The sequence below is a fragment of the Pelophylax lessonae genome (genome assembly GCF_965119305.1).
Source record: "Pelophylax lessonae genome assembly, chromosome: 3".
In the NCBI taxonomy this organism is placed as follows: domain Eukaryota; kingdom Metazoa; phylum Chordata; class Amphibia; order Anura; family Ranidae; genus Pelophylax; species Pelophylax lessonae.
Window position 1 is genome coordinate 131,274,445 of NC_138770.1, and position 144,179 is coordinate 131,418,623.

General features: G+C 44.4%; 1 protein-coding gene across 1 annotated transcript; it reads left to right on the top strand.

Moving 5' to 3' along the window:
- Positions 1–443: 443 nt before the first annotated feature.
- Positions 444–88,407, top strand: LOC309550408 (uncharacterized protein; the record flags this gene model as incomplete). The annotated part of the gene is made up of 22 exons (XM_082250793.1): positions 444–889; positions 12,727–12,785; positions 12,875–12,958; positions 16,953–17,080; positions 17,202–17,345; positions 20,007–20,090; positions 20,266–20,436; positions 24,022–24,118; positions 25,963–26,186; positions 35,873–36,026; positions 36,137–36,345; positions 42,986–43,091; positions 43,949–44,139; positions 47,757–47,862; positions 55,689–55,858; positions 62,906–62,976; positions 65,400–65,527; positions 66,610–66,799; positions 68,404–68,542; positions 68,618–68,720; positions 81,389–81,490; positions 88,262–88,407. The coding sequence occupies 22 exons, from the start codon at positions 444–446 to the stop codon at positions 88,405–88,407; spliced, it is 3,252 nt and encodes a 1,083-aa protein (XP_082106919.1).
- Positions 88,408–144,179: the final 55,772 nt, after the last annotated feature.

The following is a 144,179-nucleotide window of genomic DNA, read 5'->3' on the forward strand; positions in this document are numbered from 1 at the left end:
GTTCTGGAACTTTTAAGACTTTTCCTAAGAATTTTAGTTTGAAATTCTATCCATCTATGGCCAGTTTAATGCCTGGTACACACCATTAAATTAGCGGACGAATGATCGTTCATTGTTTTGCATGCTAGTCTCATATCAAAAATAAATAGGTTCTGTGGTTTAATAGATGCCTTCGAGAGCTCCTGCTGGTTCTGGATCCGCAGATCTGGATACAGCATGGCATATATCAGCTCTCCCATGTTCTCCGCGATGGCCGTCTTAAACAATTCGATCAATTGAAGGCTGAATTCCAACTGCCTAACTCCATGTTTTTCCAGTTCCTCCAGCTGCGTCACGCTTTGCGTGCACAGTTTGAAGGTACCTACCCCCAGCTGCAACCGTTAGATGTTCTACTGATCCTGCGGGGTGACGAACCTAGGCAATTGATTTCCCTATTTTACGATATGCTTCTTACTCCGTCGGCTACGAAACTGGCGTATTCCCTGAAACCCGCCTGGGAGGGGTGTGCTGGGGAATTAGATGATGAGGACTGGAGTGATGTGCTAGAGGTGGGTAAGCTGGTGTCTCCTAAGATGTCTGAGAGGCTGACACAAACTTATATTTTACACAGGGTGTATCTTACTCCTGTTCGCATGGCAAAGTTTGACCCCTCCCGCAGCCCGGACTGTCCTAAATGCTCTCTATCCGCTGGTACCTTTGAGCACCTGATCTGGCAGTGTCCCCGTGTCAACTGTTTCTGGCAACAGGTGGTTCAGTTTCTGCACGATCAGATGGGCTCTCTGGTCTCACTGGATCCCCGGCAATGTCTATTGGGTTTATTTCCTGATCTAGAGGTAAATAAGAGCACACTGAAATTTATACACGAAACGATGTTTAGTGCCCAGAAGCTGTTGGCGCCAGGGCTGGCCCAAGACATTGTGCTGCCTGGGTCCAAGAATGAAATGCTGCCCCCCCCCCCAAAAAAAATCAAGCCCAACAAAAGACCCCCACATCCAATATTTTATATAAATATAACCTTTAGAAAATATTATGTATACTGTTATCTTCTTCAATAACTCACCGCCGGACCGGTCCACCAAACACCCGCTGTCTGTCCTTAGTCCTCCTGTCACTCCTGTGTCTGCAGTGCCCACCGCCCTAGAAGATCCAGCCTGTCCTGCATGAGATGGAGTGCGCTGATTTCTAATGTCATTGCGCACACCATGATCACGCGAGGGAAGTTCCCAGGAGGAGACGCTCTGCCTCCTCATACTCATCAGTTTCCACTACGGGAGGCAGTATGAGATGGGGAAACGCCACCCGTAACATGCCGCAAACCGATGACACACAAAATTGCTGTAAAAAAAAAAATCTTGGGAGTCAATTTGCTGCCCCTCTTCAAGTGCTGCCTGGGTCCAATGGACCCAGTGGGACCCATGGTAGGGCCGGCCCTAGTTGGCGCGCAACTGGATGCAGCCCTCACCCCCTACTTTGGCTGCCTGGATTGCCAAGGTGAATGCTACAATGCCATATAAGAAACTTAATTATGTTAATCAGGGTTGCCCTGCTAAATATCACAAGATCTGGGATAAGTGGCTGCAGTCGTCTCTGACGTGTTCCACCTGATATGTCCTTTCTTTTTTTTTTATGTGCTTCTTGAGGACCAATCGTAGGGTTTCTGGGTTTCTTTTTTCTTTTTTACTACATGCTGTTGGATGGGGTGCTGTGTATTTTTGTGTATTTCTTTCTGTTTCATGTCCTTTGATGTGTTGGACTGGAGCTCTCTGGACCATGGGGGGACCCTCTCTTTCTGTCTTTTTTGTTTTTGTTTTGGGGGGATGGGGTGAGATTTGTTTACCTCTCCTTCTGGGTTTATTTTGAACTTTGATGCGTTGTCTAAGGCTCCGTTCACATGTGAGCGTATGGATCGCGGGCAGAACCGCCGCGGTTCCGCCCGCGATCCGGAGATTTATTGCAAATCGCGGGACGCCTAGCGTTGCCCGTTGATTTGCAATAGCCCCCCAAACGCCGAGCGATGTTGCCGCGATTTCCACCTGCCGAATCGCGGCAACAACGCGCAAACAAAATCGCGGGACGCAATACGCTCCAAAGAAGTACAAGAGCTTCTTTGGAGCGTATTGCGTCCCGCGATTTTGTTTGCGCGATGTTGCCGCGATTCGGCAGGCGGAAATCGCGGCAACATCGCTCGACGTTTGGGGGGCTATTGCAAATCAACGGGCAACGCTAGGCGTCCCGCGATTTGCAATAATCTCCGGATCGCGGGCGGAACCGCGGCGGTTCCGCCCGCGATCCAAACGCTGACATGTGAATGCAGCCTTATTATTACTGTATATATGGTTCTGTACCTTTCTGTGCTTCTATTTTTGATGCTTGCTGTGCTTCTTCACAGTTCAATAAACTTGGTTTTTGATTCAAAAAAAATAAATAGGTTACTAAAGTTAGGGAAATTCTCATACGACAGAATAAAAATTCAGGAGTGATGTAATGTGGTGTAGTGTATTTTTAATACAAAACCTATACTGATTAAACAAAAATCGTACAATTTTCATGCTGTGCCTTGGTATAATTTACGGATGAACTGTCATGGTCGACTCTCGAAAGCTGTGTCCCAACGATTATCGTACCATGGTTTAGAAAGCAGTATTTTCCATATGATCTTCTGATCGTGCTTTAGACAGTTGTCACCAGAAGCAGGGCCATCTTACCGAATGGGCACGCTGGGCGCCAGCGACCCAGCCCCAGCCAAGCATTAGCCCCGATACCCATGTGCATCCCCCCGCCGAACTTAGCAGGTGGCAAGCGCCTGTCAGCCCTGCACTGCTGTCAGGCCACTTGAGCTGTGGAGAGGGCGCCCACAACTACAAGAATTCCTGTCCACCTCCACGGAAACAGGCACACACAGGACAGTCTAGTCTGACTCCCGGTGTGTGTGCACCGGACCCAGCCGCCAAACTTGGAAGCTGTCATTAGCCTGGCACTGCTGTACCGATAAATATCGCCTTATAGATCATTTGTAGTTTTATTCTTGTCGGTGATTGTGTAGGCGGGGCCCCAGTGCACTGCATTGCCCAGGGCCCTTTAATGCTCTTAAGATGGCACTGCTCAGAAGAGGTCCCTTTTTGAAGATTTCCATTCTGTCCCCGATGACAACTCAAAATGTTGGATTGTTCCTGCTTTGCCCCAATGACAGTGACCAGGACAAATAGAGAGGGTGAATCTCCCTAGTGCAGACACGGACAACAATAAAAACCAGACAAGAGCACTAATGCTTACCCATTCTATCCAAAACTAAGAAAAAAAAAAAACTTTGCTTTTAGATTTTTATAAAAAAAAGAAAAAAATTGTTTAGAAAAATTGAAAAAAAAATTATTTTAGTATCCCTGGTCATCGCCACACCAGTCATATGATTACGCTGGTCTGCTATGGTGACAGTATGGAATTAAAAGTAATTGTGAAAAAGAAACCAAATTTTATTAAATTTCTTCATTTTCATTTCCAAAAAATACCTTAACCACTTGCATACTGGGCACTTAGTGTAATGCCCCTTCCTGCCCAGGCCAATTCTCAGCTTTCAGCGCTATTGCACTTTGAATGTAAATTGCACGGTCATGCAACACTGTACCCAAATGAAATTTTTATTGTTTTTTTCAAACAAATAGAGCTTTCTTTTGGTGGTATTTAATCACTACTGGGGTTTTTATTTTTTGCTGAACAAACAAAAAAAAAAAAAAACTTTTGGGGAAAAAAACTGTTTTTATAGTTTGTTATAAAATTTTGCAAACAGGTAATTTTTCTTCGTTATTGATATGCGTTGATGAGATGGCACTGATAGGCCCTGATAGGCACTGATAGGCTGCACTGATGGGCACTGATAGGCTGCACTGATGGGCACTGATAATGCGGCACTGATGGGCACTGATAAGGTGGCACTGATGGGTGGCACAGATGGGTGGCACTGATCACCAATAGGTACTGATGGGTGGCACTGAAGGGTGGCACTGAAGGGCACTGGTAGGTGGCACTGAAGGACAATAAAAGGGCGGCACTCATGGGCACTAATAGGTGGAACTGATGGGCACTGACAGGTGGCACTGATGGGAATTGATAGGCACTGGTAGGTGAAACTCATGGGCAGCACTCATGATGGGGCACTGATTGGCACTGATACGTGGCACTGGTGGGCACTGATTGGTGGCGCTGGTGGGAACTGGTAGGTGGCGTTGAGAGCACTGATAAGTGCCACTTGTGGGCAATGGTAGGTGGTGCTGGCAGGCACTGGTAGATGGTGCTGGTGGGCACTGGTGGGCCCTGGTAGGTGGCACTGGTGGGCACAGATGCCCATCTCCTCTTCGGAACCGATGTCCCCCTGACAGCAGCGGCGATTGGCTTTTTTTCCTCCTCACACTGACAGCGTGAGGGGAAAAAACAGCTGATCGCCGGCTGCTGTTTACATCACATGATCAGCTGTCATTGGCTGACAGCTGATCATGTGGTAAGGGCCCGGGACCAATCGGTGATCAGCTGAGTCTCATGAACTCGCTGATCACATAGCGAGCCGTGCATGCTCCGCAGGGAGCTGGCAGGCAGCTCATGCACGGGAGGAAGTGCATGGACGCCCTCCTGGCAATTAAGGTCAGCGCTGTAGCGCGGACGGGAAGAGGTTAAATACCTTGAACTGTTTACTGTTTACTTTCCAAAAATGGCAAATTTTGGGGGCATTTGTAATGTCTTGACATTTTAGGGCCTCAAGAAATGAGATAGGCAGTCAATACATTAAGACTGATTGATTTTCAAATACATATGCTAGGGATGCACCAATACCAATACAAAGTATTTGCATGAGTATTGGTACTCCCGATTCCGACTCCCAATTCTCCCGATAACGAAACCAATAATTTGCAGTGTGATTTGCATCAATACAAAATGAATGGGGCAAATCGCACTGCACAGAATCGCATGCGATTTCAACAGGAATGCAGCGCGATTCCTGTCCAAATTGCATGTGATTTCCCCCACTGCTCCTGTGTGTGTGTATATAGAAAGGGAAAAGCGCCACCTGGTGGGCAGTTTTAAAAAGGTTAGAACTCACAGTACATATCTGGTCACATGCAAAATAATTTACATAGGCGTCCCGGTCCATCGATGATAGCAAATCACGGCCGCCGGAGGTGCTTTGCAATAAAGTGCCCATGCAACACACCATAATACAGGTAAAACTGGAGCCCATTTTTAAGCTACTGTGCATTGCAAAGTGCTGCAATGTAGGTGTGTCAGTCCATGGGGCCCATTCATACCAGTTTACTGCAGATAACAGCTGTTGTTACGATGTGATGATATTCAGTCTGAATAGCATTCCCACACACCTTCTTCAGATAGCATTCCACACCTTCTTCAGACACCTGTGTTGCAGTGAAATGCAATGCACAGCAACCCTAGGTTCACACCTATGCGTTTTTTAGTGCATTTTTTCAGTTTGCAGAATTGCACTACAGTCCATTTAACATGGTTTCCTATGGTACATATTCACATCTATGCTTTTTGCAGCCGGTGCATTTTTGGAAAGGTTTGTGGACTTTTTTTTTTCACATTTTGCGTGTAATAGACATCAATTGAATCTCACCAGAAACGCAAGTGTTGTGTTTGTGATGCGATTTTTGATGTGGTTTGTGTTTTTTATTTTTCAGTTTAAACACTGTATATAGCTGGTTGCTAAGAAGCGGGCCATGGAACCTGCCAGGCTGCATGCTCGGATCAGGTTCTGGTATGGATTTTGGGGGGACCCCGCGTAGTTTTTTCCACTATTTTTTTTTTTTTTTAATGCCGGCAATTTTTTTTTTTACATTCAGCTGTCAGCGGCTGTTAAGGACACAGCGGCTAGCTTAGCAACCAGCAACGTACACAGTGTTTACAGTGTGTTTAACCACTTCCAGCCCGCCTCATAGGCGATTGACGGCGGGAAAGTGGTTGCATTATCCTGACCGGACGTCATATGACAGCAGCAGGATAATGCGCTCTGCGCCCAGACCCCCCCCCCCGGGGGCACGCAGAGCGGCGATCGGTGCTGCGGCATGTCACTCTGACACACCGCATCTCCAATCTTGGTAAAGAGCTTACTGACGTAGGCTCTTTACCATGTGTCCAGCTGTGTCCAATCACAGCTGGTCACATCGTACACAGGAAGAGCCGTTGATCGGCTTTCCTTAGTTTGTGCCTGACAGGCATGAGTAAAGGAGAGCCGATCTGCGGCTCTCCTGACAGGGGGGAGTCTACACTGATAATCAGAGCATTGATTACCAGTGCAGATCATTAGGGGGGGTGCCACTAGAACCACCGGGGATGCCCACCCATGACCCCAGGGATGCCCACCATGGCCCTCCCCATCAGTGCTGCCCACCAGTGCCCTCCCCATCAGTGCTGCCCACCAGTGCCCATCATTGCCATCTATCAGTGCCCCCCAACAGTGCCCATTATTGCCCACCAGTGCTGCCTATCAGTGCCCATTAGTGCCCATCGGTGCCGCCCATCAGTGCCGCCTATTAGTGCCCATCACTGGCACCTATCAGTGCCCATCAGTGCCTATCAGTGCCGCCTATCAGTGCCCATCAGTGCCGCCAATCAGTGCCCACCAATGCTGCCTATCAGTGCCACATATCAGTGCCCATCAGCGCTGCCCATCAGTGCTGCCTATCAGTGCCACATATTAGTGCCGCCCCATCAGTGCCACCCCATCAGTGCCTCCTCACCAGTGCCTGTCAGTGCGGCCTCATCAGTGCTCATCAGTGCAGGAAAAAACATATCTATTTACAAAATTTTATAACATAAACAAAAAAACTTTTGTTTAGCAAAAAAGGAAAAACCTTGCGGTGATCAAATACCACCAAAAGAAAGCTCTATTTGTGGGGAAAAAATGACATAAATTTGGTTTAGGTACAGTGTTGCATGACTGCGCAACTGTCATTCAAAATGCAACAGTGCTAAAAGCTGAAAATTGGCCTGGGCAGGAAGGGGGTAAAGGGCCTGTATTGAAGTGGGTAAAGAGAGGAAAAAAAAAATGGAAAATGCAACATGCATGAAAACCGCATGCAAAAACGAATAGAAAAAAAAAAGGAGGGTTTAAAAATGCAAAACGCACTGCAAAATTTGCCTTAATAAAGCATCAAGTGCAGCCGCATAGATGTAAACCTAAACTTACACAATACTATGCATTGTGCTGTGCTGGAGAAAATGGTGAATGCACAATTATTAGTCTAATATGATGTGTTAGGAAGCCCATTGAAATGAAAAGGCTGTTTTAACGTAACTTGCAATACAACGTGCATTAATGCATGTGCTTTAATTCTGCTCAAAGTACCTGAGTAGTGAGAATGGGCCCCTAATGTATTATTAGTGCACTAAGATGCCATTCTGGAACTGCAATGCACAGCACAAAGTAGAGTTCACGACCATACATTGTTTTAACGCAACATTTAATTCAGTAACATACAGGTGTGAATGGGTCCTTTTTGCAACATCATGATGCACAGCATGTAGTTTGTGATATACAGCTGTGCGTCTGAGTTGATGTTTGGAGTACCATTCACAGCGAATGGCACTGCAATAAGATTATGGCTTGATGCACATTATTTTCCTTATTGCAGCACATAAGTCTGAATCGGTTCTAACAGAATACAAATTGTTGAATGCACAGCACAATTATTGTACTAAGCCTTGTGACTAAAGTGGATTTGTATTTACTACAATAAAACAATCATGATTTATTAAAAAATCCTGTTTATGTAATGGCTGTGCTATATACATGATTGTGTACTCAGTCTAAACACAGATTCACATTTTGTACCACCACCAGGGGCTCATTACGCTTGCGGTTGGGGGAGATTAGAAAATTTCGTAAAGCCAAATCTCAGTTCACACTGGTGCGAGCCGTGCATCCTGCATTTGCTCGGGCACCACAACCTATTCATTGCATGCACCATTTTAACCACTTTACCACCAGAGGATTTTGCTGTCTTACGTCTGGGCCACTTTTTGCGATTCGGGACTGTGCGACTTTAACTGACAAATGCACGGTCATGCAACGCCGTACCCAAACGAAATTTACGTCCTTTTTTCCCACAAACAGAGCTTTCTTTTGGTGGTATTTGATCACCTGTGCGATTTTTACTTTTTGCGCAATAAACAAAAAAAGAGCGACAATTTTGAAAAAATAACAATATTTTTCAAATTTTTTTATATGAAATCCCCCCCCCCCAAAAAATCGCAATAAGCGTATTTTGATTGGTTTGCGCAAAAGTTATTGCGTTTACTAACTAAGGGAAAGATTTATGTAGTTTTTGGTGTTTTTTTTTTTTAACGAGTAATGGCGGCGATCTGCAATTTTTTTTGGCGAGACTGCGACATTTTGGCGGACAGATCGGACCCTTGACTGACATTTTTGACACTTTTGGGGGTACCAGTGACATTACTGCAGTAATCAGTGCTATAAATATGCACTGTTACTGTAAAAATGACACTGGCAGGGAAGGGGTTAATTTTTATTGGTAATCAAGGGGTTAATGTATGCCTGGTGCTTACTGACGTGTGTGGGGGGAGGGGACTATGTGACACAGGGACAGATCGCAGGTTCAGCTATGCTGAATCCTGTAATCTGACCCTGCCTGTCACTTAGGAGATCCGCCCGCTTTGTTTACACAGGCGGGCGGATCTCCAGACTCAATTCCCCAACGATCGGGGAAGAGCGGCGGCGATCGCCGCCGCTCCTCCCCTGGCCCGACTCCCGCTGTGACTGAATACAGCGGGAGTGCGCCGCCGAGAGAGGGGAATGTCTGGCGACGTAGGTCTATGTCGCCAGACGTTATCGAGCCACTTTGCTGCAGTAGAGCTCTAGTGAGCAGCGGTAAAGTGGTTAAAACGCGGCCGAAGGGAAACTGCATTGTCTCTTTGACCATAAGGTTACGCTGCAGGTAGTTGCAGGTATCAATGCGATTCCCACAATGCAGGGCCCGCACAAGTGTGACCTGAGCCTTATAAGGGATACACACTATACAATTTTCTTAAGGTTCTTTCTTTTAGATTTACCAAAACCATATAATATGAGGTCAAACCCAAAACACTTTCAATTTATATGCAATCAGGCAGGCACTTGCACTACATAGTTGAAGGTAAATCTAAGGCCCCTTTCACACAGGCAGACCGTTCAGATCTGCCTGTCCGTTAGTTTGGCGGATCTGAATGGTCACCCCATGCATCTCTATGGGGCATCGGATGTCAGCAGAGACATGTCCGCTGACATCCGATCCGATCCGTCAAATCTGTACAGGTGGAAACCCCATTTTCCATCCGTCCAGCGGATCAGATAGGATCGGATGAGAACGGACAGGCGGGGACAGGCGGGGACAGGCGGACAGGCGGTCCCCATAGAGGACAGCGGGGACCTGACAGCTCTGTCTCCGCACACAGCACGGAGAACAGCTGTCATCCTCCTGCTCAGCGGGGGATCGGCGGATCGATCCCCCGCTGAGATAAACGGAGTCCGTCCGACGGACAGAGTGTGTGAAAGAGCCCTTAAGGAAATCGAAGAACAAAAGCTGTATAGTGTGTATCCAGCCTTATGCCTCGTACACACGATCAGAAAATTGTACGAAAAAAATCGCTTTTGAATTGATCGCACGATAATCTGATCATTAGTACACAGCTTTCGACAGCCAATCACAACATTTCACCCAACACACTCCGAAGGGACAAACACGAAAACGCTTTTCGTACGATAGCCTAGCGAATTACAATCGTTTAATCAGTACAGTATGCGTTCGCTAAAAATCGATAAGACAAAGACCATGCATGATCAGAAACGCGAAAATAACCCTGAAAAAGCCTGGCTGCCATTGTTTTTGTTTAGCACTATCCGATACGTAGCTACGCAACCAGGAAGTTTTTCCAGAATCGTCTGACAAAAAAAATCATACGTTTAGTACACATTGTTGAATTTAATATTAGTATTATGCAACAAAATGCGAACGATAAGTCCGATTATCTGATCGTGTGTACGAGGCATTAGGCCCCTTTCACACAGGCGGACCGTCCAGATCCGCCTGTTCATTTTTTTGGCGGATCTGAACGGTCCCCCACATGCATTCCTATGGGGTATCGGATGTCAGCGGAGACATGTCCGCTGACATCCGACCCGATCCGATCCGTCAAATCTGGACGGATGGAAACCCTATTTTCCATCCGTCCAGCGGATCGGATGGGATCGGATGAGAACGGACCGTCGTCCGTTCCCATCCGATTTCCCCCATAGAGATGCATGGGGAACTGACAGCTGTGTTTCCATACACAGCGCGTAGAACAGCTGTCATTCTCCTGCTCAGCGGGGGATCGGCGGATCGATCCCCCACTGAGAAAAGCGGAGTCCGTTTGACGGACTACAAGTGTGAAAGAGCCCTTAGGCTGCACAGGTAGCAGATGGAGGTGTTCACATGCCGCTGTCACAATACTTTTCACCTGCAGCAAAACTCAGTGAGCAGTACCGCCACCAATAGCAACCCAAGCAGCATTTTCGTGGTTAAAACAGGAAATGAGCAGATGTCATATGGCCTCCGCATCACCTGTCAAATGCCTCTGAAAAGTAATCTGGACACAGATCATGTTTTCAGAGGTGAGGCAAACTTGCTTACTGATTCTACTCCTTCAGTAAATCAACCCGATTGACTCAAAGTATTGAAGCCAGTGGATTAACATAACAGCCAGGCAACTAGCATTTACAGCAAAGTTCAGCAATGACAGTTTAATGGAACACATCAATACACATGGAAAAGACATGAATTTCTGGTGTGAACCCGGAATGACAGGTTCCAGGAGTGAAGTCACATATAAAGAAGCCCAACCAATGACATGAAATGCCCCCTTCCCTATTCCGGCTACAGCCAAGACAGATAACACACAGCAGCTGTTATTGCTAACATAAGGGCAGGCACCTTCATTAATTAGGATAATCTACAGCAGCATTGGGTAATTAGGTCAATTAGAGGGGTAGTTTTATATGTGAGATCAGTCAGGTCAGACATACATCAGTAGGATTTGCTCTTGCTCACAGAGAGGTGGGGGGTGAAGGATGAGGTGTAACTTTTTCTGACCTCTCTTGCTGTGATTGTACATTGAAGTTCTGTACAGGGGCCCAGGAAAATTGATCATGCCAGAAAAAATGGGTTTAGTTTTCAGGTAAGATGCTGGCTTTAATATATGGTTATTTGTTTCTTATATGGGTATTTTATTGTGGTTTTTTTTTTTTTTTATATATCCCCTCCTCCTGTGCTTCTAAGGTGGTGAGACCTGTGTCCTCCTGATTTAAAATCAAACTACTGCCTTCTACACTATTACAGATTGGTGCATTTTAGTACAGTCTGTGCATCTAATAAAGGAACATGATGGGGAAAAGAGAGGGGGGGGGGAATTATATATATATATATATATATATATATATATATATATATATATATATATATATATTATAATATAATTTTTTTTTTTTTTGTCTGTACGGCTGGCTGTATGACCTAACATTGTGGTAAAATAGAGCATGGTACATTCGTTGACAAGCACCCGTTTGGTTTTTTGGTTTTTTTTTTGTTTTTTTTTTTTTTTTTTTTAACCCCCCCCACAAAAAAAGAATTGCATCTTCCAAATCCACTGACCACCTTAACCATCCCATTAATCTGTGAGTACACAAGATAGCATGATTTAAATGCCTGCTCAGGACAAATATCTAAGGAGGCCTACCACTGAAGGCATCAATCAGACTGTTTGGGCCTTGGCAGGGTAAATCCCACCATCAAAGCTGTGTCAATGACTGGACATGGGATGGTAATATCAGACCAGAAACTTTTCTGGATGCGGCTTTAGGTCAATAAGCTCTCTACTTGCACCCATTAAATTAGACCTATAGGCAAAACTTTCTTTTTTTTTTTTTTTTTTTTTTTTTTTTTTTTTGCCATTTGTGTCCTATTGTTGAAATCCCTGCAAATTGAGGGAATTCCTTGGGGACCCCCAGGTCACTGGAATTAGTGTTCCCCCCTCCCCCATTGGAAGACCCCACCCCCAAATTGCTTTTCTGGGGACAACCCACAATTTTGGATTTTCTCTTAATTTCTAGTTATGATTGGTACCCCCCCCCCCCCCCCCATTACATGGTGGGCAATGGGCCTTGCGTAACTTATGTGCTTCCAACAGTCAGTCCATTCAGAGGGCTATCTGACAGCAATCTGCATTGACGGGAGGATTTACATGATTTTGTCATTTTAGCCAGCATCTTAGTCCTGAAAGTAAATGCTGACGTGGGATAATTGCCTAAAATGTCCTAGCAGAGGAGGGAAAAAGCAGACTTAAATCATTCTTGGAGTATGCAAATCAAAATTTTATAGCTGTAGTATAAACATTACTTGTGCTTTACTTGACATTCATGCATTTAGCATGAAAAGTATGTTGGTAGGTCCACTTTAAACAAAAGCTAAATGCTGTTAATTTTGTAAAAAAAAAGATGACTGTGCTGGTAATGGTGAATCCTCCTAGTAGGGGAGTTTTTAGCTTTTATAAATGGCATCCTTTATTGTAATGTCTGTGCGATAGTCAAGTACCAGGGTACTCCACACCTAACCGCTTCATGGTATGAATGGCTGCTATACTTTGCATTGAACTTCTCACACATGCTGAATATCTGTCTGTGTATTTCAGGTTGACGATCCTAGCTGCTGTACTTTCTGAGGTTTCTGCACAACTGAGCCCTGTCCCAGGTAACTGGCTAGAGTTTATACTGCCATATAAATGATGGCAAGACAAAAAAAGGCTTGTAGCTAATAATCTTTGTTCTTAGATCTTATAGAGACCAGCTGCAAGGCATCTCATATACAACATGATCTGCCTGCCGAGCTTGTACTTAAGAATTATACCAGATTTTCAGCTATTGGTAAGTTTAAAGTTGGCATATTTCAAACCTGAAATGTATCAGGTAAACCTGTAAGGGGGGGGGGGGGGGATTTTGGCATCTAATTGGATTTTGGTAAAGTTGGCACATTGCCAGCCAGTGGATCTCAACACGAATGGTTGCTTTTAGAAGTCTAATCTATTTTGAACATTGCTTGAAATGGGAAAATACATTGTAATGCTTGCCTGTCTAATTTCCACTCGTGATAACTGAGGGTAGCTCATAGACCTCTACCTGAATAACAAGGGGGGGGGGTGCGCAATGGGGTATCTCGTCTAAATGCACCATAAAAGACTGTCTTGTAGGGTACCCCCTGAAAAGCTCATTTCAACATGTAGACCTGATCTATTTTGACTTTTAACATGGGGAGATGAACCTGCTCTATTGATAAAGCCAAACCCTACTGCAAGGCACCCAGGTTGTCTGGTATTGCATGGGTGGTGTAATGTAGATCAGGTTTGCACTTTTTTTTTTTTTTTTTTTTTTTAAATACTGAACTAGTGTGAGAGTTTGGTCTTGTCTTTGAAGCCACAAGAGGCCATTTAATCATAAACTGAAAGAATAGCAGTTTAGCACTGGATTTCTGGGGATTCAGTTTCAGTAATTCTGCAAGTGTGAACTTTAAATTTGCTGATTGTTTCCCCCCCCCAAATTTTATTAACTGAACGATTTGTCTTATTTAGATTAGTGGAAAGGGGCTTAATAGATAAAATATTGCTATGTGAATTGTGGTATTGCATAACCACAAATCTCTATTGTGGTGCAGATGGCCTCCACCCACCCAAAAGTGATTCTAAAGATCTTTATTTTTTTTACTAAATAAAATATTCAGAGCTGAACAGACTGACCTAATAAACCTATTGCGATTTGGCAGCTCAACATTAAAGGACAATCGCATAAAAAGCCTCTACTAAAATTAAATACAGAAAGTGCAGCGCAATCATATATGAAGTAATACTTATTACTAAAAATGACCCGTGTATATATAATATCTTGTAGATAAAAGGTCACATCTAGTCCAATTTATAGCTCAAAGCTAAAGTTCAAAATGGAGAGTTCCAACATTAATTGAAGCCAGACATACAAGTGTGGAGGGATTCTTCAGTGGATGAAAATGGGGTGCTCACAATGCATATAAGGGGAGTTTAGCTGCACTAGAGAAGTCGCATCACCCAGGCATTAGCTGCCTCTCGCCTCCAGACTTAAGACCCTGCAGGATCAAACAGCATGTATGGGGGGGGGGGGAAGCAGCTCCAGTCCTCGTCTCGTATCCTTTGGATAGCTTTATCCGGGATTTAATTAATAGCCATATCCATTTACATGTAAGGAGAGAGGGAGGAAACATCTAGTGCTCTCTGTATGTTTTTCAAGGCTTTAATGAAGTAAAAATGAACTTGCAATGATGAAGCCAAACACGAGCATAAGGTGTACAGCTGTCGCATCGGGTGTACCAAGATGGCCGCCGGTGTCGCGTGATCTAATCCCCCCCCCCCTCCCCCTGTACATGTTACGTCTGTATGGGTGGGACTTTGTCAGCTGAAGAGTCTCCTTGTATGCATTCTTGTCAGCACCCTGTTTTCATACACTGAGGAATCCCTCCACACTTGTGTCTTTGGCTTCAATTAATTTTGGAACTCTTTCATTTTGAACTTTAGCTTTGAGCTATAAATTGGACTTGATGTAATGACCTTTTTTTTATCTAAAAGATATTTTGTATACGGGTCATTTTTAGTAAGTATTCATGACTGCGCTGCACTCTGTGTATTTAATTTTTTTTTCTTTACTAACCTTTCCCTAATTGCCTGTGAATGGCTCAGAATCCCCTCTTCTCAAGATCCCCCACCCATGCTACTGGCTTATCTGCCCAGTGGCCGCACTGGGAGCCATGTGCTCCTAGTCCCCAGTGACTCACCCCCCCCCCCCCCCCTCTGAGCAGAAGGCTGATTGGCTGCAGAGCCGACCGAAGTGAGGGAAGTAAAGTAAGTGTTCCCTGCTTCTTCACGTCGCGATATCAGGCAGAAGGGGGGTCCCTCTGCTCTGCTCCACCCTCTTTATTACCAGTACCACCCCCTGAGGCCTGGCTGTACAGCATTGATTGGCTGCACCGCGGAGCTGGGCTCTGCATCAGCCCGCTGCCCAGCTGACAGTGCCGTGTCTCAGTTACAGTCCAGTGCTGGGACAAGGTCATCCAGGGCAAAGATGGTAAACGGCGCCCCCCCCCCCCCTCCTGGGATAGGACTAATGGTGGTGTAAGGTCTACAATATTTGCGACATGCACTGAAATAGTACTTAGTGTTACACTGCAGCGACCCGAAGAGTTTAAAATTGGTACACAGAGGGTAGTGGTCACCAGAAGGAAAAAAATGTACCTGTGGTGACGGTATGACTGGGAGCAAATGATACTGCTACAGTATGTTTGTGTCAATCCTGATTGGCCTCTAGGTCAATGGGATGAGGAAGGGTAGGTGGACTCTGAAGGGTGCATAGACCTAAAGGGCTCTAGGAGGGCTCTGAGGGAGGAAGGGGGGGGGGGGGGTGAAAGGTCTCTAAGGGCTCATTCAAACATGCTGCTATCATTGCTGTTTGACAGGTGGTGAGGGGGCTATAAGTTGCTACCATCTGTTCTATCCCTAAAAATGCTGACCTACTGAGCCTCTATAATGTGCAGTACATGCCATTTCACTTTTGCCATGTGCAGAGCCCGGACTGGCAGTATCTCCTTGTTTGGGTGGGTGGTTGGGGCACTTAAAATGCAGCTCAACTGCCTATTTTTACCTCCCTCTAACCTGTGTGAATAAGCCCTATGACCTTGCTTACACGCTCTGGTGGGGGGAGGGTCGCAGTTTTACTGTCTCCACCCCTTTAAGCTTCAAAGGCAGCTGTGTGGGGTAAGCCCATGTTATGCATCCCAAAATGTTTTGATTGATAGGCTGCCCTACAGGTGAGAAATTTGGAAAATAAGTCCATGACCCTTTTCTAAAAACGTGTCACATTACAGTGCTGTGGCATCATGTGGTTTGGGTGTGTAAAAATGTGTGCATTAGCAGATGTGCGGGGGTGCCCTTAACCTATCAATGGCACTGCGGAGCACCTACTATAGGACAGTATGCTTCTGTGTTTGTCAGGAAAGCCACAATTTTGTGCACAATCCTGACATGCAAGCAGGTTCACACTTTTGTGCGGTGGTTTGGCTGCAGTGCGATTGTATGTGCAGTTTACCTACAGATTTAGGTGCCCTCCCAAATAATTCTCATGGACTTGCATTTTCTGAATGTGCACTTGCAATTGAGGGGGCGGGGGAATAAAAAATATGCAGTTGAGTCATGTTACCACCTTTCCCAGGTTCTTCCCCCAGTTGATTTCCCCACCACCAGTCTAGGGGTGTGTTCTTGGATAGGGTTGAGGGAATTGGGTGGGGTACTCCAAAAACAGACTATGTACAATCTTGATCATGGTGAACCCCTTTCTGAAAAGCTGAAGCAGCAGTCCTTGCTTATAGCAAACTGGACTTGGGCGCAGCAGCTGACTGCTTCCTTTTTAGAGCAGGTATCAAACTATGGCCCTTTAGCTTTTGAGGAACTACATGTCCCATGAGGTGTTGTAAAACTTGAATTATAGTTACTGAACAGCTAGAGGGCCATAATTTGGAGTCCTTTCATGGAGAACTAGATGGCCTCAAAGTTATCCTTTGTGGAGTTGGAGAATAGGTGGGTCTGAATAATTTGGTGTCATCCCTGCCCTATGTTTCTTGCCCCTCAGTCCACAATGTATTGCAGAGTGAGAAGTGTGTGTGTTCTATTGGGATAGTTTTGGTTTAGTTAGAAATGTAACTTGTCCAATTTAACCTCTAGGGTAGCTGCAATATGCTTGATGTAAAAGACCTTTTTACTTTTAGAATAGGACTGAAATCTAATCTTGATGCATGTTGGACTCTATTCTCCCACCTTTCACTTGTTGCTTCTATGGTTTGTCATAGATCAAAATGGAAAAGCAATCATCATCACGGAGTCTTTGGCTACCAAGTGTGGTTTTACAATATCCCAGGACAGCTGGGGGAAAATTGCTTTCAGGATCTCCCTCTATAGTTGCTATGTTCAGATTCAGGTAAGTTGTGGAGCTGGAGAACTTAAGGGTCTAGCTCCCCCCCATGTTGATTTTAGAATGGCTTGAGCCAAGGCATGATGCATTATTGGCCTTTTGCTGCTTACCAATTCATATTTCCTAGGACGACACCTACTTCACAGTACCAGTAAAGATAGAGATCTCATCCAGGCCGGATATGGTTGGTGCCGTAAGCTACGTAAAGAATACTAGCTGTCCGTACTACTGGAGTCCCCGGGAGATCATCTGTGAAACAAATTACATGGAGGTAAAAGCACTCATGAATTGTTTTCTAGCATGGTGGCTGTGCCGGGCTTCATTATCTTTGTTACTTAAGTGGGCACTGGCAGTATAAATTGTGATGTCCTGGTCTAGAAACCGACACAATCTCCTAAATGAAGGTTGGGAAATACTTTGTGTCTGGGCACGCTGCTGACCATCAGAAATGGTTTACCACAATTACTGCGTGCAAATGAAGAAAAATTCAGTGCAACTACTAATAAAAATGAAAAGATGCTTTACTGAGAACTTCTCACTAAAAAGTTGGCAAAGGCACAGCACTAATGTGTGCAAAATCAGCAAACTAAAGTGCCTGTAGATAATCAAAGTGACACTGCCAATAAAAATCTGTTATGCTTACCTGCCCTGTGTAGTTGGTTTTGCACTTTGCACAGAGCAGCTTGGTTCCTCCTATTCTCGGGTCCCTCTTCAGCTCTCCTGGCTCCTCCCTCACTTTGAGTGCCATCACAGCAAGCAGCTTGCTATGGGGGTACCCAAGTCGAGTCACAGCTCCATGTATTTAGACACGGGGCCAGACTTGTATAAAGTACTCGAAATTTCTACTTGAGTAAAAGTACAAGTGCTCGATCAAAAAATTACTTGAGTAGAAGTGGAAGTGCTCGCAGAAAAAGTTACTTAAGTAGAAGTACTAAAGTATTCAACATTTTTTTTACTTAAGTATTGCAAGTAGTTTTTTCAAAAAATTTGCTACTTAAGTACTAAAAGTAAAAAGTACCAGTAGTTTTGAAAAAAAATTTCTACTCAAGTACTGAAAGTAGAAGTACAAGTACTGTGTTATGTAGTTATTAAAGAAAGAAGTCAAAAGTATGAACATCATATTGTTTTTATTATTTCAAATTATTTATTCAAATGATTAACCTGTGTTTGTTAGTAGTTTCTTGATGCACTTTAAGCGCTGTAGCACCATTTATTTGTTTGTTTCATATTTTCTTTTTATTGGAAAGATTTGGTATAGCAGCTTTTATTATACACAGCCTTTATTTTCGTATGCGCTGATTTACAAATGACATTATACACATTTTTTTGAGCTTTATGCAACCTGCCATCTACTGTTCTGGCAGTGGTAATTTTTTTAAAAGTAACGAGTAACTATGCAGCACAAAAAAAAAATACTTGAGTAGAAGTAGCGAAATCATCGAAAAAATGTAGTGAAGTAAAAGTAGAAGTAGGAGAAAAAAATTCTACTCTAGGAAAGTACAGATACCGCATTTCGGTACTTAAGTACAGTACTTAAGTAGTTCTACTTTGTTACTATACATCTCTGCACGGGGCTGCAGTTCAGCCCTGCCCCCTCTCATCATTTGCTAACTGACTTTGACAGCAGCAGGAGCCAATGGCAGTGCTGCTGTGTCTTAGCCAATGAGGGGAGCCCAGGACGACTGACGAGTCGTGGATTGTGTTGAATTGGGATAAGATTTAAAAAAAAAAAAAAAAAAAAAACTGACTTTACAACCCCTAATGCTGGTTCTGATAAGTCAGAACCCAGTGCATCGCAGTTGTGTATGGGTCTGTGTAGCCAGACTGGTCAGCGTAAACAGGCTGACCCGTGTTCACAGCCAAAAATGCCTACACTATGTACATAAGCATTAGAACTTGGATAGAACAGTGGAAGGTGGCCTGGATCACTTTTTTTTTTTTTTTTTTGAGTAGGTTCTGGTGGTGCATGTGCATTGCTTGCCTTGGGAAGGGATGGCACTGGGCTGTACTATGGGAAGTCTGAATCATGGATGCCCCACATGCAACTTACAGGACTTAAGGATCTGCTACTGATGCCAGATGCCACAACATGCCTTCAGAGGTCTAGTGGTGTCATACCTTGATGGGTAGGGGCTGTTTTTGGTGGCAAAATGTGAGCCACTCAATATTGAGTGGATGGTTATAACATTATGTCTAATCAGTGTATTACTATAGATCACGGCAAGGGCAAAATGCCTTTACCATTCTGGCACTGTCCTCCAGCTGGGGCAGGACCAGGGCATTTCTTTAATAGTAGCCTAAAACTATGTCTGGGTTTTTATTTTTTTATTTTTTTTCTCGGACAATGGCAAAAATGCCATCTGTTTAGTGGCAGAATTGTATAACTTGTACTCCCAAGTTCCAGATCTCTAAAAGGTAGAGATGAGGTTTCTAATGGTGGATCTATTTAGATTATAGGTACTAGCAATGTCTTACCAGTGGTTATAAAGTAGAAGAGAATATATGCAATTTTAGTTTACCCTCAGACACCAGAAGAACAATGGCCACCTTAAGCGGACATGTCCACAAATTGATTTTGCAGTAATTGGTAAATGGAACCATCTGTTAACTATTGGTCCTAATTGGATGGAGATTTTTGAGTCTGCATACCTGCTGTGGCTGTTATGAAAGGGGGGCCACACTTGTTGGTTTTTAGAGCATTTGAAAAGAGGTGAATAAGGTGGGAATGTTCCAAACTTTTCTGAATACTTGACTTTTTAACAAGCTTTTGAGAAATTGGAGCTTTAGAATTGTGGTGGTTACCTTGTTTTAGATGCACTCTGTGCATGATGTAGATTTTGCTAGAAATTGAAATGCCTATTTGTGTACATGCAAAGGCTCCAAAGCTTTTCTCGCCCCCAATTTTCTTGTTTTTTTTTTTTTTTTTTTTTAGGTGTCCGTTAGGAAAAAGATCCCAGTCATTGCAGAAGGGACCTTCAGAGATGAGCCAGAGGATTGGGAAAATGCCTTTGATGCAGTAAGTTTAAGTGGGTCTGTCTTTTTCGGTTTTGATATGCATCTGCAGTAATGGGAGTTTCTCATGTTCATATACCCTTACTGGTTGCTGCTTAAAAAACCAGCACATATCTAATGCTCTATCCACAGAAACCATTAATTGCATATTTTTTTTTTTTTTTTCCCCTCCCTTAAAGGCTACCACTGGACTCATGTCAATTTGGCAAATTGTGTTTTACAAGTCTTCTACTCAGAAAACGACAATGCAAATCGATGCTGCACTGAATATGGGATATGACATTAAAACCACAGAATCCAGGACACTACTGAGATCTCCTTACAATGCTGCAGAATCAGTGCCTCAAAAGGTGACTTAAGAGCTACTCTACTGGCTTTCTAATTTGGTGGGACTGTCTATTGTGTATAGAATGCCTGTGAAGTGGCTAGCGAAATTATATTTTCGCTTCCCCCCCCCCCCCCAAAAAAAAGTAAAAATATTTAAGGGACACTTTGAAAACACAGACCTCAATGGGAAATATAAATGTCATGCTTGATATCCATACTGATATGGACTGGGCAGTGTTAGGAATGAAAGTATGCCCCATTGTTAAATGGATAATTATCAACCTAGAGGGCTGAATTCAAACCCCCCCCCCCCCCTCGCCTCTCCCTTCGATTCAAATTGAAAAAAATTGTGCAACAGGCTAGTTCATTTTGCTGAGATTTTTCATTGCAGCAACTTAAGATGGTACTCGGTAGTTTGTATGCCCCCCCCATGTGCTTGCATGCCTGACAACGGACCAGGTCATCACTAAGCTCCTGAATAGACTGAGGTGCAATGGGTGCCATTCAATGGCATTAAATTGCTTCAATCTCCAGGAACTGGCTGCATACACTCGCCATACGAGGCTGGGCATTGTCGTGCACCAGGAGGGACCCACTGCACCAACACAGGGTTTGACAATGGGTCCAAGGACTTCATCCCGCTAGCCAATTGCAGTCAGGGTGCCATTGTTTAGGTTTGTGTCCCTCCATGGATATGCTTCCCCCGCCCAGTCTTGCTAAATGTTACAGGCAGCATAATGTTCTCCGCAGCTTCTCCAGACCCTTTCATGTGTGCTCAGGGTGAACCTGCTCATCTGTGAAGCACAGGGTGCCGGTGGTGGACCTGCCAATTCTGGTGTTCAATGGCAAATGCCAATCGAGCTCCACAGTCCTGGGCAGTGAGCACAGGGCCCACTAGAGGACCACAGACAACCCTCATGAATTTGGCTTCCGGTTTAGTCAGACATTTTACACTAGTGGACTGCTGGAGGTAATTTTGTAGGGCTCTGGCAGTGCCCATCCTATTCCTCTTTGCACAATGGAGCAGATGCCAGTCCTGGTGGGTTAAGGACCTTCTACAGCCCTGTCCAGCTCTCATTGTGTAAATGCCTGAATCTTCTCCATTCTCTTGAAACTGTGGTTGAAGACACAGCAAACCCAGCTATGGCATGTACGGATGTGCCACCCTGGAGGAGTTGGACTGCCTGTGCAACCTCTATAGGGTCCAGGTATTGCCTCATGATCCCCTGAATGAAACTGACCCTAGCCAAATGCAAAACTAGTGAAATAAAAGTAGGAAAAATACAAAGGTTAGTGGCCCCACCTGTAAAACCATTAATTCCTGTTTTGGAAGGAATCTTATTTTTTGCTCATCTAGTGCACCAATTTTAATTGCTTTTAACGCCAAAGCAGCTGAAACTGTTTACCAACCCCCTCTGCTAACTAATTGACCTGACCAGTAGGGATGATCGAACTTTTGAAAAGTTCGGCCAGAACATCCAAACTACCCGAAAGTTCGGCCCGGATTTCAGAACCCCATTGAAATCAATGGACCCGAACTTCGGTAATCAAAAAACACCATTTTAAAGCCCTAAAACCCAATAAATGCCCCTAAAAAGTGCCTAGGGTTCTGGGTCATGCCCCAGGGACTATTAATCACACAAAAAAAGTTCTTGTCATTTTTGATAAGCCAATTATTGAAAAAATAAAAAAAAAAAAAAATTTTTGGATTTGGTATCTGGGGGTTCTAAGTGTACCTGTAAAGTTTCAGCTCTGTACCATGTCCAGAACCAGAAATAAAGATAATTTTTCATTAGAGCAGGGATGGTGGGACCCCACTTTTATACCTATAATCTTTTTTGGGGGTTCTGGACATGCTACAGAGCTGAAACTTCACAGGTACACCTTTTAGACCCCCCCCCCCCCCCCAGACACAAAATCACACAAAGTTGTCATTTTTGATAGCCAATTATTGGAAAAAAACTTTGGATTTAGTATCTGGGGGGTCTAAAAAGTGTACCTGTGAAGTTTCAGCTCTGTAACATGTCCAGAACCATAAAAAAAGATTGTTTGTATTAGAACACTTTCAGCACAGGATGTTGGCTTCTTGCTGGTTTAATAGCAGGCGTTTTTTTTTTTTTTTTTTTTGGGCATTTTTTTGGGTTTTTAAGGCAGGTTCTTTTGGTTGGTTCTGGTTGCCGAATTCCAAACTTCTTGGGCAAAATTCTAAATTCGGCCGAACACCCAATGTTGGGGCCGAACCGATGGTCGACCCGAACCGTTCGATCATCCCTACTGACCAGAGCAATATCTAAAGAATTTAATTGACTTGATGCTATACTGATTAAAGTGTAACAATAGAATCATGGCTAATTAAGAATTATCCATCATTGCCTGCACCTCTATGGTGTCTGTCAACCTAGCTTAATAAGCATACACCAAAAAAATATCCTGCATACACAGGAAGAAGTTATTTGGTTGACCATAAATGGCAAAGGGATCCAAGTAAAAAATACATTTTTAACTTTATTGATCACAATTGATACAAATGAACAACCCGACTGGCAGAATACAAATACCTGCTATATCACAATGAGTAGGCTACTGACCTAAACTAACTAGACAAGACTAAATGCAACATGGATGACAAAACTCGTTCTTATGCCCGGTATAACAGCACACAAAGGAAATACCCATGGCTATTGCCATATCGCCTGTATCCAGAAGTATGACTATCCGGGCATTTCCTATGTGTTAGCCCCTGGGAGCTCGGGGTCATGAGATGGAAAGAGGATGGTGCTGGGGTTTAGTATATACTGGACAATAGCGCTGCGTGCGTTTGAATACCATAGATGGGAGATATCATGTGCTGGGAATTCCCTTGTCAAGAACCATGACATGGGTATAATGCATAAATGCCGGTCTCCAATTAAGGGGAGAAAGTCAATCGATTAGGGATAGTTTCATAGACTAGTTGTCTTTGGCAGTAGCTAAATGAGATTAAGGTCTCTCAAATATCTTTATATGGCTATGTCGCCTTCCATACTGCATCAAAACACTGCTCTTGTAAATGTAAAAGCTCTATGCATAAATACCTGTTGTACCACCTATACCCTGTGGCTGGGTAGGTGGTGCTTGTGAGCTGGATAATGGATATGTCTGTGCTGCAAGGGAGATCTGTGGATAAAAGCCTGGTCGGGGTATCATGTGGATGTAGGGGGTAATGCGTGACTCAAGCAAACAGTTGTATGCTACTTTACCCCTCTTTTTATATATTGCCAGTGGTTTGCCAGTACCCAATCATGGTGTACTCTTGACTGGGGTATTCTGAAAATGAGTGCCAATGGCACCACGTATCCTTCCATCAATGTCTGTGTACAATGGCTAGATCTCCCTGAGACTCAATGGTCCTTGCAGCTGTACCTCTTTCCTCCAACACCACTCTCCACCCATTGGGGAACCTAGGCGGCATCATGGCCAATGACGTCAGCGTGTTTCGCAAGGCGAATGTCTGGTTTTTATCTGCATAGATTAAATGGGGTGTGTGGTGTGTGTGTATATAATTTTAATTCCATTGGTTGTGTTATGTGAATTTTAACTGAACTAACTTTTTTTTTTTTTGTCTTCAGGTTGGAGGAGTGACATTTTCAACTGTACGAGCTACGCTTTTTTACAAGCAGAGATGGTTTATTTTCCTAGTTGATCATGCTATGGCTTGCCCTGTTGGTGAGTAACATGCAATGCGTTTGCACTCTACCCCAGTAGTTCCCAAGTGTCAGTGGGGGGGGCCGCATTGGATGAGGCTTCAAAGATGCTTCTGTTTTTTATACATGTGCCCGCTTGTTGCTCCCCCTCACTTTGCAGTTACTGGGCCTATTCTCACATAGGATATGCTCCACTAATGTAAGCTGGCATAAATTCTATGCAGGATAGAGCTGAATGACAAGGAGATATTGCATCCTAATGGAAACAAGCCACCTGTATTTGTAAAGTTAAGCGGCAATGGAGAATTTCTTGGTACACGTAATGGTAGCAAGCAAACTGTAGGTTGCAAATACAGCAATGGGTTGTGGGTTAACTGAATTCATAAGGCTTTCTTCTGTAGATAACTGTGCCTACAAGTAGTAACCGTTCCCCTGTAATTGCAAACTAAGCAGTGATGGAAAGTGGAAAGTTCCAAAGCCAATCACTAATCCTGATCTGTGAATCTTTTAATTGGCAAAAACAAATGGCTCCCATCTGTACTGTAGACAGCCTTGCATATGTAGCGGTATAATTCTAAGATCTCAGATGCATATACTGTGAAAAAATGCATGCTTGACTAAGATTTCCAGGCAGTTTTAAGTCATGCTAGACATGAGCATAAAGGATACTTGGCTGGAGACCCAAGGATTGTCAAGCCCAGAGGTATGAATGCTGATCAATTGGATGTACTTTTTCAAAGCAGAAAAGTGCCATCTAGGGACTGCCCAGCAGAAAAGGATCCTAATAACTTGTCAATTAGTCTGCACAGTGAGTTCCCTTAGTAAATGCACCCTAAGCGGTACTTTTTTTTTTTTTTTCTTTTTTTTTTCCAGTGTTGTGAAGAGTCTGCTTACAGAGATTAGGGGTTCAGTTAAAAAATTTGATTCAGCTTGAAGTATTCACAGGAGTGGCTCATGCCTTTTGAGGGAAGGTTGTCAAATAAGACCTACTTAAAGACTTGCTATACTGTGGTTTCTTCAGCTAACCCTGAATTGTATCGTGTCTGTATATATGACTAATGGTAGGTAGCGTGTGTGTACGTATATGTAGAAAATTTCACACAGACTTGGGCATTTAACTAATTGGCACAAATAAGAAACCTGGCTCTTTCCATTAGGCTAAGGTCACATGTAGGAGTTTTTCTGCTCTAGGATCAGCTCAAATGCCCAACAAGACAAATCCTATTCATTTCAATGGCCCCTGTTCACATATGAGCGTTTTGATATTTTTAAGCAAAAAAAAAAAAAAACTAGCTTTTTGGGCAGATTACAGGCTTTTTTTTTTTTTTTTTTTTTTTTTTTTTTTTTCATTGGTCATTTGTCAACCTCAAAACGTCTTCAACTAGCAATGCCAAGATGTGAACTTAGCCTTATGCATCCTATCACTCAGCTGACTGTGTAAAAACTGAATTGGACATGCTAACAATGTGTGTAGGAGCATAATGGCAAATGTTAAGGCTGCGTTTTCAGCAAACATGCATTGACTTAAAGTGCTTGCAAAAGCTCATATCAAATAGACTGCATGCAAAGTGTTTGGGACTGTGATCATTTAGAGCTGACGTAAGGCTGTGTTTTTTGTTAAAATCACTTAAAAATGCATTTGGTGCATTTTACAATTTGTGTCAGATGACCATGTGATCCTAAGGACTTCAGGAAAATGATCCTTTTTTTGCTAAAGCAGTTTTTTTATTTGGTTTGAAGTCTCCAGTTCTTGGAACCTGTCCAAAATGCAGCTATTGTGCCCAGTAACCTGCATCTGACTTCAGGATATTGTATTAATGGTAGCATAGGATATGGCACTTGAACCTTTGTTTGGTTCTTTTCCAGATGATGTTTTCTTTGCCCCTGGGTTGATAACCTGGACTGTTCCAAAGAACATTTCACCCCTGCTTATTGGTGCGAAGCTTGTCCAGAGTAGCCGCTATAATTTTGGTTTGGATCTTATGAATATGACAAATGAACAAATACGTGCTAGTGGATATGACATCACTGAGGGCATCGGAGCCATCACTGTCAAAATTCCTATAGGGGCTGACGGAGGGTATTATAAGGTAAGGGTGCAAATAGTCATATTTGTGTTCTATTTATTCTGGGCATTGCTAGGATCTTTGTAGCACCTAATTTTTTTTTCCCTGCTTCATACTGTGACCTTTTTGGCTAGCCTTTACAAAATTGCATTGTAAATGTCCCTATAGTAGTTTGAATTGTAACATTTTATTTCTTTAACCACTTGCCGGCTGCCCACCGCAGTTGTACAGTGGCAGTCTGGCTCTCCCAGGCAAAGCGCCGTATATGTACGGCGCGCGCTCCCTGGGCCGTGCCCCCTGCCCTTCTGATGGTGGTCTGATTGGGTTCAGAACCGATCAGTCATCAGGTCCAGGCCAATGATTTTTGGACTGAACCTGTTGATCGGTCCTGCCCAATCAGATACTGACTTGTGCCTGTATAATGTAAACACAGGCACAGAAATGACCGCTCTCTCCTCCCAAAATGCTTTTTGGATTCATAGAGAAGAGAGGATCAAAACAAGAGTATTGCACACTTAACCCCTGATCACCCCCTCAGTTAACCCTTACGCCCCCTGTCACAACACACTGTATACAGTATATAGCAGTTGCCTATATACCTGTATTAGTGTGACTTGTGACCTGGTTTAGCACTTGCGGCCATTCTTTTTAGGGTTAGGATACCTGCCACCCCTCCAATTAAGATTTAACCCCCTGACCCCCCCGTCACATTGCACAATGTATGTACATAGCATGTTTCTCTCCCAGGTAGGTTTAGGGTCCCCGCCATCCCCCATAAAGATTGAACCCCCCTCATTGCCCTGTCAGTGTCACTTTTATATTGTACAGGTTTTTTTTTTTTTTCTGATCGCGATTAGCCACAGGTGACATTGGGGTTAGCGTTGGTCTAGGATAAGCAGATCCCCGGCGCATAGTTAGAAACATTAGTTAACCCCTTGATTACAACACTCTTCCATTACTAGTATAGTGTTTGAACAGATCAATATCTGATCAGAACTATACTAGTGTTCCCAAAACAGTGTTTGCAATCAGCACTGATTCCTGCCAGCACCTGCGTTTAGCCACTCTGCCCACCCCACCAAGGCAAGTGCAGTAATCAATGGATTACTGTCAATTCCAAAAAACACAAAACCACTGTTGGAGTCAGGCCTGATCCCTGCTAGTATTAGCAGTTTTTTTGTAGCAACCAAATAGTCCTTGACAACCATGTGCTTTTTTTACCTGTCACACTACTGTAACTGTAAAATTAGTTGCTAAAATGTCAACGGTGGTACAGTAGTGAAGAGGCCTACAGTATACTGACCATGTCAGATGAGAGCGATGGGGAAGCAGTATACGAACCTGAAGAGCAGTGGCGCTCTGACGGATGGGTCCCTGTTAGGACCAGGTGTACCTGACCAAATTCTGGAGTTGAGGTGCAGGAATTGCAGGCTGCTCGTATGGAGCAGAGAGCCAGTACTAGTGCTGCTCACACAGCACCAGCGGCCTAGTACACCCTGGACCTAGAACAACCAGCACTGCAGTATCACTTGGTGATGTGGCGAGTCCCATAAGTGCAGTTGAAGCTGGCCACCGCATATTCGAAGATGGGCCCATAGTGCCCTCTCTGATGCCCTGGCATAACCTAATTGATACTGATACTACAGCGCCCATACTTCCTGTTTTTCACAAAGATCTATTGTGGAGCAAATCAATTTATACACTGGTCAATTCACCGCTGCCAACCCAAATTCGCCCCTTTCCAGACAATTCGGCTGGAAACCTAGAACTGTTTCCGAGTTTAAAACTTTTCTGGGCCTTTTCCCTCACCATGGGCATAACCAAAAAGTGAGTTGCAGTTATATTGGTCCACTAACCCAATTCACCATATGCGCGTGTACTCTGCTTAAATGTCCAGGGCGAGATGCAAGCAAATTCTGCAGTTTATACATTTCAACGACCATGAAATCTGTCGTCCTTGAAACCCTGAATATGACCGGCTCCACAAAATTCAGCCCCTCAAACCTCTTCAATCAGTGGTTTGCAGGCTTGTTTACCCCCTAACAAGTTGTCTGCGTTGATGAGTCCCTGAATGTTTACTGGCTGCCTTGCTATGAAACAGTATCTTCCCCAGCAAGCGTGCCAGATACGGGGTCAAGCTGTATAAGCTCTGTGACAGGGCCACAGGCTATACAGTTTCCCGGTTTATGAGGGAAAAGATGGCACTGGAGCCCCCCCAACTGCCCAGACTACATGGGAAGCAGCGGCAAGATAGTTTGGGACTTGGTGTCACCCTTATTCGGAAAGGGGTACCATTTGTACGTGGACAATTTTTATACAAGCATGCCACTTTTTAGTCACTTGCTTGAATTACAAATTGGCGCTTGTGGCACCGTGCGACCTAATCACCGGGGCTTCCCCCAACGACTTGTAGATTCCCGTCTTAGTCGGGGGGGAGAGCCTGCTTGAAAATTGACAAATTGCTTGCAGTGAAGTGGAGGGATACATAGAATGTTTTTGTTCTTTCCTCCCTTCATGACAGTCCAAATGATTACGGCAACTGGCGTTTTAAAGAAAACCCTGTGTCCACGAATATAACCTTTAAAAATGGAGGGGTGGACCTAACGACCCGTTTTTGGCACCGTACTTGCCCATAAAGCCTTTGTACTATACAGAGCGTCAGGACGAATTGGATCCTTCCTAGAATTCCAGGAAGAAATCGGAGCCTACCTGTATCCAGAAGGTGCTCCTGCCCAACTTCCCCTTCCAGATGCAGTGAGCCGTCTGCATGAGAGGCACTTTCCACAAGTCCTCCCACGTACCCCTACCCAAAGATACCCCCCAAAGAAAATTGTCTGTAGCAGGCGCAGATTTAGGCATGACACCCGTTTTATTGTGCCGAATGTCCTGACCTACCTGGGGACTGTTTTCATCGCTACCACACACTAGTGGAGTATTAGTGTAGGGCACACTAACACAGGGTCTCAAAAGATGTTCGATGGCTATCGACATTTTGAGAGACCCTAATCTGGAAAGTTCAAGTTGAAGAAATTTAAAAAAATATAAAATAAAAGCCAAAAATGGATGTTTGCGTTATTTTTTGGTTCTTCTACTCTTCCTACTGTACTTTTTCATTCTATTAACCAATTAACCAGTTTGCCTTGCAGGTACTCATCAGCTGCCACTGATTTTATATATTCTGACACAAACGGCGTTTTGCGCTCAGCATATATGAATAACTCCTGATGGCAGTGCTGTGGTAGGTGATTTCACCACTGCAGTTAAAATACCATTAGATATACATGGAATTTTGTCATGTATACCCATCATTAAGAAGTGGGTTTGGATGTTTGGGCAGTTAATAGTGGGTATACTACACTTTTCTTGCACAGATTTTTTTTTTTTTTTTTTTTTTGTTTTTTTTCCGTTCAGCCCACAGGCTGCATGAAGAAAACCTACACTATGCCAAACAAGGACCAGCAATGTACTGGTACGTTGCTGATCTTTGAGTGGTTATACCAGGATGATGCCTGCAGATTTGGGCATCTTGGTATCGTTTTTACAGCCAGCGGTCGGCTTGCATGTAAAAGCAATCCTAGCGGATAATTTTTCGCCAGAAATGGCGCCATTGGGAAAGCATCTGATCACGCCAATCTTGGTGTGGTCAGAGGAGAGATCTAGAGTCCAGAAGACCCCAATTGTTTTTAAAAGTACCTGTCACTACAGATTGCTATCATAGGGAATATTTAAATTCACTGTGACAACAATAAAAATGTCAAAATAACATAAAAAATAAAGCCCACCCCCGTGCTTGCGTGCAATGGTGCACGCAAGCGTTGGTCTAGTGTCCTATGTAAACCGCAATTGCAGCATGCATGTGAGTTGTCTCCGCGAACGCCAGGTCGAGGGCAGTAATTCTTGCAGAAGACCTCAGTCTAAAGTGGTGACCTGTAAAGGCTTTTAAAAATGTACGTAGTTTGTTGCCGCTGCGCAGGCGTGCGCAATTTTTAAAACCTGTCCTGTTTGGTATCTATGTACTCGGCATAAGATCATCCTTTTAAATTTTGCCAAACAATTTGGAATTGTATAGTGTATTTGTGCATTAAATTAAAAAAATATATTTTTTTCCGCAGAAATTGCGTTTGGAAAATCTGTGCGCACCTACCATGACAAAAATTTGCAACATCCACAATTTTTTGTTCTGTAGGGCCTCTGCTTTAAACAAATATGTAATGTGTGGGGGTTCAAAGTAATTTTCTAGTAAAAAAAACTATTTTTTTTTTTCATGTAAAGTCACAGAAGGCTTGGTTTTCAAGGGGTTAGAGTGGGTGATGTGTGGCTAATATTGAGCATAAAATGCCAGGACAGTTCAAACACCCCCCCCCCCCCCCAAATGACCCCCATTTGAAAAGTAGACACCCAAAGCATTTGCTGAGACTCATCTGGAGTCCATGGAGTATTTTATATTTTGCCCCAAGTTTCGGGAAGGTGACTTTTATATACAAAAAAAAAAAGTTGTCACTAAATGATATATATTCATGCGTACCATGGGTATATGTGAAATTACACCACAAAATACATTCTGCTGCTTCTCCTTAGTACAGGAATACCACATGTGAGACTTTTTGGGAGCCTAGCTGTGCACGGGACCCCGAAAGCCAATCACCACCTTCAGGTTTTCTAATGGTGTAAATTGCACATTTTCATTTTACCTCCGCACTACCCCCCCCCCCCCCCCAAATTATCCCATATTACAAAGTAGACACTCCAAGCTATTTGAGAGGCATGGTGAGTATTTTGCAGCTCATTTATTTTGGAAAATGAAGGCAGAAAAAATTTCTCGGGCTTTAGAAGCTGACTGGTTATGCACAGCTGGGCCAGGTTGTGTGCAGCAGTTTTAGTAAATCTCCCAAACAGTAAGGCTCCTTTCACACGGCCGCTCCGTGTGAAAGGTCCGCTGTGGGACTTTTTTTTTTTTTTTTCCCACGGAGCGGATGACATTTCTGTCATCCGCTCCGTGTGCCCGCATATCATCCCATCCGTTTGCGGATGATATGCGGACCTAATGTAAGTATATGGCACTGCGGATGTCAGCGGATGACACCGCTGACATCCGATTTTCCTTCCTTTCCGTTTTTTACACGGAAGGAAAAATGGGGTTCTGTTCCATTCGTAAAAACGGAACAGAACTGACAGGAGGAAAATCGGGTGTCAGCGGATGGTATTCTGCTGACATCCGCAGTGCCATTCACTTTATGTCCGCAAATCATCCGCAAACGGATTGGATGATTTGCGGACACACGGAGCGGCCGTGTGAAAGGACCCTTAGACTGTCCAGACATTATACAATTTATTGTACAACATTCTTTTTTAGATTTGCCAAAACCCAGATGAGTTAACCTGAACACTTTAAGTTTGTATGCAATCAGGCAGGTCCTTGCACTACGTTGAAGGAAATTGAATAAGAATGTATGGCCGGCCTAACTCTTATACTTGGTGGTCACGCTTGGCCTGCAAGAAGGCAACAGATTAAAATGTATTTATTTTTTGTTATGCCTAAGCGAATGGCACTTTCCAGGAAGTAAATCCACCCTTGCCCAAGATGGCCACAGCCAGAAATTTTTGGGGCGGAGGGGTTGAACATTTTGGTGTTGCACAAAGCATGGAGAAATGATGGATGTTTGAGTTTGCTTTTAAATATTATACATTTTTGTTCTGGACATTTTATTAGATGGGCAACTCCTGTCCTAGCCTCATATGATTAGTGGTTCCAAATTCATAACTACTGCAGTACGGAACACGCAAAGATGCACTCCGCATGTCTCCAAAATAACTTGAAGGCTTTTTATACACATGCTTTTGTGGGTATCGCATTAATATTACATTTGTACTTTTATGGTAACATAGGCAGGCTAATTCTAATCGGGACACGAAAGAATGAAAACCTTATTAGTGCCGTGTGCACTACATGCAAAATTGCAAGGATATACAGGCTGTAAAAGTTTTCCTTTTAATCTTCCCTCTTGATCAAAATATTGATAACTAACCATACCTGCTATCACCTTTAGGCCCCTTTCACAGGAGTCCATCGGCAGACTCATTTATCTCAGCGGGGGGGGGGTCAATCCGCTGATTCCCCCCCCCCTGCTGAGCAGGAGGATGGCAGCGGTGTCTCCGTGCTGTGTGCGGAGACACAGCTGTCAGGTCCCGCTGTTCTCTATGGGGGAATCGGATGGGAATGGACTGTCTGTCCGTTCTCATCCGATCAGCTTTACAGATGGAAAATGGGGTTTCCATCCGTCCAGATTGACGGATCGGATGTCAGCGGACATGTCTCCGCTGACATCTGATGCACCGTAGAGATACATGGGGCATCCGTTCAGATCTGCCAAAAAACGGACAGGCGGATCTGAACGGTCTGCCTGTGTGAAAGGGGCCTAAGCCTGGAACCTCCACACAGGTGGAGGTAGTCCTGGCCAGAGGCAAACTCCATTGTGGAGAATATGCAGTGAGCTGCTGAAGCAGCTTTCATTACAAAATGACTACATTGTAAATGATTGATCAAACCATATACAGAGTAAAATGGCTGTACACTCCTGTGGCCAGAATGGCCTAGCTTACTGTGGACATGCTGACTTATTAGAAATGTGTAAACGCAAACCATTCTACATAAAATGGGGGAAGACTTGAGGCCCGTACACACTATACGAAAATTGGAAGTAAAATTTCATCCGAACGATCTGCTAATTTTCGGATTGCTAGTATAGTGCTTTCGACAGCTGATTACAAAATTTGGATGTGCAGGCTATAAAATTTTTATCGTACATCAACACTACATCCGTGTGTTTTTTTTTTTTTTGTTTTTTTTTTCCATTTTGTTAGTTTTCGTCCGAAAAAAATCGTAAGACTAGGCATGCTCAGAAACAAACGCATACAAAACAATTTAACACATGACATCACTTCTGAAGTTGACTTCTGTCGTACGGGAATTTTCATATGAAAGTAACCTTCACTTTCGATATGAGACTAGCATGCAACAAAAATTGGGACACAAGATCGTTCAATAATCTGATCGTGTGTACGAGGTTTTATAGAAGACAATATATCAACGTGACCTACTTTAAAATATTTACAAAAATGTGGGGGGGGGGGGGGGGGTGTACTCACGAGAATTTTTTTAATCTTTTTATGTGACAACACTGAAGAAATGACACTTTGCTACAATGTAAAGGAAGAGTACAGCTTGTATAACAGTGTACATTTGCTGTCCCCTCAAAATGACTCCACACACAGCCATTAATGTCGAAACCGCAGGCAACAAATGCGAGTACACCCCTAAGTGAACATGTCCAAATTGGGGCCCAAAGTGTAAAATATTTTGTGTGGCCACCATTTTCCAGCACTCCCTTAACACTCTTGGGCATGAAGTTCACCAGAGCTTCACAGGTTTCCACTGGAGTCTTCTTCCACTCCTCCATAACGACCTCACGGAGCTGGTGGATGTTAAAGACCTTGCACTCCTCCACCTTTCGTTTGAGAATGCTCCACAGATGCTTTAATAGGGTTTAGGTCTTGAGACATGCTTGACCAGTCCATCACCTTTACTCTCAGCTTCTTCAGCAAGACAGTGGTTGTCTTGGAGGTGTTTGGGGTCGTTGCCTACGGCCCAGTCTCCAAAGGGAGGGGATCATGCTCTGCTTCAGTATGTCACAGTACATGTTGGCATTCATGGTTCCCTCAATGAAATGTAGCTACCCAGTGACCGCAGCACTCATGCAGCCCCAGACCATGACACTCCCACCACCTTGTTTGCCTGTAAGCAAGACACACTTGTCTTTGTCTCCTCACTTTGTGTCCTCGGTTGCCACCACACACGCTTGACATAATCTGAACCAAATGACTTTATCTTGGTCTCATCAGACCACAGGACATGGGTCCAGTAATCCATGTCCTTAGTCTGTGTTAGGAAACTGTGCGTTCTTGTGCATCCTCTTTCGGTACGACAGCCATGCAGGCCAATTTGATGCAATGTGCAGCTTATGGTCTGGGCATGGGGGACAGGCTGACCCCCACCCCTTCAACATCTGCAGCAATGCTGGCAGCACTCATAGGTCCATTTCCCAAAGACAACCTCTGGATATGATGCAGAGCATGTGTACTCATCTTTAGTTGACCATGGCGAGGCCTGTTCTTGGCTACCATGCTGCAGCTCAGTTTCAGGGTCTTGAAACAATATTCTGTTAGCCTAGGCCATCTTTCTGTTGGCCTGGACCATCTTTATGTAGAGCAACTGACGACCTAAAATAACATAACCACCAATCAATACAGTTTAATTTCAGGGGAATAAAATAGGTACCCTTTGTTCCGGAAATGCCTTGATGATCAAGGAAGTCGGATAACTCAAATGTGTAAAGGGCCATACACGCTATAAGATTTTCTGAAGACTTTTTTTTTTCCCTTCAGATTTACCTTTCTATGTAGTGCAAGGGCCTGCCAGATTGCATACAAATTGAAAGTGTTTGTTTGACCTCGTATTATATGGTTTTGGTAAGTCTAAAGGGAAAAAGTCTTCAGAAAATCTTAGGGTGTATGGCCCATAACTCTTCCACAAGCAGTGGTTATCAGCAGGGAGCATCGATAGTTTCAAAAAAACCATTAGCTGGGCACCTTAAAAATCACAATATGCTGTAAACACACACACACACACACACACACTAATAGGTTGGACTGGTGTGTGGTTCCCCAAACCAACTATGTAACCAAAATGCTTACCTCAGCCAGCTGATTATCAGAAATTCCCAGACCGTCTCAAGCTCCTTATTTCGGTTTCTCAGGGTCACCTGTGAATTCCCTCCTAGGCAAGGCTCTCCATCCGTTCTGGACATTTTTAGATGGGCAACTCCTATCATAGATTAGTGGTTCCAAATTAATAACTACTGCAGTAGGGAACAGACCCAAAGATGCTCCATTTTTCAAAATAACTGTTCTGTTTTATTTGGTGCATTTGAAGGCATTTATGTAGGTATCACATTAATATTCCAATTTGTACTTTTATGGTAACAAGGGGCATAACATAGGCTAATTCTAGTCAGAGCCTGAAGGAATGCAAACATGTAATAAACCTTAGTGCAGTGTGCAATACATACAACATAAAATACAATATACAGGATGTACAAATTTCGTTTACAGTAGCGTTGTTTGGTTTTGTGGTGCTCCGATGCAATATACTGTAGTTCCCCTTACGCAAACTGTGTTTGGAGGGTCGGGTGGCTTTCTGCAACCCTCCTATGATGGAGGCATTTCAACTTATGGAGTTGGGACAGTTTGAGGAGAATGCTTTACAGCCCCATTGCTTTACAGCCCCATAACTAAAACTTTAATCCCCAGTAATGAAATATGTTGCATGTATGCAAAGCTTGAGACAAATTCAACAGTCCTGAGGTGGTAAATTGCATAGGCTCATGTAAAGCCACTGCATAGAAATTACAAATAAACAAATCTTTAGTAAAAGGATTGGGAGGGGTTAGACCCTCCATTAGACATTAACCATGAGTGACCCCCCCCCCCTCTTTTATAAAACAAACAAAAGTTGAAGGAGATGGGAGCTCGTAATGGTTTCTTCCTGCACATTTCTTTTTTTGGTAGACCTGTTTTTTAAGGCAAACTAGTTATGATTCTGGATACCACTTGCCTGAATTCTCCTAATTGGTGCATGTCCTTCTCCCCCTTAGAGCCATGTAGTGAATCTGGAGCATGGGGTGACCTATAGCATCAAGCCATTTCTTGAAAATGTTTGGACAGATAGTGCCTGGGGTGTCACAAAGTACACAATTGTAAAAGATATCACAACGCCGTTTCAAAGAGTGCCTCCTAACATAAAGAATGGTAAGGAAATTGAAGGTGTCTTCTGTCATAACCAATAGTAAGTAAGGTTTTGCCATTTGTAATGTGTATAATGTATGCTATCTATAATGTAATTTTTACTTTCTCTTCAGATACCATACCATCAACTATGATCTTTAATGTCACAATTGGTACATTCCTCCCAGATGTTCAATTGATCAATGTAACCATTGGTGGTGGAGTTACAGAGACTGTGCCACAAGCCATAAGTCACGGTTTAACAATCTTCCCAATTGTATATCCAAATGGAAATGTTTTTGTCCTTAAAGTTTCTTTCTTGGATCAGCGAGTGTTTCAAAAGGTAATGTATGCTTTCTATCCCATCCTGGTGAGAAATAGGGAGGCATTGTACATAATATAACTGAATACTGTACATAATTGAACTGCATACTAACCTTTTTATAGGTAAAGTTGATCCAGTGAATAACCGATTGCCTCTTGAGATCAGGAAGGAAACTTTTTTTTTTTTCTTTTGGTTATGCATCGCTAAATATTCTCAAGTCGCCTTTCAGGACAGCACCTGGAGAGAGCGCAGCTCCACCCAATTCACAGGAAACACTGCAAGATAAACTCCTCCTCTTCCACCATGCCTCAGTCATTGTGTTTCCTCCGCCATGTTGGAAGCATTGCAGGAGCTCGCTCAGGGGAACAGAGACCCATGGGAGGATCCGGTCCGGGTGTCGGAGTCCGCGGTTCAGCTGCAGGTGGGGAGTCTCTTTTGACTTAAAAATTCCCTGCATTTTCAGACCCTGATCCCGGTGACGCGCGGCGTCAGTTCCGGTGGACGGGACTTCCGGTGGGGGCGTGGCAGCTGTAGCTCTGGCCGTATTGGACGCATAGGTCAGGGGCAGGTCGAAGGTCGGCGCTTCCGGTCTGCAGTGGAGGACGTGGGAAGCGGTATTTAAATTTGCACCAGTTGGTGCGGAGAGGATCTGCCAGTTACGCTGTGCTTTCTGACATGGAAGAGAGGATTGCAGCATCGTTGGAAGCAGGCACCGGCCAGGCTCGGGTAGGAGAGGTGCAGAGGTGCCTCTTTTTTCACTTTACCATTTGAGCTTTATTGGGGTTTTTTTCTTTGCCTCCTTGGGAGCCTGCCCTGCAGTCACTGAGTATACGATTCTCAGTCTGACAGGATGTGTGTTTCTGGGAGTCTTTTTACTCTTATCCTTTGGATGTGGGTCACTGCTTCTCCCTTGTAAAAATCACTAGGTGGTGGTTTTCCTTAGTGTTTATTGGGGATTCATGGTGGCTTTTTCTTTACTAGGTTAAAGCCACAGTGAAAACCAGGGCCCCAGCACCGGGAAGGAAATGCCCTTCGTGCAAAAACCCGCTTAGAGATTCCTGGGCGAAGCCACTCTGCAAAACTTGTATTGCTGACCTGGTAAAGGAAGAAACTGTTAAACAGAATAGTGACTTCATCTCTTCATTCAAGTAACTTGCAGACACCCTGTCCTCAGTTTGTTCCCTGTTGTCCAGGACACCACCAACTCTAACAGATTCCCAACAAACGGGTGGAACATCTACTCAGCCATCCACTTCTAAATCTGCAGTATCCAGTGACTCAGAGGATGAAAGGGCAAGTGCTTTTTTTCCCTCAAGGATTCAGAAGATGAGGAAAAAGAGGTGGCTAGATCTTCCAGATACAAATTATCATTGGAAGAAGTAGGAGTTACTCGGAGCGATCTAACATTAGAAATCGCAGAGTAAAAAGCTCAAGTGTCAATCATGACAAAATGTACCAGGGCCTGGAACAGACAAAACGCAAGGTTTTTCCTGTTCATAAAGTCATAAAGTCCTTAGAGTCCATTGAGAGAGTGGAAGGACCCGGAGAGGGCCCCATTTTTTCTAAATCCCTAAAAAGGAGGTTCCCTTTTGAAGAGTATGAGGATACGGCACATCTATGGAACAAAAAGCCCAGAGTTGATGCGGCTTTCTCTCGGGTGTCTCGCCATGGATAAAAGGGCAGATTCTCTCCTTAAAAGCTTGGGATTCCACTACGTCATGGCCTTCAGTGGTAGCCAGAAACCTAGTGTTGGCTCGAACAGCTCAAAGGGCATGTGGAGGCTGGAACAGCGCGGAAAGATCTCCTGGAGTTTTTTCCGCTGCTCCTAAAGGCAGTGAAATATATGGCCGATGCTTCTGCTGAATCAAAATGTCTGCCAGGTCGGCAGCCCTTGTCAACTCTACCAGGAGGGCAGCTTGGTTGAAAACTTGGTCGGGTGATTCAGCTTCTAAGGTTAAACTTTGTGGTTTACCCTTTGCCGGTGACTTGCTTTTTGGGCCAGAGTTGGAAGCAATCCTTAACAGAACAGCGGATAAAAAGGCCCTTCCGTCAAAAAAGAAATTGCCATCTAAAAAGATTTCATTCTGTTCAGCAAACCAACAGAGGACGTGAACAAGATCAGAGATCCAGATGGGCCTCCCAGAAAGGCAAGGGAAAAAGGTGGAGTCCTTTTCAGACCACCTGATCAGGCGGCCAAAAGCAAGTGACAGCTGTCTTCCAGTGGGAGGAAGACTGTTATGGTTCCTCCCACGATGGGAAGAAGTGTCCGCAAGCCCCTTTGTAAGGAACATCGTGGCTCAGGGATAGAAGCTGGAATTCTGAGACCCCTCCAAGCAGATTCTGTTACTCCCCTTCCAAGGGATCCGGAAGAGGCTTCCTTAATGAGGTCTCTATTGCAAGAGCTGACTCAACAGGAAGTTCTAATTCAAGTTCCCAAGGGACAACAAGGCCGTGGGTTTTAGTCTCACATTTTCCTGTTAAAGAAACCCTCCAGCAAGTATCGGATGATCATAAATTTGAAGATCCTGAACAGATCGATTGGTACAAACACTTCAGGATGGACACATCTATTCAGTGACCAAACTACTGTCCCTAAACTGCTTCATGGCATCTTTGGATCTGAGGGACACTTATCTGCACATCCCAATAAATCAAGATTGCCAGAAATTCCTAAGGTGGTCAATCTGGGGGAATCGGTCTGGCATCTAGTTCAGGGCCCTCCCCTTTGGCCTCTCATCCTCTCCCAGGGTGTTTACCAAGGTGATGGCGGATGCTCTGGAGCCATTAAGGCTGAAGGGTATTTTCCATTGTCCCATATCTGGACGATCTGCTAATTTTTGCGGAATCCAAGAGCCAGGCGTTGGTACACCTCCAGGAGACTCGGGACCACCTCGAGGGTCTGGGGTGGCTCATGAATTTGGAGAAGTCCAGCTTAATTCCATCTCAGCAGATAACATTTCTGGGATACAGGATGGATTCAGTCCTCCAGAAGGTCTTCCTACCTCAAGAGAAGATAGAGAGAAGATGGTGAAAACTCAGAACGCTGTTGCCCAGATGCAAACCAGTCTTCAAGTTACTGTCAGGTCGGCCATGGCAGCTCTGGGCTTGCTCACAGCCGGTATCCCTGCTGTAAAGTAGGAAAGGCTGCATTCTAGTCTTCTCCAGAGACATTCTGCAGAGATGGTCACATCCAGAACCTCTGGAGAAATTCGTCAGAATTACCACGAAAGCAAAAAGATCTCGGTGGTGGAGAAATGCCAGAATCTGGAAACTGTCTGGAGTGGTCCTTCCATCCGAACAAACATTTGACCACGGATGCCAGTGGGTGGGGCTGGGGAGCCCACTTGGATGGTCGGACAATGCAGGGACCATGGTCCAAAGCAGAGGGCAGGAAGTCATCCAACTGGCGGGAGTTGAAAGCCATCCTTCTAGGCCTTTGGTCCTTTCAACAGGCCGTCGAGGGCCATCATGTTCAAGTTCTATCAGACATGACAGCGGTGGCCTATGTGTCAAACAGGGAGGCGCAAGAAGCAGGCAGCTTTCAGATCTGGCAATTCAGCTGCTCTCCTGGTCGGAGAAAAATCTGGCCTCCTTGACAGCTGTGCATCTAAAAAGATCACAATCTTCTGGCAGATTTACTAAGCAGAAGAAAGGTGTTGGAATCCGAATGGAGTCTGAACCAAGAAGTATCTAGGGCGATTGTGGAAGCTTGGGGTCTTCCCCCAGATAGATCTGTTCGCTTGACGACAGAACGCCAAAGTCCAAAGATTCTTTTCCCTACACGGGGAAGATCAGGACTGGGGCTTGGATGCTCTCGCCCATCCGTGGGGCCTCCCTTTTTGTCTTGTGCGTTCCCTCCGTTCCAACTGATTCCGTTGGTTCTTAAAAAAATTCAGGGAAGAAAGGACCAACTTAATTCTGATCACACCTTTCTGACCAAAGGGACCTTGGTTTGCTCTCCTGCTGAATCTAGCCTCAGAACCTCCCTGGAGACTCCCATCCAGGAGGGATCTTTTAACACGGGAACCTGATTTATCCGGAGCTGGACCATCTACAACTGACAGCGTGGTTTCTGAGGAAGACCTCATAAGAGCCAGAGGCCTGTCGAAGTCATCTCTATCCTTCTCTCCAGTAGAAAGAAGGTAACCAGGGCTATATATATATATATATATATATATATATATATATATATATATATATATATATATATATATATATATAAATTAATTATAATCCTGGTGTTCAGCAAGAATTTTGAAATCAAAAATTTAGTTTCAGTGCTGCAGCTCCATGAAGGAATGGAGAAGGGACTTGCAGCCAGCACTCTAAAAACGCAAGTGGCGGCTTTCAGTTTTTTCAAAGGACCATGTCCCAAGAGACTTTAATTAGATTTTTCAAGGCATTAGCCCACAACAGGCCAGTAGCCCTGAAAGTTTTTCCTAAATAGGATCTGTCCATTGTTTTTTACAAGGTTTGACTAAGTTTCCTTTTGAACCCTTAAAAGAAGCTTCTCTGAATGTGGTTTTGAAAACTCTTCTTGGTAGCTATAACCTCGGCTAGAAGGATTAGCGAAATTCAGGCCCTCTGTTTCGGGCCCCTTTCTGACAATTTTTTCAGATCAAGTAGTTCTGCGGACAGACCCAGCCTTTCTTCCAAAGATTGCTTCATCTTTTCATAGGTCACAAGAAATTGTTACCAACCTTCTCCACTCCTAGTAATACTCGTGAGGAATCCTTTCACACGTTGGACGTGAGATGTTTACTTCAGTTCCTCCTAGTAACTAAAGAATTTAGAAAGTCAAATGCATTGTCATCTTCTCAGGATCTCGTATAGGAGAAAAAGCGTCTAAGAGCACTTTAGGCAAATGGCTCAGATGGGCAATTGAGCAGGCTTATGTAGCTCAAGGGGAAGAACCTCCAGAAGGCATTTTAGTGCATTCCACAAGGCCTGTGGCAACCTCATGGGCTGAAAGGGCCGGTGCTTCGCCTGAACAGATCTGCAAGGCAGCTACCTGGTCTAGTTTTTCAACCTTCCTCAGACACTACAGGTTGGACTTGTCAGCTACGGATCAAGCCTTCGGCAGAAAGGTTCTGCAGGCAGTGGTGGGACTGCAGGCAGTGGTCCCACCCTAAGTGTAAGTTACTCGCTTATCCTCTCCAGGTGCTGTCCTGAAAGGCAACTTGAGAAAACCTTAGTTACTTACCGCTGACGGTATTTCAAAAGCCTTTCAGGACAGCAGCAGCTACCCTCCCTGGTTTTGTTTATAATATATTTGTAAATGTTTAACCTGTGGTAGTTGTTTATGTTCAGTTTTCCAGCATGTCGGAGGCTACTCTGACTGAGGCATGGTGGAAGAGGAGTTTTATCTTGCAGTGTTTCCTGTGAATTGGGTGGAGCTGCGCTCTCTCCAGGTGCTGTCCTGAAAGACTCTTAGAAATACCGTCACCGGTAAGTCTTAGGGCCCTTTCACACGGGCGCTCCGTATGTCCGCAAATCATCCATTTTTTGCAGATGATTTGCGGACATAATGTAAGTCAATGGCATTGCGGATGTCAGCGGAATACCATCCGCTGACATCCAATTTTCTTCCTTTCAGTTCTGTTCCGTTTTTTGGAACAGAACAGAACCCTATTTTTCCTCTGTTCAAAAAACAAAGGAAAATCTGTCAGCGGATGACTGACATCCACAATGCCCATAGACTTGCATTATGTGCGCATGTCCGCATTTCATCCGCAAACGGATGGGATGATATGCGGACATACGGAGCGGATGACACAAATGTCGTCCGCTCCGTGAAAAAAAGTCCCGCAGCGGAGCCAAACACCGGAGCGGCCGCGTGAAGAGGCCTTACTAAGGTTTTTTCTTGCCTTCGTCTGGATCGGCTGTGGCTATAGGATTGTATGATTGAAAAAACGCCCCCCCCCCTTTATCTAGACTATGTAATCTTGCTACAAATAGAAAAAATGATAATCAGCGCAAGCCATAAAACACACAAAATCCAAAAACCATATAAAATGGTATACACAAGGCTGCAAACAGTACTAAACACAACACCAGTGACTAATTAATAAACAAGATTGCTGCGCCAGGTGAAAAATTATAATTGTCTAAATCACTGTCAATCCAATATCGACTAAATAACAAATCATAAGTAATGATTAAAGTGATGTGATAATGGTGAAATTAATGGTCCAAATGAGTGAACAAAAATGAAACCAAAATCAATCTTCATCTGTGTTCACACAAGTGCTGCATGCTCCACTCCAGTGCTCCCAGTGATACGTGTAGGTTAGCAGCTCACCTTGGGACTAGGCTCCAGAGAGCCAAACACATTTAGGGATGCAAGGATAACAGCCTGGTGTCCCTCCAGCTAACACTCCATGCAGACAGAAACCTGGTATATACAAAAGAGGGACAGATCTAATGCTCCGTTTTAAAATGCTATTTATTCCCTTGTAAATATAGGACACGGGGTAGGGGGGGTGGGCGGCGGGAGAGGTGCCCACAAGTGATCCCATGGCAAATCCACCGCTGGGACCACTTATGCAAATTACCAGCTGTGTAAGAAAATACCAGGGTTATGGCAGCTATCTATCACCCACATGGTAGGTGGTTCGAGTAGTTAACTAAACTTTTTTTTTTTTTTTTTTTCCCTTAGGATCTTGGAAAGAAAATGCTTTTCACCTTAAATGTTACCTTTGGATTCAATATTATTCCTTATGATGAGACCTTCACTACCTCCACTACCATTGAATGCTTTTTGCGTAAGTAATCCAAAACTTGGAATCGCTCAACTATAATAAACTTGTGTACATTGCAATGTTATAACTATGAAAAGGATTCTCCAGTTGACCAATTGACATGCTTGCTTAGGCCAATGTCTCAAATATAGAGTGAAATTAAACTTCTTTTCTGGCCATGGTACTCTATACCAGTGTTTCTCAACTTTTTTTTTTAAAAAGCACCCATTAAGAATTTATGGTCTCGATGCACCCCCATTCTAAAATGTAACAACTATTCTAATAGTTTTTATGATGCAGCAACATCCACACATGTAGGACACCAAGTTGGAGGCGATTTATTCTTCCAAAGCAAATACACTTTTGCACACTGATGCTGACCAGTATTCCAATGTTTCTCTTCCTCACTTTCTCTCCATCACTCAGCTAATGTGACCCTAATGCTGATGGAAAGGGGCAGGGGAGGTCAAACGAGTCTTTGCCGGTGATTGACATCTTCCTAGAAGGTTGTAATTGGGCCCAATGAAAACCTGTGGCTTTGTGTAACTAAAAGGCAGGCTTGATCCACATACCAGCTTGTTTACAAATTTTTGGCAATTTTTAGGTATTTTACCAAGGCATCCCTGAAGACTCATCAAGGTACCCCAGGGGGCCTGGGCACCCTGGTTGAAAAAGGCTGCTCTATACTATAGTGATGTTGTCTCACATGATGGCCAGAGAATGGGCATATTAAAAATGCAGAATGTCTTCCTTTAGTTCCTAAAGGCAGCTTTTTTTTAATTTTGAAGACCAAACCCTTCTATTTGGGTACCCCTAGAGTGTATCAAACAAAACATCTGATGAATAGCTAAAAACTAACAATGTAATCTTTTTTTGTTTAGCCAATCCTACTGTAGGAACCTGTGTCCAACAAGGCTCCCTGCTTACTACTACCATTGGTAACCTGGATCCAAACTGGAATATCTACATTAAAGATACGCTGGCAACGACCGACAATGGGTTACTTTTGAGCAGCAATCAGACATCATCTACGGTTCAGGCTGATGCACAATCTGATCTGGTCATGCAGGAGGTAAGGGAATGTGACTTTTAAAATGGTCTTCTGCATTTTGAACATGGCTCTTACCTGACCAACAATTCTTTAAATGTATCACATTCTTGGTGTAAACAAACACTAATTCAGCACTCCAATTAATTTTTTTCCCTTTAGTGAGGTCAATGCTACCTTCCATAACAACATCCTAGATTTCAGCTTCCGCATCTGCACAAACTAGGACCTTGAGCTGGTGCCACCGTAGTTGCCAAATATTATTTTTTTAATGCAGGCAAGAGGTGGGACAGTTTGAAAATGTAAAACTGACAAGAGAATTACTGCAGGATTTCCTAGAATGGTGTACCATGTGGCCCAACACAATTGTAATGTAGCATCCTAGTGTGTGCTAGAAGTAGTTTTAAAGGTTGTTTTGACTTTTTATTTAACCCACTGCTTTAAAGTATGTTATGCACAAGCACTGTGCTGTAATTTGCCCCCTGTATCCCCTGCAATATTTTGCTGATCTTGCCTGGCTATACCCTCTTACACCCTGTAAACTGACCATGGTGTATCATGGCGGCTGAGCCCTGATGGTGGTCAGGTTACGTGCATCTATCTGCAGCTCTCGTTTGCCCCCCCCCCCCGGGGGCCTGTCAGCTCTTGCCAATGCCCCCCCTTGCTGCTGCTGAAATACCCTTCTAAACTACACACGATCCTCTGTTATAAAGCTCCCTATGAGGCAGTGTATGTTTGTAAAAAGATGCCCATTTCTACCTGAATTCACAGCGCCCATCGGTGGTCATGAGGCTCTCCGGCTGATACCTCTACTCCCTTGTGGGGGGGGGGGGAGAGAGAATCTCGACATCCCCTTGTCAGATCAGGAGAGGGAGTCATGTGACCGCCAATCGGTGCTGTGAATTCAGATAGAAATGGGCTTTTTTTTTTTTTTAACCAAAGAACGTAACACTGCAGCATAGGAGGCCTTATAAGAGGCGATTGTGTAGTTTTAAAGTGGCTTAACAACCACTTTAAGGGGACATTTTAGTTTAGCTCAAGGCTAAACCTGAGCTAAACTAAATCTGGGTCAGGGTTCAGTGAAGTTCAGGGCTGGGTGACTCCTCTTGACGGCTCCTCTGGTGCCTCGCCCTGTTTTTGGGTTATTGAATAATGTTCGAGAGCTAGTGGGTAGAGGTTAGGAGCTGCCTGGAATATTTGAGGCCCTAATCAGTAGTGGGCTGGCAGGGGGGCAGAGTTTACCTCATAGATGGGACATGAGGCAGGGCAGTGGGGTGGAAGATGAAGATGCAGTGCTGAGGAGGCGGTCGGTGGTCCTCCTGTGTGGTGGGGCGTGTCCTGGCTTGGGTGCTGGAAGGATCCTGCCATAAAACACAGGAGGAAGCCATTTCCTGGAGGCATGGGAGCAGAGGACAATGAGTAGATCAGCACTGCTGGGGACTAACAAGGGGGGGGGGGGGGGGCGTGAGTGCCACATGTAGCCAGTCACCCTGAACACCGTTATGTTTCAGTCTTCATTCCGTGGGGATCTCCTGAGAGTCAGCTGGGTGGGCTGGTGTTGAGTAGTAAAAGGGAGGCTGCAGCTAGGTGGGTTGGCAGTGCCTGAGGTGGAGCTTGGGCCAGTGGCCACAGAGGAAGCTGTTTCACTAAATTTTTGCTACACGAGGGGCTGCAAGTTCTTTTCAGTAAAGGGCCATTGCTAAAATCTGACTGGAAGTCTGTCCAATTACTCAAGTGATTCAGCTGAAATAAAGTGTGCGCGGGAGGAAAGTGAAGAAGACTGTATAAAATGTCCCTGAAATTTGAAGTAAAATGGGCTTCCCGTCCCTATCCAAGTTATTAAACCTTAATAAAGTAAGTCACGGACTGTTCGGACTCAAGGTGCTTGTGAAGATTTGGTGTGCCTGGCAGTTGAGTGGGGATATGACCGTGTCTTAACTGGACTTGTTTTGGCTTCCCAAAGAAAAGTATCCCACTCATCACAATCGCACCCTATTCATGTCAGTTTTTGGCAGGACCTATATTGGTGAGTAACTACTTTTTATGGGTGAAGCACATGAAGGGCAAATATGGAACCAAAATATCTGAGCACCTTGAGTTCATAATTGCTGCTACATCTATCGTAACAAATATTGATTATCAAAAACAATGTCATATTGCACTAGTTTGTTGCCCTTTTGTAATACAAAAGTGTTTTTTTATTACTTGGGTACATTATCCATATTGGTGGTTAACATGTGATCTGCTCATCAGCTATCCGTAGTGTATTTTTAGGTGTTTTAGTCAAAAAATTGGACACTCCTAGTGTAACGAAGCTTAACTTCGTTAAACAAAGCGGTGTACTGTTAATACAAGAAGCAATGCAAAATGGGTTTGGAATGGCAAAAAACATGAATATACTGCAGAATAATGTAAAACGTGTTACGAAAGCTGTCAGAACATGTACTCGTAGCCATGTTTGTGGCTCAAGGGTTAATGTAGTTCCATGATAGTCTCTAGCAGTAGTCCACTGTTTTTACTAGAGGAAGGATTCTCTGCTTAAGAATAATTGTGCACATCCTTCTTCTCGGTGAAGTCCAGAGTAGTTCTGGCATACCTCCCTACTTTTTGAGATGGGAACGAGGAACGCCTATTGGAAAAGTATATTGGCCATTGAAATTTACAAATGCAAGAATTTAAAAATTTGAACGGGTTGGCACTTTAAAGATTTTATATACCACTTTTTAGCTCAGACCAAATGAGGATCGAGGGTCTGACTTTTTTTCCTTAACAGTGGCCAATCAGTACGCCCCCCCCTTCCCTGTAAACAGAGCACTGAGATAGTGAGCTCACTAGGGAAGAAGCAGAATGGGCTGCATGCAATTAACCCCACAACTGCTGGGAGTGAAGTGAGCAGCTTGTCACCCCCTAAACTACCAAAGCTCTCTGCTTTGTAATCAGTGGGAGCTACCCAAAGCCCCTGCTGGTTATTTGACAGCTGTCATTTCACAGGAAGGGGATATTTCATCTAATCTCCCCACCCACACCCTGGCTGCTCCTGATCTCCTCCCAATCAGAAGTACTTGATGGATCTTTGCTGCAGTTGTGAGTGGCAATCACAACTGCAGCAAAAAACATTTTCTCATGTTCAATGTGAGGGCACAGTGGGCCCAAGCAGATACAACTGCCAAGGAGTTGTGTAGTAGGGGATTGGAGGCCTGCTTTTGAGCATGGTGAATAAATGGGCACTCTGCTGCAAAAGTAACAAGTGGCTAAGTCTCTAAACCTAAAGTCGTCTTGCACACTTGGGGTGGTTTTGATATTTAGGGGCCTGAACTCTTGAATGGGTCTGTGCATAGAAATGTTGCGAAAATTAACAGTACCGTCAGCATGAGCCTTACCCAGCACAGTGGAGACAGATGTCTGAGTGGTACTAGTGTTTTAAGTTACCCACTTCACTAAAAGGGTGTGTGTTCTGCATTAGCACTGCTTCTGGTAGTTTGGGTGGTGGCTACATTCAGTGCAGGTTAGAATTCTTACCACTGAGAATAGAACAGCCATGCTGTTGGCTAATCTGTGTATCCCTCCTAATCAAGTTTTGAAGGTGAAGAAAAATGTCATGCAGTGCAAGCTTTATATATTTTTTTTTTTCCCCCCTCCAGGCAGTTGGAACGGGTGTGGGGACTACAATCCCAATAAATATAAAGGATCGCACAGGAGCCACAATCTATCCATTAGTTGTCGTCTGTGAATCGGTGATACCAGTTGGTAAGATGCTGGGTTAATGGGATAGCTTCTGTCTTGCTGACAAAACCAAATTGCATCACCGGGTAGGATCAGTTATCCAAGATGGGTAAATTGTATTTATAATTGCCTCAAATGGCTCATCATTCTGAAGTCCTCATGGCCTTGCCGTACTCTAAAACACCATTTTTGGGAATGGGGGGAAACTTTAAAAACATGTGGTCAAATCTTTAAAGTAGTCACTAAAGTGTATTTTCATGACCATGCACAGTTAATTTGGTGAACAGTCTAATGTAGGCCTATCCTATCAGGATCTACAGCTCAGCTTTTTAACTACAAGTGTTCACACTCACAATGACTATGGTTGGTCTTGTCAGCTGAATAGCAGATAAAGGTATAATGTCAAATCTTCTTCTGCAATACTTTGCAAATATTTGAGAATTACTGGTGTTGGCCTCCTGTAATCCCCTGCATGGCAGCACTCAGGACTGCTTAACAGGTTGGTAAAAACCTGGCCAGTTGGGAGGGCAAAATGAGATCAGTGAGGTGAATTCGACAAATTTCCTAATTGTCACCCTCAATTGACAATCGTGGATAGCTGGGTACCAGTGGACAACTCTTTAGGCAACACTCTAAAACCTTAAACCAGCTCCTTATTTAAGCCTCACTTCTAAGTTTATGCCTCATTGTGCTAGTGTCTTAGAAGGTTGGATGGTTACTCGGCTTGCCTGAGAATTTTTTTTTTTTTTTTTCACAATTAATGAAGAGATCTACTGGCTGAAGCCTTATAAGGACTTAAGCACCCTCATTGACACAACCTCATTCTGATACTGGTCCCTTAGTATGTACCAGAGGCTAATTTTTGTATACTAATTTTTGTATACGATTCAGTGACTTGGCAGCCAACCTCAGAAGGAACTGTATTTGAGCAAGCTCATGACTTTCTGTTTCTAACCTTGGTTGATTACAGTTCTGCCATGCAAATGGGGATCTATCTGCTGTACCAGGTCTTTAAGAGCTTATACTATTGCAGAGATCTTACAAATCCATATTCGAAAACCCAAGGATTGAGAACAACCCATGCACCCCCGTTTCCTGCTGTGGACCCTCAAATTATGCACCTTTTTAAAAGGCAGGATATGGCTAAAGCTAGTGGTATCACCTTTAGGGACTTCACAAACAATTTGGACCTCGTATACAGATCTCATTTAGGATGGACTGAAATGGCTTTGTTTTCTGGAGGTGAGTTTAGTAATAACTACTGTATCACTAGTAGCCAGCATGGATTCATGAAGAATTGTTCTTCCCAGACCAATCTATTAACCTTCTATGAAGAAGTGAGCTGCCATCTAGATAAAGGAAGGCCTGTAGATCAGTGGCGGCTGGTGTTGAGGGCGCGGGGGCCCCCCATCTGTGTCCGGCCCCCTAATCTGCATGCAGGGCGCTGGACGCGCCCCGCACCCACCCATTGTTTGACAATAGCGAAGGAAAATTCGCTATTGTCACACCGATCCTCCTCCTCCTCCTGGCCAATCAGGAAGCCGGTCTAATACTGGCTTCCTGATTGGCCGCATGGCAAACCCCATGCCATTGGCCGAGGAGGCAGGAGTGGGAGGACCAGAGAAGAAGCTGCCCGCCGAAGCCGCTGGAGTGAAGAAGCCGCCCGCCGGGAATCCGGGACCTGCTCCAGGTAAGTGCACTGGTATGGGGGGTGGCACACTGCATTGAAAGGGGCACGCTGAACTCTGCATTGATGGGGGCACGGCACAATGTTCATTGCATTGAAGGGGGCACGCACGCTGAACTCTGCATTGAAGGGGGCACGCACGCTGAACTCTGCATTGAAGGGGGCATATACCATCATCTGTGCCATGCCTGTGCCATGACCTCAGTCTCGCAATTATTTTTTTACTGCGTTTTTTTGACGCGAAGCAATACCATTACATTTTTCTTTTTGCGCCCCCCCCCCCCAAAAAAGTTTGAGCACCAGCCGCCACTGCTGTAGATATAGTATCTGGACTTTGCAAATGCCTTTGATAGTTACCCCACTAAGGTACGTAGGTATGGACCATAGGGTTAGTACCTGGATGGAAAACTGGCTTCAGGGGCAAGTCCAGAGGGTAGTGATGGGGAGTACTTGCACTGTTTAGGTGTGGAAAGTGGGGTCCCCCCGCTAAAGGATCTGTCCTGGGGCCATTCCTGTTTAATTCATAAACTGTGCTGGTCATCTCATACTCCAGATACTAAGTTATGCAGGGCAATATCACTTTCACAGGATATTGAAACCTTACAAGACCTGAACAAAATGGGGTGGGCAACTACATGGCAATGAGGTTTAATGTTGATAAATGTAATGTAATGCACTTGGGGTGCCAGAAATACCAGCGCAAGTTACTCGCCACAGTATGATCGCCTCCGTGCCACACCACATTGATGCAGTAAATCATGCAAAAGGACCCACAACCAAGTATTGAGTGCATATTATACTGTACATGGACATGCATGCAGTAAACAGACATTTCAGGATTAAATCTTTTTTTATTGGTCCTATGTAATTTTCTGGGATGCTGCATTTTGGGTTTTACTAGCTGTAAACCATAATTTTTAACAATGCTGTAACACAGCCATATAAAATGAGTTTCACTTTTTGAATTTAACTACTAAAGTTTACTTTTTGATCTAATTTTGAGATGCATGCGTACATATTGAATGTAAGTATTTTTGCAGCTCCCCAAATGATCCCTCTCTGGACATACCCTGTTAAAGCTTCCTTTCCTGAAGTAACGGTTTGGAACTCTAGGCTAAAAGCGTAACTCCACTTTTGTTGAGAAGGAAAAAACCTTCCCTCTCCAGGTCACCTATGTACATTGCAAGGATTATAACCAACTCTCGAAGATTCCTACCTTTTTTGGTATTCTGAAAAAATCCATTTTGTTCCTCTGTGCCCCTGTGCTGAGTGGGTCTAATGGGAGTAGTTTAATATAAATCTGCTGTAGAGCACTGAGTAAAGGTGCTGGGCCTGCATGATATTTTTTTGTTGCAGAGGATGCCTGAAAGCTGACTTATATCTTAGGCAGACTTCTGGAAAAACTGGTGAACCCAATCACAAGCAGGGAATGTTTCTAAGGAAGGGGGGGGTGTTCAGTACACATTCTATGTACAAAACTCCTCCCAGGTAGCCCTATTGCATTTTCCAAAAACTACAGTGGCTACAGATTGACTCAAGTCAGAATGCAATCGAATGTTCAAAATACCTTTCCTTTTCAATTGTGTACACTAGATTTCTTTGCAATTTTTTTCCTCCCATAAAAATGGTGTTTTTTTTTTTTTTTTTTTTTGCCTTTTTTAATGTAGTTGTATAAACATTCTTGCATCCTGACCTTCTACTTTTGAGTAAACTGTTGTATGGCTTGGCTCCCCTGTACAGGTGTTGTGCTGTTCCACCTATATTTCATGGGCTGTTTCCTGGTCCCTCATTTCAGTGAAGCCATAGTCCTTTTAGTAGGTTTTAAAGGTGTTTTTATTGGTTTGTACCTCCTGGTCCTAACTTGGTGGGTAGTTGTGGCTTCTCACTTTTGATTGGCCCTTCTCCTCCGAAGCCCCCAGTTCTGATAATTTTGATACTGACAGGATTTCCTGTTTTTTTTTATTAGAAAGGTACAAGGAAGTACAGCATCCATCTTGTGACATGGGGCTGGTTTCAGCTAAATTTCAGAAACCGGATATCAGAAATCCATTTATTGGTTGTTCAGGTAACATGGCGATGACAGCAAAAAACATAGACCCTGGAAACCACCTTATCTATAAATGGTAGGTTTGAATTTCTGTAGCTATTCTCTACCCCTCAATGTCAGATTTTTTTTTGTCCCTCAATAGAAAATTAAATTTTCGTGCTGATGGCCCTGTGCACTGCTTGCTCATGAAACTGAGACCTAATTGGAGGCAAGTATATACAGGGAGTTGGCGTCTATTCACCAAATGTACCAAACCCTGAAGGTCAAACTGATTCCGATAAAGCACTTTGTACCTGGAAAAACCCTAAAGAGTGGTTGGAGCCTGAAATTTTTTCCAAAAAGTTTGAAAAGGTTCCCATTAACGAAGATCCTTCCTGCGTTTGGAATGGAGTTCCAAAGTTGCAGAAGCCTTCTCTCGCAATGCACCAAAGCTACGGACCTTGCTTTCGAGGACATGGGGATCCTTGGAAAACCCATGGACAAAATGGAGGTTTTGTTAGAGATCATGGGAAGTAGTCATGGCTAATCTAAAACCTGCTATGGCTACAACAGTATTGGCCCATAATTTGGAAGTCTGGTTGGACCAACTTCAAGCCCATTTGGAAGGGGGTGACTTCTTGGAAGGTGATCTTGGATTCCCTACCATGCTTAATAAAGTAGCAGGGTATATGGCAGGTGCCTCAGCGGAATCTGTTAAGCTCTCAGCAAAAGCTGCAGCCTTGGTAAACTCTTCCCACTAGACCCTGTGGTTGGGAGTCCTGGTCAAAAGATTTGGCCTCAAAATAAGACTTTTTGATATTCCTTTTTGATGGGGGTCTTCTGTTTGGGCCAGACTTGGAGTCTTGGACCGAACAGTGGATATAGAGAGCTTTCCTAATGAAGGTTCTGGAAAGATGTGGGTTCCCCCCCCAAAAACCGCAGAGGCAGACTTCAAAAGTACCAACCATTAAAACAGTGGGAAGGGGGAAAAAGGGGCATCCTTTTTTCCTCCAAGTCCCAGTGGGAGGAAGGTTGGGGCAGTTCCTCAGTGGGGAAAAAATTACCTCAAATGGGTTTATTTTGAGGATCATCAGGGAGGGCTTTCGGATCCAGTTCAAGGGGACTCCGCCTGCAAGGACGTTCGTGACCGCCCCCCCAGAGATCCTCAGAAGGCGTCTGCACTTTTATCTCAAATTGGCCACCTGATGGCTCAGCGGGTCCTGGTTCCGGTGCCTCAAGAGACAAATGTTTCTATTCACACATTTTCGTGGTGAAGAGACCATCGGGCAGATTTTTGCCTTATTTTGAAACTAAAGTCTCTAAAATGGGTAACCTGCAGGAGGTTTCGGATGGAAACCATCCTTATGGTAAAAGCGCTTCCCCCCCCCAAATTTCTATATGGCTTCCCTCAATTTGAGGGATGCTTATTTGCACATTCTGATTCATGAGGAATTGTAAAAATCTGAGTAGCAATCAAGAAGTGGGAGGGGAAGTCCACATCTTCAGTTCAGGCCTCTACCATTCACCCTGTCTCTTCCCCCCCCCCCCCCAGATCTTTACAAAGGTCCTAGCGGAGAGGAACTGGCCCCCCTGAGACTAAAAGGGATTTGTCATCCCATGTTTTGGACTACCTTTTATTTTTCGCCCACTCCTTATACCGATTTAAAGGACTTGTGGGTGGCCATTCTTTTTATAAACCAGGAGACCTCAAACCTGGTCCTAGCACAAGACCTGTGCTATCTGGGGTACAAAGTAGACTCTGTGGCGCATAGTTTTTCTCACTGCAGAAAAAGTGGAGAAGGTGAAGGCTACAACGATTGCCTTTCAAAGCAATCTAGCACTGTCCATCAGGACAGCCATGTTGGGCCTTAGGGCTCATGGTGGCAATGTTTCCAGCGGTTCCTTGGGCAAGGGCCCACTTCAGGTGTCTCAAAGCCAACATCTTAAAAGTTTGGGATGGTAAATAAGTAATTGGGTGAAACCTTTTCGCTTGTCCCAGAAGATCAAGCGGATGCTTTGGTGGAGCGAGCAGAACCTCTTAAATGGTTCTTCAGTGGTCCTTCCCGGTGTCACCTGGATTCCCATGAACGCCAGTGCCTGGGGATGGGGGAGCCCACTGGGGAACAAAAGTGGTCCTGGTCCAGGACAGTGTCTAAGATTGACCACTTGGAGGGAATTGTGGGCGATATGGGAAGCCCTGAGGGCATTCGCCAAAGACCTGGGGTCACTATGTGCAAGTCCTCTCGGACAGTGTGTTGGCATAGGTCAACAGACGAGGAGGGACATGGTGCCCCTCAATTTGATTGGCAAATGCAATTTGCCTGGGCAGAAGCAAATCTGAGTTTGATTTCCACAGTCCACCTGTGTGGTCAATGGCCTTGCAGACTTCCTGAGTCGCCATCAGGTGCATGAATCGGAATGGTCTCTGAACAAAGATGCCTTCTAGCTAGTGGCTCAAAAGTGGGGCCTCCCAGACTTGGACTTGTTTGACAGCAAGTTAAGGTGTACTTCTCGTTGGTAAGACAGAGGGGCCAAAGGTAAAGATGCTCTGGCGCAGAAATGGATGTTTCATCTGTGCTATGCCTTTCCCCCTTCAAACTTATTCCCCTAGTCCTAAAGTTTGCTCAGCAACATGGTCTAGCTACTCGACCTTCATTAAACATTCTAGACTGGACCTTCTCTCAGCGTAAGATCAAGCGTTTGGGGAAAGGTCCTCCAGGCAGTAGTGACGTGCCCCCCCCCCCAATCCAGTAAGTTCTCGTTGATCCCCCCTCCTATGCTGTCCTGGACAGACTGGAGAAAAACGGTTAGCCTTATACCGGTAACTTTTTTTTTTTTTTTTTTTTTTTTTCTAGGAGTTGTTACCCGAACAATATGAGTTAGTTTATCTCAGACAATATTTGGGTTAATAATGAGAGTTCTATGACTGTGAATGCAAACTTTAACGCAGCAATTATTTATTTGTATATAGGTTGAACAGCCTACTTAATTTACAACAATCCAACTATTGTACATACTACAAAATGTAAAATATTCCTAGTTTAACTGAACAAATACAATGCATAGAGTATAGACTCATATACACACTATGACCGACACAAATAGAATATACAATGTACCCTTACTCCTTCATAATTACCCTTGGTGCGTCCTCTTGCTTTCCCATGCCAAACAGGAAGTCACTCTCTCTCACCGAATCTAATATAGACCCATCTCCCATAGTCTTGTATAGGGCAATTCTCATTGGTTCAGCTATCATGCCCTATCCCTTCCTCTGGGCGTATCTCGTTCAGGATAGGACCATTTCCCCCCTCCCATAGTTGCGCCTCTTTCTAACCACTCCTTTCTGTTGGGGGGGGGGGGAATTTACTCCTACCTGTGGTGCCCTGGCTCCAGAAAGTCGAGACGTGTGTATGTGTGTGTGTATATGTATGTGTGGGTGTGTGTGAATATGTGTGTGTGTGTGTGTATATATGTGTATATTTCTCTAATGGGAATTTATAGAGAGCTCCTCCTCATCACAACACGGTAAGGGAGATTACGCCTAAACTCAATATGGCAACAGAGTTATCCGGGACAGCAGGGTTTCCCTCCCTATAGGCAGTTGTATCCTTGGATGAGGTTTTTTTTTCTCCATTTCAGAAACTGTTTCTGGGGGAGTTCTCGAGTAAAGACTGGGGAAGTGGGATGGTGATTGCCCTTTATTCACCTGGTGCTTTGTTTCCTGCGTCTCCTATGCTGTCCTGGATAACTCCTAGAAACCAAGTTACCAGTGAGTCTAACTCTGGTATTTCTCAAGTGAGGGCTCATGAAATCATGGCATGCATTGTTTGGCCACCTCTATGCACATGTATGCTTAGATGGGATAAGAGGATTTACTCAAACTACAGTATGTGCCTTTCATTCTGCTGGACCAAAAGACAATCCTTTGACTTGGTCAGTTTGCCTGGCATTCAGCTTTAAATCATCTGAATGCATCATCAATCCCACAATCTGTTTACGAATGGGCTACAGGGAGAGCTTTTTTGAACAGAAGCAGGGATGTCCTTTCTAAAAATGAGGGACAATAACCATCTCAAAGATTTGTACCGAAAATGATTTTCTGTGAACTTTAACTTTTTTTCTTTTTTCTCCTAGTTTGCCTCCCGAAAGGGGTTATTAACATAACCGTGAATAAAGTCCAAAATATAAAAGATATGGATATGTCTCTGCTAAAACTGAGGGATACCACCTGTAAACCGACTAGCTTTGACGAAAACAACGCCTACTTCTCATTTAAAGCCAGTGACTGTAAAACTACAAGAAAGGTATGAAATGCTCTTGAGCAGAGAAATTGCTTTATGCGACTTTTTTTGCCAGTCATTAGGGTTGAGCGAACCCAGACTGTATTGTACAGGATCGTACCGGAATTTTGGGTATTCGGTACCCGGACACGGACCCTAACATTTCACTCCGTTCGGTATACAGTCCGTTGTTCGGTAATTTATTGCATGTTTTGGCACGGTTTTAATGGCGCGGTTTCAATAGCTGCAAGGCAGCCAATTGGTAAGCGTTTAACTAGTGTGCCCTTAGAACCTTAGAAGCCATCACAGACATGCCTACTAATGGCATGGCTGTGATTGGCCAGTGCAGCATGTGACCCAGCCTCTATATAAGCTAGTCACATAGGGCCACGCGTCACTCTGCTCTATACTAGGGACAGGTTCCTGCTGCTGAGGGAGAGATAGGAGTTTATTGTAGGGGCAGGATGGAGATTGCTTTCAGGGAAAGAATAGGTGAGGGGCAGAGAATGCCTGGTGGTGGGATTCTTGAGCACTAAGAAGGCACATTGTATTGAATGTTCACCAGTCTGTTTTATGGGCTCTTTTTTCCATCCACAAAAAAGGACTTTCTCTCCTCCACAATTATTTGACTCTGCCAATCTATTGGTGATATTTACTGGATTGCGCTGCACTATTTAATATATTTTCAAAGGTGTTTTGGATTGCCCTTGAGTGCTAGCTGCTGGTCCAGTATTTGCACATTGATTTGTTCAGCGCTGAATTTTTTCTTTATTTTTAAAGAATAGGAAGAATTTTCTTTAATCAGACAGCGATCGACATTGATTTTGTGTGGGGGTGCAGTGCACAATCTTTTTGCCCTGACCTGAGCCCAGTGAGGAGGAGGGAGAAAAACTTATCATTCTGTTAGGTGGGTGGGATGGGGCGTGTAGCAGCCTTGTAATGCAAGCTCGGTGCATATGTGTCTGCTTAATCTGGATTTAAAAAAAAAAAACTTTTTTTTTCCTTCATATTTTACTTTGACATAGTGTTTAGACGCTGCTTTTCTAATCTATTCAACAAGCACCAATTAAGGGGACAATTTTTTTTGTTTTTCATACTTTACTGTAACACTGTCATACAGCGTTTAGACACTGCAGTTCAAATCTGCTCTTCAAAAATCACTAAAGGGAAAAATAAAAATGTTTCATACGTTGGTGAGATACACCCATTGCATACTGTTTTCCGCTTTGCAATAAAAACCCATTTAGGGGAAAAATATATTTGCGGCCTAGTCTGCATATGTTAGTGAGATACCCATTGGATACTGCTGTTGTATTCCACTTTGCAATAAAAACCCATTTAGGGGAAGATCCAAAATTGGATAAATTAGGTCAAATTAGGGACGTGGCCCGGGTCGTGGTGCTGCTGGCGGAGCTCCTGTTGCAAGGAGAGGATGTGGTCGATCTTTGTCAGCTGCGAGTAGGCAACAGAACCTGCAGCAGCAGTATTTGGCAGGGCCTAATGTGCTTCTAAAAATGTGAGGCCAGAACAAGTACAGGCGATGGTAGATTGGGTTGCAGACAGTGCCTCCAGTTCCTTCACATTGTCTCCCACCCAGTCTTCTGCTGAAAGGTCAGAGTTGGCACCTGCAGCCGATGTCTATCAATCTTTTAGCTCACCCACTTGCAAATCAGCCAAGCAGTCTGAGCCCCAAGTCATGCAGCAGTCTCCTTCTTTTTGATGACTGTTACCATGGTTTCCCTGGGCCATCCACCTAGCCCTGCCCCAGAAGTGGAAGAGATGAGTGCACCGATGTCCAACCACTTATGTCTCAAGATGAGTACATGGGAGGACCATCGCAGCACGTCTCGGATGATGACAAAACACGGGTGCCAACTGCTGCGGAATTTCAAATTGTGGAGACCGACAGGGGTGAAGACTGGGTGGAAGATGTGGAGGACGATGAGGTCCTCGACCCCCACATGGAATGAACGTCATGCAGGTTAATTGAGTAGTTTGGAGGAAGAGGCGGTGGTTGCACAGAGCCACCAGCACAGCAGAAGAGGGAGCAGGGTGCAAAAGCGGAGTGGCCGTGCCCTAGACACTACGCCTGCTACTGCCCAACGCAGCAAGGGACTGAGCACACCAAAGCCAGCTCAAAGGAGTCCCCTAGTGTGGTAGTTCTTCAGACTATGTGATGATGGGACACGCTGTGCAACCAGAGCCTGAAGCGAGTAATAAACCTTCTCAACCTGATCACCTCCTGCATGACCAGGCATCTAAGTGCAAAGCACGAGCTGCAGTGGAGTGCACACCTCAAACCAAGAAAGGTCTCTGGCTCCTCCTACTTCCTCTTCTGCTGCAGTCTCGGCCTCTTCATCCACCTCTGTAGTGACAGTGGCACCTGCCACCCCGCAAACAGAGCATCTGCCAGCAACACCACCACCTGGGTCACCATCTCCACAATGTCCCGTGGAAGCGTTCAGCTTTCTATCTCCCAAACACTGGTGCGGAAGACCAAGTACCCCCTACCCACCCGCGATCCCTGGCCCTGAATGCCAGCATTTCAAAATTCCTGGCCTTTGAAATGCGTCATTCTGTCTGGTGGAGACGCAGAGTTTTAAAAGCCTTATGGCGGTGGCTGTCCCACAGTACGTTGTGCCCAGCCGCCACTACTTTTCCAGGCAAGCCATCCCTTCCCTGCACAACCAAGTGGGTGACAAAATCGGGTGTGCCCTGCGCAACGCCATCTGTGGCAAGGTCCACCTAACTACAGATGCATGGACCAGTAAGCACGGTCAGGGGCATTATATCTCCCTAACGGCACACTGAGTAAATGCAGTGGCGGCTGGGCCTGAGGCGGATAGCAGTATGGCGCATGTCCTTCCACCACCGAGGATTGCAGGGCGCTTCAGTTTGCCTCCTCTTCTTCACATGTGCTGAATTGGGTGGTGCAGAGGTTCCTTAGAAATTACCCCAATATGTCAGAGTTGCTGCAGAAAGTGCAGGCCGTCTGTGCACACTTTTGGGGTTCTCGCCTTGCTGCTGCTTGCCTGTCAGCGCTGCAGCGTAACTTCGGCCTTCCTGCTCACCACCTCATATGTGATGTGCCCACAAGGTGGAACTCCACCTTGCACATGCTGGCCAGACTGTGCACGCAGCAGCAGGCCATAGTGGAGTTTCAGCTGCAGCACACATGCGCGAGTCGCTCTGCAGAACATCACCACTTCACCACCAATAACTGGGCCTGCACGTGAGACCTGTGTGCCATGTTGCGCTGTTTTGAGTACTCAGCTTAACTATCCCACTTCTATGCCTCCTTGAAAAAAACTCGGGCGATGATGGAAGAGGATGTGGCACAGAATGAGGAAGAGGGATCATTTTCCAAGGCTTTCAGGGCAGTCATTCACAAGTGGCTCCAAGGGTGGGTTCCTGCACCCACAAACGCCAGGTACACAATTGTCCAGCAGGGGCACAGTTCTGGAGGATGAGGAGGAGGAGATGGAACCATGTTCACAGCAGGGTGGCACCCAGGCCGGCTCATGGCCATCACTGGTGCATGGCTGGGGGGGATACAGAGGACAGCTTTTCGTTGCCTCTGGGCAGCCTGGCACACATGAGCGATTACATGCTGCAGTGTCCCAACGACCGCCGAGTTTCCCACATTGTTACTTGTGCTGATTACTAGGTGGCCACGCTGCTGGATCCCTGTACCGTCCTTAATTCCCTCTCTGGAGTGTGATCAGAAGATGCGCGAGTACCAGCGCACGCTGGTAAGACGCGCTGCTGGTGACATTCCCACCTGACAGCAGGGGCACAGTGGAAGGCCAAGGCGGAGGAGGTTGCCAACGCAGCCAGGGCACTGCCAGCACCTCAGAATGGAAAGGTTTGTCAGCATGCCACAACAAGCAGCAGCACCACCAGCTGATATGAAACGTCTCTTAGCAGGAGGCAGCATTTCACCAACATGGTGGAGCATTGTGTGCACAGGCCTAGACGTACTGAATGACTGGTCTTCCCCCTTCAACTTCTGGGTCTCCAAATTGGGCACATGGCCTGAGCTTGCCCTTTACACCTTGGAGGTGCTGGCCTGCCCTGCAGCCAGTGTATTATCTGAACAGGTATTTAGCACGGCTGGGGGCGTTATTGCAGACAAGCGCAGCCGCCTGTCCAGAGCCAATGTGGACAAGCTAACTTGTCCGTACCTTGTGCAGAATAGTCATGTATACCGGCCTTACCCAGCCATTGTTGTATTTGATCTTTCTTATTCTTTTGGGGTGTACCCCAATTTTAAATTTAAAAACCAAAACCAGTGTTGGCTACGTCGTCGTCCACCACTGCCGCTTCCACTTGCGCTGCCACCTCAGACTCCTACTCCATGTGGATCTCGTCAGAGGCGTAACTAGAACCTTCAGGGCCTCAGTGCAAGAAACCATGAATGGACCCCTGGCTGGGGCCCTTCCCTTCAAGCCTGGGGCTCTTCCTCCTGCAACTACAGGAGGAAAAAGGACAGTGATTTCTCTACATCTCTGCCCCTGCCGCCCCTCCTATCCAGGTGTACAGGGGAGCCGAACTGGCCCCCTGGAGCATGGGGCCTGGTTGTAATTGCAACCCCTGTAGTTATGCCCCTGGACCTTGTCCTCATAAATCATTCAAGATTATTTTTTATTTTATTTCCCCATCCACATTTGTTTACAGAGCACTCAAGATTAAGATGCTCTTAAGATTTTGCTGCCATTTTGTAGCCCCTTCCATGTTTGTTTAGAGCCTTTAGTGCTCAAAAGTTCAGGTCACCATTGACTTCAATGGGGTTCGGGATCAGGGTAAAGTTCGGGTCACGAACCTGGACTTTTAAGTTCGGCGAACCCGGACATCCAGGTGTACGCTCAACTATACCAGTCAGTTAAACCCTCACCACTCTACCACTCCTGGCATTGTACTTGTATCTGTACCTCTGTTGGGGAGATTCTCTTTAGCCTGATCAGTCACCACAATGTAAAATGAGGTAGGGAGGGGGTACCAAACTTTGGTCATCGGAACAGAAATTTGTGCCTAATTTATGGTTTTGTAAAGTTGTCCAGAACAGCCCTTGCACCAAACATTGCGTTCTAATGTCCCTAACACACTGGCGTGTGCAGCCTGTGGCATTAGGGTGTGCACCTCAAACCAAAGCTCAAATACGTGTACGTAGTATGTATATGTGTGTAAACTAAAATATAATCTATGGGGACCCTGGCCTGCTCTAAAGGATCTATGGCATAGATCCCGCTTTAGAGCAGGGTCCCCATAGATCCTCTTTAGAGCAGGCCAGGGCAGGTTCCTCTTAAAGATCCTCCTTTACAGCAGGCCAGGGTGAGGTCCCCCATATAGATCCCCCTTACAGCAGGCCAGGGTGAGGTGGGGGGATCTATATGGGGGACCTCACCCTGGCCTGCTGTAAGGGGGCATCTATATGGAGGACCTGGTCCCCCCATATAGATCCCCCCTTACATCAGGCAAGGGCAGGTTCCCCATAACATAGATCCTCTTTACTTCTCAGTCACTAGTACGGTCAGTACTACTCTTACTTTTTTTTTTTTTCACCTGTCCCCAGGCATTGAAGCAAGGTTTTCTTGCAGCACCACAGGCCGGCGTCGCCACACTTCAGGCTATCTGGCCTCTCCCCCCCTCCTTCTTTGCTGAATTGCTGTCCTAGTGTGGTGTCCTGTCCTTCTCACCTCGCCGGCTTCTTTTGGTTCTCTGCTAGCCTTGTTCTCTCCCGCGCTGGGCAAGTCCCTCACCAAGCGATCACTCCGCATCGCACGCCTTTCTCCCCCCACCACTCCACAGTGGGCAGCGCCGGCTGGATTGGATTCAGTCTGCAGCTGAGCGGCCAAAGCCAGCAAGGGGCAGAGCAGACAAGTGGCGGGGCGGCGGCCACGGCAGGCTTGAGGGTGATTAGGATGTGCCTGGGCACACCCCGTGCGCACGCCTATGCCCTAACATCTTGTGTACAGTTGGACCAATGTACATGTCTGCATAGTTGAGCATATTCTGTATGAGTGTTTACCTCTGACAGTTAAAAGTGTAAAAGGCAATACTTTTTTCAAATTTGTGTTGGATAGTGAACAGATTAGAACACCTGGTTAGTGTTTTTTTTTTTTTTTTTTTTTTATTGCGGTCTGTGCCCCTGTAAAGGAGATTTGCCCTCCTTGTTTTACCATTATTTGAAATTGAAAACATCCTAAGTTTTGGGTTGTCCCCAGAAAAGTAATGAATTGAAAATCTTCCAATAGGGACACTAGTTCTGGTGACCTAGGGGTCCCCAAGGAATTCCCCTAATTTTCATAGATTTATTCCCTGTTTGACTATGGGACAGGAAGTGAAGGGAAATCTCCCCAATGATACACAGATGGTGGGGGGTGGGGGGGGGGGGGGGAATCTGTCAGGAGTTATAACCCTCCCTGACTCCAAAATGAGCAGGGGGAGAGGGAGAGTTTTGCCTATAGTTCTACTTTAGAGCTAAAGAAAACTCTTAATTTTTGGAGTAAGTGTTATCCCCATTCATTAAGATTTGCTTATGAAAAACTAGAATTTGCTGCTTCTTCACTGTAGCAAAACATGTGGTAAAATCTGCTCTTTAGGGTTTCAAAAGCAGGATTACAATGTTTGACCTTACAAGTGTGTGGATATGGTATAGATTCTTGCAGTTGATCCCAATTTGCATTTTTGTACTGTATGTACTTTAACTGCAAACCGTGTGTGGTACAGTTGAGGGTAAGAATTGGTAAATTACCCCGCTATAGACAAGGTGCAATCATTTCTTGCATAATTGAACACTAATAGTTTTGCACCAAGGCAGGCATGCAAAAGGGATTGAAATGGAGGAAATGTCTGGGCAAAGCAGGATAGGATAATGCCTTCTCTGGGTGTTAAGCTTCAGGGGGTGCACAAATGGTGTACACTTGTAGCAAGGCCATTATTCAACTGGTTAAAGCTTTTTATTTTTCCCTGCCCTTTTTCTTGGGGGGGGGGGGGGCATAAATTTGAAAGGGTTTCTAGCTGCTTAAAAGCTTTATGTACTTCCATGTAATTCAGTCTTTTCTCTTCTAGTTTGAAAACAACTGGATGATATATGACAATGAGATAAGCTACTACAGTTCATCTGGAACACCAATATGGATGTAAGATTTTTCTAGTATCTTTACAGTTAAAGGGGTAACTCAATTTTTATTGGGGGGGGGGGGGGGGCAAATAAAAAATAAAAGTATACAATTAGGACAAGTCATATTGTATAAGTGTTTAAAATTGCCTTATCTGCAGCTGTTTTTGTAAAACTAAAATGTGGCTACCTGGAGGTGTTCTCTGCAGAATGCCCCCCAGAAACACCATCTCCTGCTTGTGTAATTGGCTTACTGATTTTCCCAGATGTCTGAAGAGTCATATTTTTAGCAACAAAAAAATTACATTTTTGGTGAGCTACTCTTAATAGGAAATGTCTAAAGGGATGCAGACCCTGCAGCGTTCCTCATTAGAGCCTGGATTCTGCAGCAGCTGATTGATTACCACTCCCATTAGCCTCACTTCCTCAGAACAGAGCAACAAACAAGGTTTTGTTCATAAAAAGTATTAATCTGCAACAAGTTTGTTAAAATCCCTGCAATGTACATAGATCACCCAGAGGGGGATGTGGTTGTGCTTTAAATCCTTATGGCTGCTCATATTTGGGATGCTTGCTGAGATGGACACACTAGTTGTAGCAAACGTCTCTGCTTTAGGTACATGTACCCAAGGTTACCCACGACCAAGTTAGGAGTTACTTGTGCTAAAGTGTTGGCAGTACTATCGTTTTACAACTGCATATTAAAGGATTAAAAAAAAAGAAAAATCTTATTAGGGAGCATTGGTAATGTAGAGTAGCCTTTTATCAAGAGTTCAAGGTTGACTAGCCTAGGGTGTAACTGGTATGCAATGGCTTTTTATATAGGTTTAGATACAGAGTTGCTGCTGTGCTGTATAGCTAAGCTTTCAAACTTGTATAGTTACAAACATACTCCCTTGCTTTGTGGTAGTTTTGTAATGGCAAGATATAACCTGTTCAGAAGGGTTAAAGTAGAAATCGCTCTTAAATATGCTTCACTTACAACCAGAGACATAGTTCTAATAGGCAAATTAGGCAGTCGCCTAAGGCCTCGCACCTACAGGGGCCTCACAACCAGTGGCGGAGCGACAACAATTAGAAGGGCGCAGTCAGGGAAATCTCCCAAGTAAAAGATTGTTTTAAATCCTTGGATATAAAAGTTGCAGCAGCGTGCTGCAGTCCCTTCACTGCGGGTGCCAGGTGTCTGTTGTCTGCTGACACTTTGGTAGTTTTGGTTGGAGTTGTCCTTTAGATGTTTACTTTCTCTCCCCCCCCCCCAAGCTGTGAGGGACTGGGGAATGACAGCCCACTATGCTGGGACTTGTAGTGCCCTAGAATGTGGAGGACTGAGGAATCAGTCCCTCAGAGGGCACTACAAGTTCCAGAATAGAAGGCTGCAATGCCTTAGTCCCCACAGAGGGCACTACAAGTCTTAGCATAGCAGGTAGTAGTTCCTCAGTCCCCTACAGAGAGCAGTACACGTCCAAGCATAGCAGGCTTCCATTCCTCAGGGAGGAATGGCAGTGCACTATACTGGATTTTACAGTGCCCTCTGTGGGGACTCGGGTATGGCAGCCTTCTGCAGTGGGACTTGTCCTGCCCTAGACTGTGGCGGGCTGAGGAAGGGAAATGTAAGGGGGTATCTGGAAACTTTGATGCAAGGGGGAGCTTTGGTGACCAGAGTTCCCTTTTACACCAGGGTTCCCAGAACTCTCCTTACATCAGAGTCCCCAACATTCCCCATAAATCAGGGTTCCCAGAACTCCTTACATCAGTCTTCCCTCTTAGTGTAAGGGGGGGAACTCTTGAGACTCTGATGTAAAGGGGGCTCTGTGAAATTTTATTTGAGGGGGACTCTAATGTAGTAAAGAGGAATTCTGTGGACTCTTTGATGTAAGGAGGAGATGCTGGGGGGGAATCTGATTTAAAGGAGAACTCTTATGTAAGGGGGGACACTGAAATCTGATGTAAGGAGGAACTCAGGGAATCATGACCTATAGGGAAATGCTGGGGACTGATGTAAGAATACATGCATGCATACATACAGACAGTGAATTCATAGTACAAAGATTAAGGCTGTTAATATATGCAATTTATACAGTTTTTATCGCTTGAATTATTTTTCCCATTATGGGCGTGAGTGAGGCCTCATGTCCAAGTATTGCCTTAGCTCTCACAAAGCCTAGAGCCGCCTCTGACCAGAGACGTTGGGGACTTGCCTGCAGAATTGGCAGCAGCCCCATTGAAAGCAATTGGCTATTTGCTGTCCCCCCGCATTTACTTTTTTAGACTCTTACCTGTGATTGGGCATGGCCTGTCGAGGACCAGCAAGTGCCTGGAAACCACACTGGGTCTTCCGTATGTAATCAGTAATGGACCCATTTTCAAGTGTAAATCGGGTCTAATGCTTTTTTATTAAAAATGCAGATGTCTAATTGGGTCATCGTAATTTTTTTTTCTTTTCAGAATTAATATCACATGCAGCTACACAACTAATGGTACCGTGACAGCTGAGTACAGTTATCAGAACAACCCAACACCTAGTGCACAGTCAGCAATGGCACCCCTTGATTTGATTTTAAGACTGAGTAAAGGTAAGGCATTGGAACTGCTAAAACTATTTTTTTTTTTTTTTTACAGTTTTAGAACCTTTATCAGAAATAACATGGCAGGCATGACTACCTTTTTGGCCCTTCCACCCCATGCAGTGTTTGAAAGTGTACAGGTATAGCTGGCTATATACCGATAATGTTGCACTAGCTTAAATTTCTGCCTTTCTGAAGAGATGTGGGGGCAGCCATTGAAAGAATCAAAGTACTAAAGCCAGAAAGTTGGAATAAGACTAGAGGCTAGCACTTGCTGAAATCAGCAAAGTTGGTGTTCAGTTTCTCTTCAGAAAGGCTTCTTTGCCAGAATAGTGGTGCTTTAGGGAAAAACTTCTGAGATGCATTAGGAAAGTTTTTATAGGGCCTAAAGGTGCATTAGGGTGTCATGGATTCCATGGCCCAAGAGCTTGGGTTTACTCTTGCATCAGTCAAGATCGTACATTGTATTGTAACAGGTTTGCTGCATCAGATAACTATACTGACCTCCCTGTAGTCCTGCCAGACCTCGAATACTGTTGAGCTCCTTCATGCTCAAGGCTAAACCTGGAGTATTAAGTGTTGTATTGGGAGGTGTGGGAGTGTGTCGTCAAACCCCCCCCCCCCATAACTGATTAGGCAGTTTTTTTTTTGTTTGTTTTGCCTGTTAAAATAGAGGGAAAGCATTCCTTATCCTGACCTAGGATGACACTTCCCCCCCCCCCCCCCCACTATGGATGCAATGTGAGCAAATGTTTGTAACATAGAACAGGAAGTTACTGGCAGGATCATCAGTTGAAAATGGCAGGGAAGGCCTGGAAAACAAATGCAGCCACTGTGTGTATATAGATATATAGATATAGAAACTGTATATAAGGTGGCTGTATTAAAATGGTGAAACATTTTGTTAGAACTAAGTTTTTGGTAACCTGGCTTTTAGAGTATATGCCCATTAGCACTGTTTGGAGCACTTGCAATCTAGCAAGTACATTGTATGTGTGAGTACAACACCCAGCTTGCTTTAATGTGCCTGAACATTGACTGCATTGGTAAAAGGGGTGCAAAAAACTTTTTTTTTTTTTTTTCCCCCTTAGATATCACCTATACGAACTTCTATGGAGATGTGGAATATCCAGTTGTGAAGTACCTGACGGAGCCCTTGTATTTTGAAGTTGAGCTCCTATACAGTTCAGACTCTCGAGTAGAAATCTTCCTTGATACCTGCTGGGCTACGACATCACCTGACCTGAACAGCTCACCCTCATGGCCCATTGTCACCAACAGGTAAGACTTGTTGATCGCAGCTTGTATACAAAAGTTCTAAATTTAAATTGGAGAGTGTACTCTTGGTGCGCAGAGGGCTTGAAGCCCAATTGTGGTTTAGGCCCCATTCACACTTGTGCAACTTGTCATGCGACTTTGGACCCCAAAGTCTCATCCCATGTTTCCCAATAAGTGACGTTCATGGTTGTGACCTACAGTTGAGTTCCTGCACTACTGTCTGACATTCCTGTAACTTGAGGGCCTTAGACTTTCAATATATACCCTCAAGTCGCATGAAATTGGCACCTGCATTGTATATGTGCATCTTTGTAGAGCCCAAACGCATTGGTCAAAGCCAAAGTTGCACTCATCCAAAACAGTGTTAATTTCATCGACTAAAACTTTTTCATCGACTAAATTAACACAATTTTAGTCAACTAAAATATGACTAAAACAATTCAGATGACTAAAATACGACTTAAACTAAAATGGCATTTTAGTCATAAGACTAGAACTAAATAAAAAATTGACATCAAAATGAACACTCCTCTACTGGCCGTTTCTAGATCGGCAACACCATTCCATCCAGAGCGTGTAATAATGGCACATTAAAGTTTAAACATGTATTGCACCACCGCATAAGGAGCATCTACTAAGCTGCTGAAAACTAAATTAAGAAAAATGAGTTTTAGTCGACTAAAATGTAGGATGTTTTAGTCGATTAAATACGACTTAAACTAAAACACTTGCAGAAGACTAAAATGGGACTAAAACTAAAATGCCATTTTAGTCCTAAGACTAAAACTAAATTGAAATTTGCTGCAAAATTAACACTGATCCAAAATCCCATCAAAATTGCATCCAAGTCACAAAAAAAATCACACGATTTTTAAAGTTGCACAATTGTCAATGGACTAATATGACAACAATATAGCAAGCGGCTCAATATGGTAACATTTTTGACACCTTGTTTTTACTTTTTGGTTGTTGTGAACCAGCTGAGCATGTTGAAACTTTCACCTGCCATTTGAAAATTTGTAGGGTTGTTTTTAGTGCAGGAGCTTTTCTTCCAGCAGAATTTTACTTTCACAGCTGTTAAACTGGTTTAAAAGTTCTCAATGACCCATTCTTGTGGGTATTTTGCCTTGGATTACCAAGCATAAGAATCTTAAATTACCCAGAACTAACCTGGTTTGCTCAATATGTGTATATCTTGTGGTCCCAGTATAGGTCAAATTGTAATTGCTGGTTTACAGCAGGGGTCTCTTTACTTCTATTGTCCACTTTTTTTTTTTTTTTTTTTTAGCAATGCCCTGGTCTCTGTTCAATGATAGTAAAAAATGCTCCCAATGTTGATCAGTGGGAGTAACTGTCCTGTGGTCAATGAAAGGAATTTAGCTTCACTATCAGCAGCCAGTGTTGCCTTGAAGGCTCTATTGCCCACCTTCCACCAGTATTTCAAAGTTTGGAAGTGTGTAGTAATGGTAACAGTGCAGTAATGGTAACAGTGCATCAATCTACACCCATACCAATGGCCTGCTGTGCTGTAGTACTCAAGCTGGAACATCAAAAACTGTCAAGTGGCAGCATTCTCATTATTTTTTTTTTTTTTTTTTTGTTTTCAGTTGTGAATATGGGGAGTCCTACCCGACAAACTTCCATAAAGTGACAGCAGATTCCAGAGTTCAATTTCCATCCCATTTCAAGAGGTTTGAAGTAAAAACATTTACCTTCATGGATGGTGACAATGCTTATACTGGAGCAGTGAGTACATTCAATAAATCAGAAGGCAAACCTATGCAGATATGAAGGAACTGAGTTATTTATCTTATCCTCTAGATCTATTTCCACTGTGATGTGGTTATCTGTGATGCTTCAAACCTGTCTTCTGATCCAGTATGCACCGGAGTTGGATCATGCATCCCTGCAAAGCAGAGAATGGGTAAGCCCAGCTTCAGCAGTCTCTAGACTTAAATTTTGTAATGCAGTGCTTGGTACCCTCCAGATTACAAGTTGACATTAGTGGTTTGCTGTACACGGCTAAACCTTACCATGGATAGAACAAGATCTGTTTAACAATGGCACAACTGATTGCTTTTAATGACTTACCATTGTTTCAGTCCAGTGACCTTGGCATGCGCCATTGTAGGAGTATACCGACACCTTGGCTTGGAAATGAGATTGATACATGCCTGCCATTTCTAGGACTTGAAATGCAACTCCTCTGCCCAGTTGCTGTTTTGCCGAGTGGATACGTTCTAACCATGCTTAAAGGAAACCTTAACCTGACTTTATTCTGGGTCCTCCATTGTACCATGTTAGAAGTTCTATTAAATTTGTATGTGGCTTCTACATGCTTATTGTGGGTCATTAAATCAAAGCATGGAAGCAATAGGGTCTGTGTAAATATGTGGATAACCTTAGACCCCTTTCACACATACGGTCCGTTTGTCCGGTTTGCATCCATCCGTTGACGGATGAAAAACGGACATCAATGCATCTCCACTTCCGTCAATGTCCGTTTTTAACGGATGAATGCCCGAATTTTTTTTTTTTTTTTTTTTTTTTTTTTTCATTGGTAGTGGATGTAAAAAAAAAAACGGATGAAAAACAGATACATTTTGACGTAACTGAACGGACTGTATGTGTGAAAGGGGCCTTATTCACAAACAAGCAGGGCCGGTGCTACCACTAGGCGAACTAGGCAGCCGCCTAGGGCGCACTGCCACCTAGAGCACAGCTATGGCCAGTGCCACATTCTTCTCCTGTCACCTCCTCATTCCATGTGGAGGTCACCTCTAGAGAGGGAGGCAGTGTACAGGAAGGGTGTAGGGTTAAAAGGGGGCAGTGTGTATAGGCAGGGGGGGTGTAGGGGTGAAAGGGAGACAGTGTGTATAGGAATCGGTGTAGCATTAAAAGGGGGCAGTGTGTACAGGAAGGGGAGGTGTAGAATTATAGGGGGCATTGTATACAGGAAGGGAAGTGTAGGGTTCAAGGGGGGGAGGCATTATGTTCAGGAAAGAGGGGGAATGTGTAAAGGTTTTTTTTTTTTTGGGGGGGGGGGGGGTTGCAACAAGTAGCTGGTTTTGCCTAGGGTGCAAAATAGTCTAGCCCCGGCCCTGCAAACAAGCATGCAGATTTCTAAACATATATCATGTTCAGTTTTGGAGGTCACAAAGTTATATTTACTCCAGTTAAAACCGTAAAAACTATTCACAATGATTTTGTACAATTCCAGGGAGAAGTGCTGATGGAGATAACCCTCGCTCAATTTCATCCAGAGCAATTCTGCTGGCACAGAGTTGAGTCATACGCTGTATAGTGTAAGTCGCCACCTACAGTGATTGAGCTGCAAAAACTGTCCATCTTACTGGCATGGACCTCAAAAGGGGTTCCAGATAATCCTAGATTATAGGAAACCCCAAGTAAGGAATTCATTTGGCAGGTGTTGCAACGGTCATTGGAAGATGGGTTTTTTTTTTTTTGTTTTCCCTCCGCCCCTCAAGTTATGGATCCCCCCACTTCAGTCCTGGTGACAATAGCCAGCAGTGCAAATAAAAGGGAATGAAGCTTTGTCAGTGGGGAAGTGGCAAACAGAACACAATGGTTTTTAACCCCCCCCCCCCCCCACTCAAACTTTAGATTAAACAATGTAGCGGGATGTTCAGTGCTGAAATGTGGGGTCCCTGAGATTCCCGAACACAGTTCAAGTTACATCTACATCGACCTCATCTGAAATCTGTTTTTAGCTGATGAGGTTAGTCAGTGGTTGACAATTTGTACATTTCTATATATGTAGAATACCCTCTGCATTAAAAATGTGGGGGAAGATGGTATACTAGAATTTTAACTTTAAAGGAATTTCATGGTATACATACACCTAAAAGTAATCTTAAGCTATGGTGTATAACCTTGATACATGCTACATACATGATCACTAGAATAGTGACACATCTTAGAATTATGCTTCTTCCATAAGGCTTCAAATGCTTGGGCAAGACTTCATTCAAATGCTTCTAAAAAAATTAGACCAGTATGGAGACTTGTTCTATCCAAATATGCAAACTGTCATGCTGAGAGCCTCAATAGGAACAGTAAACTGAAATTCAAGGGAGGGGGAGATGATGCAGTTTTAAGATTATATCACTATATGTTCACTTAGAAAATTGTAAGTGTCTTGTAATGTTAGTTATAGATGCTTCAGAAACTCAGTCCCAGGTTTTTCCCAAGATTGCTCTGAAATTTACATACAGCACCATCTGCAGGTGATATTTGGTACTGTGCTGCTGCTATGAAAGCAGTTGTATTTTGTCAAGAATTTCAGAGGTAGTATATCTAGTTCTCTTTATTTGGGGGGGGGGGGGGGTTGCAGAAGACCTGGTGCTCCCCTTAAGTTTCCAGTAATTCAGAACCCTGGTGCCCATCCTGCACCCCAGCTGTCGGTATTGGAAGCACTGATTTGTACACGCACTGCAATGGCAATAATCTCTTGCATCTCTTGTAACATGTTCCCAATGTCTGAGCTCCAACATGTTTCCGGTCTCTGGCACACCTGCAATATATCTTCAGACTGATTCATTTCCTGTAGTATGGCCAAACTGTCTTCTGTAGCATCTCGTGTACTAAACATTATGGGGTGACTTATAAAGGCAAGTAGACTGTTCCCTGTTTACGCAATGTGGTTTGCCCCATAGCTTAGTGAATGTGATTTTAAGTTTCACTTGTAAAGAATACGCAATCACATGCAAGGAAAGGTCCATTTTGCCTGCATGTGATTGGATGATGGTTGGCAGAGCTTCACAATATTAAGTAAGCATTGGGTGCAACTTCCTTTGCTAAGTGAACAGCCTGTTTGCATCCCTTTGGCGTCGGGCACCACAGTTGAAGGCCCCTCATAAGTTGACAGCAACTGCTATGCTATGGAACATAATGCCTACAACAGTGACTTTGTGTAATTGTTTTTTCTTTTTTCTTTTTAGATTCAAGTGATCATCCTCAATACTGGTGTATATTTTAAGAGCTTTTTGGTAATAAAATTGAGGATAAAACTTTTTGGTGTCATTAGTCAAATCTTTTTGGTTGTATTAGTCAAATATCGACTGGGTGATGCAATGTGGATGGTTGTGTGGCTCTTGGGAGTGATTTGATATGATGAGCATATTAATGGGCCATACACACTATGATTTTCTGAAGACTTTTTCCTTTGACTTACCAAAACCATATGAGGTCAAACCTAAACACTTTCAATTTGTATGCATCTGGCAGGCCCTTTCACTACATAGAAAAGGTAACAAAAGTTAGGTAACAAAAGTTGGATAGTGTGTATCCAGCTTAAGAGTTTACACAGGGTTTTTATTTCAGGGTAATTGCTCTCCTGCCAGCTCTTATCAACACTACAGCGGTGGAATAACCTTTGGAAAATTGGCTTCATTTTAAAATCATTAAATCTCATGTTGGGGCCCTCTGTTCTAACATTTTATTCATGGTGGATCTAAAGATTTGCTGCTTTAGACAGCAGTTGTGAGTGCAGAGCTAGGCGGCAAAACAATTACAAGACTTCTTAGTCTCTTCAAAAGTGTTCCCCCCCCCCCCCCCCCCTTCTGGTCTGGCAGACTGCAAACTTACAATCTTTATAGTGTAGGAAATGCCAGACCACTGCTCCAGTAAGATTTTGCCCAGAAGAGGATAGGCTTGGCAATTCTGTAAATTTTTGTATAAAACTTTTTGGTGTGGTGGTAATGCTTGCATACTAGCTGGGCCCTTTCTGAATAATGGGAAATCTAGGTGGGCACCACATTTATAATGTTGAATTCCTCCCATTCACTGGGTCTGATCTGGGGCGTTTAAAATTTTCTTTGCAGTGAGAGCAATATTTTCTGGCTAATCCAACACTTCATTCTTTGGAAATGTGGTCTGAAAGCGCATTTAGTTTTCCCCCTAACCTATATGTAAATTGGTCATTAAAATCAGTGTTGCTCTAATTTTAAACATTTTAAATTCCTCTTCAATATTTAATCTTATGTATTCAAATACCTGGTCTCACTATGAGGAGCTTTTTGTGGGGGTGAGATCCCTCTCACAATTGTCCCACTCCATGGTCACCCTGTTACATGTGCTGGTGATTTTTTCAGTCATGCCAAAGCACATTTAATGGGAAGCAATCACAGGAGTGCATGCTTGAGAGGCTGCTGGCGATCAGCAGTATTGGTGGTTATAATTTTGTTAGGGTTTATATATAAAATGGTGCTGCTATGTTCTCAGATATTCTAGTACATAGTACACAAAGTATTTGATTTTAAAGGAAATGTGGTCAGAGTAGACATTATGGGAGCTGACTTAATTGAATGCAGGATTGTGGGGCTGTAATCCTTACACTTAAGTGGGTCTAATCCTGAACTGTCCTGACACCTAAACGTACCTGCTTGGTCACATTAAGTGCAAGCCACAATAAATTGCCCAGGTTAAATCATACCTGCAATGCAGCCAATATCACTTATTGTATGGTGCAGAGTTTTTACAATGCACTTACAAGCAGAAACAGTTGTAGCATGAATTCTTTGGATTGGGTAGAAGGTGCTAATTTTGGGAATATGCCTGTTAGGAATGCTTGAGTGCCAATTTATGTTCTACTTTTGAAAGCAATTAATGGAGCATGAGATTGGTTTAGCAAATTACTCCAATAAATTACAATCTATACAAGGCATGCATATTTAATTGAGCCAATGGCATTATCTCAAGAGTCCATGCTTTAATTTCCTTAACTTGCAGGTAATGCTACACACGGTCATCCCATTTAATAAGACCCACTGTTACCGCAAGCAACACAGGATTAAGCAACCAAACACAAGCACTCTACTCAAGTTGCCAAACAATCTGCTGCTCCCAAATCATTTAGCTTTGCTGTTCCCTCTGAAATTGTGCTTTTATGCATGTTCCTATCTTGTACAGGATACTACTATCATTAAATGTGGGAAGATTGTGTTACCTGTTGTTTTTTCTGTGGGGGGGGGGAGAGAAGAAGCATCAGGCAGTAAACAGCTGAAGCATTACACCACATTTGAAATGCCAAAACAAAGCTAATAGTTGCACGTGAAAACAGTTTATAAATTTCCATGCAGTTTCAAAGAAAACCATGATGATCCCATGCAGTTAGTCTGGGGAAAAACGGAATAGGTCACTCTGACAAATGGAAGTGTTCCTCCTCAGAACTGAGAACAGGACCATAGGTATATATGGGGGGACTTCTTTAAAACAAGAAGTAAGTAGCTTGAGGACAAGAAAAGCTTGACAAACCTCACTAGGAATTTTAAGTGGTTAAGCCACTTTATACCATCCAGTCTATTTAAAGCGGTAGTATCCCGCTTTTTTCACTTTTACCTACAGGTAAGCCTATAATAAGGCCTACCTGTAGGTACAAATAATATCTCCTAAACCGGCACGGTTTAGGAGATATTTACAGTGTATGCAGCCGCTCGCACGAGCGGCGCATGCGCTCTGAAGGTCCGGGGGACCTTCAATTAAGTTGCCGGGAGCTTGCCGGAAAAATCACTTCCGCGCTCATGTGTGGGAGTGATGTCATCGCGGCTCCGGCCAATCAGCGCGCCGGAGCCGTCTCTTCCGGCCAATCCGAGCCGCCGAACCCGGAAGAGACGACGAGGGATCATGGCAGCGCTCGGATCGATGTCCGGGGGTCCGTGTTGGGGCTTCGTTTTAAGGTAAGTTACACATAATGGGCTAGTATGCGATGCATACTAGCTCATTATGCCTCTGTCTTGCAGGTTTTTTTATATTTTTTTTATAGGGTTTACAACCCTGTGTGCCTATGGCTGTTTTTTTCTATAAAAAAGCTGTTCTCGTTCCAGAGCACCATTTGCTGCTCACGTGGCCCACTCACTGACTGCAATGGGAGGGCCTGAGGATTCCTTGCAGACTTCAGTGGGGAGAGGAGGAGAGAGGCGGTGGGTCATGTGAGTGGCATTTGGGGCTCTGAAAACTGGCAAAGAGCGGTTTATTTTTTTTTAAACAGACAGCGGCACATGAATATTAAACACAGTATAAAATCTGAAGCGGGGGGGGGAGGGTGGTGGACACTGACACAGCAGGAGGATAGATGCGGATGAGGGAGGCACGTAGACTGATCATGGTGTCAGAGCTCAGCGGCCATGGTATACCGTGGTCATTTAGATGTTCATTGTCATGACTGTACATGTGCCTTCTTGAGGAAGGGGGACTCGCCATGTTTGGAGAAGGAAAAAATGCTGACTACAAACCAAAGAACATCATCTCTACACTTAGCTTGGAGGTGGAAACCCTTTGCTTTGAGTGTTTCTCTGCTAAAGGTACAGACTGACTTTGTCGCTTCGAAGGGCCAATGGATGGGGCCATGTATTGGAAAATCCTGGATGAGGACCACCTTCTCTCAGCCAGAACACTGAAGATGGGTCTTTCAGCATAATGATCCAAAACGTGCTGCTAAGGCAACAAAGGAGTGGCTCAAGAAGACACATTAAATTAATGGAGTGGCCCAGCCAGTCTCCAGCCCTTATTCATCCATCCTATTAAAACTTTATGGTGGGAGCTGAAATTTTGAGTTGCCAAGCGACAGGCAAGAAACCCTAAGGCTTTATAGAAGATCTGTAAAAAAAAAAAAGTGGACCAAAATCCCTCCTGAGATGTGTGCAAACCTGGTCATGAATTACAAGAAACATCTTACCTCTGTGGTTACTAACACGGATTTGTCCTTCAAGTACTAAAGTCATGTTTTGCTTGGGATGCTGTAAATAGTTCTCTTTCATGCAGGTTGGATTCAGTCTGCACAACATCTAAAATATGGAGAATGCCATTGCTGAGCACTTTCTTTAAAAAAAAAAAAAAGGCCATTTACCTGGTTCTCATGCTAATACTCATTCTTCAAATATTTTAACCACTGGCTTTATCCATGTGTATGTAGCAGGTTTTCCAGGCATTGGGTCTGCCATTGTTACTGGTAACCCCTTCAGCCCATTTAAGCTGCGTACCCGAGTGTGAGATTGGAACAATGACAATTCTGGCATCTTTGGTTTGCTTTGTTTATTTGATAATGGGGATGAGTGGGGATACTCCTGGCTCAACTGGGACACTCTGCAGAAAAATGCCTGTTAGCGCTGTCCTGACGCCAGCTGGATGCCGACCAATGCTTATTGGCGCTTGGAAAATACTGACTTGCTGAACCATGCTTGAACTTGACTTCTGACACTCTGGTTAGCTCAAAGTTGTGAACGGTACTGAGACTTGATTCTTGACACTCTGGTTAGCTCAAAAGTCCTGTAAACGGCTCCCTCCAGCCCTTCACTGACTGAGGTAGCTCTTTGTAACTGCTTATGCTGCTGTAACTCTTAACACTGCACGCTGTACACTTTGACTCTTCAGGGCCTAACTGCTGGTGCCACCTCTACACTTCAGGGTCCTCTCACTAGGCACCTCCTTTACAGCTAGCTGGCTCCTGGATCCCCTGGACCTTCACCGGAGTGGTCCCCTCTGCTAGGCAGACCCCCAGGGGCAGTTTACAGTACTCACAAACTGGGAATGCTTTCCTGAAACTGGACCCCCTCTACTCCGCTGATCCTCAGCACACCAGATCCTCTCTGCAGCTCAGCTCACTCCGTCCCCTCAGGCAAGCCGCCTGGGACACCTGATTCCTCTGACAGGTGGAGACACAGCCGTACTCTCCCTCCTGGAACTCTGCTTCCCGCCAAAGACGCTGCGTCATGTGCTCCCCTCAAACCTATACCCCCTCCCAGAATCCTGTGCGGCAGAATCTGCCTTTCTGGGGTCGATACAGGCCTGAGTGTGCTATTGGCTGGGTTTCCTCCACTGCCCAATGAGAACCCTCTCATGAAGCACAGTGGGGAGACTCCCCAGTCTCAAAAGCTACACCTGGGAGACAGGACAGCCCAGCTGAAAATCATGGCCCTGCTGTTAGGAAGCTAAGGCCCACTATACTTTACCTAGCACCTACCTTGTAGGGTGCTACATGTATAATAGATGGAGCCCAGGGGGTTTGTGGCCAGAGGGTCAGCAGAACAGCCAGGCCTATTGCATTTGCAGAAGGAGGTAAGAAATGGCAGACTTAAGGCCTGTACACACAATAAGAAATTCGGAAGGGAAATTTCGCCCGACAACCGATCTGCCGTTTTTTGGATTGTTAGTATGGTGCTTCCGACAGCCGACTCCAGGATTTTTTTCGGACGAAAAGTCGATGTGCAGGCTATATAATTGTTGCCGTCCATAATACAACATCCGATTTTCGTCTCATTAGTACAGATTTAGACGGAAAAAAATTTTAAGAGCAAGACTAGGCATGGTCAGAGACGAAAGAACACATACAAAACAATCCAGCACATGACATCACTTCTGAAGTAGAATTCTGTTGTACGGGATAATTCGAATGAAAATAACCTCTTCACTTTCCACATCAGACTAGCATGCTACAAAAGACAGAGAAGCGGTCGGCGGAAATTCGTAGCGTGTGTACGGGGCTTTACTCTTCGTTCACAAAAGGTTTACATTAAAGTGGAATTCCAGGCTATTCCTAACTAAGTTTAAACCTACTCCACCCCCTCTTTTTCTAACTACCCTGGTAGATGTGTATACTTACCTATTCTGAGAGTGTCATGGTTCGGTCACATGATTTACCCAGCTGCCAACGTCAAGCGAAAGAAGAGATCACTGACAACGGCTAAAATGCCTGTGTGGGGATGTCACCCATAGGCTTACTATAAAAACATGCATTGGCCGCTGCCATTTGGTGCTTATCAGGTGCCTGGGCTGGGGTATCCTCAGAATAGCTAAGTATATACATCTTCCTTTGAGAGGGTAGTTATAATGGGGGTAGGAGCAGTTTAAGCATAGTTAGAAAAAGCCTGGACTTCCACTTTACTTTAAGCCCCCTATACAGCTCACTTTCACTGTTACTACTGCCCCAAATAAAAAAATTCCTGTACAAGTTCCAGGTCAGCACTCTGTGAGCTCCAACAGACAAATGACCACCTGTTCCCACGTGCCAATGTTCAGGCCTAGTACATGTCTTCTCAGGGGCACTGCAAAGTGGGGAGAAAAAAGGTAATGTGTAAGATGTACTAGTGCAATGCTGCCTGAAATCCAGCTATGCTAATACTGTCTTTCTGGTAGTTGTGTCAATTAAATGGGGCAGTGGAAGGGGAAGTGAGGTCTGTTTCCAGATGAGTGACAGCTGTGAGCAAAGATAAGGGTACCAGTTTGTCATGCACATTAGACCTTTTTAATAATGCCACAGATTTGCTTTAATGCACCTAAAGAAACTGAGGACATTGACCTGCAGGCAGTTGAACATTCTCAAACAGTGGTCTCCTAATCTCTCCTCATGCCACAGCCCATACTTTGCTATTAATGTGGTAAAAGTAGAGGCATTTTACACAACTCTCTGACAACAAACTATCAGGGGAACATAATTGTGACTAGTGTTTCAGGTGAATATTTCCATTTAAAAGGCCCTGCCCAGTGTTATCCACAGATACCTTTAAGACATGAGGTAGACGACCCCTAGGCCAGACTACATCTATAGATATGGTTTGTTGTGACATTTACAAGATATCTTTTGAGAATTCTGATGCATACCTCAGACCACATCTGGTTTCATTTCCTGTTGCTTGGACTATAATCATGCATTCGACCAGAGATATGCAAAATGCCACAACTGTCTCCGCACCAATCAATTTAAAAATAGTTTACACTGTTTTCTTAACACCTCAGTGCCCTTGAAGTTGGCTTTTTTTTATGGCCTTGCAGTTTATCAGGGATCTAGGATGTTATTTTTAGACCCTGTCTGTAAAACTTGAAAGGATATGAGTTGGTGTCCATTTATTACCACCTATTAGGTACAATCTGAAGTCCCTGTGCTGCATATCTGGTCACTGTGATTAGAGGGGGGGGGGTCACCTTTTATCTTCTGCTGTGACTGTAAAATGTGCTTCATTAGAATTATGACTAGATTGATGACTTCAGATGGCATGTACTGTAAAGAAATCCATATGTGGAAACTCATCGTACACTATAAAATCATGAATTGGTAATAGCAAATATTTTTACACTCCAATTGTTCAGAGCTAGGCTGTGTCGTAGTTTGAAAGGGGCTCAACCAGCCTAATTTATCCAATGTGTGTTTATAGGTTTGATCAGTGCTAATGAAATCTTGAGTATTCCTCGTCTATTGGTAATATAAGAATGTGATTTGTTGGATTAACCAATTTTCTCACGATATAAAAGCCATCCTGGTATATTTAACTTATAGAGATATGAGTAGAGTTTTCTGCTAGTCCAACACTCAGTCCCCCAAATGCTGCTATCCAAAGGTGCCCCTGTGCTCATTCATTCAGAGTTGAGGCACTTAAATAAAGGAGGAGGTGTTACTGGGCAAATCAGCAGGTGAAAACCGAGGGAAAAGCCTAAGAAAACAAATACACATACTACAACTAATAATTGGTAAGCTACAATATATTACATTTTGGGTTTAATACTTTTATGAGAAGAGGGGATCACCAAAGCAGGACATAGTTTAAGTAATAATGCATGTTCCTCTCATCTGTAGACACTACAAACATTTACCCTACCCTAGTCCATTGATCTTGGGGTGTACCCAGGGAAAGGGTCCCTGTGGCAGTCCCTTAGTCATCTTCTGCCCCAAGCAAGCTGCCTGCTATGTGCATAGATGGAGAGAAAGGAACAGAGCAGCACCAATCTAAGTGGAGCAGTGATCAAAAGAGCTTTAATAAAAAGTAATACACTCACTTAGATAAAAAAAAGAGCAAGGCACATCCGTTCTGTCAGCCTCGCTGGATCTTGTCCTGGTTTCTGGGTACAGCTAGTGGGCGCGTGGTCATCAACCCAGTGGCGCCAGGGTGGACAGGGAGGTGCAGGAGGAAGCTGTCACAATGTACTCCAATTGAGGCAGAGGCTGAGGCAGGAAACCAAAATGAAACAAATCACCGCTCTGAAAACAATCAGCTGAGCCAGATGGATCCCGAGCAGCTGTGGCAGTCCTGTAGGAATGGGTGCTCACCAAGGTCCGTGACCTGAGGAATCCATGTAAATGAAGGAGAAAGTGGCACTTCCAGACCCAGGAACTTGGAAACTTGAGTTTATTTCTTCAAATCATAGGTACAACATCAGACAAGACCACAAGACAGCTGTCCAGTTTGTCTTGTGGTCTTGTCTGATGTTGTACCTATGATTTGAAGAAATAAACTCAAGTTTCCAAGTTCCTGGGTCTGGAAGTGCCACTTTCTCCTTCATTTACATAGAAGCTGGGGCAGTGCAGGTGTTCGGAGCATGCATGCTCCTTCGTCAGGCATCCATACCAATCAGATGCGATTGTTGCACTTGTGTTTTTTTAACAGACTAAACAGAAGCAAATAAGAAAAGTTCATTGCTAGGGTTTAAAACACTTTAAAAGATGTAAAAGGTTATAAAAAAAAAAATCTTTCCTGACAGACTCCATGGCACAATACAGATGGGTTAACCCCACCTCCACTCCTCCCCTATAGGACCCTATTCACATAAATCTTTGCTCTGAGCCAGAGGCCGCGTTCCATTTTTTGTCCTCCTAAGGACCAGAAAGGTTGAAGTCTTACCTTGGATGAAGTGTCCACGATTGAGGCCTGGTTGTTCGGCAAGCTGTGCCCCGGAAGACGCGTGGAGTCTCCAACAGTCCCCAGCTATTAGCGAGGTGGAGAAGGGTGATGGATTTGGTGCCATGTTGAGTCCCCAGCAATCCCCAGCTATTAGCAGGGTAGAGAAGGGCGATGGATTCGGTGCAATGTGGTGTCTCCAGCAATCCCCAGCTATTAGCGGGGTGGAGAAGGGCGATGGATGCAGTGCCATGAAGAGCTTAAGCTTGGCCATTGGCAAGCAAAGCGGCAGTATGGCCAAACAACCTTGCTATTAGCAGTTGACCATAAACGCCCTGGGCTTGTGCAGCAGCGCCTTCTGGATCCAGGCATGGTCGTATGGAATGCTGTGTGTGGTTATGTATACCTTTTTATTTTTGCATATTCCATGGCAGCAGTTTGTGTGTGTTTGTTTGTTTTTCTTCCCTGGCTCTAGTGTCTTCCAGCCTATGGCAGCTGGAGTGCATTTGCTTTCCAAGCCGCCACTCTCTTTCTTCCGGCCTGGTGTCCCTGGGTTACTCCTGCCCAGGGGATCGGCACATGTGCGCTGTGGGCGGCGGTGGTGTCATTACAGTGGAGAAATTCAATCAGCGGTCAGTACTGTTGATATTGGGATTTCCCTGTGGGCAGCTTGCAGCAGTTTCCCTAAATGCTGTGTGCAATCATCACAGGTATATGCTCTGCAATAATACCCTTGTGTGCTGCCTGTGTATGTGATCCTGATGGTTCTATCACCTGTGAAAGTTGGCTGTCTGTGCAGTTTCCACACTACAGATATATCACTGCCCCTCCCTGGTGGCCAGTCCCGTGTGGCGGGGATGAGAGGGTGTGTTTAACCCTTTCCTTTTCTCGCTTGCCTGGGCATTCCTTTTGGGTTTTTAACCCTTTTCCTTTCTACCCTATTTTGTTTTCTTTTTTGTTTTTTAAGTCCTTCTTGTTCAGATTGACAATACACGGCACAAGATGATCAAGACCTCATTAGGTCAATACATCAACATTCTTCTTCCAGATTTAGTTGTCATTAGTCAAGGTCCAACCTTAATAGCAGAAGCTCTGAATCCTCCTTTAGGCACCACATCCACTGCCATGACAGCCGCTCCAAGGAAGGAGCCTGCTGGGGATGCAGGATTTAGGTCCCAGAGGGCAAGTCTCTGTGTGAGCCTGACTAAGCCCAGGCAGGTTGGAAAAGGGGATGGTGATTTCCAGCAGATGGAATCTATGGTGAGATGCGTATTGCAGAAAATCCCTAACCCTTAATAAACAAGCCACACGTAAAGTCCAACAGCCGCTACAGCGTGTTGTCCCGCAAGAGACAGCCAGGAAGAACTGGAATCGACCTAATCAAGCCATCCATGTGATGAAGACCTCAGTAAGTGAAGCAGAGCGAGTAGGGTCCCTTTGCCCTTGTGACACCTTTGGTCAAGGCAATGAAGGGGGCATTTACATGAGTAGAACCTGTAGAGTCTGCTGCAAAGCAAGAGGAAGTTCATTAAGCACCTCTAGAGAGAGCGTTCTAATTTCCCATAAGGGACATCATTTTGGATGAGTGAAGCAAGGTCGCGAGATATAACTCCCTTTTGAGGAAGATGGTCAAGCTCTATCCATTCAGATATAACGATGTGAAGCATCTAAAGACTGCCTCTCTAGTCATTGAGGCCTTAATGAGGCAAGCAAGAATGTCGCTCTTCCTTGGAAGATGCTGTGAATGGCCTGAAAGCCGGCCTGGGCTCTTGTGCCCATGTTTAAAGTGATGGAAACAAGGAAGGAGAATGCGGATGCAGTATTCAAGAGCTCGGTAGTTCATGAGCCGGAGCCGAAGCAGGTGTCGGTTTCCATGGAGAGGCTCCAATTGACATCATCCGCATAGTGGTATGCGGTGCTTGCTAGGCTGAAAGATGGCACAGTCTAGGGGACAAAGTCCAGAGCGTGCGAGGGTCACACGTTTTTACAGACCAGGTCTGGATTTTAGGAAGAGCTGGTGAAGAGGCCAGATATCATCCTCTCAGAAGTATGCTAAAAGTTTGACCTTGGGTATCCAAGAAGTTACTGAGTTTGAGTCTCAGACAAGTGGAACGTCAAAGCGGTCTTTTCAGGACATGCATGGTCCAGAAGAAGTCCTCCTTATCTCGGATTCTTTTCCACAAATTTTTCCTCATTCTGAGGTAAAATTAAGCATATTTTACGTAAAGTCACTGGTGTCGCAAAGTGCTGCTGTGCCAGTCCTAGGTTGCGAGCGATTTTAGAGCATGGACTCGCCTCTTTATGGTCGTGAAGAGGAGCGGCTTTTTAGGGGCTACTTTTAGACCTTGCGTACCTAAAGCAATTTTTATCAAAAGATAGGTCCAGCCAGATAACTGGCTCATTTCTAGTAGACCGTAAGATGCTTACTTTCTTGTGCCCATCATAGAAGACTTTCACAAGTTCCTTCAGTTCGCTGTAGGTCAAGACCATCTTCAGCTTGCTTGTTTACCATTCGGGCTTTCAACATCACCCTGTATGATTTAAGGATCTTTTTGGTTGTTAAGGTCTTTATTAAAGCAAGGAGCATACGCCTGCATGGTTACTTGGATGTTCTTCTCCTACTATCCCAAGAATGCGGGCAGCTGCTCCTCAAAATTCAGCTGGCAGCTGATTCTGGAAAAGAGACACCTACAGCCCACTCTGTCTCTTGTGTGTCTCGGGGCTCAGTTCGATATAATCAAGAGGACTATTGCTTTGGATCCCGATGTTCTGGAACAGAATACTCCTGGCCCTGTCTTCTTCCCACCTGCGTGCCTTTCAGTGTCTAAAATGATCGACACTGTGGTGTCTACAGATCCAATGGTCAAATGGAAACTCTGGGGAAGGCGACCCTTCCAGAGAGTGTTTCTCCAGCAGTGAGAGCCAGGAAGCAGAATTCAGGTCATCTACATAACCTAAGTCATGAGAGTGAGTCTCCTGGTGGCTACAATGGAGAAATTCCATGCCATTGCCCCATTTCCTGGTTCACAATCCCATTTGATACCACCAATATGGGTTGAGGGGCTTGCTGTCTGTCAGTGATAGCTCACGTCAGGCGGGGCTTTCAATTTCACAAGATTGTGTTGAACATTCTGAAACTCCAGGCAGGCCTTCTGCACCCTACAGGCCTTTCACCATATAGCAAAGGGAATGTCAGAGCTCTTAGGCTAGTCAACACTACGGTGGTCTCCTATGTTAAGAGACAAAGGGGACTCACAGCCTGCTCTCTATTACAGGAAGCCAATTATATCTTGGGCTCAGAAGAATCAAGCCTACATCTTACAGGCTTATTTCCCCAGAGTCCAAATATTCGAACAGAATTTTTTTCCAGAGTACAGTTGGACAACACGGAATGGTCTCTACATGTGGAGGTTTTTCTGGCGCAGATGGCCTGACGGATCATTGGAAATACAGCGGGCCCTGTGTGTTTCTTCAAGTCCTGGTCATCCTCGGGTTTCTACGAAAACACTGAACAGAAGTTGCAGAGGTAGTGGCAATGATGGCTTATTGGCCAATTAGGCCATATAGCACTGTTCAGCTACCGGAACCCAGTGCTCCTTCTCATCAGGCCAGACCTTCTGTCACTGGGTGCGTTTCCACATCAATGTCCAGCACGGTTACGTCTGATGGTCTGGTTCTTGGGATTGGAGGTCCTCGACTGCTCCCCACAGAGTCATCTCTCTCTTTCTCTTGAATAGGCGAGTGAACACAAACAAAGTTTACGGGAGAATTTGGTCAAAGTCTGTGCAATACATGTCTACTGACAGATCGTGTACTGATCTAGAAGTTCTAAATATTCTGGGCTTCCTCCAGTCAGATTTAGACCTGGCTCTATCTATCAGCTCCTTCAGAGTACAAGTGTCGGCTTTATCAGCCTTCACAGTTGTTTCCAGGTCTAGGCATCTTTCCTGTCCAATAAATCTTCAAGGGAGCAACAAGGTTCAGACCTCAGATTAAGTGGAGGTTTTCCCAATATAATCTCCCTCTTGTTCTCAACTCCCTCTCAGGAATTGGAGTGGAGTGTTCTACGACTGTCTCCGTTAAAGGCCTCTGTCATGTTTGCCTTTCTCCTGGCTATCGCATCATTATAAAAAGCCTCAGAGGTTGATTCATTGGTCATGGAGAACTTTTCTTAACGTTCTTCCAGTTTGAGCGGTGCTTTTACCTATGTTTGATTCCTTCTAGCTTCAGAACGCTTGTTCATCCTTTTTTCCAGAAAAGACAAAGAGAAACATGCCTCATCAAGGACGATTGCGGCATGGATTTTCTGGGCCATTCGACAGGCTCACAGAGCCAAGGGCTTGGCTCCTTTGGGGATGGTGACCGCTCACTCGACCAGGAGTGTGCCCACATCCTGGGCGGCTTTGCAGCATGTGGTTCTCAATGTCTCAATCAGTAGGGCAACCGTGTGGTCCCTGATCAATACATTGGTGGCTCATTATTGTGTAGAGCCGACCTCTTTATCGTCTGTTAATTTTTGGTTTAAAAATCCTGTCGGTGGACAGTGTCGATTAAACCCTGTTCTTTAGTTCTTCAATTGCCCACCTGGGTGTATATGGCTAGTTATTTCCCATACATATGCTGCCATGGAGTCTGTCAGGAAAACTGAAAATTTCTATCAAATACTTACCGTAATTTTCTTTTCCTGACGGACTCCATGGCAGCAGGAGTTCCCACCCAGAGTCATGAGTAGGCTATTTACGGAACGCAGCCTCTGGCAAAGATTTATGGGAGTGGGGTCCTACAGGGGAGAATTGGAGGTGGGGTTAACCCATACGTATGCTGCCATGGAGTCCATCTCCATGGCAGCAGGAGTTCCCACCCAGAGTCATGAGTAGGCTATTTACGGAACGCAGCCTCTGGCAAAGATTTATGGGAGTGGGGTCCTACAGGGGAGAATTGGAGGTGGGGTTAACCCATACGTATGCTGCCATGGAGTCCATCAGGAAAGGAAAATTACGGTAAGTATTTGATAGGAAATTTTCTGTTATACTCACCTCCATGCTGCAGCATCCATGTGAGACTGTGATGCTGGAGCTGTCCCCTGCTGCTTCTAAGCCTGATCATATGACCACTGATTTCTCGGTCCGCTCTGAAAGCATTTGTAAGTTATTAGGCATTATTGTCAGGATCCTTCCAGAGCCTGGAGCAACTCTGTGATGTCAGCGACCAGTAGATTGTGCCTGCTGTCAGATGATTCTGGGTCACAGAAGAGCACAAGTAAGTGCACTCCTGTGTTCCACAAGAGAAGTATGGCCACAAAAAACTTTGGCTCTACTTTTAAAAAAAAATCTGGTTATGTACAGGTGAAATTGAATATATGTAGAACTTGCCTGCTTTTTAGCTGTACCCAGCAACACTGATTGCATACAAGTTGAAAGTGTTAAGGTTTGACCTTATATTAAATGGTTTTAGTAGATCCAAAGGATAATTGAAAAATAAACTTGTATAATTTGTTGCCATCTTTAAACTTTAATCACTTTAACCACTTACCTCAAAGTGACGTACCCGTACGTCGGCATACTTTGCGGGGTTATATCGGGATGTTGCCTCTAGCTAGAGGCATCATCCCGGTACCATTGTTTAGAGCCGGCGGATGGCTTTCCGGCGGTAATGACCAATGCGGCTCGGAAACCGGTCGATCGTTACCCCAGCGAGCGGGAGGGGACCTCCCGCCACCTTTCGCGGCTCTGCCCGACTCTCCCGTCCCACCCGGAAGACCCGAGCACCCAGCCGGAATGTCTGCCGGCTGGATGGAGTTCCGATCTAAGCCGGATGCGGCTTTGATCTGTTCTCCGATGACGAAACCTGGAGGCGGCGTCCATGACGTCACGTCCGGGTTACTCTGCTGCTAAAGGCGGCAGATTCAAAAAACGAGTGTATTCAAAAATGCAGTTTTCGGCGTTTTGAATATATGGAAGTGTAGTGGAGGGGTCTAGGGTCTTTTAGACCCTTGATTCCTCCATAAAGAGTACCTGTCACTGCATATTGTTGTCACAAGGGATGTTTACATTGCTTGTGACAGCAATAAAAGTGATCAGATTTTTTTTTTTTAAACCTGTGTTAAAGTTAAAAAAAAAAATAGGAAAAAAAAAAATTTTTAGCAGCCCCCGTCACCGTTAGCTCGCGCACAAAAGAAAATGTATATGGAAGTCGCGCCGCAAATGAAATCACTGTTCAAGCCACCCATGTGAGGTATCGCCACGAGCGTGAGCAATAATTTAAAAAAAAGAGCTACACTCTAACTCTAAACTGGTACCCGTTAAAAATTTTTAAAGCGTCGCCTATTGAGATTTCTATTGACCGTAGTTTGTCGCCATTCCACGAGTGTGTGCAATTTTAAACCGTAACATGTTGGGTATCTATTTACTCAGGGTGACATCATCTTTCACAATATATGAAAAAAATGGGCTAACTTTACTGTTTAGTATTTTTTAAATGCAGTGAAATGTGATTTATCAAAATTTTTCCAAAAAAATGGCGTTTTAAAGACCGCTACACAAATACCGCGTGACAAAAAAATATTGCAATGACCGACATTTTATTCTCCAGAGTCTTCGCTAAAAAAATATATATAATGTTTGGGGGTTCTAACTAATTTTCTAGCAAAAAATACTGATTTTTAACTTGTAAAGAAAAAGTGTCAAAACTAGGCCTGGTGGGTAAGTGGTTATTATCCTGTATTTTTATTTGATCAATAAACTTGTGCAGAGAGGGTTAGGTGTAGAGCAGGCATGTCCAACCTGCGGCCCGGAACCTCAGGCAATGCGGCCCACTGCCCCCTGACAATTTTTGCTGGGGAGGAAGGAAGTCAGATCGGGGGCACGGTCACAGCAGCTTCCAAGAAACGGTAGGCAGCGGCTGCCTCAGAGGGGGGGGGGGGAGCATGTGCAGTGTTTCTGACTCCTACCACCATGACCACTTGAAATCACTGAGGTGGTCATGGTGGTTAGAGTGTTCATTTATTATCATTTAGAAGAAGTAAACCTCTGTATACTGATTCAATTTAATTTGATCATCCTCTAGTTGTGTTAAATTATTGGGGGGGTCGCGGTAGCGTGGTGGCTTTTTTTTTACTTATATACCTTAACTATAGTATATATTTTATATTCGGCCCGAGAAAATTTCTTTACACTGTGGCCCAGAGAAGCCAAAAGGTTGGACACCCATGGTGTAGAGGATATCCAACCAAAAACAAAGAATCATGGCCCTTCTTATGCTAGCAATACAAAATATCTGGTGGTCCTAATTTCTACAGTAACAGCCTCCCCATAATATTCAAAGCTGATAATTCCTCTAATGTTGGCAGCCTCAGTTGCAAAATGGATAATTTTAAAACTACAAACTGGTAGCCCCTGATTTTTCAGTTGGAGTCCCCCAGTTACCAAGGATCTTTAATTGACCGCTATTGTTGGCCCTACATACTGCAGTGATAGACTTCCACTAAGATTTCATATTTAGGTGCTATGCATGCCAGTCACAGATACAGTAAAGATCTGAGTAATGAGGTCTCCATGCCATGTCCATTCAGCAGCAGTTACCTTACGCTTAGTTCCTCATAGAAGATTTTAATTTGCTCCAAGGCAGCCATCTCCCTGCCTCTTTAGGATCTTACACAGGCCAGCTTAGATTCCTTAGGCTTTAACTCCGCTCCCCGTAAAAAGATCACCTTACAATGGCAAAGATTTTTCTCAACAGTGGCAAGCCAAGACTTTTCAGACTGGAATCTTTTCCAGGCAACAGCCTAAGAGGGAAGGACCCTTCTAGAAGATTGCTCCTAATATTTTTTTTATCCCCTCAGCTCATTTCACTGGAATAAAACCTAACTGGCTGTTGGATAATCCTATTGCAGTACCTTGGTACTTCTCTACTGGAAACAACTCAACAGGAGCAATGAGCTCAAGCATGATTGGACGTGATTATGAATCTGCCTCAGCAATCCCGTAGGGAAGCTGTCACTGCGGACAGCCAGGCTGCGGGGATGGAAATGCCTCCACCGCTTATGACTGGCTGTGATCAGTGACCGCTTCCTGGTGGAATATCTCAGACAGGTTCAGACTAGTGTCCGAACATGCTTGAGTTCATTACTGCTCAGCAGCAGCAGATAGAAACAATCAATGTTCTGAGTTTAGGAGAAGGCTAACAAGCAGAACATTTATACAAAGCTCAATCTGCAAACATTGAATTTGATTGAGGATACTCTGGCTTAAAGCCGAACTCCAGCTTTTTTGTCACTTTAAAATAGTTTGGACCAAACTGGTCCAAACAAACTCTTACATTCACTAACAGATGTTCAATCAGCTTCATACAGTATACAGTGCCGTGTTTCAGCAGCTCCTGGAAAAAAATGGAGTCAAGCTAGCCCTGTTAAGCCATTCACAAAAAAATGTATTTCTGAATGAGTCTAATGCCTCGTACACACACATCGATAGTTGGCCGTGAATCTTCGGCCAACGTCCGATCGGCCGATTTTCGGCTTGTTAGTATGATGCTTTCAACAACCGACTCCGACTTTTCGGCCGAACAAAATCTGGTGTGCAGGCTATAACATTTTTGTTGGCCGTCAACAGAACGGCCGATTGTTCGTCAGTCAGTACAGATTTCGGCAGACAAAAATCAGATGAGCAAGACTGGGCATGCTCAGAGAAGAAAAAACACACGGAAAGTAAACCAGCACATGACATCACTTCTGAAGTTAGTTGTTGTTGGCCGAGAAAATTTGTGTGCAGTCTAGACTCTAGAGCACATTTCAACCAACACAACAACACTGGACAAAAGACTGCCGATCGGTCGGCCAACAATCGTTGCGTGTGTACGAGGCATAAGACTTCTTTTGATTGTCTGAGGTAATGATTGTGACATCATCCTCTCCTCCCCTGCCAGTAAGAGGAAGCCTTGTACTCATTCATAAAATACAAAGCTTCTTGTGAATGGCTGAGCAGGGCTCAATCCAACTACATTTTACTCCAGGAGCAGGGCATAAAGTCCCTGTACCCCTGCTGGAACATAGCTCTGTATATTGTATGTATACAGTGGCAAGAAAAACTATGTGAACCACTTGGGATTAACTGGTTGTCTGCTGTAATTTGTCATATAAAGCGGTCTGATCCTTGTCTAAGTCACAAGAAAAATGTGCTTAAGCTGATAGCACATAAATAATTTTAATTTCTTGTGTATTATTATTATTTTTTTTTTTTTTTAAACACACCCACAGTGCTGGAGGAAAAAATAAGTGAACCCATAGCCTTATTACTTCAATGAAAGCAAATTGGATTCAGTAGTTTACACACCTGTAGTTTATTTAATTAAATGAGTTTGGAGTTGTGGTTTAGAGCTACATTGATTGATAAAAGACACTCAAACATTTTAAGATTGCTGTTCAGAAGAAGCATTAGCTGGTGTGATCCATGCCTTGCAAAAGGAAGCTCTCTGAAGACATTCAATCAAGAATAATTGATCTACATAAGGCTGGAAAGGGATAAAAAGCAATCTCATAGCATTTAGGCATCCATCAGTCCACAGTTAGACCAATTGCCTATAAATGGAGACAGTTTAGTACTGTGGTTTCTACTTCTAGAAGTGGGTGCCCAGCCAAAATCACCTCCAAGGCACAATGCAGAATCCTCAATGAGATAGAGATGAAGAACCCATGAGTAACAGCTAAAGGCTTGAAGACATCGCTGGAACTGGCAAACATCCATGTTCATGAGTCTACCATATGTAAATCTTTAAACAGGCAGGATGTCCATGGCAGAGCACCATGGAGGAAGCTCCAAAAAATATATTAATGCAAGCCTAAAGTTTGCCAAAGAACACCTTGGCAAGTCGCTATGCTACCTGAGAAAATGTTTTGTGGACTAATGAAACAAAAGTTGAATTGCTTGAGAAGGATACTCAGTCAGCACTATGTATGGCACAGCTTACCAACATCAAAACATCATCCCAACGATTAAGTATGGTGGAGGATACATCATGATTTGTGCTTGCTTTTCTGCCTCAGGGCCTGGGCCACTTGCCATCATCGGGGGGGAAAATGAATTCCCAAGTAAACAAAATTTCCTACAGAATAATGTCAGGGTGGCTGTCCACCAGATGAAGCTTAGTAGAATTTGGATGATGTGTCAGGACAATGACCCTAAGCTTTAAAGTAAATCTACCCCAGACTGGCTTCAGAAAAAGAAAATACGGCGTTTGGAGTGGCAAAGTCAGAGCCCAGACCCTAATCCCATAGAGATGCTGTGGAATGACCCTAAAAGCCCGTATACACAATAAGAAAATCAGAAGTAGAATTTTGTACAATGAACAATCTGCCGATTATCTGATCGTTAGTATAGTGCTTTCGACCACCGATGCCGACTTTTCTGACAAAAACTGAAGGTGCAGGCTAAAAAATGTTTATCGTACATGACCATAACGTCCGATTTTTGTTTTAATTAGTACAGTTTTTGTACAGTAAAAAATAAAAAGAGCAAGACTACGCATGCTTGGAAACGAAAACAAAAACATACAAAGCAAATCAACACATTACATCACTTCTAAAGTTGTATTCTGTCATATGAAAATTTTCCCCTCCTTTAAAGCAAGCTCTTTTGGTAACTCAGCATAGCCATAGCTTTTTTGGCTATACATCTGTTGTAGATCAAAGGTTTGCAGTTTATTCTGCATTCCTGTGACCCATTTTCAACCGACAGCGGGCTAATGTCCGCTGTTGGCTGACGTTAATCAGCTGGTCGCGGCTCTGAAAAGATTCTGACAATATGGTCAGGATCAGCCCAGAAGCCTGGACCGCCGGCAGCGAGCTGCTAGGAGCCTGAGCCAGCCACCCCTGTCCCCTTCCACAGCTCAACGCTCCAGTGAGTGTTGGAGGGGCAGAGAGCCACTGACTGACAGTCACGGCTCTCTGCTTAGAGTGGAGGGGGAGAACTGAGCGTTCAGCAGTGTTTTATCACTTAGTTCTCAGGGTAGAGCGGGCAGGGGACAGCTGCAGCTGGCATAATGCTGCAGCTAACTGGGTGAGTATGATTTTTTTTGCCCTTCCCACACTTCTCTTTTAAGTCAATACTGCCAAAGGAGGTTTGACCAGCTATCCGCTCAAATGGTTCATGTAGTTTTTCCTCTAGCACTGTGAAAATTTAATGGGTGTGTTCAATAAATACACAAAAAATTGAATTGTTTGTGTGTTATCAGCCTAAGCACACTGGAAATTGCAAAATCTGATGCAGCTCTGCGTAGAAATCAGCTTCCATGCTTTTTTTCAAAGCTCAATTGAACAAGCTGAAGTTAGAAGCTGGTTGGCTTCCATGCACAGCTGCACCAGAGTTTGCGCTCTCCAGTTTTAGTAAATCAAATTCATTTGTCTATTGTTGTAACCTAGATGAGGATCAAAGTAAAGAAAACTTGACACCATAGCGCTACGGAATTAATAATAATTCCAAGGACTGTAATAGGTGACCATACAGGACTGGCATGCTATGAAAGTGCTGCCCTCTTCAGACTGGGGAATCTTGAAACGACACAAACAGAAACAGAGTTTAAGAATAAGTTCTCCTAATTGAATGAGAATGATGAATAAAAGATCTTTAATCCTGGTATATCACAACATGCTGTAACTTTCCTCACTGATTTGGCTGCTTCTTACAGCAATGCAGGATACAGCATATGCAGGAACAAGATTGTTCCTCTACTAAGAAAAGGCAGTGATCGTATATTGGGGCAACAACTAGCACTTGGAAATGATCATTATTTATAACCCTCAAGAGTTACCCAGGTATTTTAAGGCACCACCCCCTTTGTGACATAGCCGACCCAGCATGCACTTGTCCATGACCTCACAAGGGGGCAGTACCACCAGGTGATGTGGCCATGTGGCTCTGCCCCTTACCTATATAAGAACTGTCAAATGGCGGAGCTTGCAGTAGGCTGCCAGCCTTCATGGACAAAGGGTGGTGTGATTGATAATAGATTTACATTGGGGGGCACTGTTTTTTTTTTTTAATTTTCTAATATAGGAGATGTCAAAAACTGTCTCTGTGTATTTATAATTTTTTGACACTTTTTTGGTGAATGGGTAGGGATATACTCATTTACACAAGGTGCTTTGGGTTGTGGCAGAGCCCCCCTGCCCCAAAGCATCCACCCCCCATGTTGAGGGCACGTGGCCTCGTATGGTTCAGGAGAGGGGGGCGCTAGCTCATCCCCCTCCCCCCCTTTCCTGACCTGCCAGGCTGCATTCCCAGAAAAGGGTCTGTTATGGATTTTGGGAAGACCACATGCCGTTTTTATTTTTTTCAGTAGCCTGGTGCCTGCAATTGCAACCACTAGTCAATTCATATGTGATTTAAATTGTTTTTTTTTTTTTTTTTTTTTAGAAATGTCATTTTTGCTACAGCATACTCTATGCATGCTACAGATGCACCACTTTACAGGCAGACTGAGGGGACCCCCCATCCCCCCCCCCAAGCACTATATTTAAAGGATTTTTTTGTTTTTATTGTTGCACTTTAGGCATCATTAATATCACTGCTCCTGAAAAACCATTGTTTTAAAAAAAAGGTTTTGCATTGATACATGTCCCCCAGGGCAGTACCTGGACCATCATACCCCTTTTTATGGCCAATTACTTGCATACAAGCCTTCAAAATGGGCACTTTTGATTATTCCTGTTTGCCTCCCATAAACTTCAATGGGTTTCACCGTTTGGGTTAGAACTTTTCCCCTGTTCCGGAGTTCTACTGCGAACCGAACAGGTGGGTGTTTGGCCCATCTCTACTAGCTTATATTGTAAAGCGCCGTGTAACCTGTTGCCGCTATATAAATCCTGTATATTAATACTAATAAATAGCAGACACTTATTAGATTGCCACCTATGCTCCAGGGCTGGGCACATACCCTTTCTTCTGACCGCCTCTACTGCTCAAAAAAATTAGGGAAGTCACTGAGTCCCCTAATTACTTTAGTAGAATACCTGTTCCCCTCTACTAATTATTATATCGCTAACATAAGCTGCTGTCTCAAATATTAACCACTTGCCGACCGCCGCACGACTATCTACGGCGGCGGTCAGCCCCTCACAGGCAAAGTGACGTAGGTCTACGTCGCTCGCCTGTGAGGGTTTAGGGAGCGAGCGCGCGCCGCCGGAGGCGCGCTCCCGCTCCCGCGTGGTCACGGACCCCCCCGCGCGCGTGACCGGCGGACCCGATCGCCGCCGGCCACTCTGCGATCGGCGGGGGAGAGGGAGATAGTCAGGCAGCTTGTGTAAACAAGCTGCCTGTCATTCTCCTCTCTGTATGAGAGCTGATCACATGGATCTACTATGTAGATCCATTGATCACTCTGCATACAGTTGAAGCCACAGCCAATCACAGTTAGAATCACGCCCCTAGGGACACACACAGCCCCTCCCTCTCAAATAAAGTTAACCCCTTCACTACCAGTGCATTTTTACAGTAACAGTGCATATGTATAGCACTGATTACTGTAGAAATGTCACTGGTAACCCCAAAAGTGTCAAAAATGTCAGTCAAGGGTCCGATCTGTCCGCCGCAATGTCGCAGTACCGCAAAAAAAATCGCAGATCGCCGCCATTACGCGTTAAAAAAAAAAACAACAAAAATGACAAAAATCTTTCCCTTTGTTAGTAAACGCAATAACTTTTGCGCAAACCAATCAAAATACGCTTTTTGCGATTTTTTTTTACCAAACATAGGTAGCATAAAACAAATTGGCCGAAAATATTAAAAAATTTTGATTTTTACATTTTTTTTGGGGGGAATTTCATATAAAAAAAAGGGAAAAATATTGCTATTTTTGCAAAATTGGCGCTCTTTTTTTGTTTATAGCGCGTGATCAAAAAATCGCACAGGTGATCAAATACCACCAAAAGAAAGCTCTGTTTGTGGGAAAAAAAGGACGCCAAATTCGTTTCGGTACAGCGTCGCACGACCGCGCAATTGTCCGTTAAAGTCACGCAGTGCCGAATCGCAAAATGCCCTCTGGTCGTTTAGCAGCCAAATCCTCCGGGGCTTAAGTGGTTAATGCAAAGTCACATAGCTATGCGTAGAGTCTGCAATCTAATCCTAAATCTTCATCTAAAGTCTGCAGGCATGGAGGCTACCAGATGTCCTTGTATCCAGACATCTCAGAGCTGTGAGCACAACAATATCTATTAATGAGATCTTATAGCTGGTGACACGGATTCCTTCAGAGCTGAATGTCATTCACATTGTCACATATATGATGAAAAAACTCAAATTTTACACCGACAATTTGAAGCCACAGTAATGAACTGTTATTTCTTTATTTAAGACCATTTTACTTTATCTATCTATCTATCTATCTATCTATCTATCTATCTATCTATCTATCTATCTATCTATCTATCTATCTATCTATCTATCTATCTATCTGTGATCTATATTTAGCTGGCCATACATTAGTAGATTTTCGGACAAATGTTCATTAAATATTCGTACTAGTATTTGCAGGGCTTTTTTTTCAGCGGGAAAAAAAGCCCTGAGTATTTGTACGAAAATTCTCAGTACATTCAATGACTTAATGAATGTTATTCATTACTTCAAAATTTCATTTGCTTTTACCATTCAGTTTTGGAATGAGTGGACTTTCCCAAAGGAAAACCACATTCCAAGTTAGAAACTTGTTCATTCAAGAAAAATTTTCCATCTTGCTCCTTTGAATTTTCTCATCACTGTGGTAAAAAACGAACGTCGATTGACCCCACTGACAATTAGCAAATTGAAAAAATGTTCCAAAAACTAAAAAATGTCAAAGAAAATTCTTCTACTGTATGGGCATCTTTAACCACTTGCCGACTGTTCACAGTAATCCTACTGCGGCAGTGGGTCCAGCGACGCAGGACCCAGAAAAACCTACGTCGCTGGAGTTCATGTGATTCCGGTGGTGCTCTATTTGTGGGTAAAAAAAGGACGTCAATTTTATTTGGGTACAGTGTCGCACGACCACAAAAAATTAGGGTACCTGGCTCAGAGCTGCAAGGGAAGTCTGGGATTGACTTCCCTTGCTCTGAACCACTGAACTGGTCTAAAATCCCACAAGCTCCCTTCCACTACCACTACCCACTCTAGGTGAGTACATACCTCCTCCAATGGCTGTGTCCTCCTGCACTGTCTGCTATCCGGTCAATGTAAATCTAGTGCAAGGCTGTCCATGCCTGTGCACTAATACCCCCATAGACTTGAAAGGGACATATAATTCAATATTAGTCTGCAGATATGGACAGCTTGGAACTAGATCTTTATAGGGTAGGAAGGGGGCCGATAGGATTTTGCTTACAAAGCTTTAGACCCCATTCACACTAGCACTACTTGTGAGGCGACTTGTGTTGCCCCAGGTCGCTTGACATAACAAAAGCAATGTTAATCAATCAGTGCCGTCTTAATTGGCACTACTGAAGTCGCTCCGACTTCAGAAAAGGATCCTGTACTACTTTGAGGCGACCTGTGATCCGACTTGTCCCATATACTTCAATGGGAGTCGCCTCCTTATCTTAATTGAAGCGACTTGTTATCAGACTTTCCAGGAAGAAGAAAGAGATTAGCCAGGAATTCCCCACAGACAAAGTCGCCTGTCTCTTCAAAGTAGTGCACAAGTCTCTTCCAAGTCTGTCCAAGTCTCTCCAAGTCTCTTCCAAGTCTCTAAACAAGTCTCTTCAAAGTCACGGGGCGACTTTCTGGTCGGGGTAGTAACTCTAACCACTTTAAGACCAGAAGATTTTCCTACTTTACTTTACTTTAACGCAGGATGCCTTGTCGCTGGCCTTGCAGCTTCCGCATGCATTTGCAAATATGTGTTAACTAAACTCCTGCTTTTAACTTATTTGTTAGACAGGTTTATTTTGGTTTGTTAGCAGACTGGTGGGTAAGTATTTCAAACTAGGGATCGGCTGTTTTTCACACACCCTCATTCATCCCATCTTGCTTTTCAATTGACTATTCAGAGGGATGGAGACACTGTGCAGTGCTCGCCAGTTCTCATATAAAGTCCCAAATTGCCCATTTCTTGTACTTTACTTTACTTTTACTTTACTACCTGCGTTACTTTAATGGACAATCCCAGACTTCCCTTGCAGCTTTGAGCCACGTATCCTTATTTTTAAATGACCAAAAAGGTGGGGATAGGTTTTCCACTTTCCTGTACCTGTGCAGGTCGGATACTGGCACCGGGTGCTAGAATAGGACCTAGTACAAATCCCTCAACAATCCTGTTAAAATTGGGACCGTTCGAAGATATGAGATATGTTGTGTCATGTAAGAAAAAAGTCTCGCGAAACATTTTTTACTCTGCCTTTCATGTCTTGCTTTTTAGTTAATGATTATCCTGATATACATCCAGAATACGATGATACAAAAACATACAGGTGTCATCCCTAGTGTTCTTATTCCTCAAAAAAAAGAAGCATCTGCAATCATATCTGCTTGTCTTGTATCTATCCTGCAAAGGATAAAATTAAATTTTACACTTTTCATGAGCAATAATACTTTCAGTTCCACCTATGTAAAAAGCAAAGGACTGTACTAACTTCATGTAGGACAAGTGCATGCAATCAACTCAGTGCAGTCCTGGAATGATTGCCAACAGGAGATATTAACCACTTTACCACCGGAGGATTTTGCTGTCTTACGTCTGGGCCACTTTTTGCGATTCGGCACTGTGCGAATTTAACTGACAATTTCGCAGTCATGCAACGCCGTACCCAAACTAAATTTACGTCCTTTTTTCCCCACAAACAGAGCTTTTTTTTGGTGGTATTTGATCACCTGTGCGATTTTTACTTTTCGCGCTATAAACAAAAAAAGAGCAACAATTTTGAAAAAATAACAATATTTTTCACATTTTTTTTATATGAAATTCAGCCAAAAAAATGTAAAAATCTAAATTTTTTTATCATTTTAGGCCAATTTGTTTTCTGCTACATATTTTTGGTAAAAAAAATTGCAATAAGCGTATTTTGATTGGTTTGCGCAAAAGTTATTGCGTTTACTAACTAAGGGAAAGGTTTCTGTTGTTTTTGGTGTTTTTTTTTTTTAAACGAGTAATGGCGGCGATCTGCGATTTTTTTTTTTTTTATTTTGCGGGACTGCGACATTGCGGCGGACAGATCGGACCCTTGACTGACATTTTTGACACTTTTGGGGTTACCAGTGACATTACTACAGTAATCAGTGCTATAAATATGCACTGTTACTGTAAAAATTACACTGGCAGGGAAGGGGTTAACTGTGTCCCTAGGGGAGTGATTCTAACTGTAAAGGGGCGTGGCTTGTGATGTAACATCAGAGACATACGATCCTACATAGCAAAATCGTGTAGTCTCTGAAGTTACATCAGGGAGAATGACAGACGGCTTTGTTTACATTAGCCGCCTGTCTTTCTCCCTCTCCAGCGGGAGATCGCGAGTGCCTGGCGGACATCGGAGCCGCGGGTCACTTGCGCGGGAACGAGCGGGAGCGCTCGCCCCCTAGAGCCCTACGTCGCTTTGCCCAGGAGAGCCAGACTGCCGCAGTAAATAGTCGTGCGGCAGTCGGCAAGTGGTTAAAGCCCAGGTCTAGTCTGGGTAAAAATTAAAGTGTATGGATAACTAAAACATTTTATTTTATTGTCCACTGCCACTACAGGAATTCATAGTCTGTCCTTAAACACATATGTGAATGAGGCCTAACACAGAAGGACTCTGCATGTCTCACTTCTATCTTAAATCCAAAAAAACTGAGTTTATTCTTTGTTTTATGATAGTGAGCGGAGCCATGCAAATCATTCCTTTATGCCTCAGGGTCAATGGTGCATCAGGAACTGCTGGCCTACAGCATGCATACAACCCTAGATATGGGAATGTAGATTGTACATGACTATCTGATTGTCCTGTAATGTCTGGGACCAGCCTTCCACACAAGCTCATCAGACTGTATATATCTATGTGGATGGACAGGCATGTTCTTTATCTATACTATACTCCAGGTCTGGAAGTACACAAGCAGTCATAAATAACACTACGTTTCATTAATGTATATCACTGGAATTCTTCAGGGGAAATAGAGGAAGAAGATCAAAGGAAGGCCACCAAAGAGTCAGGACACAGCAGATGTGTCAGTCTTGTCTCATTTTCATCAATTAGTTATCACCTACCAATGTGCCACCAACAGAGACTTGCCAAAAGGAAGATATACATACACCTCTGTGACATGAGAAATGACACGGCCTCTGGTCAGATCACCTCCCCAAAGTGGATATATCAAGCCTCTTACACCAAATACATCTCATTAATCTCATGCCAGACTGGGCATGTCAGGAAAGCGATCACTCCTTTTCATTAAATTACAGAAGTCTTTTTTTGTGTGTTTTTTGTGCTACCTTTCCCATTAAAACATGTAAAAGTACAGAGAATTGGATTCAGGAATCCTTTTTTTCTACATTAACCACTCCAATATTGGCCACTTTCACCACCCAATTGGTCCTGCCCAGGACAGTTTTCAGCTTTCAGTGCTGTCACACTTTGAATGACAATTGCGCGGTCACGCAACACTGTACACATATGACATTTTTTTATCATTTTTTTTACACAAATAGAGCTTTCTTTTAGTGTCGGTTCACATTTGTGCGGCTTGCGAGATCGCATGTAATTCGGAGCGCACTGCTCCTTCATTACATGCGATCTCCTGTGCGGATGCGAATTCAGCCATACACTTTGTATGGCTGAAATTCGCACTGCACCCGCACCAAAGACGCACAGGAGGCATTTTTTCAGCCGCATCAGGATCGGATCACACAGTGGTTCACACTTGTGCGATCCGATCCTGTGCGAACTGTCAGATCGCACTGCGATATGCGATCAAACTGGGGGTGTCGTTAAGATTTAAGATTTAATTGACACGCCACAGCTAATCACATACACTATATTACCAAAAGTATTGGGACGCCTGCCTTTACACACACAATCATTTAAATGGTATCCCAGTCTTAGTCCGTAGGGTTCAATAATGAGTTGGCCTACCCTTTGCAGCTATAACACCTTCAACTTTTCTAGGAAGGCTGTCCACAAGGTTTAGCAGTGTGTCTATGGGAATGTTTGACCATTCTTCCAAAAGCCCATTTGTGAGGTCAGGCACTGATGTTGGATGAGAAGGCCTGGCTCACAGTCGCCGTTCTAATTAATCCCAAAGGTGTTCCTTTGGGTTGAGGTCAGGACTCTGTGCAGGCCAGTCAAGTTCCTCCACCCCAAATTTGCTCATCCTTGTCTTTATGGACCTTGCTTTGTGCAATGGTCCAAATCATTTGGTGGAGGTGGGATTATGGTGTAGGGTTGTTTTTCAGGGGTTGGGCTTGACTCCTTGTTCCAGTGAAAGGAACTCCTAAGGTGTCAGCATACCAAGATTTTTTGGAAAATGTCATGCTCCCAACCTGATCTCAACCCGATAGATCACCTTTGGGATGAATTGGAGCGGAGACTGCAACCCAGGACTCTCGTCCAACATCAGTGCACTTCTGGAAGATGCTCAAACATTCCCATAGACATTCCTCCAGAAGCGCATTTGTTTGGACAGGCACTGATATTATACTAGAAGGCCTGGCTCACAGTCTGCACTCTAATTTATCCCAAAGGGGATCTATCGGGTTGGGGTCAGGACTCTGTGCAGGCCAGTCAAGTTCCGCCACCCCAAACTTGCTCATCCATGTCTTTATGGACCTTGCTTTGTGCACTGGTGCGCAGTCATGTTGGAACAAGAAGGGGCTATCCCCAAACTGCTCCCACAAACTTGGTAGCATAAAATTGTCCTAAATCTTTTGGTATGCTGACACCTTAAGAGTTCCCTGGAACTAAGGGGCTAAACCCAACCCCAAAAAACAACCCACACCATAATTTACTGTCCACCAATTGATTTGGACTGGTGAACAAAGGAAGGTCCATAAAGACATGAATGGGCGAGTTTGGGGTGGAGGAACTTGATTGACCTACACAGAGTCCTGACCTAAACCTGATAGAACACCTTTGGGAAGATCTAGAGCGCAGACTGTGAGCCAGGCCTTCTCGCCCACATCATTGCCTGACCTCACAAATGCGCTTCTGGAAGAATGGTCAAACATTCCCATAGATACACTTCTAAACCTCGTGGACAGCCTTCCCAGAAGAGTTGTAGCTGTTATAGCTGCAAAGGATGGGCCAACCTAATATTGAACCCTACAGACTAAGACTGGGATGCCATTAAAGTTCATGTGCGTGACTGATTATTGGATGAGCCAAAGAGGAAAAGTGAGAGACTGTGCATGTCAAGGTTGCTAATGGTAACTCAGGGGGACCCGTAAGTGTTAAATCTGGCAGTCGTTATGTGGGCAGTGCTACATTTTGAAGCTCGTCCGGGATGCACCCCTGGGTTACAGCAATGGTTGCTAATGGCAACGGCCGAGCAGTCTCGCCAAGTAATGCTATGCTTCCCCAAGTAATGTGCTGGAGTGTCAGTGAAGAAAGGAATGTCTGCTCTACAGTGATCAGCGAAAGTGTGCTGACAAGTCACGTTTGTAACGGTGGTTGCCATGGGCAACGGACGGACTTTTACCCAAGAAACAATATGTTTTTCCAAGTAAAATGTTGGAGAGTTGATGGAGGAGAAATGCACTGTATTGCACAAAAGGACTGTGTCTGCTTTACAGTAATCGGTGCAAGTGTGGATGAAGAGAGCAGTGACCCTGGACACAGGGATCGGTGTGTCAGAAAAGAAAAGTGTTGACCGTGCAATTCATGACAGCGGGACAATTTTCCCAAACTGTATAAGAGGTCAGTTGGCCTGGGAAGAAAGAAGTGCAGCTGAGGCCCAGGTACAGATGGAAAGGGCAGATGTGTGTGTCGGTGAACACAATCTGCAACGCAGTGACATTAGTCCTGGCTAAGCAGAGTTGTAGCAGCAGTGAAGAGGTTACTGCACCGTGCGGGAAAGCGCACACTGAAGAGATCCGCCTAACAGGAGGAGCCACCGCCAGAGAGTCGCCGCCCATGGACTGCCAATCTGAGTGGAGGAAGACAGCTGATACATCACTTCCGCCATCAGGTGTAGCTGAGGAGCAGACACAAGTGTGGAGGAGCAAGATGGCGGATGCTGGAAAGAGCCAGAGCGCAGGGGCCATCCCACGTGTTGGCTGAGTGCCTGGAAAGTTAGTGGAATCACCAGTGTCGGTCCTGTGGGACACAGGAGTTCGATTGGTGCCCATCAGAAGACTAGCGCTGTGCAGTAGAGGGGACAAGGAGCATCTCGGGCTGGTATGTAGCCGATGCTTGAATGTGTCCATGCGGCTGTGGGCATGGAGTCAGTGTGGACACTGTGGTGACATGCTTGTGCAGGCAGTGCGGAGTGATTGTCAGCCCAGGAAGCTGAGTGTGAGCTGGGAGACAGGATTCACCCAAGAATTGCTGGTGCCTATGAGGATCCCTGTGGGTGGAGGAAGAGAAGTGCTGAGAGCGCTGCTGGAGCTGGGGCCAGTGGTGCAGAGCTACACTGCCATATGCCAGGCCAGGGAGACTCATATCTCAGGGGTGAGATGTACCCAGATGGTGCAGGCCGAGTCACGGCCAGGAGAAGGGCCAGCAATACCTGCACAGGCAGAACCTATAACTTTCACTAAGGCAGAGGGGAATCAATGGGCTCCTGGGAGAGAGGCCTCTAGTGTGTCTAGTGAAGGGGAGGCTGGAGCCATTGATATAGAGTTGCCCCGCTTCCAGCATCGATTTGGGTCCTTGGAAGAAGGAATAGATGTGTGGAAGTCTGAAGAGGAGACAGAATGGGACTGGAGAGGAGCAGCTCTGCAAGTCCCAGTTCACTTGATGAGGAAACAAAGGAGGCTGTGGTGCGCATGCAGTGTGCCAAGAACTTGGGGTTCTGTGAGGCCTGTGCTACGAGGGTCCCAGATTTGTCCCCACCTCATACCTACCCCCAGGCTCGGGATCAGAATGAGGTCTATGCCAAGCTCATCAAGAGGGAGGAGACCCTATACACCCCACCTGGGAGAAGGAATAGACAGGACCTTCCCAAGTTCTCAAGATGACAGCGTCTAATACAGAGAAAGGTGACCCTGGAGTATGACTACTTCTACGTTCCTCGGGAGATGATGTAGGAAGCTGAGGCCAAGAGAGAAGAGTGGTGTGACGACGCAATTTGGGAGTTTCTGTACATCCCCAAACAGTATCGGAACCAGGAGAGGCCTGAGTTGTGGGACACCTTTTGCTCTGTGAAGGCAAACTAGAATATGGGGTGGGCCATCCACATAGACCGTGTGGAAGTTCGCCGCCCACGTGGAACTGGTCAGGCTTGGTCTGTTCCAATTCAGGACTCTAAGGGAAAGACTGTCCTCATCCCGACTACTACTGTTGAGGATGCAGAATTCCCACCCCTGTAGAGAAGATTTTGTGTTACAAGGCTGGCTACCCTGAAAGTTGTTACAACGGGGCTAAGAGACCGAAGAAAAGTTCAAGTTGCTGTTGTTGGGGCTGAAAGCCATATTTCCATATTCTCCTATCCCTTCTATCCTTGCAAGAAGGATTGGGAACCAGTAGAACTGCTACCACTGCTTATTATCACCAAAGAGGGCCGACCCTCTAACCCACAAAGACTTTCTGTTCAGAGAACTTTAATAGTCACTTAGTTCTATGCTTCAGTTGCTACAAGAAGCCATCTTAATGAATGTTCTGTCAAGATCCTTTGGGCCAACTGGCCAGGATCACTTACTGGAACAAGTTAAAGGACACTTTGTGAAGAAATTTGGGCCAACGGGCCAAAAAGAGGACCCCTTTACAAAGATACTTTGCTCAAAGGACACTTTGTGAAGATCCTGTTAGGCCAGTGGGCCGGTGGAAAGGATGTTGTGTGAGTTGCTACCTTGGGAGAGGAGGTGGTGGCCCATTGTCTATTCAGAGAAGGGGGATGGCAGAGTGAGGGACCCCTTGAGGAGACTTGCAAAACTCACAGGTAGACAAGTTGCTCAGGCTCCAGCAAAATAGCTTGTCACAGAAGAAGAGATGTTGCCTCAGTGTTACAGAAGGAAAGAACAGTGTGAACACCAGTCAGGTGGACTCTGCATTTCTTCCTTCTGAACTTGTGGGTCTTACTATAATAGGAGAGAGTCAGTGCCCTAGTGTCGGAGAGGGACTGTGCCTATTATTCAGTCAACAAAATGGTTCTCAGTAGGAACTGATATGGAATTGTTAGATAGTCAGCTTGGCAGGGTTTGTTTGTTATCTGTTTCAGGAAAAACAATGAAACATTGAGTCAAGCGTGCCCTTAGGGGGCCTGGACTGATGAAGATCTCTACAAGAATGTTGCAGTTAGAGATAAATGTGGTGAGTAGGTCGCCTCTGAGGAGAGGGCAATATCACTGCGAGTAAGTAACAGTGTATTAACTCATGCTTAACTTGATTCCTTTGCAGGCTTTATTAGGATTTTCAGGTCTGTCTAGGTCCTCCACTACTTAATGCAAATTTTCATGCAATGTAGATACTGTATTTAGTTAGCTAGACAGGGTGATGTTTACCTGTCCAAGCAGATTTTTGTTTGGCAGGGGGTGCATTTATTTAAATGCACCTGCTATGTGTACATAAATGTGTGAATATTTGTACAGTAGAGTCATATATTTTTCCACGTAATTTATTGTATCTACTGGCCACATATGGGGTATGCCCCATGGCCCTGTACATTTGTTATTTCCCTTTTCCCCTTTTCCAAGTTTGTGAGATACTCCATGAAAATTTTGTGAAAAGTTATTTTCGTAGGGGCGGCTGCCCAGAGCCAGTGAGGACATGGCTCGTTTGGTGGGGGGGGGGGTGAGTGTATCACCCTCCTAGGTAGGTGCTAGTGAGAGAGTATAGTTTTTGGCTCTGTCTGCCTATCAAAGGAGCAGCAGGCAAATCTATATTGCTCTCTGCCTATTAGAGAGCAGGATCTGTTAGTGAGGTCTGCTCATTGTGCTCAGTATGTGATTCATTATGTCTAGAGAGTGTTTCGCACTGGTCCAACAGGGAGGCATGTTGGACAGTGGGAGGAAACCTGACAAATGATGCATAGGCTTTGGTACAGTCCTGGTGATTGGAAGGGGCAGGTTGCCTGGGTGCATTTTGGGATACTGTATAAAAGCCAGGAGCACATGTGCTGTGGGGTCTTTGGCTGGAGAGCAGAGTCCCGGAGGGAGGGTAGTGGCTGCCTCCTCCCGTGTAGCAATTGAACATGGCCTCAGAGGTCTAGGAGAACTGACTGGGGGGGGGAGACACGGGAGACCCTAGAAAAACAGTATAGTGAGTACAGGGGCTCGTGTCAAGGGGCCTGACCTGAGGGAGGCCACCCCAAGAGTAGGATAGTCAGTGGACGGGTGTCGGCAGTCAAGAAAGAGGATACTGAGGAGAGTGTCCTGAAGATAACCTTAGTTCATCAAGTCATCTTAGGAAAGAGACTTAAATATAAATTCACCAGCCAGGTGGATCAACAGCCTGGCTGTACCGAGAGATAGAATTTCTCCAATATTGTGCATAGTTAATTCGGAGTATCCTACTATTCTCTTCTCCCAACCCTCCCTGTGCATGTCAAGGTTGCTAATGGTAACTCAGGGATGTGAAATCTGTAAATGTGAAATCTGGCTGTCTGGCAGTGCAAAAATGCAGCTTTTTACAGCGTTTTTCTGTTCCTAAACTCCTGTAGAAGAAAAAGCGTCATAGAGATTACAGTGTGCATGTAGACTTAAAGATGTGTTTTACAGTAAGTCTGCCTGGAGTTCAGCTTTACCTATTACCTGTTAAAGTAAAGCCTTGGGTTATGTGAATGACATTAATGTTTTATTTTTCTGTATTGTATTGGAAGCTGCAATAACTGTTTCCATAAAAACATGATTCCTGTGGTTTTGTGACGCGGTGATCATACATTTTTCATAGTGTAAAAGTGAAGCATTTATTGCTTTCCAAATCAAGGCTTTTCACTGTCGATAAGAAAGTAGGAGTTGATAAGGAAAAGCCAGGGCCACCCACATAGGCACTGGGAGCTTTTCTGACATTTTTTTTCCTTGAGACTTAAAGAATACCTGTCATAATTTGGGCAATTTAAACAGAGGATATGTTAAGGTTACCAACTTATAAATATATCTTACTTTCCATAAAAAAACATGTCAAAAGGACTGGAAGATACAGAGATTTAGGCAGTTGACACTGTAGGACAGGGATCTTCAAACTACGGCCCTCCAGTTGTTGTGGAACTACGCCTCCCATGAGGCATTGTAAAACTCTGACATTCACAGACATGACTAGGCATGATGGGAATTGTAGTTCCTGGACAACTGGAGGGCCATAGTTTGGAGACCCTTGCTGTAGGAGAATCTCAGCTTTCCAGTAAATGAGTTGAGTGTGGCCCTGGCCATTTCTGCCTCCTGAGCCTCCCTATTGGTCAGTGAGGGTGTCCATCACATCAAGTGATTTAAAGTGACTCTTTTCATTCCCAAGGCATGTAAACATAATGGTACCTTCCTAATCTGCTGCATCATCTGCTTCAAATATGCATCTACTTTCTCCAAAACACTGGTCTAAGCAGAATTAACAGCATTACTCCTGCTACACAAATTTCAGCTTTTTTGTTAAAAGAGTAATATGGCCAAAGCTTTTTTTGTGGGTCTCAGAAGTGCATTTACTTTTGCCCTCCCGTGACCCAGAGTCAGCTGAAAGTGGGCTATAGCCTGCTATCAACTGATGTAGCAGAGCAGCTCCAGGCTCTGAAAGGATCCTGACAAGGTACACAGGTTGTCTTTGACATATGGTCCATGACTGACAACTTGGCTTTACATTCTCAATGAGAGACAAGATGGCAGCACCCAATAAGGACATAACTGGGTCTCTGGGTACAGACAGGTGCAGAATTGTGTATAAGCTTAATAATTATGAATTTCTTCCTGTTCTGAATTTGCTACATGGGTGGCCCTGTCAGCCCACTCCCGCCCAACATTTTCAATTTAAGGAGCCAGATACAACATTTTTGGCTGCATTCATCAAGCTGCTGGTTCTGGTTAAAAAAAAAATCTGTGTGTGTATGAATAACTTAAAGTAGGTGTCGCTAATCCGTCGATCACAATCTACCAGTTGATCACAGTCAGGTGACAGGTAGATTGCGTACAATTCTTTCTGACCCCGGAACCTGGACAGAAGCGGTGATGGCATTTACTGAAACCGATCCTCTATATTTACCTCCTGCAGCAGCTGAAAGCGGGTTTCTCCCTTTCAGCTGCTGCAGGAGGAAAATACAGGGGATTTGGCTGCAGTAAATAATGCCCCCACCGCCCCTTCTGTTCATGTTCCCCTTATTTCTGTTGTCCATGCCCCCCCTGTGTGCTCCCCTGGTCCCCCCCCCGCTCCTTATTCGCAGTGCTGCTGGGGCTACCTCTCCTCTCCCGCAGGCTGCTACGGGGGATTGTTTCAGGCTAGAGAGTGGGGGAAAGAGCCCATGATAAATGGCCATTTACCAGCCCCTCACTTTTCTTAAAGAACACAGTGAGTGATCGGTACCAGTTACTCACTGTGTTCATTTATAACTAAAGCATAATAAACTGTGTATACTATGCTCCTGTTTGTGAATGATCAGGGAGACATTGCAGAGCTCTCCTTGTTCATTAATTCTGTGCAGCTGAGGCAGCAGAGATAAAGATTAAGGACTGGGTCTTCAATCGGACTCAAAAGTGAGACATCAGGGGTCTGTTTAGACCCCTGATATTTCACCAAAGCCCCCCAATAGGGCTGCTAAAAAAATTATTTTAAATATTAAAAAATAAAAAACTACTGACACCATCCCCTCATGTACTTACACTGTCCTCTGCCCAACTGACAAAGTCTTCTGCTCTACTGACTGACACTGTCCACTGCTCTACTGAAACAAACCTCTGCCCAGTCCACTGCTTTATTGACACCTTCCACTGCCCTGCTGACACTGTCCACTGCATTACTACTATTCACTTTTCAGGTAGGCTAAGTTTATATTTTACAGTGGCATTTGTTTTATAATTTTTTTTTAAGTTTTCCTTAACAAGTAGAGCTTTCTTTTGGTGGTATTTGATCACCTGTGCGATTTTCATTTTTTGCGCTATAAACAAAAAAAGAGCGAGCCGCAGCATGTAGTGTCATTGTGCGGCGATCAGACAGGGACAAGCACGCGATTCAGGCAGAGAGAGAGTAGTTTTTTTGGAGTCAGACAGTGCAGAGAGACATTTCTATCAGTGTAGGGAGGGTGTGGTTCCTATGTGAGGTAGGGATAGATTGATTTCTTTACATCATATCAGACAGTATAGCTCCAGTGAGTGAGTAGCAGTGTAGGGAGGGCCAAGGTTCCTGTGTGAGGTAGGGATAGATTGATTTCTTTACATCAGATACCAGTACGAGTATTGTTCATCGGTCAGTTTCTGCAACATTCTAAAATCTTTATAGAACTGTAGGAATAGAGATCACTACAGAGATCAGCCACAGTAACCTTTTCTCGGTTGTGGATTTTTATATAGGGTCACATACCTGTGGGAATAGAGATCACTACAGATATCAGCCAAGTAACCTTTGCTCAGTTGTGGATTTTTCTATAGGGATCACATACCTGTAGGAATAGAGATCACTACAGATATCAGCCACAGTAACCTTTGCTCAGTTGTGGATTTTTCTATAGGGGTCACATACCTGTGGGAATAGAGATCACTACAGATATCAGCCACAGTAACCTTTGCTCAGTTGTGGATTTTTCTATAGGGATCACATACCTGTAGGAATAGAGATCACTACAGATATCAGCCACAGTAACCTTTGCTCGGTTGTGGATTTTTCTATAGGGGTCACATACCTGTAGGAATAGAGATCACTACAGATATCAGCCACAGTAACCTTTGCTCGGTTGTGGATTTTTCTATAGGGGTCACATACCTGTAGGAATAGAGATCACTACAGATATCAGCCACAGTAACCTTTGCTCGGTTGTGGATTTTTCTATAGGGGTCACATACCTGTAGGAATAGAGATCACTACAGATATCAGCCACAGTAACCTTTGCTCGGTTGTGGATTTTTCTATAGGGGTCACATACCTGTGGGAATAGAGATCACTACAGATATCAGCCACAGTAACCTTTGCTCGGTTGTGGATTTTTCTATAGGGGTCACATACTTGTGGGAATAGAGATCACTACAGATATCAGCCACAGTAACCTTTGCTCAGTTGTGGATTTTTCTAAAGGGGTCACATACCTGTAGGAATAGAGATCACTACAGATATCAGCCACAGTAACCTTTGCTCAGTTGTGGATCTTTCTATAGGGATCACAGATCATCCATCTATAGGATTATAGATTACATCAGATATCAGTGAGAGTATTGATAATCGGTCACTTGCGTACATCTATAACCACCACAGCTCATCTATAGGGCTATCAATTACATCATATCAGGTCATTGAGTATCTATTGGTCAGTTGCATATACCCTATATTGATCTGTATCAACATAATGTCCGAAAGGCTGACAAGGAGAGGCTGACGCTCACAGGCCACGAAAAGCGGGCAAGCAGCCTCTGTGTCGATTGTAAAAAGTGGTGGTCACAGTCGACCTAATGCATCCTCTGCAGGCGGGGCACGCCCGTCCTTTATTTCCGGTGCTGCCCGTGCTATTCATACACAAGATGTGGAAGAGTTGGTGGAGTGGATCAATAAGCCATCCTCATCCTCCTCTTCCTCTGACATCCACGCTCCCAGTAGTTTGCCTTCCACCGCAGCTGCCAAAGCGGCCCATTCCACAAGCTCCTTCTCCACAGCTACACCTTCAGTTGCCCCACCATCATGCACAGAGGGGTCACCTGAACTATTCGATCATAGTGTCGGTGACATGCTCCTGGAGGATGCGGCGCAGCAATTTGAAAGCTGTGATGTTGTTTCCTAGGTTGATGAAGGGAATAACATGAGCCTAGAGAGAGGGGGTGACAACGACGGACAAGAGACTAGCAGTCATGTTGCCATAGCTGAAGCATATTGCCAAGTTTGCTCTAGTGACGAGGAGGGAGGGGATGATGAGGTCACTGACTGTACTTGGGTACCTGACAGGATAGAGGAGGAGGAGGAGAGGGAGGAGGAGAGGGAGGAGGAGGAGGAGGGGGAGGATGAGGAGGATGCACAACTGCAACGAGGCAGGATGTGCTCCATAGGCCGGCCTAGCAGTAGCTAACCTATTGCGTCACAGAACAGAGCTCCACAGGTGCAGGGTGCTGCATAATCCCTGCGGACTCCAAAAAGTTCATTAGTGTGGGCTTTTTTCAGCACCTGTGCAGTAGACCACAGTGTTGCTGTTTGCAGCATGTGTCTAAAGCGGATCAAGCGCGGCCAGAACACCTGCCGCTTGGGCACCACATGCTTGACAAGGCATAGGACTTCCTGCCATGCAGTCCATTGGCAACAGCATCTGAAAGAGACACCAGATCAAAACAAGCATACATCACCTTGCTCCTCATCTGCGATCTCTAACACTACTATAACTCATGCCTTCTCAAATACCAGCATTAAGAGGGATGATGGTATAGCAATGAGTGGCACAGAGACTTGCACTTAATCTGCTAGCAGTACACCACCGCTTGATTTGAGCAGCAGGAAAATTTCACTACCCTACTATTTGAACCGTAGAAAGAAATACTGTCCCAGCCATCCACATGCTCAGCGTCTTAATGCTAGCTTGGCCAAATTGCTAGCATTATAGTTGCTGCCTTTCCAGATGGTAGACTCGGCTCCCTTTTGCAAATTTGTGGAATGTGCTTCACCACAGTGGCAAGTCCCAAAAAGGCATTACTTTTCATGTAAGGCCATTCCGGCTCTCTAACGTCATGTGGAAGGTAGTGTTTTGGCCTTGTTGGACTAAGCAGTCAGCAGGAAGGTGCACATTACTGCTGACTCTTCTTGGTCCAGCAGGCACGGACAGGGACATTACATTTCTTTCACGGCGCACTGGGTAACTCTGCTGGCAGCTGGGAAGGATACAGGACAGGGTTCGGTCTTGCAGCTTGTTTTTCCACCACGCCTCCAAAAAGCTGGTGCTGGTTCTGCCACAGCTGGCTACTTCACCACCACCTCCTCCTCCATGTCCTCTTCTGCGCAATTCTCCTCTGCAGCAGCAGTGCTCCCTAAGCGTTCAAGGGACTATGCAAGCAGTCAGCCTAAAAGATGCCATGGTGTGCTTTAGTTGGTCTGTCTAGGGGATAGGAGTCACACCGGTGCAGAGATTATGTCATTTCTGCAAGGGCAAGCTCAGAGATGGTTGACAGCATGACAGCTTGAGCCAGGAATGGTTGTATGCTATAATGGCACCAACTTTCTCTCCACCCTCCGACTGGGACACTTGTCACATGTTCCATGCTTGGCACATGTTCTGAATCTGGTGGTGCAGCGTTTCTTGAGCAGATACCCGGGCTTCCAAGATCTCCTGAGGCAGGCTAGGAAAGTCTGTGGCCATTTCCGCTATTCGTTCAATGCCAGTGCTCGCTTATCTGACATTCAACTGGAATTCAACCTGCCCGTCAACCGCCTCATTTGTGACATGCCCACCAGGTGGAACTCAATGTTGGCAATGCTGTAGCGGCTGCACATGCAGCAGAGGGCCATCAATACATACCTGTGTGAGTATGGCACGAGGACAGGGTCAGGGGAGCTTGGCTTTTTTTCGCCACACCAGTGGCTTTTGATTAAGGATGCATGTATCGTCCTGTCACTATTTGAGGAGGCCACTCGGATGGTGAGCCGGGGCGATGCATTGATCAGTGTCACTATCCCGCTAGTCTACCTGCTGGAGCACACGCTGCATGGAATCATGGACAGGGCACTTGAGGCAGAACAGCAGCAGGAAGAGGAGGACTTCCTTTCCTCACAAGGCCCCCTTTATGCAGATATCATTCCTGCAGGGCCACAAAACACACAGGAGGAAGAGGAGGAGGAGGAGGATGAGGATTTCGGCAGCATGGATGTAGAGGAAGAAGATAGGATACAGCAGTCTTCAAGGGATGGTTTTGATTCCCCAGAAACCCCAGGAGTTGTACGTGGTTGTGGAGAGGTTGCTCCAGCTGACAATGTCATCCTTAGTGACCCAGAGGACTCTGAAGCTCATGCCTCCTCCAACTTACATTGCATGGGCTCCCTGATTCTGCAAAGCCTGTGAAAGGACCCGAGGATTCATGCTATCAAGGAGAGCGATAATTACTGGTTGGCAAACCTTCTTAAACCACGTTACAAGGGTAAATTTCAGAGCTCATGCTGCCTTCGCAGAGGGAGCAGAGGATGAAACATCTTGAGGAGGCCTTGAAAAAAAAATTGTGTACTGCCTTTCCAGACACTGGGAGGTCAACATTCTCTGGAAGGAGGAGCGGTGGAGAAGGCGGCCGGCTGACCAATGCCTTTAAACAGTTCTTTTGTCCTCAGCAGCACCCAGGGCTGTTAGGTTTAAGCAACCATCGCCAGCGTCTCCATCATATGGTGCATGATTATCTAGGCACAAGAGCAGACTTGGAGACCTTTCCAGCTGCGCATCCACTGGCTTACTGGGTCTTGAGGATGGACCACTGGCCAGAACTTGCTCAATATGCAATAGAGGTACTGGCCTGTCAGAACGGACGTTCAATGCCGCTGGAGGTTTTGTGATGGACAAAAGAGTGCAACTGTCCACAGACTCTGTTGATCAGCTTACTTTCATCAAAATGAACCAGTCCTGGATCAACCAGAGCTATCAGGCCCCTGATGCTGATGTAACAGATTGAATTTGCTAGGGGTCTGCCATCCCTTGAAGACTGCATATGCTGCCTATCCTATTCCTGTACCTTGATTCTGCAAGCTTCCAAAAATGTTTTTGGTTTAGGTCACTACCAACCCCCAAGGCCTAATATTTCTGCACTTGTATGACAGGTGCATACAATTTAAATGTATTATGTCATTTTTAACAGCAGGCCCTGTCCCTGTGCCCTGCTAACTGTGAGGGGTTACGGTGTTCAGGCACCAACTTCCCCAAAGGCCCAATTTTTGGCACTTGTATAGCAAATGATATTTCAAATTTGCATGGAATTCTTACCAGCAGGTCCCATTCCTGCACCCAGCTAGAGTAACTGCGAGGCCTTGGTTACGGTGTTCAGGCACCACCTTCCACAAAGGCCCAATTTTTGGCACTTGTATACCACATGCGATTTCAAATTTGCATGAAATTCTTACCAGCAGGTCCAATTCCTGCACCAAGCAAGAGTAACTGCGAGGCCTTAGTTACGGTGTTCAGGCACCACATACGGCAAAGGACCCATTTTTGGCACTTGTATAGCACATGCGATTTCAAATTTGCATGGAATTCTTACCAACAGGTCCCATTCCTGCACCCAGCAAGAGTAACTACGATACTGAAGAAAGGAAAGACACTGCTCCAGGTATATAGTGTGTGGTGATTGCCAGGAGATAGGATATCCAATAGAGTGCTGGCCCCGGCCCGCCTCCGTGGGAACACTTGTAGGAAAAGAAATAGCCGCACATCCAGGGATTCCAATAGGTTTCAAATACCTTTATTTCCAAAAAGTTGCAAGTGATGACACCGAAGACACCAGCATGAAGTCTCGTAGACGCGTTTCACACATACATCTTGTGCCTAATCATTACAATGACTGTAGCTGACTATAGATCTTAAATAGACCGCCCCAATGAAAACAGGTGTATCGGGGGCGGTAACAATCAGCAGTTGTGCACAACTCAATTAATCACCTAGCCTCAGCCCCAAAGGGCATCTCAGTGGTGATTTAAATATAAAAATCAAGCTGAAGGTCCAGCCCATCGTGTATACCGTGAACTCACCCATACACACAAAGACCTGGACCAACAATCACATAGAAAAACGTTTAAAATAAAGTTTGAAAAAACGTTAAAAAAAAACGTGTAAAAAATACCAATGAAAATCATTGGAAAAAATGTGAATACATACAACGTAACAAACAGAGAAGAAAAATGACTATAACAAATGTAAGAACCTTTGTATAGTATGTGTATGTACCTGTATGTCGGTATATACCCACACATACCTAAATACACTTCCTACATGAATATACAAAAATACAAAAACAGGCACATAAAATCATTGTGTCTTCCATATGGTGTACTATCACCACAGAAGGATGCATGAACTCGTGCATCCATGTATACATTACAAGGAAACTATCCTCAACACATTAACCATGCGGACACATGTAATCCACCTAAAATCATAATGTAAAATATACCCAAAAAAGTTGTTTGTGGAAATGTGTCCATACAGAAATGTATGTGGATAACGGAACACTAGCATGATCATAAATATGGATCTAGTAAAAATACATGGTATAGAGCAATGTGAGAAAGAGGAAAAAGGAACACGGAAGGGAGGATGGGGGAGGGGAAAGGGTGAGGATGGGGGAGGGGAAAGGGTGGGAAGGGGGGGGGAAGAGGGGGAAGAAAAAGAGGGGAGCTGCCACAACACATGACTGGATATGTTATCAGATCTAAAAAGGTACCTGGATCGCAAGATGGTGGGGGAAAAGCAACCACTAAATTTACTCATAAAAATGGCTAACATCCCACTCAAAGTTGAGTCCGAGTGGGATGCGACTCTGCAAATGGAAAATCCAAAATACTTCCTTACGGCAAAGGGATCGAAAGGCACCGCCCCCTCGCCTAGGTGTTCTGACCTTTTCAATGACTTGAGCCCGCATGGCTGTTTTGTCCCCATTGTGGCACCCATTAAAATGTCTGGCCACATTGGTGGACAAATTTTTCTCTATGCTGTAAATGTGTCACTGGAACCGGTCCCTGAGCCGTCTCGTGGTCCTGCCTACATATTGCATTTTACAAATAGCACACGTGATTAAATAAATGATGTAACTGGTATTGCAATTGAAGAAGGAACTAATGTCATACACTTTATGACTAACGGAGGACCTAAAGGTGGTACCATTCTGGATATGACCACAACAGGCACATCCCACAACCCCACATTTATAATTCCCTTTGCAGTGTAACCATGTAACTGATTGGGGAACCTTAGTGTGGAAAAAGCTGGGAGCAAGGGAGCACGCTAGAGATGGGGCTCTACGTGAGACAACATTCACCCCTCCCTTCAAGATCTTGGAACAGATATCGTCAGAAAATAAAATAGGCAAATGCCTGTTGAAGATCTGTTTTATTGTATTGAATTCATTACTGAAGGGGGTGGAAAGTGTAAGCTGGTAACTTTTGTTGGTTCGTGGCCGAGTGTCTTTCCCAATTAGTTCACATCTATCTTTGTTTCTAGCTATGGTAAGTGCCCTATTCAACATCCATTTGGGGTATCCCCGCTGTAAAAATCTTACATAAAGGGACCGTGCCTCCCTTTCAAATCGTTCATTACTACTGCAAATACGTCTGATTCGCAGGAATTGACCTACAGGGATACCCCTAATGGTGTGCCTGGGATGGCCCGACTGGGCAAGTAAAAGAGAATTGCCCGAGAGAGGTTTCCTATAGAGAGTGGTGTACACCCTGCCATCTGTCAGACAAACATCCAAGTAGCACATGGAGTTTCTGTCCGCGGCGCCAGTGAATGAAAGATTTAAATTGTTATTGTTGAGATATGATAACATAGATGGCATGATTTCCACTCCCCTGCGGACCACCAGCAAGAGGTCATCTATGAATCTAAGATAGACCACAATTTCTGTTCTGTAGGGGTTCCCACCCCCAAAGATGTGGGACCGCTCCCACCAACCCATGTAGAGGTTGGCCAATGAGGGTGAAAATTTGGCCCCCATAGCTGCCCCACACCTCTGGAGGTAAAAAACCCCATCAAAAACAAAGAAATTGTGTGACAACAAATAATCAAATACATCAGCAATGAACAATCGATGTTCCATTGATAGATCGGTCAGCAATTCAAAGTAAAAAAGCACCGCTGCTATGCCCTGCTTGTGAGGAATAGAGGAGTAGAGACTACTGACATCAAAAGTGACCCAAGACAAATCTTCCTCCCACCTGAAATTTTCCATAATATAAAAGGAAGTGGTTGGTGTCTTTAAGATATCCGGGGTTCACCAGAGGCTGTAATTGTGTATCCAGCCACTGGCCCAACCGCTCATTAAGAGAGTTAATGCCCGATATAATCGGTCTACCATGGAGGGGGTCTAACCCCTTGTGCGTTTTGGGTAAGTGGTGGAACGTGGGGAGAACAGGACAATCAGGTATCAAAGCTTCAACTTCTTATGGACTAAATAAACCCAGTGCCCCGCCCCTCCGTATTAATTCCACCAACAAACCCCTAAATCTCTTTGTGGGGTCCCCTCTCAATGTTATATAAGTGGACCGATCGGATAGTTGCCGAATGGCCTCCTGCCTGTACTGTTCTGTATTGAGAACAACAATCAAGCCTCCCTTATCAGAATTACGGATAGTAATTGTATAATCCTCACTAAGATTTTTTAAAGCAAGTCTCTCTTCACTGGTCATATTATCGTGCCACAAAGTCTCACCCCGTTGTGTCTGGTGTGATTTCTATGTGATTGTTGGTCAAGGTCTTTGTGTGTATGGGTGAGTTCACAGTATACACGATGGGCTGGACCTTCAGCTTGATTTTTATATTTAAATCACCACTGAGATGCCCTTTGGGGCTGAAGCTAGGTGATTAATTGAGTTGTGCACAACTGCTGATTGTTAACGCCCCCGGTACACCTGTTTTCATTGGGGCGGTCTATTTAAGATCTATAGTCAGCTACAGTCATTGTAATGATTAAGCACAAGATGTATGTGTGAAACGCATCTACGAGACTTCATGCTGGTGTCTTCGGTGTCATCACTTGCAACTTTTTGGAAATAAAGGTATTTGAAACCTATTGGAATCCCTGGATGTGCGGCTATTTCTTTTCCTACAAGAGTAACTACGAGGCCTTGGTTACAGTGTTCAGGCACCACATATGGCAAAGGCCCAATTTTTGGCACTTGTATAGCACATACAATTTCAGATTTGCATGGAATTCTTACTAGTAGGTCCCATTCCTGCACCAAGCAAGAGTAACTATGAGGCCTTAGTCACCATGTTCATGCACCACATACGCCAAAGGCCCAATTTTTGTCACTTGTATAGCACATGCGATTTCAAATTTTCATGGAATTCTTACCAGCAGGTCCCATTCCTGCACCAAGCAAGAGTAACTGCGAGGCCTTGGTTACGGTGTTCAGGCATCACATACGGCAAAGGCCCAATTTTTGGCACTTGTATAGCACATGCGATTTCAAATTTGCATTGAATTCCTACCAGCAGGTCCCATTCCTGCACCCTGCAAGAGTAACTGCAAGGCCTTGGTTACCACCTTCCACAAAGGCCCAATTTTTGGCACTTGTATAGCACATGCGATTTCAAATCTGCATGGAATTCTTACCAGCAGGTCCCGTTCCTGAACCCAGCAAGAGTAACTGTGAGGGGTTGGTTACGGTGTTCATGCACCAGCAACACCAAAGGCCCAATTTTTGCCACCTGTATGACAAGTACATGCGATTTCATATTTCTATGGATTTTTAGCAGCAGAGCCCGTTCCTGCACCCAGCAAGAGTAACTGCGAGGGGTTACGGTGTTCAGGCACCACCAACAACCAAGGCCCAATTTTTCTGCCACTGTATGACAAGTACATGTGATTTGAAATTTGTATGTATATTTGTATATTACATTTTTTGCTTTAGAAATGTCAGTATTGCTGCAGCAGGCTACATACATCGTACAGGTGCACTACTTTGCAGGAACATTCAGGGGACCCCCCAGGCACGATATTTGAAGGAATTTTTCATTTTTATAATTTTACTTTAAGCCTCATTAAAATCAGTAAATCACTGCTCCTATAAAAACGATCGCTTTTAAAAACTTTTTTTTTCATTGCTACATGTTCCCCAGGTCAGTACCCGGACCGCCATACACTTTTTTGGGGCAATAACTTGCATTTAATCCTTCAAAATTAGGCCTTTTGATTTTCGAGGTTCGAGTCCCATAGACTTCAATGGGGTTCGTTTGTTCGAACAAACTTTTCCTCTGTTCGCGGTGTTCTGGTGCAAACCGGGGGGTGTTCGGCTCATCACTAGTGATGACTCACATTTCTAAATTCCTGGAAATTAGATGGGTTATAGTTAAAGTTATGATAGGAACTCTCTGATGCAGTTACTGTGCACAAAAGGCCCCATAGTGGCAGAATTATAAGTTCTCTTGGCTCTCCGGACTCCATATTAAAGGCTGAGACTTGTACAATTCTTCAATAACAAGCAGCACAAAATACCGACAGCTTTCATAGCTATGCACAATAATTTTATCCAATATCACCCAACACTCTTCCAGTCTAAATAAATGATGCATGCATAGTGTGAGCCCCAGGCAGGTGTTTTATTGGTTTCCACATTAGATGAAAGCTTTTGACCTGTTCCTTCCACTGGTGTTGCTGTGTTAGATGTATGCTGTGTGAGGATACTGTTCTTATTGCAGCACCTGAGCACTTTCACATTGCTGATTTGTTAACACAAGCCCTCATTGTCATATTTACCATACAGCTCCCATTTTATTAGATCTTAATTTTTCTTTTTACGTTCTTTAGCAATTTTTAAAAATCATCTTAGGGCTACCTTCCTTAAAGCCTAACTCAAGATTTACTTTTACTTTTAGCTGGCCCAAAAATATAATTTCCAATACTAATCGATGCCCCCACTATCAGCGCTGTATAAACATCATGTTGCAAAAGTTAAATACAGTATACAGCCTTGTGTTCTGGTAGCAGTATAAGGACTTCCCATCCAATCATCACTGTGTTCCAGGCAGCAGTATGGTGGCTGCCAATCTGCTGCTAGAACAAAGTCAATCAGGCTGAGAGCTTCTCAGCCATTCCCAGGAATTTTATCATAAATATAGGCTTCCGCTGATTGACTGAGATGGAGATTGTGACATCACTTACCTGCCTCTTCACCTTGGCCAATTAGGGGAAGCCTCGTGTTGACTGATAAAATACAAGGCTTCCTGTGAACGGCCGAGCAGCGCTCAGCTTGACTCAATTTCACTCTAGCAGCAGATTGGCAGCCACCATACTGCTGCCTGGGACACATTGCTGTATGCTGCATATATGACAATCCACAAACACTTTATATGGACATTAAAGAGGAAGTAAACCCTCCTCGGGAAGTTGTACCTATAGGTAAGCCTATGATAAGGCTTACCTATAGGTACTGTAAATATCTCCTAAACATGTACCGTTTAGGAGATATTTACCTTCGATGCATCCAGTGACGTCACTGGCGCATGCGCTATGAAGGAACGGCCGCTCGTGCCGTTCCTTCAGAGCCCCGTGCCGTGACTGTCGGCTTCCGCGCGCGGGGCTCGTTCTAAAGGTAAGTATTTCATAATGAGCTAGTATGCGATGCATACTAGCTCATTATGTGTTTCTCTTTCAGGTTGTAGAAAAAAAAATTTTTTTACCGGGTTTACAACCTCTTTAAAAAGGTACCCACAGAGACTTTATAATATACTACAGTATATATATATATATATATATATATATATATATATGTACAGCTGTGTTCATAAGTTTACATATCCTGGCAGAATTTATGATTTCTTGGCCATCTTTCAGAGAATATGAATAATAACACAAAAACTTTTCTTTCACTCATGGTTAGTGCTTGGCTGAAGTCATTTATTATCAATCAAATGTGTTTACTCTTTTTAAATCATAATGACAACAGAAATTACCCAAATGACACTGATCAAAAGTTTACATACCCAAGTTCTTAATACCGTGTATTGCCCCCTAAAACATCAATGACTGCTTGAAGTCTTTTGTGGTATTTGTGGATGAGGCTCTTTATCTTCTCAGATGGTAAAGCTGCCCATTCTTCCTGGCGAAAAGCCTCCAGTTCCTGTAAATTATTGGGCTGTCTTGCATGAACTGCGTGTTTGAGATCTCCCCAGAGTGGCTCAATGATATGATGATGAATGCAAATTTTCCTCCAGTATTTTTTGATAACATATTGCATTCATCTTGCCATCAATTCTCACCAAATTTACTTTGCCTTTGTAGCTCACACATCCCCAAAACATCAGCGATCCACCTCCGTGTTTCACAGTAGCAATAGTGTATCTTTCATCATAGGTCTTGTTGACTTCTCTCCAAATGTAGTGTTTATGGTTGTGGCCAAAAAGCTCAATTTTGGTCTCATCACTCCAAATGACTTTGTGCCAGAAGGTTTGGGGCTTGTCTCTGTGCTGTTTGGTGTATTGTAAGTGGGATATTTTGTGGCATTTGCATAGTAATGGCTTTCTTCTGGCAACTCGACCATGCAGCCCATCTTTCTTCAAGTGCCTCCTTATTGTGCATCTTGAAACAGTCACACCACATGTTTTCAGAGAGTCCTGAATTTCACTTGAAGTTATTTGTGGGTTTTTCTTTGCATCCCAAACAATTTTCCTGGCAGTTGTGGCTGAAATTTTAGTTGGTCTACCTGACCGTGGTTTGGTTTCAACCGAACCCCCCATTTTCCACTTCTTGATTAGAGTTTGAACCAGTGGCGGCCCGTCCATTGAGGGGCGCAGGGGCGCCGCCCCCCCATCCATGCGTCCGACCCCCTAATTTACATACAGGGTACTGGACGCTCGGATTCCAATAGGGGATTTTTTTTTTTTTGAAGCATGTGATTAGAGCCAGAGGCTCCAATAGCCTTCAAAAAATGGTGGACTTAGGGCACAGAGCACTGCGCCCTGAGCCCACCCAGTTGTATGACAATAGTGAATGAATAATTGCTATTATTACACTGATTTTCCTCCCAGCCAATCAGGAAGCGGGTCATGAGACCCCTTTCCTGATTGGCTGAAAAGAGAAGTGATTTTACTGGCCATTGGCCAGGAAGAGGGAGAAGTCGTATGACCGGAGGAGACTCACAGACGCTCTGGGAAGGAGGAGGTAAAGATACTGGCTGTCCGGTTGGGCAGCCAGCCATCCGTCCCGGGAGGGGGTGGCAGATTTGACTGCTGGCTGGTCGGCCATCCTGGGGGGTTGTTGGTTTTGCTGCTCCCACCCCCCCCCCCAATTTTCATTCACCGGCCGCCACTGGTTTGAACACTGCTGATTGGCATTCTCAATTCCTTGGATATCTTTTTATATCCCTTTCCTGTTTTATGCAGTTCAGCTACCTTTTCCCACAGATCCTTTGACAATCTTTTTGCTTTCTCCATGACTCAGAATCCAGAAACGTCTGTGCAGCACTGGATGAAAGATGCAAGGGTCTGTCAGTCCAGAATCTCACTGACCTTTTTTACACACACACTAATTACAAGCAAACAGATCACAGGTGAGGATGGTTACCTTTAATAGCCATTCAAACCCCTTTGTGTCAACTTGTGTACATGTTATCAGGCCAAAATCACCAGGGTATGTAAACTTTTGATCAGGATCATTTGGGTCGTTTCTGTTGTCATTATGATTTAAAAAGAGTAAACACAGTAGATTGATAATAAATGGCTTCAGCTAAACACTAACGGTGAGTGAAAGAACATTTTTTGTGCGATCATTCATATTCTCGGAAAACAATTCCTATATACTATCCTAGTGCGGGTTTTCTCCTCTTTTTCTAAGACTAGACTCTTGACACTGCATTTAGCTCAAAAGTCTGTGAACAGCTCCCTTCAGCCATTCACTGGCTGAGGTAGCTCCTTGTACCTGCTTGTGCTGCTGCAACTGTCAACACTGTACACATTAACTCTTCTGGGCCCAACCGCTGGCGCCCCCTTTACACTTTCAGGGTCCTCTAACTAGGCAACCCCTCTGCTCTTCAGGGTCCTCTCACTAGGCACCCCCTCTGACACTTCGGGGTCCTCTCACTAGGCACCCCCTCTGACACTTCGAGGTCCTCTCACTAGGCACCCCCTCTGACACTTCAGGGTCACACTGGCACCCCCTTTTCTGCTAGCTAGCTCCTGGTTTCCTTGGACCTTCACCAGAGCGGTCCCCTCTCAGCTAGGCAGACCTCAGGGGAAGTTACAGTACTCACAAACTTGGAATGCTTTCCTAAAAATGGGCCCCCTCAACTCCACTGGTCCTCGGCACACCGGATCCTCTCTGCAGATCAGCTCAGCTCTCTCTGTACTCTCAGGCAAGCCGCCCAAGACACCCAATCCTTCAGACAGGAAGAGAGACAGCCGTACTCTCCCTCCTGGGACTCTGCTTCCCACCAAAGATGTTGCATCATGCACTCCCCTCATACTTATTGTAGCGGAATGGACACTAAGAGTGTGATTTGTGTTGGAAGAGTGAGGGAGCAGTGTCCCTCAGGAGATGGGTGGGGGTTTGTTATTGTTAAATACCTGCAGTCTATTGTTCTATTGTGCCTGTGAGTAAGGTTATTATGGGATGTTCAGCCATGTGTGTGGGATGGCTCAAAGAGGGAGGGGTTTTCCTAGATTGGAGATCCCTTGTCTTTTCAATAAACAAACGTAGTCTAGTTTGACTCTCAGAACTGTGTGTCGTCCAGTTACTGGGGGGATTTTGCCTTGGATATTTAAGTACTTCCTCAGCTTCAAGGATGATACAGCGGAGATACCTAGGCTGGTATTGGAGCTCCGTTACACTTATACCCACTCCCAGAATCCTGTGCGGCAGAATCTGCCTTCCTAGGGTAGATACAAGTCTGAATGTGCCACTGATTGGGTTTCCTCCACTGCCCAATGACAACCCTCTCATGGAGCCAGTGGGGAGACTCCCCTCTCAATGGCAACACTTGGGAGACATGACAGTCCAGCTGAAAATCATGGCCCTGCTGTTAAGCAGCCAAGGCCCAATATACTTTTGCCTTGCACCTACCTTGTAGGGTGCTACTTAAATATTTTCTATGTTGTTTCTGATCAAAATTATTTATCACACTTTGGATTTTACATCCCATCCTAAAGAAACAGTGGTCTACAATTGAATAAAAAAGGAAAAAATAACCGCGCTGAAGTGAATAATGTAAAAAGCAGCGACTTCAAGTGCGACCACACCCTCAAATAATGTATAGAAAAATAAGCCGCGCTGCGTGAAGTGGGTAAACAAAAATTAATGTCCAAACAAAAATCAATGTCCCATATAACAACTTGATTGACGCTGAAGACATAGATCACACTCCACAGTCTCTGTAGGAAATGTGCTTACCGGATAGCCACTAAAAGTCTGCAAAATTCATATGCCGAGATATAGTCACAGATCCGGGAGATGGAGGTTGTCAGAGTCCTCAGCGAATATTGTGAATGATATGCAAAAGAAAAAAACTTGCATAGTGTGATACCGTAATGTAAAGTATCCACCACCAATAGGGAATCCCTATCAATCGTGCAGCAGCTCACCAAATGAATAATGAGTATAGCGTGAATAGCCCAGTGTAAAGAGAGAAACGTGGAACAAACCACCACCAATTGTGAAGCCTCTTACCAAAAATAGAGTCAAATGAGCAAATAAGTAAAACCAGATCGCCAAGAAACCAGAAACGTCACTCAAAAGCCCTGTTGGCCTCTTACCAGATGACAAATATTCCAAGCAGTAGATCTAATAATGCTTTCCCATCATACGTGAAGCTCCGGGACCAACAGCATCAATGGTGTTAACTATGAACTCAGTACCAAGATACAGCCCGAGTGAAAGAAAAACGCCAATAGTGTAATAAAATAATGACTGGTTTAATAATTAAAAGAAGAACACTCACAAGCATAGTAGATAAAATCGCAATCGTAATGGATGGGAGCCGCCGGCCGGACGGCAAGGCACATCCGCTCCTAGGATAACTTCCGGGATGACGTCAGCACGCCGCGACCTAGTGGTCTACAATTACCTGCAGACTTGTCCAAACTCTACACTAAAAAATTTCTTTCAAGACTACAAAATATCCGCAAGGATCTTAATAGGGTGGAATAAAGCCTCTATCTTTTGGTTTGGGCATGCATCCATCAATAAAAGGACCATCCTCCCACATCCATTTTCAGACTTGTATAAAGTACTCGAAATTTCTACTTGAGTAAAAGTACAAGTGCTCGATCAAAAAATTACTTGAGTAGAAGTGGAAGTGCTCGCAGAAAAAGTTACTTAAGTAGAAGTACTAAAGTATTCAACATTTTTTTTACTTAAGTATTGCAAGTAGTTTTTTCAAAAAATTTGCTACTTAAGTACTGAAAGTAAAAGTACCAGTAGTTTTGAAAAAAAAATTCTACTCAAGTACTGAAAGTAGAAGTACAAGTACTGTGTTATGTAGTTATTAAAGAAAGAAGTCAAAAGTATGAACATCATATTGTTTTTATTATTTCAAATGATTTATTCAAATGATTAACCTGTGTTTGTTATTAGTTTCTTGATGCACTTTAAGCGCTGTAGCACCATTTATTTGTTTGTTTCATATTTTCTTTTTATTGGAAAGATTTGGTATAGCAGCTTTTATTATACACAGCCTTTATTTTCGTATGCGCTGATTTACAAATGACATTATACACATTTTTTTGAGCTTTATGCAACCTGCCATCTACTGTTCTGGCAGTGGTAATTTTTATAATAGTAACGAGTAACTATGCAGCACAAAAAAAAAATACTTGAGTAGAAGTATCGAAATCATCGAAAAAATGTAGTGAAGTAAAAGTAGAAGTAGGAGAAAAAAATTCTACTCTAGGAAAGTACAGATACCGCATTTCGGTACTTAAGTACAGTACTTAAGTAGTTCTACTTCGTTACTATACATCTCTGTCCATTTTTGCTTCCTTTAAAGCTATCTGCTGGGCTTTCCTGTGGAACAACAAACCCGCACGGATAGGTTGGACGAAGCTGGTGCTGCCTAAGTCCAGTGAAGGAATTGGCCTCCCTGGCCTACAGTGCTACTACTCAGTCCCATGGATGTTCAAGGAGCATATATAGCCAACTCTCTCCTCCCACCCTATTATTGAGGCTACCTTTCATGCATTCGATAGAGCCTATGTCTCTCATGCAGTCACCTCCAAAATATATCTGCAACCCGGATTCCCCCCCCCCCCGGCCTTTCCAAAGCCTTCTTGGAGGTAGAATGGTCGCACCCAGAGATGTTAGCCACACAAATTTTCTGCAGAGGCCGTTAATGCAGCTCGCTTTGCTGACAGAACTATCCAACACCAAGTCATTCCCTTTTTGGCCCTATATATCCAACTTAAAAACTTCTTTGATAACTCATCCCGAAGGCAAGACTTCATTAAACCGCCTACAGTGTTTTTTTTTTAATCTTTCTTTTTATTGAAAAATTGAAATGTATAGGTACAAAACATAGCCTTTGGGCATCACTCTGCATAGACGATCTGAAGAAGGAGCGTAGTGCGCATGCTCCGAAACGCGTTACATCATTGATAGTGGACGAGCGGCTTACCGCCATTCTCGACTCGATCCGGTTCCCCCATTGGACTTCCCTGAAGCTACATCATCTCCCGGCTGCTGGTTCGGACGGATGCGGAAGTACCACGTTATAGAAGGGATCTATGAGCCTTATGGAAAAGCCTGTGCCCTTGCTTTAATGTAAGTGTGACATGTATGCTGTGCAATAAACTGTGATTGTTTTACATAGTGGCGCCTGTCTTCCATTTCCGATTAGAGTTGGATCCCCCTATGCTTCTCCATATCATGCCACCAATGTAATGTTGGTAGACATAGCTTATTGGATGAGTCGAAGGGGGTAGTTGGTGGTGATCCTGCCCCCTCTCCTCAATTACCCATACTAATCCCCTTCTATTTTATTTTTCTCTTCTATTGCCTGTTTTTCTTCTAACCTACAACAAGATTTGTATCACCAGTTCCCTCTTCCTTCTGTACCCTTGACTTACCATATTTTGGGACAAGTAAATGACTGAGAGATGACTCAAGACAGTTGCTGGAGGTTCTTACAAACTTGTTAGGTTCATCTACCAGCCTCCTAATATTCAGTCCCTGTGACTTTTATAAACCCATGCTCAGAGCCAAGAAGGGTCAAGTCCAGAGTTAGATACAGGCATACCCCGTTTTAAGTACACTCACTTTACATACACTCGCGAGTACGGACACAGCCTGGTCACCTTGGCATGGCACTACTCCCGGTTTTTCACATTGGCGTCTATGGGAAATCTTGGTCAGCTTGACATGGCACTGCTCCCAATCCACAAGTGACAGAGATACCAAACATAGGGAGCACTGAGAGGGGACCCAGGACTACAACATATCCTATTTGTGGCCGGCCAGCTTGCCTAGGTAATCTACCATGTCATAGTCCTGGATCCCCTTAACATGCTCCCCAAGCTTGGTGTCCTTGTCACTTATGGTTTGGGAGCAGTGCCATGTCAAGCTGACCAAGATTTCCTATGGAGCCAGTGTTTTTACATGCATTGAGAAATTAAAAAAGGTATTGCTTCACTTTAAGTACATTTTCGTTTTACATACATGCTCTGGTCCCATTGTGTACTTAAAAGTGGGGTATGCCTGTACAATCTTTCTGATAGTATTGTTAGTAGTAGATTTGGTTTTGTCATAGCTCTTCTGTGGTGATTTTAGTACTCACCCCTCCTTCCTCAGAAAGATTGTGGATGTCATAATGTGTATCTCTACTTCTTTCAAGTCAACTGGATACTGTACTTGGGATGTTTCTATTGTAATGTTAATAAAACGTTTATGGAAAAAAAAAAAAACGTGGTCTCCATAATACACGCTGAAGTAGGAAAATGCTTTGCCAGCAGCCATGATCTGTTCTGAACTTGAGTAATGCTCATATACTGTACATTAGGTTCAGTTTGCATTATGCGTATTTCCCTTTATATATATAAATATCCCATGTGATAAGAAAAAAAAAATCACACAGCATTTTAGGTGCCATGTTGTATTCATATATTGAATGAAAGTAGGGAAGTCATCTGCAGTGCCCACAGTGCAACAGTGGAGGGAGTTGGTTCTTCCTCTATATAAACTGACATATATGGGATGTAATTGCCCGAAGAAGTTTAATAAAGTCACTTTCTTATAAGATAGGATTTTCTTAAACTTCCCACCCTAGTTGCTAGTTATTGGTCTACCACATGTATGCTTCCATGTTGCCGCCAGGGAAATGAAAAATTGTATCAAATACTTACCGCCATTTTCTTTTCCTGGCACCAAACCAGGGTACCATACTAAACCCACCCAGTTCATCCCTAGAGATGTACAGGGAATGCTGTGTGACAGAGGCGTAACTAGAACCTTCAGGGCCCTAATGCAAGAAACCATGAAGGGCCCCCCAGACCCCTAGCCGGGGCCCTTACCTTCAAGCCTAGGGCTCTTCCCACTAATCCTGGGACTCTTTACTTGTTGCATGGCCTTTTATTACGGTCCCGCAGCAGGATTCTTTCACAAGTTCTGCAGTGGGCCCCCTTCCTGCAATCTTGTGGGCCCCCTTCCTGCAATCTTGGGGCCTCCCCACAGTGGTGCAATGCCAGGGTCCGGTCGCAAGTGTGACCTTTGCGATCCTGGAAGTTCACCCACTGGTTTGCTACCGGGCCCCCTGGAGCATGGGGCCCGGTAGCGATTGCAACCCCTGCAACCCCTGTAGTTACGCCCCTGCTGTGTGAGTGTTAACTCTTTATAGCTTTGCACTGGTCCTGTTGGCATAAGTAGGTGGGGCTACTACAGCATCTATGCTGCCACGGATTGGCTTCAGGAAAGGAAAATTATGGTAGGTATTTAATACAATCTTCCATTTTTTTCCATTTTTAATAAAATAGGGAAAGGTTGAAACTATTGCCACATTTTATTGTTTTTCATTAAGGGAGATTTTCTTTTACTTCCTGTCCTGCAGACCAAACAGGAGGTGTGAGGAATTCTCTCTTCATTTTAGGGAAATCCCCTCTCTAACAGCTGTCACTAGAACAGATGTATCTATTGAAAATTTTTACATCTATTCTCAGTTTAGTGGTATTTCAATATTTGTGATTTTCCCTTACTCTGTCGCATTGCCAGTGTACAGTATATCTCTAAGGAAAGTCTGCACTTGTCACCTTCAAAAGGAAGGGCCACGACACTCATGAAATGTTGGTGTTGTGTTTCCTGGTATAGAACTCCAGCAAACTTTTTGCTTGGATTTATTGGCATGCTATCCTTCTTTAGAATTACCAATAAAAACCTGACAGGGGTTTTAATCCTTCACCCTCTTCAGAAGAAAAAAATGGTTTTGGCTTTTGATGTACTGAACAGATGGGCTATGCTCCTTATGGGTCTAATTTTCAATTGCAAAATGCTTATTGGTTTTAACATTGCAAAAGAGCAAATGGTGCATAAAAAGATCCACGAGCCAAGGTTGTAGAAATTGAATGATCAATAAACTGGAAAAAAGTACTGTATAGGCATTATGTCGGCTTGGTTTATAAACAGAGAGGTACAAAAGATTTAAAAAGGCGGGCAATATAACTTGGATCACAAAACCTAGAAAGGTATGTGGAATGGGTAGATTTTATTTTCAGTGTTGACTAGACTGTCCCATAAAGTAACAGGACAGGTACATGGATACATATTCTGCATCTGTCTTGGGGCCCATTCACAGCTAGTGTGCTGCAATGTGTGGCACGCCGTGTGATTTAACGCAGTGCACTTCAATGCAAGGTATATGTTCATTACCATTAAACTTCATTGGCCCCCCAAAGCACATACTGTACACAATCACCTGCCCTATAGTGCACCAAAGTTGGCTACAATGCACAATGTATGGTTCTGGCTGCTTCAGGGCCCATTCAGAATTTGCGTTGTGACTAGAGATGAGAAGGCCTGGGGGGAAAAAAACGGGGAAAAAAAAAATTCTGTTTTTTTATAGCCTTTTTGTGTTTTTTTCCCGAAAAATTGAAAAAAAAAAAAAACAAGCATGGAACATATATTTTTGCAATGATAAACAATATATCTATGACATAGTATTCAAACTATATAACATGAACACCTTAATGAAAGATTTCTTGGACTTTATGCAAAGGCTAGGTTTACACTATTGCGGGTACGGGAATCGCAGCTGTTTCCGCACCCTAAGCCAAAATTTTGGCAAATTAGTTTAGTTGTATAACCTTTAACCACTTAAAGAGGTTGTAAACCCAAATTTTTTTTTTTTCAACCTGAAAGAGAAACCCATAATGAGCTAGTATGCATCGTATACTAGCTCATTATGAAACACCTTAGAACGAGCCCCCGCCGTGCCGCCCGCTTACCTCTATGACGGGTGACATGTTCAGTAGCCCGTCTTCCGGGATCGCGGCATCCGGCCATCTGATTGGCTGGAGCCGCGGTGACGTCACTCCCGCGCACGCGCGGGAGCCAACGGTCACGGCACGGAGCTCTGAAGGTCACGGCACCAGCGGCCGTTCCTTCAGAGCGCATGCGCCAGTAATGTCACTGGCTGCATGTAAGGTAAATATCTCCTAAGCGGTACATGTTTAGGAGATATTTACAGTACTTATAGGTAAGCCTTATCATAGGCTTACCTATTGGTACAACTTGCAGAGGATTTTTCTGCTCAAAGACCAGGGCCTATTTTGCGATTCGGCACTGCGTGACTTTAACGGACAATTGCGCGGTCATGCGACACTGTACCCAAATGAAATTGACGTCCTTTTTTTCCCACAAACAGAGCTTTCTTTTGGTGGTATTTGATCACATGTGCGATTTTTATTTTTTTGCACTATAAACAAAAAAAAGAGCGTAAATTTTGAAAAAATAACAATATTTTTCACATTTTTTATATGAAATTCCCCAAAAAATGTAAAAATCTAAATTTTCTAACATTTTAGGCCTATTTGTTTTCTGCTACATATTTTTGGTAAAAAAAATCGCAATAAGCGTATTTTGATTGGTTTACGCAAAAGTTATTGCGTTTACTAAATAAGGGAAAGATTTATGTCATTTTTATTGTTTTTTTTTTCAACTAGTAATGGGGGTGATCTGCGATTTTTTTTGCGGGACTGCAACATTGCGGCGGACAGATCTGACCCCTGACTAACATTTTTGACACTTTTGGGGGCACCAGTGACATTACTACAGTAATCAGTGCTATACATATGGACTGTTACTATAAAAATGACCCTGGCAGGGAAGGGATTAACTTTGTTAGTGATCAAGGGGTTAAGTGTGTCCCTAGGGGTGTGATTCTAACTGTAAAGGGGCGTGGCTTGTGATGTAACAACAGAGACATACGATCCTACATAGCAGGATCGTGTAGTCTCTGAAGTTACATCAGGGAGAATGACAGGCGGCTTTGTTTACATTAGCCGCCTGCCTTTCTCCCTCTCCAGTGGGAGATTGCGAGTGACCGGCGGACATCGGAGCCGCCGGTCACTCTCGCGGGGATGTGCGGGAACGAGCGGGGGCGGGAGCTCGCCCCCAAGAGGCTCCTGGGCGAGCGACGTAGCCCTACGTCGGTTTTCCCAGGAGAGCCAGGCTGCCGTAAAAAATAGTCGTGCGACAGTTGGCAAGTGGTTAAACAATTCCTATTAATTAATGTTCTCCACCATCACAGCATAATGTTTCTCTATAGTCTGGTCAGCAAATTGTTTTTTTTTTCCTCTCAGTAAAATGGTGAGACCAACATCTAAAGTTTAAAAACATTTCCACAGTGCAATTTTTGCTAGGAGCAAAGCTGCAATGTGCAAATATTGTGAGAAGAAATATTCTTTTCCAAATGCCACAAGGATGACAAAACACATCCTGGCATGCCAGAGATGCCCTAAAGATATTAAAAATACTTTATGGAATGAACGGATGAGGACCAGAATGAAAGTACTAGGGAGTTTTCCCTCGAGAGTTCTCATTCCAGAAACATTCTTTCTGCTGCTTCTGGATCATCACAAAGTGTTTCTTCACCAGCAGCATCTTCAAGTAAGGAAAAGTTACAAACCCCGACCTCCCAAAAATACACAATCTCTTCATTTATTGATAAAATGACACCTGAAAATCAGGAGAAAACTGATCAAGCTCTTGCAAAAGTATATCGGCAGGAAGCTTTTAAAATATTTTGTGGTAAAGGGGGGGTAGTTACCTGTTCTCATGTAGAAATGGCCTGAACACTCTCCGGTTCGGTTCGCACCAGAACTTTCGAATATCGCAAAAGTTCGGAGCTGAACAACAAACCCCATTAAAGTCTATAGGACACGAACTGGAAAAATCAAAAGTGCCCATTTTGAAGGCTTATTTCAAAATAAGCAACTTGCAAGTTATTGGGCATACAAAGGGTATGGGGATCCAGGTCCTTCCCTAGGGGGACATGTATCAATGCAAAATACGCTTAAAAAAAAAAAATTTTTAACGGACAGTGATTTATTGATGCTTAAAGTGAAACAATAAAAATGAAAAATCCCTTTAAATAAAGTGCCTGGGGGGGGGGTCCCCTTAGTCTGCCTGTAAAGTGGTGCTTCTGTACCGTGTATAGAACCTGCTGCAGTTAAAATGAAATTCATAAAGAAACAAAAATGATGCTGCATATCAGTGCCTCCTCATTAGTGCCCTTCAGTGCTACCTCATCAGTGCAGCCTATCAGTGCCCATCAGTGCAGCATCATCAGCACACATCAGTAAAGGAGAAAAATTACTTATGCACAATTTTTGACAGAAACAAAGAAAACCTTTTTTTTTAAAGAATGTTGGCCTTTTTTTTATTTTTTTTTAGCAAAAAATTAAAAACCCAAAAATAATATCACCAAAAGAAAGCTATATCTACCCCAAAAATTATCAAAATCTCATCTGGGTACATGACCATGCAGTTGTCATTCAAAGTGTGACAGCTGAAAGTTGGCCTGGGCAGGAAGGGGGAAAAAGTGGCCAGTATTGAAGTAGTTAATGCAGCGCAGTATAGTGTGACCAGGCTCTTATTGTCAGTGCTAGCAGAAACAGCTGGGATTGTATATCTATTACTGGGAGTGGGGGTCTACTCTGTCTGCTTCAGGTAACACAATGAATAAAAATAAACCTGACTGTGTCACATCCAAAGGTGGCCATACGCAATTAGGTTTTCATTCAAACATTCGCATGCAAGTTTTGAAAATTTGTTCCCTATATAGTTAGGTTGAAAATGATTTAAGTCCAACTAGTTCAACCAATAAGGGTTGAACTTGACCAACCAAGGTGCGTCAGAACATTCTTTCTTGCCATCATTGATTCAACTACTTTTGTTCAATAGCCCTTAAAATTTCATTCTGACCTGCTGCTTGAATGGAATCCCAAACGTATTAAACCGCTTCCATTACAATATGTACAATTCTATTCATTCAAGAAAAAATGTTCTATCATGCTCCCTCAAATGTTCTCACTGCAGTGAAAACCGAACATTGATTTGACACCACCAACCATTAGAAAACCAAAGGTTCTAAAAATTAAATTTTTGTCAACAAAATTCTACTGGTGTGCAGCCTGTCAGGTGACATATCCCAAGTTTGTGTCACTCAGACTTGTTAGCTCTTTGAAGAACATGACAAGTCGCTCAGGATGTGTTTCTGTCACTTCAGCTTCCCCTCCTGACACCTCGAGTGAGAAAACACAAACTGATTCCTGGGAAGAGACCTCATCCTCCCAAATACATGTCTACCGTCTGAATCCCAATAAAAGCCAAGGGCAACTTCCTTTCATTTCAGGGACTAGAATAACATAACAGACACCAATACACACTAAAAACTTCTAATGAACTACTAATGAAAGCCATTTTAAATAAAATACTGTAGACTGGTAACCAATCAGACAACACGTTTTCCAGTACTTATTGCTAAACATTTATAATGACTGCAGTTAACGTGGTACTTAACCACTTCGGCCATTTTTTTGCGATATGGCACTGTGTTACTTTAACTAAAAATTGCACCGTCGTGCGACGCTGTCAAATAAAATGTTTGTCCTTTTTTCCCCACAAATAGAGCTTTCTATTGGGGGCATTTGATCGCCTCAAGATTACTTTCTGCTATAAAACATACCCAATAAAAAAATCTAAAAATCGAATTTCTTCATCAATTTAGGCCAATATGTATACATATTTTTGGTAAACAAAACCCCAATAAGTGTACAAACCCAAATCCAAAAAAGTTGGGACACTGTACAAATTTTGAGTAAAAAAGGAATGGACTAATTTACAAATCTCATAATCTTATATTTTATTCACAATATAATATAGATAACATATGTAGCGGGGTCTTCCATTATACAAGTTCTAAAAGACTGCTGCTTGACATTTGAGAGGAACTCGGCTCCATCTAGTGGCCAAAAGGACACATTGCAGCGGCTATGGAATGTCTTTTGATGTTATTTTCCTTTCAGGAAGTTGAGCAGTCTTCATCGCCCATAGTGCTTTGAGAATACCAGGGTGCACTGCTGCACCGCACAGCCTTCTGGGGGAAGCTTTATAAAGGAAGGGAGGAGCCAGGCTCACTCTCTTGGGAAAGACACAGTGAGACAAGCAGGATGCCAGTGCTGTGGGCTGATGCTGTATGCTAGGCCGAAACTCCTGGGCCTTAAGTGACTAAGTTGCAGTGTTTCATCTCCAGTAGAGGATCCCTCCTGGAGGTCCCATCGATGTTCTACAGAGACCAGGCTCATCCACCCCAAATACCTAGCGCGGCTGGTGACAGAGGCCGGAGACTGAGACAGCAGCGGAGGCTTCCTGGGAGACAGTCCTGTTGGTGAGAGGGCACCTGCCCAAAAACTGACTCTATCTATCAAAGAAGTAACTTTAGTCAGGATTAGCCTTAGAGTAGTAGAAGGCAATATACCAGGTGGCCCAGTACATCTCTCACAGAAGTTTTACCGGCAATCCTGCACAGACACCCCGCGGTGATTACTAACTGTTGCTGCCATTCTCTCTATTGATCACCCATCCTCAATGTGGATTACAAATTGCGAGTGCACCAACGTTGCTAGCGAAGATATAGAGAAGAAACAGCGGACTCAGATAGGTCTGACATTCTGATACTGTGTCTAACTGAATGCTGAGCCTTATCTCCAAAAGTATAATAGTGATTAAGATGGCGGTCCTATAGGCTCTGAGACATTTCCTGAAACAATTAATGTGCCCTTGAGGAGTGATATCACAGTATTTATCTTATCTTTGATTAATTAATTAGTATATCCTTTTACAAAGTCATATTTTACTGTATCGAAACTGTTTATTTGATTCACAGTAAATAACTTTCCTGTTTAAAAGCAAGCTTGTGTGTGGTCACCTTGTATTACCCAGAAGGACTGCAGCTGGAGAGAGGTAACAGGTCATTATTATTTATTGAAGTGTTATATTCCAATCTGTGTAGCCATTTGGTATTCCAGTCCTATTCTGGGTCAGTTGTGCCTAGGGAGGGTTCGAGCCAATTCTGTGGGTTGTTAGGCAGGACGTAGACCCAATAATCTAATCAGCAGCTCCTGCGGGGGTGGTGCTACACGTGGGGGCTCGTCCGGGATGATCTACAGTCCTGCAACACAACCCTCTCAGCCACAGAATCCCCCTCAACGCAGAAATGGATCCTACCGCTGCAGCCGAGTGGTGCAGGGAAGAGAATGTCGTAGTGGAAAATGGCCTGGTGGTTGAAATCAAGGGAGAGGTCTGGACTGAGGAAAAACTCCTCCCAGTTTTAAGGGCACTGTCCACAGACAGGAAATTCTGGGTGACTGACATAAAGACAGACACCACCGTTCCACACACGTATGCATTGTGTGAGTGGAGGAAGGGGGTCCCTGATTACTTTAAGGGAACCAGTGTAAAGACTACTGACCAAACAGAACTTTTCTTAATACATCCAGAAGTCCTTACTGAAGGTCCCTCATCCACCACTCCTGGGGGATCCAGCAAAGAAAAAGGTGTCCAAGAAGGGAGTCCAGAGTCACCACCTTTGTCTACCTTTAGCTCAGAACTGTGTGCTGTTCTCGGGGAAATCGTAGCAAAATGTAGTAAGGACTCCCCAAACTATCTGATGACTGAATATAGGAACCTCAGGACATTCTCTGGGAAACAGCCTGTGCCTTCGACAGAAGATGGGTTTGAAGAGTGGTTAGATACCGCCACTCAGGCTTTGGAAGAGTGGGAGGTACCAGAACAGCACAAGAAACAGAGAATCACAGAAAGTTTAAAGGGACCTGCACTAGAGGCCGTACGTAATCTCAAGCTAAGCAAAAAGAACTGTACTGCACAGGATTATCTAGACATTCTACAAGATGTATTTGGTCGGACGGAGAACGTGGCTGAACTTCTTTACCAGTTAGACCACTGTTACCAAGAAGAGGAAGAGAAGTTGTCCGAATTTATTAGACGCCTAGATAAGATCATCCACCAGATCTTGATAAAGAAAGGGATAGACCCCCGGAAGGTAGATGAGACTCGTGCACGGCAGGTGCTGAGAGGGGCTCAACCCTTAGATCCCATTGCCATACTGTTGCGAACTCGCCAAGATGGTGGCATTCTGGAATACCCTGACCTGATCCGAATGGTCAGAGAAGAAGAGGTCATGTTAGACAACAAAAGGAAGAGTCGGCAGTTTGACTCAACTGCTCGTGTCAGAGTGATAAGTGCAAAAGAAAGTGACTCGCAAGTTGAACTCCTAAAGACCCAGGTGTCCCAGTTGATAGAAATGGTGTCCATCCTGACTAGTCAGGCATCTACTCTACCTGATGGGAACGTGTCAGAGAAGCCGGATAAACCTTCTAACCTTAGAGTAGACCCGGAACCGAGACCTAGGAGATCGCTAACTTGTTTCAACTGTGGGGGAGTAGGACATGTTAGAGGAGTATGTCCCAGCCCAGGAAATGTCGCCTCAGAACCTCGCAAGCCAGCGGAAAAACTTCAGAGGGCACCCGTGAAGGAGTCGACCGGGTGCCCGCCAGTTTCAAGGGAATCCAAGAGACTCAATGATTCAGGGAATCTGAGTCAGGGAGTCAGATCCAGGTACAACGCCCCTAGTTCTATACTCCAGGCTACTGAGAGAAGGAAAATCAATGCACACCGGGCCCAGAGGGGACTGAAGTCCAGAAGAAAAAAAAAGAAAAGAGCCTGGGTGCAGAGAACTGAATCAGACAACAAGGCCACTTCAAGAGAATTCCCAACTAACTTGGTCGGGCCTTCCCCTGTAGTCTCTGTCCAGGTAGAAGGAATTTACACAAGAGCCCTCCTTGACACTGGGGCCCAAGTGACTCTTCTGTATAGAGACTTCTATGATAAACACCTTACCCATCTACCTCTGCAGAAGTTGGAAGATCTGGAGATATGGGGTATCGGGACTCAAAGTTTTCCCTATGACGGGTATCTGCCAATCAAGTTGACCTTTGACCCATCAGTGGCTGGTGAAGCTGAAACCTTCGACACCCTAGCGGTGGTCTGTCCTCGTCCGCCAGGGGCCAACAAAAGCTCTCTCATCGTAGGGACCAACACTGACCTAGTAAGGCGCCTCCTGACACAACTGGTCCAGGGACAGGATGCTCCAGCGCCAAGGATTCACCCCATGCTACGGCAGGCCTATCAACGATTAGTATTGGAGCAAGAGACTCCTGCAGAAGGAGTTGGAAGACTCTGGAAGTTGGACAGAACGGAAAAGGTCTTGCAGCCAGGAGAGGTGGCTTGTCTGAAAGCTTCCGTTAAACTCACATGGAAACAGCCGGGCCCTTTTATCATCTTTGAATCAGGTCCACAGGAAGAGGAGAGAGGGATAGAAGTAATCCCTGAAGTGATCCCTTTGAAGGTGTTACAGAAAAACCATGGAAGGGTTTTAGTGAGTGTCAGAAACACCTCTACTACACCGGTGAAGGTACCGGCCAGAGTGCTGTTGGGCCAAGTTAACCCGGCTACCCCAGTTGTCCCATCTGATCTTAAAGAGGAGGGAAGGGGTGAAGATGTTATAGAAGAGCTCTGCTCTGGAAACGCTGCCCTCCCACCAGAATGGGTGAAGAGGGCCAAGGCACAACTTGCTGGATGGCGAGGAATATTTTCTAGGGCTGAGTTCGACGTGGGATGCGCCAGGAGTGCCACTCATAAGATCCGCCTGAGTGAGGACAAACCTTTCCGAGAAAGAGTCCGGCGAGTTCCCTTAGGTGACTTAGAAGATCTACGTCAGCAGCTGGCGGAACTCAAGAAGACTGGGGTTATTCGAGAATCCAGGAGCCCATATGCTTCTCCGATAGTGGTAGTCCGGAAGAAAAACGGATCTCTGAGGCTTTGTATCGACTACCGAACACTGAACAGAAGAACCATCCCAGACCAGTATACCACTCCTCGAATCGAAGACGCCCTACAGAGCCTGTCAGGGGCGAAGTGGTTCAGTGTGATGGACTTAAAGAGTGGGTATTATCAGATCCCCATGCACCCTGAAGATCGGGAGAAGACAGCCTTCATCACCCCTGTGGGGTTCTTTGAGTTCAATCGCATGCCTCAGGGATTGTCAGGGGCCCCTGCTACCTTCCAAAGGCTGATGGAAAGGACCGTTGGAGATATGAATTTGATAGAGGTACTGGTATACTTGGATGATGTTATCGTGTTTGGCAGAACTTTGGAAGAACACGAGGAGAGGTTGGAAAAGGTCCTGAAGAGGCTACATGAAGAAGGCCTGAAACTTTCTCCTGAGAAGTGCCAATTCTATCAGTCCTCGGTCCATTACCTGGGCCACATCGTGTCTGAAGAAGGGGTGGCCACCGACCCGGACAAGCTGGATGCTGTCGCCTCCTGGCCGAGACCTACAAATGTGACCGAACTTCGGTCGTTCCTGGGTTTTTGCTCCTATTACAGGAGGTTTGTAGAGGGGTTCGCCAAGATTGCCCGACCCCTCAATGAGTTACTAAAGAACGAAGAAGATGACGTTCCTGAACTGGTCAAGCCAATGAAGTCCACCATGGGACCCCGGAAGGCCAAGGAGTCCATCCAGGATCAGTGGACCCCAGAATGTGAAGGGGCTTTCATTCAGTTGAAAAAGAATCTAACCACTGCCCCTGTGTTGGCCTACGCAGACCCCACGAAACCATATGAACTACATGTCGATGCCAGCCGAGATGGGCTGGGTGGGGTACTCTACCAGGAACATGGGGGCCACCTGCGACCCGTAGCCTACGTGAGCAGGAGTCTACTACCTGCTGAAAGGAATTATCCTACCCACAAACTTGAATTCCTGGCCTTAAAGTGGGCAGTGGTCGACAAACTGAAAGATTACCTGTACGGAGCTGAATTCATTGTCAAGACGGATAATAATCCCCTTACCTATCTGTTGACTACAGCTAAGCTGGATGCAACAGGACACAGATGGTTGGCTGCCCTCTCTAGCTTCAACTTCAGCCTGAAGTATCGGCCAGGAATCGGGAACAGGGATGCAGATGCCCTATCCAGAAGGTTGCATGCACCACACGAACCTGATGAAGAATGGACCCATTTGGCTCCAGAAGGGGTGCGTGCCCTATATCAGGGAACTGAACTTCGATCCAGAGGAGGATCAAGAGCCGAAGAGATTGGGGTTTCGGCTGTCGGAGTACCCAAATACTATTGCAGGGTGACCCAGGTTGAAGGGGAAGATTTACCCCGGCTGTCCAAAAGGGACTTGAGGAAGGAGCAGCTGGAAGACCCTCTGGGAAAACTTCTTTTGGAAGCCTTGGAGATCCAGCGCCCTGAGTTGCTTCTCACCGACTCTCCTCAGGGGGCCCGTCTGTTGCATAGAGAGTGGACCCGGTTACAGATCCGAGAAGGGGTGGCCTACCGAAGAGGCCCATCTGAAGATCTGGAGGAGAAGTGGCAACTGTTCTTACCAGCTAAATACAGGGAGAGAGTTCTGGCTGCTCTTCATGATAATCATGGCCATCTGGGACCTGAAAGAACTTTTCAGCTTGTCAGAGACAGGTTCTACTGGCCCTGTATGAGGGCCGAAGTTGAAGGATACTGTCATTCTTGTGTCCGATGTATACAAAGGAAGACTCTGCCACGTCAAGCAGCCCCAATGGGCCATCTGCAAAGCCAGGGACCCATGGAGCTGGTGTGCATTGATTTCCTTTGCCTAGAGCCTGATCTGAGTGGCCAAGGGAATGTCCTTGTGGTAACAGACCATTTTACCAGATACGCCCAAGCATTCCCAACAAGGGATCAGAAGGCCTCTACAGTAGCCAAAGTTCTTGTAGAAAAGTTCTTTGTACACTATGGGTTACCACAACGCCTCCATTCAGATCAGGGAAGAGACTTTGAAAGCAGACTGATCAAGAGACTGTTAGATCTGTTAGGCATCCAAAAGACTAGAACTACTCCCTACCATCCACAAGGGGATGCCCAGCCGGAAAGATTTAACAGGACTCTTTTGGACATGTTGGGGACTTTAAGCTCAGAGAAGAAACAGCATTGGGGCAAACATGTAGCTGCCATTGTGCATGCCTACAACAGTACTGTCAGTGATGCTACTGGATATTCCCCTTATCGTCTAATGTTTGGACGAGAGGCTCGATTGCCAGTGGATTTGGCCTTTGGCATCTCGCCCGATCACACCTCTTCAGCATCGCACAAGGGATATGTGGACCGACTGCGGAAGAGTCTGAAATCGGCCTATGATAAAGCTCAGGCCACATCTGATCAACGTGGACTGAGGAATAAAAGGAATTTCGACTTAAAAGTTCGGATCCAAGACTTGCAACCAGGGGACAGGGTATTGTTGAGGAACTTGGGTGTCCCGGGAAAACACAAGTTGGCAGACCGCTGGAAGTCCCAACCTTATGTTATCTGCAAGCAACTACCAAACCTCCCTGTGTATCAAATTCGGCCTGAAGGAAGTGTGGGTCCATTGAAGACTTGGCATAGGAACCATTTACTGCCTCTCTCTGAAGCAGTTCGCATGCCTCCTGTCGTAGATTCGCCAGAGACCCCTTCGACCTCTCGCCTGTCCAGACCAGTCACCAGATCTCAGTCGACACTCCCAGATGTGAGGGAGGGAAATTCTCCATCTGAAGATCTGGAAGATGAAGAGGAGGTACCTGACTGGATGTGGTCGTCTCAGTTACCAGAACCCACACCTGCCTCCCTGTCTTCATCCGAATTGGCTGACAGAGGAACCCTTCGGGCGGAAGCCCCCGAATTCATACCTTTCCACATGCTTCCAGAAGAAGTAGTTGATGATGAAGATCCTGAGGAGGAGGTTGCACCTTCCTCTGAAGAAGAACTGACCGCTCTTGAAGCATCAGATTCCTGTGTGTTGGAACATGAGGAGGAGGACATTGAAGAATCCCCAGAAGTGGCTGGTCCTAGTACCTCTGAGATCGTGCATCCCAAAGAACAGAGGGAAAGAAGAGTCATTCACCCGCCCAAAAGACTGACCTATGACCAATTGGGTGAATGCTCAGAAGAGGCTATCTTTACTTCCAAACGAACTCTTGATCAGCCTAGTTCTTCCACCGCAGATTTGGTGGAGGACAACCCTAGCTCACCCCCAGGCACATCTGTACAAGCCACTCAAGTGTCAGGGGTCTGTGAACAGAATTACCTTCCCTCCCCTGACAATTGGTGGGAGGTTCCTATGTCGAACCTGTGTTGTAATATGCAGTTGTTAAGTTTGAACTCTGCTTATGAAAAGGAAGATGATTCCCTGTTATGCATATGTTAATGTTTTTTTTTGTGTACTGCCAACATATGCACTGGAGTACATGCTGTTGTCCTCTTTGGGGACCAAAGTTTCTCAAGTGGGGGGAGTGTGTAGCGGGGTCTTCCATTATACAAGTTCTAAAAGACTGCTGCTTGACATTTGAGAGGAACTCGGCTCCATCTAGTGGCCAAAAGGACACATTGCAGCGGCTATGGAATGTCTTTTGATGTTATTTTCCTTTCAGGAAGTTGAGCAGTCTTCATCGCCCATAGTGCTTTGAGAATACCAGGGTGCACTGCTGCACCGCACAGCCTTCTGGGGGAAGCTTTATAAAGGAAGGGAGGAGCCAGGCTCACTCTCTTGGGAAAGACACAGTGAGACAAGCAGGATGCCAGTGCTGTGGGCTGATGCTGTATGCTAGGCCGAAACTCCTGGGCCTTAAGTGACTAAGTTGCAGTGTTTCATCTCCAGTAGAGGATCCCTCCTGGAGGTCCCATCGATGTTCTACAGAGACCAGGCTCATCCACCCCAAATACCTAGCGCGGCTGGTGACAGAGGCCGGAGACTGAGACAGCAGCGGAGGCTTCCTGGGAGACAGTCCTGTTGGTGAGAGGGCACCTGCCCAAAAACTGACTCTATCTATCAAAGAAGTAACTTTAGTCAGGATTAGCCTTAGAGTAGTAGAAGGCAATATACCAGGTGGCCCAGTACATCTCTCACAGAAGTTTTACCGGCAATCCTGCACAGACACCCCGTGGTGATTACTAACTGTTGCTGCCATTCTCTCTATTGATCACCCATCCTCAATGTGGATTACAAATTGCGAGTGCACCAACGTTGCTAGCGAAGATATAGAGAAGAAACAGCGGACTCAGATAGGTCTGACATTCTGATACTGTGTCTAACTGAATGCTGAGCCTTATCTCCAAAAGTATAATAGTGATTAAGATGGCGGTCCTATAGGCTCTGAGACATTTCCTGAAACAATTAATGTGCCCTTGAGGAGTGATATCACAGTATTTATCTTATCTTTGATTAATTAATTAGTATATCCTTTTACAAAGTCATATTTTACTGTATCGAAACTGTTTATTTGATTCACAGTAAATAACTTTCCTGTTTAAAAGCAAGCTTGTGTGTGGTCACCTTGTATTACCCAGAAGGACTGCAGCTGGAGAGAGGTAACAGGTCATTATTATTTATTGAAGTGTTATATTCCAATCTGTGTAGCCATTTGGTATTCCAGTCCTATTCTGGGTCAGTTGTGCCTAGGGAGGGTTCGAGCCAATTCTGTGGGTTGTTAGGCAGGACGTAGACCCAATAATCTAATCAGCAGCTCCTGCGGGGGTGGTGCTACACATATCAAATGTTGAAAGTGAGACATTTTGAAATGTCATGCCAAATATTGGCTCATTTTGGATTTCATGAGAGCTACACATTCCAAAAAAGTTGGGACAGGTAGTAATAAGAGGCCGAAAAAGTTAAATGTACATATAAGGAACAGCTGGAGGACCAATTTCCAATGTATTAGGTCAATTGGCAACATGATTGGGTATAAAAAAAAGCCTCTCAGAGTGGCAGTGTCTCTCAGAAGTCAAGATGGGCAGAGGATCACCAATTCCCCCAATGCTGTGGTGAAAAATAGTGGAGCAATATCAGAAAGGAGTTTCTCAGAGAAAAAATTGAAAGAGTTTGAAAGTATCATCATCTACAGTGCATAATATCATCCAAAGATTCAGAGAATCTGGAACAATCTCTGTGTGTAAGGGTCAAGGCTGGAAAACCATACTGGATGTCCGTGATCTTCGGGCCCTTAGACAGCACTGCATCACATACAGGAATGCTACTGTAATGGAAATCACAACATGGGCTCAGGAATACTTCCAGAAAACATTGTCGGTGAACACAATCCACCGTGTCATTCGCCGTTGCCTCTAAAACTCTATAGGCCAAAAAAGAAGCCTTATCTAAACATGATCCAGAAGCGCAGACGTTTTCTCTGGGCCAAGGCTCATTTAAAATGGACTGTGGCAAAGTAGAAAACTGTTCTGTGGTCAGACTAATCAAAATTTTCAGTTCTTTTTGGAAAACTGCCATGTCATCCGGACTAAAGAGGACAAGGACAACCCAAGTTGTTATCAGCGCTCAGTTCAGAAGCCTGCATCTCTGATGGTATGGGGTTGCATGAGTGCGTGTGGCATGGGCAGCTTACACATCTGGAAAGGCTTCATCAATGCTGAAAGGTATATACAAGTTCTAGAACAACATATGCTCCCATCCAGACGTCGTCTTTCAGGGAAGACCTTGCATTTTCCAACATGACAATGCCAGACCACATACTGCATCAATTACAACATCATGGCTGCGTAGAAGAAGGATCCGGGTACTGAAATGGCCAGCCTGCAGTCCAGATATTTCACCCATATAAAACATTTGGCGCATCATAAAGAGGAAGATGCGACAAAGAAGACCTAAGACAGTTGAGCAACTAGAAGCCTGTATTAGACAAGAATGGGACAACATTCCTATTCCTAAACTTCAGCAACTTGTCTTCTCAGTCCCCAGACATTTGCAGACTGTTATAAAAAGAAGAGGGGATGCCACACAGTGGTAAACATGGCCTTGTCCCAACTTTTTTGAGATGTGTTGATGCCATGAAATTTAAAATCAACTTATTTTTCCCTTAAAATGATACATTTTCTCAGTGTAAACATTTGATATGTCATCTATGTTGTATTCTGAATAAAACATTGAAATTTGAAACTTCCACATCATTGCATTCTGTTTTTATTCACAATTTGTACAGTGTCCCAACTTTTTTGGAATCGGGTTTGTATATTGATTTAGTATGAGCAAAAGTTTTAGAGTTTACAAACTATGGGATGTTTTTTTATTTATTTATTTTTACTAGTTATGGCGGCGATCAGCAACTTAGCAGGACTGCAATATTGTGGCGGACAAATCGGACACCTATCTGACACTTTTGACACTTTTTGGGGACCAATGCCACTAATACAGTGATCAGTGCTAAAAATATGCACTGTCACTATACTAATGACACTGGTAGGGGGAGGTGCTTTGACTGAGGGAAGGTAAATATCCGTGTTCCTGCTTAGCAGAAACACAGGATCCGTACAATCCCCTCTCACAGAATGACGATCTGACATGTTTACATAGGCAGACCGCTGTTCTGCCTGTCTCTCGAATGGTTGGCGGGTCCCAGTGGACATTATGTCTGCCAGGCCTGCTGATTGGCTCCCGCTGTGTCTTGCACAGAGCAGCCGCCCTGCTGCAGTATATGTGAGTGGGGCGGGCCACAAGCTGTTAAAGTACAACTAAAGTAAAAACTTTTTTTTTTTAAATTTTGGATAGAGTGGAGAGGGATTAGAACCCCTGTCATGTTTTTATTGCTGTCTGTGCTCCTGTTACCATTATCCTTCAAAGTGAAAGTGAAGAAAATCTCAAATTGTGGGTTGTCCCCAGAAAAGTATTAGAGGGGAAATCTTCCAATGGGGTCACTTGTTCTGGTGACCTGGGGGTCTCAAAGAGATTCCCTTAATTTGCAAGCATTTCTTCTCACTACCTGTTTGGCTATGGGACAGAAAGTAAAGGGAAATCTGAAATGAGACACAGATGGCGAAAAGAAAATCTGACAGGGGTTATGACCCTCTATTGCTCTATCCAAAATGAAAAAAAAAAAAAGTTTTGCCTTTAGTTCTACTTCAAAAAGTAAAACATGACATACTGTGCAGTCATCACTAGCATGAATACAGCTGTCTATGAGGGGTTGGAGGGGGGTTGAGTCCCCTATAACTTCCTTCAACATACCAAGCTGTCCAGCAAAAATGGCAGTTAGAGGGTTGGGACAGGGAGGCTTATAACGATCAGCTATTGTTCAGTTATGTAAAAGATTTACCCTAAAAGGAAAATAAACTGTTGCTTTAACTGATTAGTACTTCCTAAGAGGGATGTTAGACTGCAGCTACTTTTTTATTACATTTTGTGAATATTTCATCCATTAGTTATCCCAAACAGATGAATAAAAACAATATGATCAAATAATTTCATTAAAAAAGCTCTATGGTCACTTTATACACTTTCATTTTATAGTATCAGCATTGTAATAACA